This window comes from Nomascus leucogenys, chromosome 23 (assembly GCF_006542625.1).
Source record: "Nomascus leucogenys isolate Asia chromosome 23, Asia_NLE_v1, whole genome shotgun sequence".
NCBI lineage: Eukaryota > Metazoa > Chordata > Mammalia > Primates > Hylobatidae > Nomascus > Nomascus leucogenys.
Genome location: NC_044403.1, coordinates 1,715,384 through 1,859,562, shown reverse-complemented (window position 1 = coordinate 1,859,562; position 144,179 = coordinate 1,715,384). Strand labels below are relative to the sequence as shown.

Genomic DNA, 144,179 nt, shown 5'->3' with positions numbered 1-144,179 from the left:
GAAATGCCAGACGTTTATAAAACCAACAGATCTCATGAGACTCACTCACTATCACGAGAACAGCATGGGGGAGACTGCTCCCTTGATCCAATCACTTCCACTGGGTCCCTCCCATGACACGTGGGGATTATGGGAACTACAATTCAAGATGGTACTTGGGTGAGAACACAACCAAACCATATCACACTCACACTCTCAGACAGAAATAGGAAGACAAAACACACAGGCCACAGACACACACACACACACACACACACACACAGCAAACACATACAGACCCATACAGAGGCACATAAACAATAACATCTTCACAGACTTACAGATTTTAAAGAAATCTATACCAATTGCTACACACTATATCCCCTCTTAGAGATTCATAACTTGTTTTAAGGGATCTTACATTAAAAAGTTGTATTATATTACTTAACATAGCATTTTTCAAAATTATTTGAACATGGAGCTTCCTCACACTACCTTTAGCATCCTGAGGAAGAGTCTTCTGCAGGACATGGGCTTGGGAAATGCTGAGCAAGATCATCTCCTGAAGAGCATCAGGTTATTTGCCCAGAAGCAGCCCCATCCCTTGGGAAGATTTTTCAGAAGTCAGAACCTCAAAACCCATCTTAGATGTATTAAATTGAATCAATGCCATACTCAAGGGGCAATATACTATTTTTTTTTTTTTTTGAGACAGAGATTCGCTCTGTCACCCAGGCTGCAGTGCAGTGACATGATCTCAGCTCACTGCAACCTCTGCCTCCCGGGTTCAAGTGATTCTCCTGCCTCAGCCTCCTGAGTAGCTGGGATTTACAGGCATGCAACACCACGCCCAGCTAATTTTTGTATTTTTAGTAGAGATGGGGTTCCACCATGTTGGTCAGGCTGGTCTCGAACTCCTAACCTTGTGATCCACCCGCCTCGGCCTCCCAAAGTGCTGGGATTACAGGCATGAGCCACCGTGCCCAGCCTGGCAATATACTCTTATTTCCAATTTCTTAGCTAGTATCTCACTATTAACCCCATTAACCCTGCACATGTACAACACTCTGGAGTTTCTTTCATGTGATGCCCAACTGTCTTGTTCTGAGATCAGGTGTCACCCTCCCCATGAAGACCTCACCAGCCTATCTAGATGGTCAATCCAATTCCCCTACTTTGTGGTGTTGCTCTACCTTGTAATTTTTTTCCTATCCCTATGCCTGTTGTCCTTCGTTGTAATTGTTTTCATGTTTCTTTTTTACTAAACTGTCACTTCCTTGAGAATAAATGCTCAATTTTTTATTTTTATATTTCTAGTGCCTTTCAATATATTTAAAATAAGTACTCAATAATTTTGTTTTTGCTGTTGTTGATTTGTGTAAGTTAAAGTGAATTGAAATCTACTCATTTTATTCTACCTTGGAACAGTTCTCAGTTCTCAGCCATTCATGTACAACATCCATTACACATTGAGTCTTTCATATAATACATACCCCATTTTATATTTATTTGTCCTGTAGTCATCAGGCTGTGTCAGGGATACATTGTGACTGGCTACTCAGTGGTGTCAAAACTGTGTGTAGGGATATGGCCAAGAAGACAACGTTGAATACGAAGGCCACAATAAGTAAGCATTGAGAACACTAGCATTAGTATTTGAACCAGGTCCCAAACTCCCAGCTCACTGATATGCCAACAGCTACCACCATCTCCTGACTGAGATCTGTTAGCCATGGCCAAGGAGAACTGGAGAGTTAAGATTAAGTTAAGGAGAACTGGAGAGTTCAGAGTTAAGTGTAAGTACTAAGACTTGCCCAGGATCGCACTGCAAATAAGTGATGGCATATATGACTCTATAGGTCTTGCTCCTGGCCACTAATTTAAACTGCCTCTGCTAATGAATCTGAGATCAGGACTGCTTCATCTGCGATATTCAGCTATTTCATTACTCAGGAGCTTGAACACCTGTTGGGTAATGGCCTGCCACTGGGGCTAGTTTTACAGGTGGTCTGTGCCAATTTTCCCCACGGGCCCCAACAGGATTTAAATATTCAACACCAGGCATTTTTAAAAAGAAAAGAAAAAAGGCAACATACAAATAACCCAATTTAAAAATGAGTAAATGTAGTCGGGCATGGTGGCGGGCACCTGTAATCCCAGCTACTTGGAAGGCTGAGGCACGAGAATCGCTTGAACCCGGGAGGGAGAGATTGCAGTGTTGCAGCGAGCCAAGTTTGCACCACTGGACTCCAGCTGAGGGGACAGAGCAAGACTCTGTCTCAAAAGGAAAAAAAAAAGCCAAAGGCAGAGAGAAAAATTTCAAAAAAAATAAAGGATTTGAATAGACATTTCTCCAAAGAAGATATGCAAATGGGCACATAAAAAGATGCTCAATATTACTAATCATTAGGGAAATGCAAATCAAAACAATAAGATAACACCTCACACTCATTGAAATGGCTACTATTTTTTTAAAAATGATAAGTATTGGCAAGGATATGAAGAAATTGGAACACTTGTGCACCACTGGTGGGAATATAAAGCAATACAGCCACTACAGAAAACAGCATGGCAGTTTCTCAAAAACTTGGAAATAGAATTAACACACGATGCATCAATTCCACTTCTAGGTATAAACCCAAAAGAATTGAAAGCAGGGTCGCATAGAGATATGCCATTCGTAGCACCATTATTCACAATAGCCAAAAGGTAGAAGCAACCAAACTATCCATCAACAGATGAACAGATAAACAAAATACGATGTATATGTGCAATGGAATGTCATTCAGCATTAAAAAGGAGGGAAACTCTGACACACACTACACCATGGAGGAACCTCGAGGATATTATGCTAAGTGAAATAAGCCAGACACAAAAAGACAAATATTGTATGATTTCACTTATGTAAGGTACTTAGAGTGGTCAAATTCACAGAGACAGAAAGTAGGATACTGGTTGCCAAAGGCTGAGAAGAGGGAGAACTAATTGTTCAGTAGGTACTGTCAATCTAGAACAATGATGAGGCAAGTTTCAATCATTTTAGGAGGTTTATTTGCCAGTTAAGGACGCACGCCTAGAAGACAGGTCTATGCCTTCTCTGAAGATGATTTGGGGGGCTACAAATTTAAAGGGGAAAGGGGAAAGGGTGGGATATTGAGAATTACACAATTTTCATGTAAGAGGGGGGCAAGGAAAAATACTCGTTCATGCCTGTGTCTATCTCAGTGAATCTGCATTTCTTACATAAGATGACACAGTCAAAGGGGGCAGAGGAAAAATCCAGGGAATCTGCATTTTTACATAAGAGAACATAGACGAAATGGGGCAGGGGAACAATCAGATACACATTTGTGGCTGGTGGGCAGGGGGATGACTGTACCTGTAAAGATAAGCTATGAATTTACGTTGCCATGGTGAAATTTTAACAGAAACACCTTAGGGTAAAGATCTTGGAACTCACCAGGAATTTCCTTGTGGGCAAAATATCGGGGAGGTGTGTGGCTTTTCATCTTGTAGCCATCTTATTTGGGAACCAAAAGGGGAGGCAGGTTTGCATGACCCAGTTCCCAGCTTAACTTTCCCCTTTGGCTTCATGAGTTTGGGGTCCCTAGATTTATTTCTCTTTCACAGTACAGAGTTTTTGTTTTGCAAGATAAAGAAGTCTGGTGATGGTGGTGATGGTTGCACAACAATATGAATGTATTTAATGTCACCGAGCTGTACACTTAAAAAATAGTTAGGATGCTACACTTTTGTGTTACGTGCATTTTACCGCAATTTAAACATTTTTAATGAAGTTAAAATACAAAGCCTAAACACTTAAAAGAAAGGAAAGGAGATGATTTTGAGTGAATGGACAAAAAGGATGGATTTTGAGTGAATGGGCAAAAAGCAAAAAAGAGAAATGGCACCCCATTGCTTACTTCCCACCCCTGACACCATGTCTTTGCTCCTCTTGTCACTTTGCACAGCTCTCCCCTCCCCTCCATGTCAAATCACGTTTTTCAAAATCCGTCTCAAATATCCTATCTTGATTTCTTGATTCATTCAAATAAAAATCCTTCCCACCTGTGAATTTCTTTTTTTTTTTTTTTGGAGACGGAGTCTCGCTCTGTCACCCAGGCTGGAGTGCAATGGCACGATCTCAGCTCACTGCAACCTCCACCACCTGGGTTCAAGTGATTCTCCTGTCTCAGCCTCCAGAGTAGCTGGGACTACAGAAGCACGCCACCACAACTGGCTAATTTTTGTATTTTTAGTAGAGACGGGATTTCACCATGTTGGTCAGGCTGGTCTCCAACTCCTGACCTCAAGTGATTCACCCACCTTGGCCTCCCAAAGTGCTGGGATTACAAGCGTGAGCCACGGCGCCCGGCCCCTATCTCTAAATTTCTATAGTCCTTTATCTATACCTCTCATTTATCTTCTCAGTGCATTATACTTATATGCAAGCTTTGGCTCCCCTAAAAGATGAGATATTCTTCGATTGTCTAACCCTGTGTGGTTACTTCAATATCCTGTCATACCAGTGTCCATATAAACCTTACTTCTAAGCTACTCATCCTCTTTCCTTAAAATGAATTTCATCCTGTATTCTCCTAGCTTCCGACTTTCCTGACCCTTACCACACATGTTAAATTTGACTCAGCACTGTCCCTTATTCAAGGGACACAGCACTGTCCCTTATTCAAGATGTAATAAGTATTTACCGTGATCCTGTGTGCCAGACATGAGCTAGACTTTGAGGACATTGCCTGTGTCCCTTTACTCTCAGCCCCCAACAATAATTCATTTTCTTCCACTCACTGCACTATTTCAAACTTTCCTTAGTAAACAACCTCTCTGAATTGACTCAGCTTTGAAACTCGCCTTTTCCGCATCTAGCTACCCCTTCCCTCATAGACAAGGCTTCCATTAGGATACTTCCAGATACAAGTTACAAAAAGAAAAAAGTCTGACTAATAGAGGCTTAAGCCACAAAGATATAACTTTGTGAGCCAAAAGTCTAGAGGTAAGTGGCCCCAAGCAGTTTAGAGACTCAAAGTTGTCAGCGCTCCAGGGCAGAGTCACTGAGATTCTCTTGGCTTTTACTGCAAGGTCACCAGATGGCTGCCATAGCTCCAAGCAGTACTTCCTCCTACTAATGTACTTAGCAGAAAGGAAAGGAAGAGTCAGAAAGTACCCCCAACCCCAGTGTTTTCTCTGTTATCAAGGAAATCAAATGATTCTCACAGACTTTCAAGAGGCTTGCCTTGTATTCCATTGCCATAACCGGAACCAAGCCCACTCCTTCCCACCGGCAAAGAATGAGGTTAACGTGATTGCTTTAATCAGTTAGGGGTTAAGCCCTTGCACCATGGGGCAGGTCTACCTTCCTTGAGCCCACTGCTGCCCAATACCTCAATAAAAGCAAGATTCAGTTAGCAAGAGGGAGGACACGCCACCTTTCTTAGGTAGATGAACATTCGCATCTGCCACAAGACCATCTGAGACTCCGGGAGCAGAAATCAGCCCACAGCAGCCAGTCATATCTGACTCACTGAACCTCTATCACTTTGTCACACAGGGTGCTCAGTCCTGTTTCAAATGGATGAAAGGCTTAAAGATGGCTTGAGAAGATGGCAAAACATAAGAACAATGTTTCAGTACCCATTTGAGGGGTCGGGGATGGTGTGTATGTGTGTCTAGTAAGAGGTATTAGGGTTGGATATAGTAAACATGAGTCATACTGATCTCTGAAGACTAAATTTTTTAAAACTGCACATACAAAGTTATATAATAATTATTCATAATTCTAAAAAGTCATGTATGGGGTACACAGAAATATATAATATGATGATTATAGTTAGGAAAAACTTCATAGAGATAGTAAATGTTCAAAGGGAGTCTGAAGAAGAAAGAAAGTTAGAAGGGGACCCAGGAGTGAGGACTGAACTAGAACAAGAAATGTCATGTAAAGGTTGTGTTTTCACCCTTATTTTTTTTCCTTAATTGCATTATCTTCCACTCCTAGAAACCTCTCATCATTCTTTGCCAAACTTATTTTATAAATAAATAGTCAATCCACACTCCTTCACTCCTCACTTCTTAGTCACTCTTCCACCCTGGGCATTTTAGCTTTTACCCTTCTCATTCTACTAGAATAGAAGAGGAAACATGCTGGGTGTGGTGGCTCACATCTGTAATCCCAGCACTTTGGAAGGCTGAGAGGGGAGGATCACTTGAGGCCAGGAGTTCAAGACCAGCTTGGGCAACATAGCAAGACCCCATCTCTAGAAAAATAAAAAAGTAAATAAAGGAGAAAAGGAAACATCCATGGACGTTACCTACTCTACAAGCCATCTCTTCTCCCCCTGCTCATCTATCTCAACACATAGAACCTCATTCCAGTGCTAAGATGTATGGAAGAAACTGCCTCTGCATGATGGGAGACACTAAAAGACATTTTGAACTTTAAAATTATAGAACTTGTTATATCCACAACCATGCTATGAGTAATGTTTTTCTCTTTCATCCCTCAGTGCCAGTTTTTCTTATCAAAATCTGCCTCTTAGATTTTCACATTCCCAAAATTGATGTGCTTCAGAAAGCAGATTAGCAGGCCAGGCACAGTGGCTCATGCCTGTAATCCCAGCATTTTGGGAGGCCGAGGCAAGTGGATCACAAAGTCAGGAGTTCAAGACCAGCCTGGTCAACATGGTGAAACCCCGTCTCTACTAAAAATACAAAAATTAGCTGGGCATGGTGGTGCGCACCTATGGTCCCAGCTACTCGGAGGCTGAGGCAGGAGAATCGCTTGAACCCAGGAGGCGGAGGTTGCAGTGAGCCAAGATCGCACCATTGCACTCTAGCCTGGGCAACAGAGCAAGACTCCATCTCAAAAAAAAAAAAAAGGAGATTAGCTCAGAAATTCTTTATTAAAAAAATAGACAAGTACAAGACACAAGTCTGAAATGAAAGAAGTACAGAGTATTAGACAGTGCTCCTAGAGACTGGGCAAACCCCTCAAATTCTTGGGTGTCAGTTTTCCCAAGAAAACATTTCCCAGTTTTTTAAATGTGGAAAAATTGACACATTCTGATCCCAATCTGATCTCTAGGATTCTTGGGAACAGAAGGAGAAAGAGAGCTAGATCTCTGTAGGACCTTTCAGCCCCAAAGGTTTATAATTTTATGAAATATCTGTCTCAAAAAAAAATCACCAATGACTCTTTTAATTGTTACATATAGAATCCTTTAGTCTCTTTTCATTTTTCTTTGCCTCTACAGTATTTGGCACTCTTAACCACATTTTCTTCCACCCCTTGACTTAAATGAAATGTGATTTTCTTTTTTTTTTTTTTTTTTTTTTTTTTTTGAGACAGAGTTTCACGTTGTCACCCAGGCTGGAGTGCAGTGGTGTGATCTCAGCTCACTGCAACCTCTGCCTCCCGAGTTCAAGCGATTCTCCCGCCTCAGCCTCCTGAGTAGCTGGGATTATAGGCATGCACCACCATGCCTGGATAATTTTTGTATTTTTAGTAGAGACGGGGTTTCACCATGTTGGTCAGGCTGGTCTCGAACTACCAACCTCAGGTGATGCGCCCACCTCAGCCTCCCAAAGTGCTGGGATTACAGGCATGAGCCACTGCACCCACCCGGCCAGGCGGACACTTTTCAAAAGACATACATGTCGCAAACAAGTATTTGAAAAAAAGCTCAACATCACTGATCATTAGAAAACTGCAAATCAAAACCACAATGAGATACCATCTCACACAAGTCAGAATGGCTATTAATAAAAAGTCAAAAAAATAACAGATGCTAGTGAGGTTGCAGAGAAAAAGGAACACTTAAACATTGTTAGTGGGAGTGGAAATTAGTTCAACCATCGTGGAAAACAGTGTGGTGATTTCTCAAAGATCTAGAGGCAGAGATACCATTTGACCCAACAATCCCATTACTAGGTATATACCCAAAGGAATATAAACCTTTCTATTTTGAAGATATATGCAGGAATATGTTCATTGCAGCACTATTCACAACAGCAAAAACATGGAATCAACCCAAATGCCCATCAATGAGAGACTGGATAAAGAAATGTTGTACATATACACAGTGGAACACTATACAGCCATAAAAAGGAATGAAATCATGTCTTTTGCAGGGACATGAATGGAGCTGGAAGCCATTATCCTCAGCAAACCACTGCAGGGATAGAAAACCAAACACCACATGTTCTCACGTATAAGTGGGAGCTGAACAATGAGAACACATGGACACATAGCAGGAAACAACACGTAGTGGGGCCTGTTGGTGAGGGCAGAGGGAAAGCATCAGGAAGAATAGCTAATGAATGCTGGGCTTAATACCTAGGTGATGGGATGCTCTGTGCAGCCACCACCATGGCACACATTAACCTATGTAACAAACCCGCACATCCTGCACACGTACCCCTGAACTTAAAATAAAAGTTGAAGGAAAAAAAACATTGTTAATGAGGCAGATGACTCTGGAGGAAACATTTTGCAAAACGATCCAACAGAATGCCTCCTCATCCCTAGAGGACCCGGTTCCTGGTCCCTCAACTGCTTCTTATGTTTCTTTCTCACCTGAAAAAAATAAAATACAGTGGACGGTAAGCTTTTAATCAAAACGCAGCATAGTAGTTAGAGACATTAGGCCCTAACAGAGGGTGGAGGTTGAGAGGAGGGAGATAAATCAGGAAAAATAATTAATGGGTACTAGGCTTAATACCTGGGTGACAAAATAATCTGTACAACAAACCTGCGCGTGTACCCTTGAACTTAAAATAAAAATTTTAAAAAATTGTTCAAAGTTGGCCAGGCGCAGTGGCTCACGCCTGTAATCCCAGCACTTTGGGAGGCCAAGGGGGGCGGATCACGAGGTCAGGAGATCGAGACCACGGTGAAACCCCGTCTCTACTAAAAATACAAAAAAATTAGCCGGGCGTGGTGGCGGGCGCCTGTAGTCCCAGCTACTCGGGAGGCTGAGGCAGGAGAATGGCGTGAACCCGGGAGGCGGAGCTTGCAGTGAGCCGAGATCGCGCCACTGCACTCCAGCCTGGGGGACAGAGCAGACTCCGTCTCAAAAAAAAAAAAAGACTTGAAACTTCACCGTCATCTTTGTTTCCTCCCCTCAACAAATAACCAGTATGCACTCAACTAACTTTTTTTTGTTGTTGAGACAGAGTCTCACTCTGTTGCCCAGGCTGGAGTGCAGTGGCATGATCTCGGCTCACTGCAACCTCCACCTGCTGGGTTGAAGAGATTCTCCTGTCTCAGACTCCCAAGTAGCTGGAATTACAGGCACGTGCCACCACACCCAGCTAATTTTTGTATTTTTAGTAGAGATAGGGTTTCACCATGTTGGTCAGGCTGGTCTCAAACTCCTGACCTCAGGTGATCCGCCTGCTTCAGCCTCCCAAAGTGCTGGAATTACAGGCGTGAGCCACCGCACCCAGCCTCAACTAACTATTTTTTGAGCATTCATTCTTTCTAAATTAAAACAATAAAAGACAGCAATAGCTTCCTTCCCTCCTTCCTTCCTTCCTCTCTCTCTCTCTCTCTCTCTCTCCTCTCTCTCTTTTTCTTTCTTTTCTTCCATCTGTGGCCCAGGCTGGAATCCAGTCGGCTCACTGCAGACTCCCTGCCTCCGGCTCCCGTGATTCTCCTGCCCCAGGCTGGGGGCTGCCTGGGACTGCCAGCGCGCGCCACCACCCCTGCCTGCTTTTTCTCCTTTGGCTGGAGGCGCGGTTTCGCCATGTTGGCCAGGCTGGTCTCCAGCTCCTGACCCCGAGTGCTCTGCCCGCCTCGGCCTCCCGAGGTGCTGGGACTGCAGATGGAGTCTCGCTCACTCGGTGCTCAGCGTTGCCCGGGCTGGAGTGCGGTGGTGCGGTCTTGGCCTACTGCAGCCTCCACCTCCCAGCCGCCTGCCTTGGCCTCCCAGGGTGCTGGGATTGCAGCCTCTGCCCGGCCGCCCCATCTGGGAAGTGAGGAGCGCCTCTGCCCGGCCACCCCGTCTGGGAAGTGAGGAGCGCCTCTGCCCGGCCACCCATCGTCTGGGAAGTGAGGAGCGCCTCTGCCCGGCCACCCATCGTCTAGGAAGTGAGGAGCGCCTCTGCCCCGCCACCCCATCTGGGAAGTGAGGAGCGCCTCTGCCCGGCCGCCCATGTCTGGGAAGTGAGGAGCGTCTCTGCCCGGCCGCCATGTCTGGGAGGTCTACGGAGGCCAGACGCAATGTGGGGGCTGGACGTGGTGGCTCACGCCTGTAGTCCCAGCACTCTGGGGGGCCGAGGCGGGTTGATCACTTGAGGCTAGGAGCTCGAGACCAGTCTGGCCAACATGGCGAAACATATGAAAAATACAACAGACAAACCAACCAACCAACCCAGCGACAGGGTCTACCGTGGAGTCACACTCTAATTTCTTCTATTTTCCTCCCTTTCTGATCCTTTATCCCACTTGCTTTTTCTTCCTCTTCCTTCTCCTTCGTCAAATAGAGGATTGAGTTATTATCATTGATCCATACAAAGTCCCTCTCTCATTTATTTTCTTTAATTCCCACTCCCCATTTCTATTCCCCATCTTCCCATGTGCAACCTTCCTAATATGTTTGATATGCATCTTTTTGTTTGTATGTATTTTTAGAAAATGTTTGTTTTCTGTGCAAAAAAAAATTAATAAAAAATAATAATAAAAAAAATCAAAAAAAAAAAAAAGACAGCAATAGTTCACAGAAGTCACACTTCGTAATTTCTACCCTCCTTTCCATTTTATCAGCCATGGCATTTCCCAGTCTCCCTACCTTCGGCCGCATCCTCCAGCAGTATGTCTTACACACCACTGCCAGTTACATCTCCCCAAAGCACAGGCCTGAGGGTGTCTTTTGTTTTCTTGACAACTTCCATTTATTGCTGAAGAAAATATCAAGCCGTCCACGACGTGCTCCCAGTCTACTCTTGCTGCTTTCTCTCATGTTTAGTGGGTGCTTAAGAAACACTCGTGGGTCATGGGGGTAGAGGGAGTAGGAGTACAATGGCTTGGCAAAAGGACAGTCATTATTGGCTATGATATAAATTTTTATGCTCCAGTCTATAGTCCAAGAATATGTAATTTTGTTCAATCCACTTTAGCATCTAATTGGGTAAAAGCGAAAACTCAGTCCTCTTATTTGGGGCTTTTAAACAATGTCTTAGGGATTTATAAAGTTCCCAGAGTTTCAGAGTTAGGAACACTCAGTTTAAGGCAAAGCCAGGTATTCTTTCCTCATCTTGGAACTGTTTCTTACTCAGAAGCTAAAGAAAAATATTCATTAATCCCTGCCAGTTCTTCACATACTAATGTGAAATGCAGAGGCATTTTAGATTGATGCCTCATCACTTAGTCATTCATAAATGTTAGAACATTCAGCTCAAAAATAGATAAAGTTCTCGCCCTGTTTATTATTTCTGATCATTCCATTGTCTGCAGCAGCAAGTCCACGGCCCACCAGATCAGCTGACTGCTGTTTTTAGTTTTTATACAAATTTTTCTCCTGACAGTTTTCTAAAATGTATCTGCCAACCACTGGTGACATAAAATTAGTAAGCATTAAGGAAATAAACTGAGGACTAGTTATTTCCCCCATATAGAAGGTGGTAAACGCTACGATTTAAAACGAAGGGCCACACGCAGTGGCTCACGCCTGTAATCCCAGCACTTTGGAAGGCCCAGGCAGGTGGATCACCTGAAGTCAGGAGTTTGAGACCAGCCTGGCCAACATGGTAAAACCCTGTTTTTACAAAAATACAAAAAAAAATTAGCCAGGTGTGGTGGCACATGCTTGTAATCCCAGCTACTTAGGAGGCTGAGGCAGGAAAATCGCTTGAACCCGGGAGGCGGAGGTTGCAGTGAGTCGAGATTGCACCACTGCACTCCAGCCTGGGCGACAAGAATGAAACTCCATCTCAAAAATAAAATAAAATAAAATAAAACATTTCATTGTATGTTCAGATTGTAGAAGCGTAGGACAGATATAATGAATAAAAGGTAAGTAAAATGACATTTGAGAAACATGAGGAGGAAAAGCAACCAACATTTCTTGGGCATTGAGGAATATGTCCTGCAGTTCCCACTAGCCTGTGATTCGTGGCTAATCTAGCTGCATTGTCTTCAGCAGAGTGTCCTTAATAAAATCTGTTGATTCCACCTACACAGTGATGGTCCCTGGAACCAACAGTAATCCCATTTCCTCTGTGTGCTTTTCTTTATAATTGATTGTTCTTCCTCTGCATAACTGCATATACTTCTCTTGTCTACATGTCAGTTAATAGCCTAACTTCCTCTTCTTTCTTTTGTTTGTAATTTGGGTGTGTCCATGTTACTTAGCAAATGTATTTCTTAAAAGTTTCTATATCAAATATTTATGAACTTAGTCACAGTATAAATGTACTGGTGAAATTGCCGTTTAAAGAAATCTTTGATGAATGCTATTATAAGGTAAAAATCCTGAAAGTAGGCCTGGCACGGTGGCTCACGCCTATAATCCTAGCACTTTGGGAGGCCGAGGCAGGTGGATCACCTGAAGTCAGTAGTTCAAGACCAGCCTGGGCAACATGGTGAACCCCGTCTCTACTAAAAATACAAAAATTAGCTGGGCGTGGTGGCAGGCACCTGTAATCCCAGTTACTCACGAGGCTGAGGCAGGAGAATCATTTGAACCCGGGAGGCGGAGGTTGCAGTGAGCCAAGATTGCACCATTGCACTCCAGCCTGGGCTGGAGTCATGAGGGAAGAGTCCCCATGAATGAGATTAGTGCCCTCATAAAAGAGACTCCAGGCCAGGCATGGTGGCTCACACCTGTAATCCTAGCACTTTGGGAGGCTAAGGCAGGAGGACTGCTTGAGATCAGAAGTTCCAGACCAACCCGGCCAACATAGTGAGAGCCATCTCAATTTTTTCAAAAATAATTAAAAACCAAAAAATTATAATGAACAAAAAGGAGATAACAGATAACGCACGGCCCTACCTGCCCTGTCTGTGAGGAAGCAGGCCCTCGCCAGACACCAGTCCTTTGACTTTGGACTTCCCAGCTCCAGAACTGCGAGAAATAAATTGTTTTGCTTTATAAGCCACCCAGTCTATAGTAATTTGTTATAGCAGCCCAAACTAAGACACGAACTTTCCAAACCTACTTTTACTTTTTTCTTTCCTAAGCAAGACATTTTAAGCATTGTTATTCTTTGGATACCGAAGTTTTAGCTCGTCACAGATGGTTATGAAGGGAGTCTCGACCTTCATCACAGACTCATTGAGTTTTCTTGGCATCATCAGTCTGCAGCATTCTTACTTTTAAGTTCACAGTACTCTCTTTTTATGAGTCATATAACTTTAAATGCACTGACAGTTTCACCATCATTATCATAGTTTTAGCATGTAGAGTTTAGTTTAGGCTTTCTTTCAATTCATGGAAACCACCTGGTCCTAGAAACAACTAAACAAAGGTGTTTATATTGGAAGCACTCAAAAGATCAAATGTCAGGGTCAAATCTTGTTTGTTGTTTTCTTCATTCTTTTAGCATTTCTAGTGAATGAGGTATGCAAGAACTGAAGAATACATGCTCTAACTGATGGGAAAGAGAAAGAAGGCAAACAACATCTTATTTCAGTCATTTAAAAATCACAGTTTCAAATGAAAAGGAAAATCCCCTAAAACAACCACTTGGTGTCACTGCTGTAGCTCAGCCCCTGCTTTAGAGGAGAAAAGAAGCCGGTGCCCTCCTAAATCAGTCGCAGGAAAAGAAAAACAAGGGGAATAAGGTTATATTTTTTTCATGGGTATTTTTTAAAAGGTAATCTTTTATTTTATTTTATTTGTTTTATTTTGACTGAGTCTTGCTCTATCACCCAGGCTGGAGTGCAGTGGCGCGATCTCAGCTCACTGCAACCTCTGCCTCCTGGGTCCTGCCTCAGCCTCCTAAGTAGCTGGGACTACAGGCAACTGCCACCACACCTGGCTGATTTTTGTATTTTTAGTGGAGACAGGGTTTTGCCATGTTGGTCAGGCTGGTCTAGAACTCTTGACCTCAGGTGATCCTCCCGCCTCGGCCTCCCAAAATGCTGGGATTTACAGGCATGAGCCACACCGCACCCGGCTTCAATTTTAAATTGAGGTATTCCATCATGTTTCTTTTTCTTGCTCTGTAGAGAGAGGAGAATTACAATAAGGGGCTGAACAGATACTACTGGACACAGGCAAACATTTAGGGCCCATTTCTGCCATTCTTAAATGTGGATGTGCATCAAAATTCATCTAAGGATCTTTTTAAACACACAGATCACTGGATTCCACCCTGGAACTAAGAATCAGAGTCACTGGGGTGGGGTACAGGCATTTATATTTTTATAAGTTTCTCAAAGTGATTCCGAATATTAGTGAGGTTGAGAAATCTCTGTTCTACTTTGTCCTACAGCTCTCCTAATTTATAATATTAGAGAATGAAAGCTGACCTCTCTGATTCTATAAAACCCAACAATTTTATATTTTCACATCCTCACATGTCACTCAAAATGAAGTTTTGGATGTACACTATCCTCCACTCATCCCTTCTTTCTTTCACCTTTTCTTCATGTCACTTCTTTATTTTTCTCTTCCTTAATTATTATATAGTGTATACTCGCCTCATAACAATAATTACATATTATGCTTTACTTACATGTCTATTTTCTAACTGAAGGAAAGCTGAGCTGGCCTCACATCCCTTTGTTATTTGATTCTCTCTTCTATGATGAGCACTATCTTAGTTGCTCATCAGCAGCATTATTCCTCATTAAAAAACAAAAAACATCCTTTGTTGGCCAATTATATGCCTGATTCTATATAAAACATTTCATATACACATATTTTTTCACAAAACTCTATGTGGATAGTACCATTAACATACCTTTACAGATGAAGAAACTTAAGCCAAAATAGTGCCTCTCCACCCTTAATTAACTCAGTCTTAAAGTCTGAAATACTAATGCAAATACCTTGTCTGGTTTTCACTCTCTCCTCTAGATGCTGCTTTGTCTTCCTAGAACTATTGCCTTGCTGCTGACCAATTAATTGTCCAGTGTGCAGACTTCAAGGAAAATTAGACTAAAAGTTAAATATAAAAAGCTCTATATAATGGCCGGGTGCAGTGGGTCACACCTGTAATCCCAGCATTTTAGGAGGCCGAGTGGGTGATCACTTGAGGTCAGGAGTTCAAGACTAGCCTGGCCAACATGGTGAAACCCCATCTCTACCAAAAAATACAAAAAATTGCCGGGCATGGTGGTGTGCACCTGTAGTCCCAGCTACTCAGGAGCCTGAGGCACAAGAATCGCTTGAACCCCAGAAGCAGAAGTTGCAGTGAGCTGAGATCATGCCACGCCACTACTCCAGCCTGGGCAATAGAGTGATACCCTGTTTCCAAAAAGAAAACTCTCTATGTAATGACATAAGATGCAATCTTCTTGATGAGTCGTATTGTTTTTGGTTGCTAGGAAAGAAAAGCCAGGGGCAAACCACAGAACTGTAAGCCAACTGCTCTTCAATAATCCAATAAACTTAAGATATTTCACAAAATTTTGCCGTGAGTGAGGGACAGAACAACCTGTACGTTGGACAAAGAACCCAGTAAGTGACCCCCGCCTTTGGATAATAAATTGAAGGTGTTGAAGTTGATGTATTTTTGGTTGATAAATCTTGTGGTCTTTCAATAACAGTATATTTTAGCTCTTCTGTAGGAAATGTCAACAATCTCAAATTTCTTGCTTGCTTTCAGACTTCAAAGGAGATGTGTGACTAAAAACAGACTCACCCAACCAATCATTTATGTAAGAAATACTGATTTGATTTTAGCACACTGCCTAATTCTGCCTTCTTCCTGACACAACAACTGGGAAGAATATCAAAGCAAAAATTGCATTGCTAAGTCTGATAATAGCCAAAATAATGATTATACTAGCACCAGATACTCGAAACACTGCCAACAGAAAGAAAACAGATATTGTTCATTTTGCTTACTTGAGTAAAACCGAAAAAGAAATTCTGAATCCCTGCCGAGTGCTAGGGCCTGTATCTGGTGATCATCCAGCTGTGATTTTTTTTAATTGAGGCGAAATTTATATAACATAAAATAAACAGTCTTAAACAATTCAATGGCTGTACAACCACCACATATAACTAGTTCCTAACTGTTTTTTATCACCCCAAAAGGAAACCCTATACCCATTGAACAGTCACTCCCCATTCCCTTCCCCTGCAGCCCCTGGCAACCACCAATCTGCTTTCTGTCTCTATGGGTTTACCTACTCTAGATGTTTCATATAAATGGAATCATACAATATATGACTGTATTAGTCCATTTTCACACTACTGATAAAGACATACCCGAGACTGGGAAGAAAAAGAGGTTTAATTGGACATGGCTGGGAAGGCCTCAGAATCATGGCTGGAGGTGAAACGCACTTCTTACATGGAGGCAGCAAGAGAAAATGAGGAAGATATAAAAACGGAAACCCCTGATAAAACCATCAGATCTCATGAGACTTATTCACTACCACAAGAACAATATGAAGGAAACTGCCCCCATGATTCAATTATCTCCCACAGGGTCCCTCCCACAACATGTGGGAATTATGGGAGTACAATTCAAGATGAGATTTGGGTGGGGACACGGAGCCAAATCATATCATTCCACCCCTGGCCCCTCCAAATCTCATGTCCTCACATTTCAAAACCAATCATGCCTTCCCAACAGTCCCCCAAAGCCTTAACTCATTTCAGCATTAACCCAAATTCCCACAGTCCAAAGTCTCAACTGAGACAAGCCAAGTTCCTTCCCCCTGTGAGTCTGTAAAATCAAAAGCAAGCTAGTTACTTCCTAGATACAGTGGGGGTACAGGTATTGGGGAAATACAGCTGTTCCAAATGGGAGAAATTGGCCAAAACAAAGTGGTTACAGGGCCCATGCAAGTCCAAAATCCAGTGGGGCAGTCAAATTTTAAAGCTCCAAAATGATCTCCTTCGACTCCAAGTCTCACATCCAGGTCACAATGATGCAAGAGGTGGTTTCCCATGGTCTTGGGCAGCTCCGCCTCTATGGCTTTACAGGGCACAGCCTCCCAGCTACTTTCACGGGCTAATGTTGAGTGTCTGTGGCTTTTCCAGGTGAATGGTGCAAGCTGTCGGTGGATCTACCATTCTGAGATCTGGAGGATGGCGGCCCTTTTCTCATAGCTCCACTAGGTGGTACCCCGTAGGGACTGCGTGTGGGGGCTCTGACCCCACATTTCCCTCCTTCACTGCCGTAGCAGAGGTTCTCCATGAGCGCCCCGCCCCTGCAGCAAACTTTTGCCTGGGCATCCAGGCATTTCCATACATCTTCTGAAATCTAGGCAGAGGTTCCCAAACCCCAATTCTTGACTTCTGTGCACTCACAGACTCAACATCATGTGGAAGCTGCCAAGGCTTGGGGCTTGCAGGCAAAACCCCATCTATACAAAAAATACAAAAAAATTAGCCAGGCTTGGTAGCACACACCTGTGGTCCCAGTTACCCAAGAGGCTGAGGTGAGAGAGTCACCTGAGCCTGACAGGTTAAGGCTGCAGTGAGCCATGATCATGCCACTGCACTCCAGCATGGGCAACAGAGTGAGACCCTGTCTCAAAAAAAAAAAAAAAAAAAAAAAAAAAAAGATGTATGCTTATGTATTTGTTTGACTATCATTTTTCAGTTCTTTTTGGCATATACCTGCTATAGTCTGAATGTTTGCATCCCCTCAAAATTCATAGGTTGAAACCTAATCCTCAATGCAATAGTATAAGAGGTAGTTGGAAAAGGGAGAAGTAGCTTTATAGCCTTTTCAGATAATGTGGGCATTTGCTTTAATGTTACATGAAAACCCAACAGATAGAAGAATCTTAAAGGTTGGTTGTGGCAGGGCACAGTGGCTCACACCTGTAATCCCAGTAAGTTGGGAGGTCAAAGAGGGCAGATCACTTGAGGTCGAGAGTTAAGACCAGCCTGGCCAACATGTTGAAACCCTATCTCTACAAAAAATACAAAAGTTGGCCAGGCGTGGTGGCACACACCTGTAATCTCAGCTACTCGGAAGGCTGAGGCAGGAGAATTGCTTGAACCCAAGCAGTGGAGGTTGCAGTGAGCTGAGATCACACCGCTGCAGTCTAGCCTGGGCAACAGCGTGAGCTCTGTCTAAAGAATAAAAAAAAAGGTTGTTTGTAATGTGGAATCTGAAACTATATTGTTTTCTTAATCAATTACATTAAATCTGTCTATTTTGCACTTTGAATAGATCTTTCAATCATGTATGATCATAACATTATAGATGTTGGTACCTTGAGTTTTGTGTCTCCTCCACATGTTGATACATACATTACACAATGGCAAAAAAATCATATTTGTTAATACAAACATTAATCTCATTAGAAAAATATGGGAAGCTGGCTGGGTATGGTGGCTCATGCCTGTAATCCCAGCACTTTAGGGAGGCCAAGGCGGGCAGATCACCTGACGTTGGGAGTTCAAGACCAGCCTGGCCAACATGAAGAAACCCCATCTCTACTAAAAATACACAATTAGCCAAGTATGGTGGAACACGCCTGTAATCCCAGCTATTCGGGAGGCTGAGGCAAGAGACTTGCTTGAACCCGGGAGGCGGAGGTTGCAGTGAGCCAAGATCGCGCCATTGCACTCCAGCCTGATCAAGAGCAAAACTCTGTCTCCAAAAAGAAAAAAAAAAAAGAAAAATATAGGAAGCTGAGCTTTCCAGGTCACAGTGGTGATAGATACATGTTGCTATGGTTTGGATGTTGTTTGCCTGTCCCCACCAAAACTCATGTTAAAACTTGATTCCCAATGTGGCAGCGCTGGGAGGCAGGGCATACTGGGAGGTATTTGGGATATGGGAACAGATACTTCATGAATGGCTTGGACTGTTTTCCCAGTAGTGAGTGGGTTCTCACTCTTAAGAGACTGGATTAGTCCTCTTGGGAATGTGGGAATTCTTGTGAGAAAGGGTTGTTATAAAACCAGGACAGGGCGGGTGCAGTGTCTCACGCCTGTAATCCCAGCACTTTGGGAGGCCAAGGCAGGCGGATCACGAGGTCAGGAGATCGAGACCATCCTGGCTAACACAGTGAAACCCCGTCTCTACTAAATAATACAAAAAATTAGCCGGGTGTGGTGGCGGGCGCCTGTAGTCCCAGCTACTCGGGAGGCTGAGGCAGGAAAATGGCGTGAACCCAGGAGGCGGAGTTTGCATTGAGCTGAGATGGTGCCACTGCACTCCAGCCTGGGTGACAGAGCAAGACTCCGTCTCCAAAAAAAAAACAGGACAACACTCAGATTTTCCCCTCTTTACACATGTCTGCTTACCTTTTGACCTTCTCCACCATGTTATGATCCAACATGAAAGTCCTTACCAGAAGCCAGGGCCATGCCTTTGGACTTCTCAGCCTGCAGAACCATGAGCTAGATAAACCTCTTTTCTTCATGGATTGCCTAGTTTCAGGTATTCTTTTATAGCAACACAAAATGGACTAAGACACATGTATTCCAAAAGTCTAATTTTTTACTTAAAACCTTGAATCTTGCAATTTGTAACAAATATTTGTACTTGATATCCTTGAACTGACATGCTTACTTCACTAATTTTCAAGAAAATACCTGCCAGTTACCCAAGCCTGAATAACTGTATTGTGTCAGTCATTCTTACAAGTAAAAGTTGTTATCAAATGAACAAACATGCTAGTTTCACTTAGAACTCAAACATTGCACAAATGCTTCTCAAAACAATCCTCACACTTCTAAGTGCAGCAGAAGTAATTCGTGTGTAATTCTAAATTCATCATATAGAATATTTTTTACTTTTGACACAGAGTTGCACTCGTTGCCCAGGCTGGAGTGCAATGGCACGATCTCGGCTCACTGTAATCTCTGCCTCCCGGGTTCAAGCGATTCTCCTGCCTCAGCCTCCTGAGTAGCTGGAATTACAGGTGCCCACCACCATGCCTGGCTAATTTTTGTATTTTCAGTAGAGACAGGGTTTCACCATATTGGCCAGGCTGGTCTCAAACTCCTGACCTCAGGTGATCCACCTGCCTCGGCTTCCCAAAGTGCTGGGATTACAGGTGTGAGCCACCGTGCCCAGCCTAGAATTTTTAAAAGGTATGTACTTGAGGGTCAAGGTTTAACAAAATTAATAATTTTTACGGTTCCATCAAGGACAATTCTAAATAAAACTGGTATCTCCTTTTTTACTGCAAGGATGTGGCAATGAAGAATACAGTGACTGCTAGTCCATTGCTAGCAATTTTACCCACTATTGCTTTTTATCATCAGGGAAAATGTCAACACAGGGAAAAAGGTAGATAAAGTCTCTGTATCATTATGAAAATAGTTTTACTTTGCAGAACTCTCTGAAAGGGTCTCCGAAATCCCTAAAAGTCTGTGGACCATGATTTTAAAACCATTAATTTAAATTTATAGACTGGCTAGAAAAATGTATACAGGAATAGCTTTTTAAGAACAGGACTAGAAATTTGGAATTCCCAAGAAAATCAATTGAAAAACTGTCTTCTATCAGTTAATTTACATATAATACACAGATCCACAATTCGTCTGTATTACAAGAGTTGCTTGTGTTAAGGGCTATATGAGACTGAGGCTGAGAAGGGAAAAGACATTGTCTTTTTTTTTTTTTTTTGAAACTGGGTCCCACTCTGTCACCCAGGCCGCACTACAATGGTGTTATCATGGTTCACTGAAGCTTCAATGTCCCCGAGGCTGAAATGATCCTCCCGCAGCTGAAGGGATCCTCTCTTCTCAGCCTCCCAAGCAGCCGGGACTATAGGGGAACGCCACCATGCCCAGGTAACTTTTTTCTACTTTTTTTAGAGATGTGGTTTCGCCATGTTGCTGAGACTGGTCTCGAACTCCTGGGCTCAAGCAATCTGCCTGACTCCCAAAGTGTAAGATTACAGGTGTGAGCCACCACGCCCAGCCTAAAAGAAGCAGGTTTTTTTTGTTTTTTTTTTTTTTTTTTTGAGATAGTCTCGCTCTTTTGCCCAGGCTGTAGTGCAGTGGCACCATCTCCACTTGCTGCAACCTCCGCCTCCTGGGTTCAAGCAATTCTTCTCAGCCTCCTGAGTAGCTGGGATTACAGATGCATTCCACCACACCCAGTTAATTTTTGTATTTTTAGTATAGAGACAGGATTTTGTCATGTTGGCCAGACTGGTCCCAAACTCCTGACCTCAGGTGATCCACCTGCCTCAGCCTCCCAAAGAGCTGGGATTACAGGCGTGAGCCCCCACACCCGGCCAGAGAAGCAGTCTTTACCTTCTAAACAACCAAACTTTTCAGGGGTCTTATGAATGGTGCTAAACATCCACCCTATATAACAAGTGCTTCTGCTACCATTCCCTCCTCTCTATCTGGCTGAGGAAACACAGGCTCTAGAGCCCTGAATTCTATTTTTGATCCCATAATTCCTACACTGTACCTGTGGTCTCTTAGTTTATCAATCCATCTCCACTTTCTTTTTCTTCCAGCCCATTCCAGAGATGACAAATAGACCGGTATCTCCAAATCATACCTCTGAGCACGGTCAGTCCCCCAAAACTTTCTGTGACTCTCCACTGAATTCTGTGGTTTGCTTATAGAGTCCCCAGAGACATTTTTCCCTTTAAACAATATCCATACATTACTAAAGTTTGAGAATGTTATTAAATACAATCCACAGTCTTAACATTCAAGGCCTTTGGAGTTTGAATCTTAATTAAGTTTATTGCTTATAAACTACTAATCCTTTTTATCTGTGATTTCCAAAATTGTCTATTCCTTAGAATCACCTTGAAAGCTTTTTGAAGCTACAGATTCCAGACCCCACCCTTCAGATATTCTGATTTATTTCATCTGCAAGGGAGCTCAGAAATCTGTATAATTTTTGAAGTTTCCTCTTTGATTCTAATATTCAACTGAGTTTGGGAACACTAGCTTGAATTACTCTAGTCACACTGGTTTCCTTGTTAACCTTCCAACTATTACTCTTTTCCACCTCCACACTTCTGCTCTCTCATACCCTCTACCCACTTTCCACCTAATCAAATCCTACCTACCCTCAAGCCCCTGCTCACTTAACACCCAACCATAGCCTCTACAAATCCTGCCTGATTACGCCAATCTGAAAGCAATCTCTTACTCCTGGGATTTCAGAAATACTATTTACCTTCCCAATTTTTTGACACCCTGTACCACCTCCTTTATTTTTGCCTTGAGTAATTTTTGACATACTATTGTTATTTCACTTTTGACATATTTTTGCTTTATGAGGAGACATATTTTGTCCCCCTATCTACAGTAAAAGCGCCTCCAGGGAAAGCATGTGACTTCTTCTCTTTGGATGCCAAGTTCATCGCTATTGTCTTGCATGTTGCTGGCTTAAAAAGAATCTGTAGGCTGGGCATGGTGGCTCACACCTGTAATCCCAGCACTTTGGGAGGCCGAGACGGGTGGATCACCTGAGGTCAGGAGTTTGAGATCAGCCTGGCCAACATGGTGAAACCCCATCTCTACTAAAAATACAAAAAATTAGTCGGGCAGGGTGGCACAAGCCGTTGTAATCCCAGCTACTGGAGGCTGATGCAGGAAAATTGTCTGAACCCAGGAGGTGGAGGTTGCAGTGAACTGAGATGGCGCCATTGGACTCCAGCCTGGGCAACAAGAGCAAAACTCCACCTCAAAAAGAAGAAAAAAAAAATCTGTTACTCTGACGCCACATATATAAAATTTCTAAAATATACGAGATAATATTTAACATTAATATAGTACTTTATGATTTTTTTTGTTTTTGAGACAGAGTCTCACTCCCTCACCCAGGCTGGAGTGTAGTGGCACGAACTTGGCTCACTGCAACCTCTGCCTCCCGGGTTCTAGCAATTCTCCTGTCTCTGCCTCCCGAGTAGCTGGAATTGCAGGCCCGCGCCACCACACCCGGCTAATTTTTGTATTTTTAGTATAGACAGGGTTTCACGATGTTAGCCAGGCTGGTCTCGAACTCCTGACCTCAGGTGATCCACCTGCCTCAGCCTCCCAAACTGCTGGGATTACAGGTGTGAGCCACCAGGCCTGGCCTAATGTTCATATTTTTAGTAGAGACAGGGTTTCACGATGTTAGCCAGGCTGGTCTCGAACTCCTGACCTCAGGTGATCCACCTGTCTCGGCCTTCCAAAGTGTTAGGATTACAGGCGTGAGACACCACGCCCGACCCTTTTATGATTTATAAAGAGTTTCCATATATGTTATTTCACTCGTTTTATGATTTGTAAATAATTTTCCTATCTGTTATTTCACTTGTCACATTTACCCTATTAAATGTGTACTACGTATTACCCTCCTTTTCAAGGTAGGAAAATAAGGCTTGGAGAAGTCTAACAACGTGACCAAAGTTAAACAAGCAGTAAGGGGCCGAGTAAGGAAAATAATTCAGGTTTCTGTAACTCCAGAGGCCATGTTCTAAACCATCATGCCATATTTCTTCATACCTCGTGCATTTATTATTCATTTTTAATACCCCAGTTTTTGTTTTCAGTGTGTTATATATGCCAACAAACAAAAAAGGGGCATCTTTTTTCAGGACACTAGGCCGAGCTCTTTAAAAATGTTATGTCATCTCCCTTGATTATCAGGAAGCAAAAACATGACTCTAAAGATTCTAGGGAATGGGACAGGAGGAACCCATGAGGGCAGATGAAGTCAGCCTTCCTAAGGAGAGGAAGCATGAACTGGATCTTAAAAGATGAGCAGAAATAAACTATGTAGACACCAAAATAAAAGGGAAAGAGCACCAATAATTTAGGGTATAATAAGAATTTTGACCTGGCTGCTTTCGAATGTTTATGCTGCCATACCTTGAGATAAAGTCAGCTTGGTAAAGTGAGGCCCAGAAGGGAGGTCTTGGAATGCCATGATAATTAATGCTGTCTTGATCACTTACACAATGAAGACTTCAGTGGGGTAACTTCCTCACTTAATACTTTTCCGATAACATCCCTGACATTTTGTTTATTGAGTCAATAATTGCCTTGTTATTCATGACTCAAAAGTTCATTTTTTTCTGCTGAAGTCGACAAAATTGAAATATTCCCAAGGTTAATCAAAATAGCTAGCACATCATTTGAACCATTTTCTTTTTTTTTTTTTTTTTTTTGAGACAGAGTTTCACTCTTGTTGTCCAGGCTGGAGTGCAATGGCTGGATCTCAGCTCACCGCAACCTTTACCTCCCAGGTTCAAGCAATTCTCCTGCCTCAGCCTCCTGAGTAGCTGGGATTACAGGCATGCGCCACCACGCCCGGCTAATTTTGTATTTTTAGTAGAGACAGGGTTTCAGTATGTTGGCCACGCTGGTCTTGAACTCCCAACCTCATGTGATCCACCCACCTCGGCCTCCCAAAGTGCTGGGATTACAGACGTGAGCCACCGCACCCGGACTTATTTGAATGATTTTCATAGAAGCTGTTGCCACAGTCACAACTACAGAAGAATGTTCTTACATTCTCTTTTGTACCACAAAGTAACCACTCGGATTTCTATTTGACTTTGGTTCTGTAGCAAGAATATCCCTTCAAAAAGTTTCCTGCTACCTAAGCAAGAACACTTTAAGCTTAAAAAGAGTATAACTGAATAGGTTTTAAATTTGAACTAAATTCAATCCAGTGAAAATATTGGAGAATTTCAGTTGCTGCAGGAAATCTTGGGCTACAAAGATAAAACAAATTACTGTGGGCATTCGGAAGTATGTATTGTTTAGACCTATCCCTTAAACCATGAAAATCCAGTTTCCCAAAAGGCCTTTGCCCTTTAGAGAATTGACACAGAAGCCCTAACTAAAGGGCGGTGGTTCTGGGAGATTTGCCAGAACTCGCCACTAAGCTCTGGGTTTCAGGTTCCAGAATCAAAACAGATTGGGAGCACAGGTGATTGCTTAAACTTACCTTCACTTAACACACTGTTATTCACAGCATTAAGTAAAATAATAATAATGAAATCATATAAATGTCTCAGAATCTCATCTTCATCTTTCAGAAAGATAAAACCATCTTTCAGAAAAATACAAAAAAAGGTTTGTCCCCAAATTCAAACTCTATTTAAAAAGAGAGAAGCAGGCCAGGCATGGTGGCTCACACCTTTAATCCCAGCACTTTGGGAGGCCAAGGTGGGTGGATCACCTGAGGTCAGGAGTTCAAGACCAGCCTGGCCAACATAGTGAAACCCCGTTCTCTACAAAAATACAAAAATTAGCTGGGCATGGTGGTGGGTGCCTGTAATCCTAGCTACTCGGGAAGCTGAAGCAGGAGAATCGCTTGAACCCAGGAGGCGGAGGTTGCAGTGAGCCAAGATAGCGCCATTGCACTCCAGCCTGGGTGACAGAGTGAGACTCTGTCTAAAAAATTAAAAAAAAAAAAAAAAGGAGAGAAGCACTAAAATTAAAATGTCTTTCTGTTATTATTCATTTAACACATCTCGTAAGCTTACTCGATGTATGGATTCTAAGAATTACAGAAGAGTTGGTGAACAAGACACAGTTTCTGCTTGCTTAGATCTTACATTCTACTAGGAAAGATAATACATATGAACACATACACCTCTGCAAACAAGAACATTATCAGTCATGCTAAGTACTTTGCAGAGAGTGACGAGGTGCCTACTTCAGACTGTTGGCCAGGGAAATTCTTTCTGAGGAAGAGACATGTAAACAAATCTGAATGACAACAAGTGAAGCCCATGGAAATCTGTGGAAAACATATTCCAGGAAGTGGAAAGAATTAATGCACAGGTATATTTCTTCAAGAAATAATAAGGGAATCCCTACCTCTCAGCCTCACTTGAACAACTTTTAAATTAGGATCCTACTGCAGACCTAATAAAAGAGAACAGAACATAATGGGAAAGCAGTGTAAGATAATGGGATTGGACAAATAAATTGCTATTATTCTGAAATACAACAGCTATACTCGAAATGAACAGCACACTTTCCTTCTTACTATTGTAAAGGTATCATGTACTTTTCTCTTACCATTGTAAGTAGGGATACCACAATAAGAGCATACTATTAATCAGTTTTGAGGTTCAATTGTGCATTTAGTATTTTCTATTATTAATGAGTGTACTTTGAATAAAATACAAGATGGTGACTGTTCAAGCATCAGTGACCTTACTAAGATGGGGAACAAATTGGAACTCCACTCACTTTTGAACCAGCAGAGGAACAGCAGGGACTCCTTCACGTCCTAGTGAAACATGTCATGATTCCTAGATACCCAAGGTTCCTGTGAATAGAGCTTGAGCTCCACTGATAACACAGGCAGAGAGCTATGTAAGAGACAATGTATCTTACCATGGGTAAATCAAGATTGCCTTCCTTTGACTTATTTCCTCCAGCCATCAAAAAGTAATAATAATCCTGACAACCTGAGAGATATGCCAACTCTAAAATAAAAAAAAAATAGTTACCATTTATTGAGCATTAAGGTGTTAAGATGGTTTGCAAAGACTACCACAATATCTCCTCCCATCCCTACATGCATACCCCTTGTAATACAACTTTGTCTTTTCTCCCTTAAAAGGTGGTATCTCTTTCCCTGCCCTTTGAATGTGAGCTGGTCGTGTGACATGCTTCAATCAATAGAGTGTGGTCAAAATGAGGCCGGGCGTGGTGGCTCATGCCTGTTAATCCCAGCACTTTGGGAGGTCAAGGCGGGCAGATCACCTCAGGTCAGGAGTTTGAGAACGGCCTGGCCAACATGGTGAAACCCCATCTCTATGAAAAATACAAAAGTTAGCCAGCCATGGTGGCAGGTGTCTGTGATCCCAGCTACTCAGGAATTTGAGGCAGGAGAATTGCTTGAACCCAGGGGGCAGAGGTTGCAGTGAGCTAAGATCATGCCATTGCACTCCAGCCTAGGTGACAGAGCAAGACTCCATTGAAAGAAGACAGAAAGACAGACAGAAAGACAGAAAGAAAGAAAGAAAGAAAGAAAGAAAGAAAGAAAGAAAGAAGAAAGAAAGGAAGAAGAAGGAGAGGAAAGAAGGAAGGAAGAAGGAAGGAAGGGAGAAGGAAGGAAGGGAGGAAGGAAGGAAGGAAGGGAGGAGGAAGGAAAAAGAAAAGAAGGGAGGGAGGGAAAGAGAGAGCAAGGGAGGGAGGAAGGACAGACGGAAGGAAGGAAGGAAGGAAGGAAGGAAGGAGGGAGGGAAGGGAGGGGAGGGAGGGAGGGAGGAGGGAAGGAAGGAAGTCTGTCAAAATGACATTTTGCTGGGAATCTAGACTAGATCTAGATTGCTTCTGCTCTTGCTGTCTTAGAATGCGACTCCTACTCAAGGCCACCTTGTGGAGAAGCCCAAATGAGCCTACTGGAGGATGAAAGGTCGCATGGAAGGAGAGGCTCAGTCCTCGTAGTTGTTCCAGTCATACCAGTTACAATCCCAGATGTGTGGGTATGGCTGTCTTAGACTATCCAGCCCCAGCCAAGTCACCTGCTGGCCTTAGCCACAAAAGCGAAAAAAGCCCAGGCCCGCAGAACTGGATCAACCACAAAATCATGAAAAAGAGATCATTTTTGTTTTAAGCTCTTAAATGTTGGGAAGGTTTTTTGTTTTATGTGTGTATGTTTTTCTTTTGCAACTATAGAGAACTGATACACTAATTATAAGCTAGGAGATCTAAGTACCTTATATTTAGTAACTAAGTGAATGTTCTGCCAGTCCTAAGACACCAATACTGTTAATGATACTCTATTACAAACAAAAAGCTTGAAGCTCAGTGAATATAAATGACTTGCCCAAGGTCACACAGCAAAGCAACAAATCTAACCTAGCTCTGTCTGGCATCAAGAATATATTTTATCACTCTAGTATGTTATGATGATGTTTCAACTTCGTGAAAGAAAAAAGGGTGTCTGTGTGGGGCAGGGGGGCTTTTAGAATCCAATCCAGATTATTAGTATTAATTTTCTATATGAAATGTAATACTTCAGTTTTTTAATTTCAAGGAAAAATAGTGTGTATGGGGAAAAAATGAGACATATTAAAAATGCAAATTATTTATTTGAGAATTTATATACCTATATCCATCAATATATACAGACAATATCCGAACAATTCAAAAAATATATATAGTGCGGTATTATTTAAACAATGCATGACAATGAGGTGCTATATTCTCTGTAGAGAGTTATGAAAATCCTACTGAGTTTCTCTGATATTTTCATAAGCTTAGAAATCACTAAACATTGTGTTCCCATTGCCGCACTCAAGTCACTTCGGCATATTGTTTCAGGCCAGGCCATGTCCTTCAGGATGTTTCCTTCTGCTCAGCTGCAGCTGGGCCCACAGGCAAATTAATTAATTGAAATACCTATAGGTGAGATATTACAGTCAATTCACTTTCATTTGAGCACCTGCTGGCTATCTCGGTGCTGGGTTCTGTGCTAGAGACAAAGGAGTTCTGACCACGGTCCCTTATTAAAGCCAAGAACCTACGGTAGGACTTCTGCATGGTGTGCCTGCCCTTCGGCATCTCTGAACATCAGGTGAAAGATCTGACAACCATTAATGGGGCAGCTGTGGTCATCCATCCAGAAGGTATTCATTTTAACTAAGGTACTGTGCTTCTGCATGCCCATGAGTCATGATTAAAGGGACTGTTTCGAAGCCTCCGTGACTATGAACAAATTGTTCACTGCCAGCCCTCAGGGTTGCCCACCTGATTTCCACCTCCTACACCACATTTGGGGTCTTTCAAAACGAATAGGTTTCAAACCTACGCGCCTACAATACATCCAAAATTGCAGACAAAATGAACATCTGAATGACATATAAACACCTTAACCCCCACTGCTGTTGAAAGTCCCCATCAGAGAGTGGTTTTCAGCATCTTACATGTGAAGAGCCTCCTTTTCTAGCCCTGATCCAGGTTCATTACATGTGGTTAATGATAAAACTGCTACCGATTGCCTTGGCAACATATGTTTGCTAAAAGACGGACTAAATTCTGAGGTTTATTTTAAATTTTCTACCTGCCAGGTCCCTTACACTAATTTAGGAAATATTTTTTTAAAAAGCAATATATATTAATAGCCTAGAGATAGTAGCAGAAAGTATTTCACGTAAGTTTGCATTCATGAGAATGTTAGTTTATTATTTTTAAAATATAAATCAAAGAGCTTTGGTGCCATTAATGTTCTTTCCATTAAAATATTCTTTCTGCTCCAACATTTATACTATATTTAGTCTTCTAGTAACTTCCCGAATTTTTTGCATATTAAAATTTCTCATATAGGAATTTATGTACGGTTAAAGAAAATAAAGATTACTCTGTGGAACCCCTAACTGTAGATTTTTAAACAATAAATGATTATTGCTTGAGACTATATAGTGTATAAATCAAATAAAAATGCAAGGTTTAAACTCAAGAATTTCTGAATCTTTACTGTAGGTTCAAAGCAAAAGGAACTGCAGCCTCATAATTTGGTTATCTGTTATTTACATTCCAGTTCAACATTCCTGTGGTTTTGTCTTTTTATTTTTCTTTTTTCAGATTCTGGTGGTAAATGAAAACCAAAGAAATGGAAGAGTTTTAAAAACTGAACCTAAATACTAAAAGGTGGCAAATCGTAAAACAGCCAAACACCGCAAAAGGATTCAATAAAAGGAAGCAGTTTATTCCATGCTTTGCTTTGTTAGCTAGAAGCTACCTTTCACTGTTATCTCAGGGTTTGCTCACAGTTTAGGAAGTTGGGTAGGCAGCTTTCCCAAGAAATGAGAAGAACATGACAGGGCCTGCTCGCTGTTGGAATATAAGCACATCTAGGCTACATTTAGGAGCACAACACTAGAGTCTGCATACATCCTCACCCTGTGGGTGAGGTTCCCACCTCTAAAAAGACCCTTTTTTCTTTTTTCTTTTTTTGAGACGAAGTCTTGCTCTGTCAGCCATGCTGAAGTGCAGTGGCGTGATCTTGGCTCGATGCAACCTCCGCCTCCTGGGTTCAAGCGATTCTCCTGCTTCAGCCTCCTGAGTAGCTGGGATTACAGGCACCCACCAGCATGCCTGGCTAATTTTTGTATTTTTAGTAGAGACAGGGTTTCGCCATATTGGCCAGCCTGGTCTCGAACTCCTGACCTCGTGATCCGTCCGCCTCAGCCTCCCAAAGTGCTGAGATTATAGGCATGAGCCACCGTGCCCAGCAAAAACATCCTTTTAAGTTGTTTTTCTGATTTCCAAAGGGATTGTTCTACTGAATCATTGCATTCTGTGAGTATTCAAAAATTTTAAACTTTATCTTGGTTTAGTTTGTTTTTTATTTATAAGGACGATTGCATAGCTAATTAGCAGACTACCTAGCATATAATGGTATCTATGTGACTTTTTGTTGTTGTTTTGTGGGTTTTTTGAGACAGGGTCTCATTCTGTCACCCAGGCTAGAGTACAGTAGCAATCAGGACTCCCTGCAGCCTCAACCTCTCAGGCTCAAGTGATCCTCCCACCTCAGTCTCCCAAGTAGCTGGGACCTCAAGCGTGAATTGCCACCAGAAGCAGCTAATTTTTTTTTTTTTTTTTTTTTTTTTTTTAGTAGAGACGGGGTTTCACCGTGGTCTCGATCTCCTGACCTCGTGATCCGCCCACCTCGGCCTCCCAAAGTGCTGGGATTACAAGCGTGAGCCACCGCGCCCGGCCTTTTTTTTTGTAGAGACAGAGTCTCCCTATGTTGCCCAGGCTGGTCTCAAACTCCTGGGCTCAAGCATCCTCCGGCCTTGGCCTCCCAAAGTGCTGGGATTGCAGGTGTGAGCCACTACACCCAGCCCTAAGTGACTTTTTAAAAGATAAGAGTTACCAAGAGTTTGAAAGCCTAAATCATTATTACTAACGGTTGTTAAGCACTTATTATATGCCATGTAAGGTACTAAGAGCTTTTACGCATGATTCATTCATTTCATGTATTCCTATTGCCTACCTATTCTAGGTCCTGGAGAACAGCAGTAAGCAAAACAAAATCCCTGTTTTCACAGAGTTTATATTCCAGCAAGGAAACAATCAACAATTAAATAAGTAAAACCTAAAGCACGTGTGATTAAAGTAAATGCTACGGAGAAGAATTAAGTGGAGAAGGGAAAGAGTGACTGTATGTGAAAGGGTCTCATCCAGTAAGTTGACAAAAAAGCAGAGACCTGAAAGAAGTGAGGTGGTCTAAAAGTGGATCTCAGCCTGGGCAACACGGCAAAACCCCGTCTCTACAAAAAAAACACCAAAAAATTAGCAGGGGGTGGTGGCACGCGCCTGTGGTCTCAGCTACTTGGCGATGGGGGTGAGGGTGCTGAGGTGGGAGGCTTGCTTGGGAGATGGAAGTTGGAGTAAGCAGAGATTGCACTACCGCACTCCGGCCTGGGTGACAGTAAGACCTTTTTTTTTTTTTTTTTTTTTTGGAGACAGAGTTTCGCTCTTGTCATCCAGGCTGAGTGTAATGGCGCCATCGTGGCTCACTGCAACCTCTGCCTCCTGGGTTGAAGTGATTCTCCTGACTCAGCCTTCCGAGTAGCTGGGATTACAGGTGTCTGCGACCACGCCCAGCTAATTTTTGTATTTTTAGCAGAGATGGGGTTTCACCACGTTGGCCAGGCTAGTCTCGAACTCCTGACCTCAGGTGATCCTCTTGCCTCAGCCTCCCAAAATGCTGGGATTACAGATGCGAGCCACCACACCTGGCCTGAGACCCTTTCTCTCTCTCTCTCTCTCACACACACACACACACAAAATAAAAAAAGAAAAGAGGATCTCTGGCATCACTAAAGAACTTACTCATGTAACCAAATACCAACTGTTCCCCAAAAACTTATGGAAATAAAAAATTTAAAAAAAAAAAAAAGGAAGTGGATGTCTGGGCTGGGTGCAGTGGCTCATGCCTATAATCCCAGCACTTTGGGAGGCCGAGGTGGATGGATCACCTGAGGTCAGGAGTTCAAGACCAGCCTGGCCAACATGGCAAAACCCAGTCTTAAAATACAAAAATTACCCGGTGTGGTGGTGCATGCCTGTAGTCCCAGCTACTTGGAAGGCTGAGGCAGGAGAATCACTTGAACCCAGGAGGCAGAGGCTGCAGTGAACTGAGATCACACCACTGCACTCCCAGCTGGGCAACAGAGCGAGGACCCGTCTCAAAAAAAAAAAAAAAAGAAAAGAAAAGGAAGTGGATCTCTGGGGACATTGAACATGTCTAATGTACTACTTATTGTTTAACTTTTACAACAACACTGTTGATATGGTTTGACTGTATCCGCACCCAAATCTCATCTTGAATTGTAGTTCCCGTAATCCCCATGTGTCATGGGAGGGACCCAGTGGGAGGTAATTGACTCATGGGGTGGATGGTTTTATAAGGGGCTTCTGCCCCTTTGCTCGGCTTTCATTCTGTCTCCTGCCACCCTGTGAGGAGGTGCCTTCTTGCCATGATTCTAAGTTTCCTGAGGCCTCCCCCAGCCTTGAGGAACTGTGAGTCAATTAAACCTCTTTATAAATTACCCAGTCTCACGTAGTTCTTCACAGCAGCGTACAAACAGACTAATACAACTCTGTAGTAGATGATTTAATTGCTCCCATTTATAGATAAGAGAATGTACAGAGGTATAAAAATCTAAAGAAACTTGCTTGTGGCCATATACTTACAAGGGGTAAGCTAAGGTTAAAACCTAGATTTTCCTCACTCACAAGCTGTGCTTTTAATCACCTTCCCTCCCCTCAAATCACCTAACAATCCAACAACAAGATTTCTATGTGCCCAATTATTGGCACCTACCCAACAGGATAATCAATTCCAACATCACACTTTAAAAAAATTAATTTGGGAGGAAAAAAGTATCTGAGGTTTGGCTCATTAAAATAAATGAGAAAAATTCCTCTCTAGTCTCCCGGTAAGTAATCTAATTGGAGGCAGAGCTCACATTTTAAGTCATGGCTCTTCAGGTACAAAATAACAAGGAATGCCCCAACTGACCCTGTATAGACAGATACTGAAATTGTCTCTCAAAGCAGCAGATTCTAGTCTGCCAGAAGAGGCCATGAAGAAAGAGAGAGAGAGAGAGAGAGAACCAGAATGTTGCTGGACGTTTCCATCACCACTTACCTTCAGTTCACCCCTCTCTTTTCAATTACATCTCAGCATCATGGTTGGATGTTTCCATCTGGCTATATAACCAAGCTTTACACAAGGTGTCATTTGCCTAAATAGTGGTCCATTCTATTGGGGTGGGAGCAATTGCTTCCAGGACTCACATCCATATGGCTCCCACTTAGCCATGTGGCCTGCTGACAAAGGGTGGCAGAACTGTCACTACTCTGTTGTCCACGCTTTCAGTCCTTTGGTTTCCTCTTCACTCCCTAGATGCTCATGTAAAAAGGGAGGCCGTATACCTGTGCATTGTGTGTCTGAGTATTCAATGTGTGTCTAAAGGCAGAAGGGTGTGGGTAGGAAAACGAAGACGAGGGAAGCTGTGTTCTCCAAACACTCCAGACTTGAGTAAGTGGGGTTTTGCAGCAATTGAGTGATTTGAGGGAAAGTGAACATACAAACCCAAGCAATCAAAGGGAAGATTATCTTACTTAATACCAGGGATACATGTTTTTCTTTCTGCCTCTTAAGTCCAAAGAGGAAAATCAGGACAAGTGGCTTTGGTTGTAAACTTTAAGGTCAAGGATCCTTTCTGTTGAACTTAGCTCTCAAGTTCTCAGTAGTCAACTGCGGTGAAACATAATTAATAGCACGATAAATACAAGTTGTGGAAGATTCGATTGAAAGTTGGAGGCCCTCCCCGTGGATCTCTCTACAAAGAGCCTGTAATAAAGAGGACTTAATCAACGTTAGCAGGGCTATTTAAAAAGCATCGTCTATTAAAATTCATTTCTCCTCTAGAGCCTCTTGTTGGAGTTTCTCTGTGTGGGTGTGTTCGTAAGAGAGGAATGGGTGAGCAAGAGTACTGGGTACAATTTGTGTATCCAAGAGAAAACAGAAGCTCTCAATGAAGAAGAACATATGTTTCTGGGACTGCAACTGTGCAAAAAGTACATAGTCCTGAAGTTGTACTAAGAAAAAAACACTCTCTTTAGAAAGTCTTTTATTTCAGACGTTATCTTCTTGGCACATTTCCCTCATATTGCCCTTTCCGCCTGACCAAATAGCCCTTTCTCACCCTCAGGTCCAGGAAAACCAGGAAACGTTTCCAACAGTGCGACAAAGCCTGACTAACCAGACAGACTACTCGCTCGGGGATCCCGGAGGCAAGCCTCAGTCCAAGAACAGGAGTGACTCTCGAGGGCTCACCTGCCTGCAGGGCGGCTCCTCCCTGCATCGAGCGGAAATCCATCCTGTCCAGCGCGGGGCGTGGGCAGAGCGGGGCGCGGCCCCGGCAGGCGGTATCCGCTGGGACTCCGACAACGTGCGCGACCCCGGGCGAACCGCGCCCCTCTCGCCACCTCCCCGCGGGCGCGTACAAGTCTCCAGGTGTCCGCGCGCGCAGCGGAGCCGGGCCGCCCCGCCCCGCCCCCGGCCCCGCCCCCGGCCCCCGGCCCCGCCCCCGCCCCCGCCCCCGCCCCGCCCCCGCCCCCGCCCCCCGCCCCGCCCCGCCCCCGCCCCCCGCCCCCGGGTCCCCGCTCCCCGCGCCCCGCGCCCGACTGCGCATGCCCGGCCGGAGCCGCGCCCCCTCCTCAGGGAAGGCCGAGCTCCCCCTGGCCCGGGCCTCTCACCGGCGCGGGGGGCGGGCCAGGGGCGGGGCCGGACCCGAGCGGGGCGGGGCTCGCGCCAGCGCCCCCAGCTCCGCGGCGGTTTCGCCCGCGAGTCCAGAGGCAGGCGAGCGGCTCGGTCGCCCCCACCGGTCCCATGGCAGCCTCCGGCGCCCCAGCTGAGTACGGCTACATCCGGACCGTCCTGGGCCAGCAGATCCTGGGACAACTGGACAGCTCCAGCCTGGCGCTGCCCTCCGAGGCCAAGCTGAAGCTGGCGGGGAGCAGCGGCCGCGGCGGCCAGACCGTCAAGAGCCTGCGGATCCAGGAGCAGGTGCAGCAGACCCTCGCCCGGAAGGGCCGCAGCTCCGTGGGCAACGGTGAGTGGAGCCCGCCGCTCCCCGGCGCCGCCCCCTGCCCCGCACCCAGTCACCTCCTCCTATCCCGCCCTCACCCCGCGTGCTGGGAGTGCGGGACCCCGTGTTCTGCCCACCTGTTGCTCGCCGTCCTCGGTATGACCTGCTTGCTTGTGGAAAGCACTCTTTTCCATAACCTATTAGTCAGCTTTGTCATATAGGTACCTATGTATATTAAATATTGTACATATCTATCAATGTTAAAGAACTCACTTCAAGATTTCACCCCTTTCTTTTTCTACTCCGCCGGTCCGCGCCCCTCACTGGTGTGGACTTAATTTGAAGGTCCAGGGAGTCTATAAACACCTTGAGATGCTATGCAGAATATGCAGAATTTTTGGTGTGTACGATCTTTTTCTGGGAGAAGGACCCCTTCACTGTTATTAGATTTGTTAAATAGTTCATGACCCCCATAAATATCTTGGGGAAAAAAACCGACAGCACTGGCGCTCCTACAATCTGTAAATTGGGATTGTGCTGTCTTGTGCGAGTACTTCGGGGCGCTCCACCTTGTGTAGGAGGCGAGTGGTGGATCTAGGGAGTGAAGAAAGTGGCTAGGAGGCTTTGGTCCAGGGAACAAACACGCCGAGGAGGAGGTAGGGGACTTTGGCCCTGCCGGCAACAGCCCTGCCCGCCTAGCTGCGCTTCCCACCCCCACCAGTGCGGGCGTGGTGCAAGTCTGATCCCTCCAAAAAATTAAACCCGGAGGTGAAAGGGGTGTAAGCACACACACGCACACTATGTTCATGATTGATAGACGGGGGAGGTGGAAGGGAAAGAAGATGGCAAGCCACTTGTGAAAATTAGAGATCATGATGTATCCTTTTCTCCCCTGCTGAAGTCAGGCGATGGGATCAACTCAGTAACCCTTGTTTTACTTCTCGTTGTTGTGTATGTGAGTTTGCATTATAAAAGCACGATGTTGGCTTATAGCAAAAAGAAGAGGAAAGAAATTGAGCAGTTAAGTTAGAATATCTGTTTCCTGCAACATTCAGTTGTTTCTGTATGAAGTAACTTGGGCATTGGCGAATGTAGGCTAACCCATTCTAATTTCTATTAGGAAAACAAAAATTCTAACAGGCCAGACCACAGGTTTCAAACAGCAGAGTCTGGGAGGCTGTACTGTGTGTGTAAAAGAATCCTAAAGGATCAGGTAGTCAATGTTAACATACTTGAAAGGTAAAGAGAAGATGTTCAATGATCGTAGTTAATATAACTGAGTGCCTACTAGGTGCCAAGAATTGGGCAATGTGGTTTGCATTCGTTTGAGATAGACAGATATATATGTATGTATTTAAAAACTTGTGAGTTAGGTATTTTAATCCTCATTTTACAGATGAGGAAACTAAGCAGTTAAGTAACACTGAAGCTCTCATAGATGGTAAGTGGCAGAGCTGGTATTTAAACTCCCAAACCTGAATTTTAAACTTATCAGTTTTATCATTAAGTTTTAAAATGATTAATACAAAGTGGGATTTGTTAGATGCTAAGCCTCTCCATGGCCCCCTCCCATTTTTCTTTAAATAAAACTGAGGAAGTTCTGAAAGGCTGGGGAGGTCTAGAAAACACAGAACTGCTGCAATACATGGAGGGAAAGACCTTATATTTAGACTTAAGTGGGTGAGGTCAGTCTTTGAAAAGTGGAGCCATTACACGCATTCATTCTCTGCGCCCATAGGTCCAGTGCTAAACTGAAACCAAATCAGCTTCCTCTGCGTAGGAGACACAGGAGGCATATTAGATATTCTTTCTTATCCTCTGAGAATGGCCAGCTAGGAAGAGAGCAAGCAGATACAACTCTTCCATAAATGGAGGGAATGGAGCCATGGACAGAAGAAAAGGGAATGTCGCTGAGCATCTACTATGTACCTATTCCAGAATCTTCATTATATCCTTGAAACAATTGTGTGAGATAGATATGAGAATCCATCTCACATATGAAGTATGTGTCTGTCAGCAATGGTTGGAAATTTAATCCCAACTCCACACATAATCTGTTCTTTCTACAAAATAATGCATCACCTGTGTGGTGAATTCAGCAAGCATCAAATGAGTATGTTCTTCATGCCGGGCACTGTGCAGGTGCTGAATTAAACACAAAGACTCTGCTTGCTTTAAAGCAAAAAGTTTAAAGAAGGAAGCCAACTGCTAGAAAAATACATTACCAGATAAAAAGTAGTAAGTGACCCAAAAGAATGGCTAATATATTACGGAATTTAGAAGTGTAAATTGGCTGGGCGCGGTGGCTCATGCCCGTAATTGCAGTACTTTGGGAGGCCGAGGCGGGAGGATCACCTGAGGTCGGGAGTTTGAGACCAGCCTGACCAACATGGTAAAACCCCATCACACTCCAGCCTGGGAGACAGAGCAAGACTCCGTCTCAAAAAAAAAAAAAAAAAAAAAAAAAAGCCCCATCTCTACAAAAATACAAAATTAGCCGGGCGTGGTGGCACATGCCGTAATCTCAGCTACTCGGAAGGCTGAGGCAGGAGAATCGCTTGAACCCGGGAGGTAGAAGTTGCAGTGAGCGGAGATCTCCCCATTGCACTCCAGCCTGGGCAACAAGAGCGAAACTCCGTCTCAAAAAAAAAAAAAACCAGTAAGTTACTCCTGGTGGCAGGAAATTTTGAAAAGCTTCCTGGAGGTAGATCCAAAAATTCAGTAGGACTGGACATAGGGAGGTGACTGGAGAAAGATCATTCTAGGAGGGAACAGAATGAATATTTCACAGTTCACAGAGTTGATATGGTAGAACAAAGGGCACTATCTTGGTCCTTCTGCTATAATGCTTGGGGCAACTACTTGACTGGCTCTTCCAACTAAGGAACAAAGCGTTTGAAATATTTTGATTGCAACAGCAGCTTTCCAGTAAGCTGAAATACACTCTGCAGCCTACACAGAAGTACAAATCAGGCAGAGAGATAAGGCAGCAAACAACACCTACTTACTTTAAAGCCTCAGCTTTCTGAGACTCAAAAAGGAAATCAGCTTCAAAGGAATTTAACATTAGCATGCCATGAAACAATTACCAGGGGTGGTTCGTATGTATTGTTTAATTAAAGTTCTTTGAAAAGGTCTGGGGGCTTATGGTGGTTCTGAGTATAATTTTTATTTCCATATTACTATCCTGTCTCTCAAGTTGAAACAGACAAGCAATTGTTGAAACAGTGCTGGTCTGGAAAAAATCCTGTATCAACACAAGAAATTCCAGAAAGAAAAGACCCTGATGTTAACTGCTGTTAGCTCCAGGGCCCTGGAGAATTCTGAGTTGTTGACAAACCTATAAGGTTGAGACAGTGGATAACCTGCTGAAAGCAGAGATGAGATAAATGTGGCTGATTTGTTGATAACTATCTTGCAAGAGTCTTTAACCCTTTGACTTCTTTCCAATGCCTTAGTACAGCTGGGTGATTTTCATTGTAAATCACTCGGTGACTTTTGGTGTTATTTTTAACTGTGCTGAACATTTTAAAGTTGGCTGTAACTCTTTGGGAAGGGGGCCTTCAGAGGTGTATAGCCGCACTGTGAAGTAAGTCTGTATTGTAGCTAATAGTTAAAATATTTTTCTAAAATAAACAGAAGACATTTAAGAATTGCAAGTATTGGCAAAGGGAAAAATTAAAAGCATCCATATCCTATTTATTACACTTGCCTTAAAAGTACTACTTGTTACACAGTTCTCCCCCCAGGTATCTGAGTGGAGAGAAAGTTATGTTTTAAATTGTATTTACTACTTATAAAGGACAGTGAACAATCTCCTAATGCAATTATATTTACAGCCTCTTTGGAAATCCACCACAAAACTTGAGGCACACTATTATCTTAGGTGATTTCCTTGGTGAAGCTGCTTTTCAATATCTGTGATCAGAGTGAATTCTGGGCTGGGTGCAGTGACTCATGCCTGTAATCCCACCATTTTAGGAGGCCTAGACGGGTGGATTACCTGAGGTCAGGAGTTTGAGATCAGCCTGGCCAACATGGTGAGACCCCGTCTCTACTAAAAATAAAAAACAAATTAGCCAGGTGTGGTGGTGCATACCCGTAATCCCAGCTACTGGGGAGGCTGAGGCAGGAGAATTGCTTGAACCTGGGAGTCAGAGTTTGCAGTGAGCCAAGATCATGCCACTGCACTCCAGCCTAGGCGATGATGGAGTGAGACTCCATCTCAAAAAAAAAAAAAAAAAAAAAAAAAGTGAATTCCAGAGAGAGAATTGAAAATTGGCTCAGGGTAGCAAAAGAAAGGTAGTTACTAGGTGCTACTGTTAAAAAAAAGTTAGACATTGTTCAAATTCTGCATAAATTCTTCCTTTGACAAAAAGGAATCCCAGAAATGAAGCAATTCTGGGGAGCAAGGTGACTAATCGTTCAGAAAGTAGGAGGGATCAGGAAAGGGAAAAAAATGAGTGAGATGACGGGTGGCAGGGTCATGGCCCTCTGCTCTGAATGTGAGGTGTCAGTAGCACACTGGATTAAATGCACTTCTGTGTCTGTGTAATATGGCCTGTGAGCCACTTTTTGTCCAGGGCCAAGCAGATTGAGTTTGGTAAGTCCAAAAATAATTAAAGAAATCCTTCTGATTCTAGTAAGTGAAGTGAAATAGAATGTTAACAAAATGGTAGTTACAAAAAAAAAAACTTCACACCCCTGGAAGTGTTGAGAACACATCTCTTAGGGGTGAAGTTTTGTGTGAGGATAAAGTAAGGATGCTTCAGAATCCATGGAACTGTAAGAAACCACAAGTAGACCCAGAGTAGCAGGGTTTGATTATGAAAGTACATTGTTCTATGTGTGACAGATAAGACGCAGGAAATTACCTTAAAGGGAGGAAGACTGTTCATTTAGGCTTTTAAAAGACTGTTAATGTTATCTGTATGCCCTGTGCTAAGAGTTCCACAGTATGGGAACAGAGGGTAGCTTTTGTATTAAATATTCTAGGTATTTGTAGTTTACATTTCCTCAAAGTTTTAGATAGCAACTTTACAGTTTTTTCTCATTTATTAAAATAAGGCTGTACATAGTTACATTATTTTATCTTCACATGTTAACATTGATTTTACCCTACAATTGAATTCCTAGTCTGATCAATACAAATTATTAAAAGTTTTGATTTTTTTCTCTGAGAGAACAAGCATATTATTGGCAACCGATCTATGATAGTAATAAAATATAATAAATACGTTGCTAAAACCTGGAGTTTATAAATCAGATGATTAATATGGCCTGTAAGATGATTTATTTCCATCTCAGATGACATTCAACAAGTTTAAATTATACAATTCTGAGACAAATGTTGGACTTCAGGTATTTTCTGCTTGTCTACAAATATATGAAGATAAATACCCTACTTCTCCTGGGGAAGTAAATTAGCAGTAAAAGGCAACAATGCAAGTGGGAATAGACAATAAATTAGGAGAAAACTTTATTTTTCTATTAGAGTGAGCCACCTGGCTCCCCTGACTAGTAGAGTAAGACTACTAAACAGACTATCAAGTGCTCTCATAATAAAAACATTAAAAACCTGTTGTGTGTCTTGTCTTTTTTTTTTTTTTTTTGAGACAGAGTTTCACTCTTGTTGCCCAGGCTGGAGTGCAGTGGTACGATCTCCGCTCACTGCAACCTCTGCCTCCCGAGTTCAAGCGATTTTCCTGCCTCAGCCTCCCGAGTAGCTGGGATTACAGGCACCCGCCACCAAGCTCAGCTAATTTTTTGTATTTCTAGTAGAGACAGGGTTTCACCATGTTGGCCAGGATGGTCTCGAACACCTGACCTCAGGTGATCCGCCCGCCTCTGCCTCCCAAAGTGCTGGGATCACAGGCGTGAGCCACCGCACCCGGCCTGTGTATCCTTTCTATAATGCCATTTCCGGTGATTGGATATTGGACATAAAAACAGTTGTAATGTTCTTTAAGTGTTTAAAGACAAAAGCTTGAGAGCTCAATATGTAGATTTAAATAAAAATGGACAGTTGGAAAAAAGAAACTTAAGCATTTGAAAACACAACCTGCCATTACTATTAAAATAATTCACATATTTATATTCTTGGAATAATCAGCTTTAGACTTAATAACATTCGTTAACCAAAGCAGTCATAATCAGAGTTCTGCAATTCCTTGATTTCCAGAATTTGTGGATGAAAACATTCATTAGAAGCTTAATGGATTATTTTTTCTGAATCTCTCAGTAAGCTATTCATGGGGTGGGTGTAGGGGGGCATCAAGCTTATTGGATCTTGATTACTCTTTTTCATTGAAGAATGAGAACAAATGGGAACTTTTCTTGACAGATAATATGAACTTATTATAGGCCACTAAAATATTACAGATAAATACACAAGCCATACAGATAAAAGAATGATAGTAAACATATATTATTCAAATGTAGAAACAACCTTGCCAAAATGAACAAAGTCAACTTTTCTTTTTCTTTCTTTTTTTTTTTTTTTTTTTTTTTGAGACGGAGTCTCGCTCTATGCCCAGGCTGGAGTGCAGTGGCACAATCTCGGCTCACTGCAACCTCCGGCCTCCTCGGGTTCAAGCGATTCTCCTGTCTCGAGTAACTGGGATTACAGGTGTGTGCCACCACACCCGGCTAATTTTTGTATTTTTAGTAGAGATGGAGTTTCACTGTGTTAGCCAGGATGGTCTCGATCTCCTGACCGACCCACCCGCCTCGGCCTCCCAAAGTGCTGGGATTACAGGCATGAGCCACTGCACCCGGCCCAAAGTCTGCTTTTCTAATAACTTAAGAGGAAAGTCTGCCTACATTTTGGGGAAGCAACTTTTCTTCCTCTCCATATACCCAGAATGACAGAGAACAGTCGAAACTCTTTGAGCACCTTCCGTCTACCCCAAAACAAAAGCATATATGTGACTATCATACTCACATTTTAGTTCCATTCTGGTGAGTCACAGAATAGATACCTGCCTGAATGATTAAGCGCAAACTGAATTTGTGTAACTAGGATATTTCTAATGTACAGGTAATCTGACTAATCAACAATTAACTTGTCAAGTACTGATGCAAGACTGTGCTAGAAGTGGTAGTGTAAGATACAGTTCTTCCTGTCAGAATCTCCTTGCAAGAGAAAATAACCTCTTTTTGTTTTAACGTGGCCCCGCTCCAATCCATTCTCCACACAGCTGCTAGAGTGAACTTTCTAAAATCTCATTGCATCATTTCGCAGTTTAAATTCCTTCAGTTTCTTGCTGTTATCTACAAGAGTAAAATTACTGGACACAGCATTACAAGCTCTTCATGATCTAATGCCTGCAACTTCTCAAACTTCATCCCTGGGGCCGCTACCCTTGCTCCCCACCAAACACACACAGGCAGTTTATCTTGCTTGCTATTTCTACCCCTCCCTGTCTCCCTCCCTTCCTTCTCTTGCCCGGTTAACTTAGTTCAGTTGTGTCCCTTATAGGCCGCCTCCTTCACCCCTCTCCTCTGATCTTGAATGCAAGTTAAAGAATTTGATAATTGTGAGTCACAGATATTTCCACAGGGAAGAAACATGAAAAGTGCAGGAGTTTTGTGAAAATACATTTGACAGATTTGGTGGCTTTAAAGTAGGAACAGACCTAGCATGGTGGCTCTTTCCTGTAATCCCAGCACTTTGAGAGGCCGAGACAGGAGAATCGCCTGAGGCCAGGAGTTCAAGGCTGTGGTGAGCTCTGAATGCACCACTGCACGCCAGCCTGGGCAGCAGAGCGATCCTGTCTCAAAAAAAAAAAAAAAAAGAGGCCAGGCGCAGTGGCTCACGCCTGTAATCCCAGCACTTTGGGAGGCTGAGGCGGGCGGATCATCTGAGGTCGGGAGTTCGAGACTAGCCTGATCAACATGGAGAAACCCTGTCTCTACTAAAAATACAAAAAAAATAAGCTGGGCATGGTGGCGCATGCCTGTAATCCCAGCTACTTGGGAGGCTGAGGCAGGAGACTCACTTGAACCCGGGAAGCGGAGGTTGCGGTGAGCTGAGATCGTGCCATTGCACTCCAGCTTGGGCAACAGGAGCGAAACTCTGTCTCAAAAAAAAAAAAAAAAAAAAAAAAGAAAAGTTGGGATAGCAGTTATGAATCAGTTGGGAGGCGTTACCCCTTGCAAGTGAGAGGCAGGGGAAATAGAATGACTTGAAAGTCATTACAAAGAAAACCTGTAGTAAGTATTTTAAAGCAAAAAATAATTTGTGAGTTCTATCAATTCACCGTTTTTTATATTATTGGGAGTATAATGTGATATTTGCCATGGAAGTTATAAAGTCTTACAAGTCTTAAAGTCTTATGAGGTATCTCAGCAAATAATTGGCAGGAATGCCAAAGTAAAGACACAGTTACAGAAATGAACAGTGTATTCCTTCATTCATTCATGAGACAGCGTCTGTCTCTGTTGCCCAGGCTGGAGTGCATCTTGGCTCACTGCAACCTCTGCCCCCCGGGCTCAAGCCATTCTCTCACCTCAGCCTCCTGAGTAGTTGGGACTACAGGTGTACGCCACCACACCCGGCTAATTTTTGTATTTTTTTTGTACAGATGGGGTTTTGCCTTTTTGCCCAGGCTGGTCTCAAATTGCTGGACTCAAGTGATCTGCCCACCTTGACCTCCCAAAGTGCTGGGATTACAGGCATGAGCCGCCACGCCTGGCTGAGATATGAACAGAGTTAGATACTTCCAGAATATTTCTATTTAATACTTCACCAGGATGCTAAATTACCAGTTTATAATAACAAATTCTACAATTACATATTCTAATACCTCAAACAAAATATGACATGAACACCTGTGATATAAAAGGGCCATTTAACGGCTCACGCCTAAAGCCCTGGCACTTTGGGAGCCCGAGGCGGGTGGAACTCTTGAGGCGAGGAGTTTGAGGCCAGCCTGGCCAACATGGCAAAACCCCATCTCTACTAAAAATACAAAAATTAGTCAGGCATGGTGGCGCACACCTGTAGTCCAGCTACTCGGGAGGCTGAGGCACAAGAATCGCTTGATCCTCAGAGGAAGAGGTTTCAGTGAGCCAAGATCGCACCACTGCGCTCCAGCCTGGGCGACAGAGCAAGACTCCATCTCAATAAAAAAAGAGGGAGGGGGACATTTAAAATGTATTTTTGTCATTACCTAGAGCAGTGATTTGAGGATTGCCCCCCAAATGTCATAAATTGGTATATCAGAGGATAGCTCTTGAATTGCTTAGGGGGGCTCCTGAAAAATAAGGACTGTAGTGGCTGGTATATCGTGTGAGTGATAACAGCGATGGATTAGTCAGTCGCACACTGGCACGTGGAATGTGTGGCCCACTCTTGCAGGAGAGCTGTTCTGTCCCTGGCATATTCAACTTTCTGAGAACCCATAGCCAGTACTTTCTAGCATATACCTGATACACCAAGTTGTTTCTCATGGTTGATTCTGTGAGCTAACTGGTCACAAAATATAGCACTGTACAACCGTTGGTTAAATTTTCAATAGTATAAAATTTTACTAGACTTTCATCTGCTTTGAAACAATTCTTCACCATAGTGTTCCCGTTTTTTTTTTTTCCTTTTTGAGACAGAGTCTTGCTTTCTGTCACCCAGCCTGGAGTGCAGTGGCCCAACCTCAGCTGACTGCAACTTCTGTCTCCAGGGCTCAAGCAATCCACCCACCTCAACTTCCCAAGTAGCTGGGACTACAGGACCATGCCACCATGCCCAGCTAATTTTTAAATTTTTAAAATTTTGTAGAGACGAGATCTCACTATATTGCCCAGGCTGGTCTCAAACTCTTGGACTCAAGTGGTCCACCCGCCTCAGCTTCCCCAAGTGCTAGGATTGCTAGTGTGAGCCACCCTGCCTGGCCAACTATAGTTTTCTAAACCAACAAATTCTACTTATTTTCCAGCCTAAGCAAATGCTTACTTGGGCTGTTGTGGTTTTCAGCAATATCTGGTTGTTCTTCTTGGAAAGCAAGAATAGAAGATAAAATATAGTTTTAAAAAATATGTAAGTCCAAGGAAATGAATCGTATGTTTTATGCCAACACAGGCAGACAAAAAACAAAAAAAATTCCCTCACCAACTCAGGAGTACGGACACTTGTGGTCTTTGATGAGTCTCAGTATATTTTATGTTTACTTTCAAGCTCCTACTTTTGCTAGTAAATGACTTTAAGGATCCATTCAAATATGAATTGCTGTACAAATTCCTCTGAATAAGTGTCAAGATCCCATGTCTTACCTGGAATGACATGTCCTCAACTTTACTGTAATGGGAGAAGTTAAATCTTTTAAGATTTGTGGAGAATGAGAGCTGTTGCAAGCCAGAGATTACTGTAGAAAGACCAAATAACAGTAAGATGATAAGCTTTTAGACTTTCAGGCTCTCTTTCCTTCTAAAAGACCATCGTGAATCCACACTGTGAGGACAACTGCTCATGGTTGTTAGCCCAACTACGTGCAGCATTTAAATCAATGCTAATAGTGAACACCTGCTGATTTCTGCGGTTACATTTAACCACACCTGTTTTTGTGGGCACCTCTACACGTATCTTCATCTCCAGAAATCTTCCTTTTAGAGCTCAGCGGGAACCAAATCACTTTTTTTAAACCACACTCAGTGCTAGAAGATTGAAAGAAAAGATGCTTTTCTGAATGTGAGTGCACCTCTCTTCTCTCTAATAGAAGCAGGCTATATAAAGGTCTTGCTCGTTTAGCAGTTCTCTGTCATCTGCTTACTGTAAAAGAAACTGCAGTTGGTTTTTTATAAATATGCCCATGGAACCACAAGAGACTTGTCAATTTGATTTCATAAATATATTAAATCTAACCAATTACATAATAAAATTGTTCACAAAACTGATTATGAAAATCAACTTAGTTTTTAGTTTTTTGTTTTTTTTGTTGTTTGTTTTTTTGAGACGGAGTCTTGCTCTGTTGCCCAGGCTGGAGTGCAGTGGCGTGGTCTCACCTCACTGCAACCTCTGCCTCCCGGGTTCAAGCAATTCTCACGCCTCAGCCCCCAAGTAGCTGGAATTACAGGTGCCCAACAGCACACCTGGCTAATTTTTGTATTTTACAGACAGGGTTTGTATTTTATGTTTTAGAGACAGGCTTTCCCCGTGTTGGCCAGACTGGTCTCAAACTCCTGACCTCAAGGGATCTGCCCACCTTGGCCTCCCAAAGTGCTGGGATTACAGGCGTGAGCCACGAGGCCTGGCCTTATTGACTGTTTTTAGCCCTGACAATAATTCATTATTTCGAGCAATGTTTGTATTAGTGACCAAACACAGAGCTGCTTTTTCCATCACAGCTGCTTGGGAATCATATCGTTCCAATAACATTCAGACTGGGAAAGGGAGAAAATTACATTGTCCTGTGACGACTTCACCTCTGCAATTTTCTGAGGAATTTAGAATCCTACCACCATCCAAACAGAGCTCCTTCACCATTACCCGCCCCCGCAATTGGTTTGACCTGAATTGCTTGTTATTTGAGAAGGGTGGAGTTTAAAGTCGCTCTGCAACTACCTACTTTATTTTCCTTAAAATGGGCTCCATAAAATGTGCATGGTGTTTTTAAAAACACAGTTTAGGTAATGTTGCCTGAGCCCACGTTAATGTGAAATATTTCCTTAGTAAATCATCCCCTTCTTTAGGAAACATGGAAAGCACATTATGCATCGTGCAAGTGACACGAATGGCTGGAAAACACAGTAATGTCCTCGTGCTCCTCAGTGGCGGGTCAATCAGAAACAACCAGAAAAAGTCCAATTCAAGACCAGTGGTAAACTTAGCAGAAAACAAACAGCTCTACAATGCAGTGTAAAGCACGCACACTAGTTTATCCCTGTTATTAGAATAGACTAATTCATGAAAAAATGTGAAAAACAAATTTTTATGACTCAAATTCTATTTAAAAACCTTATCTCATTTTTGTATATTGCTTGTGTAGAGGAGAAAAGTTTTCTTACCCGTTGCCAGGTTTATGCCTGAGACCCCATAACAAAAGACAGATTAAAAAGAGAAAAGCATAACAAATTTATTTAATGTAAGTTTTATGTGACATGGGAGTCTTCAGAAATGAAGACCCAAAGAAACAGGGAAGACTGTATTATTTATTTTTTTTCTTGAGATGGAGTCTCACTCTGTTGCCCAGGCTGGAGTGCAATGGCGTGATCTTGACTCACTGCAACTTCTGCCTCCTGGGTTTAAGTAATTCTCCTGCCTCAGCTTCCCATGTACTTGGGATTGCAGGTTCCTGCCACCACGCCCGGCTAATTTTTGTCATTTTAGTAGAGACGGGGTTTCACCATGCCGGCCAGGCTGGTCTTGAACTCCTGACCTCAGGCGATCTGCCCACCTTGGGCCTCCCAAAGTGCTAGGATTACAGGCGTGAGCCACCTTGCCTGGCAGAAGACTGTATTTTTATAGACAGTCATGCAGAAGTCTGATGAGACAAAGGTGGGCCTGATCTAATGGTAATAAACTGAGGGAATTTAGCAAGGCTCGTTTGTTCAGATTCTTCCCTTTCTGACATTCCTTTCCTCCAGGTATACGGAGGATCCTTCTGGAATGAGTCTTTGACCTAATTCAAAGGAAGGTCAGCTTGATTTTATATGGTCTGCTTCAAGGGAGAAGGGGTGAGAGGAAGGCGTAAGGATGCACTTCCTGCGTCTGCTGCTTCCTCAAATGCCAAGTGCCATATTTTGGGATGACACGTACTGAAACCCATCACTTCACAGTTTTGAAAGCGTTTGAGTCTATTCTTTCTCAGGTAAACCCCTCTCTCAGCGGTCCTGTTAGTAGCTGGAATTATGGGAAACAGGCATCTAACTGATTTGTCCAGACACATACAAAGCGGTAGAATAGGGGTTCCAGATGAAGCCTACGGATTTCTTCAACGTAGGGAAGATGCCTACTTCTTTTTCGAAATAAACAAATCGTTTGAAATAGAATCACACCTCGATTTTCAGTGGAAGAAAATCTGGATTTTCATGTTGGATTTGTTTAGAGCACGATGCACCTGTGTGTGTAGTACGTTTTTGTTTGCTTTCTTGCTTCTATTTTCAGAAAAGGACATGGCTGAGTTATTTTATGTGTTCAACAGTCATCACGATATCATCTTATTCTCTGATTGAACAGAAAATGACTTCTCTTAAATAAAGTCATTTCCATCCTTATTAGTATTTACTTTAAAAAAATTTTACTCAGTCCAAAATTTCTTTAAAATCTTAGAACACAGCTATTAATTCACCTTTAATCCAGCATACTGATCTCAAACTCATGACTGCCTAGGCAAATCAGTCTGTAGTATTTGTTGTTTGAGATTGGCTATTTATCCAGAAAAACCATCGATTGTGCCAACTTGCAGGCTGAATATCTGGAGTCACATCTTTCATGTGTATTCCACAGGAAGAGTGTCTGTGATTTAAAAAATTCAATCTTATTTTTTTCCCTGTTTCCAACTACTTTGTAGTTATTTGGGGAACCATTAAACCAGTCTCAGTTCTTTCATCTGAAAACTGAAGAAGCAGCTTTCTTCTAAGAACTTATGTTGGCAAATAAAGAACCTTTACAGGGTATTTGGAGTTGCGTAAGTGAAGGTTTTAGAGGAAAGAAAAATAATTTTTTTGTCCTCATATCAAAACTATAATAATAATCCCTCTAAGGCCTTGATAAATGACAATGACATAATAGCCACCTTGCAGTCAGACAATAGAGACCAGGGGAAAGGAGGAACCCAGGTTGATTTAATAATCAACCCTGACTATTAAATCTCTTTGCAATTTAAAGCAGGTAATTTAAATTTCTCTATTTGTAAACAGAGATGACAGTAGCTAGCTCCACATCACAGAATATTATAAAGGAACATAAAATAATTTGAGCTCCTTAAAAGGAAAGTGACATTGAAATGTGAGGAGTTCACACAAGTTGCTTTAAAAAGCCTTAAAACTCACAGCAACAACTTGAATGTCTAATGTCAGTTAAACATGTTAGTTCAATAAACCTGATTATAAATCTCACTGATTAATTAGCTATTTGATAGGATCTACTGTTTCACTGGGTCCTGTCCAAAGATTCTTACACATTTAGAAAATCTTTGCAGGGATCTCAGCTTAAAGATGGAAGAGGCACGCCATTAACTGTTCCTGAATATCTACCTACTCCTGGAATTAGGGCAAGGGTATATTCCAGGTGATGATGGGCTAAAGGGGCTGATTTACAGAATTTTTCTTGAATTCCTAAAATTGCCTGCTTTCATCACCTGCCATTTTATTATAGAATAACAGGAATTAATGGTTCCAGCCACGGTCCATAAATGACCATTAGTATTTTGCCATTCTAGATTGTCCCTGACTTTCCTAATTCAGTTTTCATGTGGTCTAAAGGTTTGAACATGGATAGCCCTAAACTAATTTCTATAAAGACAGTAAATTGGATTTCTTATGTATCAGCTAACTAATAATGTTCTGCCTGGCTGTGGCCTTTGTACAAAGGCTTCTTTTATTGGGGGTGGGGGTAGTGTAAGCACTCTCCCCAGCCACTCCCCCTACCCCGAACCCTTCCCCTGTCTGCATATTCCCAGTGCTGAGGGTACTCTGGCCCCCGGACTCTTCAGGATTAGAGCCTTTTTATGTTCTCTGTACCTGGCCTGCTAGCTTCCTTTCGCACACCAGCCGGGCCCTTGCAGGCCTACCTCCCTAGTGGCCTGGGGAGGAGAGAAGGAGTGCAGAGTAGAGGATAAAGGGTTAGCCTAGGTGAGAGCCTCGGCCAACATAAAATAATAATATGAGGCCGGACACGGTGTCTCACAGAGGCTGAGGCAGGAGAGTTCCTTGAACCCAGGAGGCGGAGGTTGCAGTGAGCCGAGATCGTGCCATTGCGCTCCAGCCTGGGCAACAAGAGCGAAACTCCGTCTCAAATAATAATAATAATAATAATATGAGTTGCTTTCAACTTATTTATAATAATAAATGTCAGTGTCCTTAAGGATCCAAATCTTAATGTGTCCTTGATTTCTCTCTTAAATTGGCTGTGGGGTCATGGAAAAGATTGCTTTCAAGTAAGGGAGGCTGAGGCAGAAAGATCACTTGAGCTCAGAGGTTGGATTCAGCCTGGGCAACATAGCGAGACTCCATCTCTAATAAAATTTATGGAAAAAAAATTTTCTTCCTTATTTAAGGTCCAAGTTCCAGCCGTTCTTTGCCATAGAGATTAAAAATTAAGTGGCTGCCTGACCTTTTGCCAGCCCTTGTGGAGAAATCAAGCCCCCTGGAAACAGGAGATGCCTGGTTTATCTCAACTACTCTTGTCTCTAGGGTGACAGTTACAAGCCTGCCACTGCCTCCCCACAAGACTCCTTGAGGCCTGAAAATTGTTTATCAGGCTGTTTGTTTGGCTGTAGGAAATAAGGACACGTGTACAAACATAATTTGGGATGGATTTAGACTTTTTAGCTCTCTGACAAAAATAATTTCAAATTACCGTTCTCCCTCCCCTTGAATGTATCGTCAGTGTTTTGAAAGTTTGTCTTTGTAACAGTTGATTGGAAAAGTTATTGATGTGTTCCCATTGTACTGGAAAGGAGTTCCTTGTGTTGTTGTATTCTCAACATCTTTCATGAGTCTCTGAAGCCTAGAAGAGTTACTTGAGTATATTTTCTCTCTGATTTCTAAAAAATGCTACATAACAAAAAAATTTCAGTTAAACGTAAGAAAGTAGATATTACTTGGCTTTTGGAGATTGTTGATTATTTTGATTAGCCTTTTTTTTAAGGCAGTAAGAGAAAACTCAAAAGAAAACAAAAAAAGCTGAGAGAAGGATAGAGGAGGCAGAAGAGGGACACAACATGCTGCTTTCCACCACTCCCCCCTCCTCAGAGAGGAGTATGTGAAGTTGTATGAGACAGGCATCAGTTGAATCCCTGCAGGCTTCACAGAGCTGAGCACAAAGGGCTGGCTCCTGTCTGTTTTCATGAGAGTGGGCTGGCTAGTAGACCACCAAACAAAGGAGGGGCCAGGTGATTCCACAAAAGCAGCCATTTGGATGGAGTATAGAGGTTGATTTCCTTTCCTGCCTAACTCCCCTGTTGCCAGATATCGCAACCCCAGCGTTGGCCTGAAGTTGATCCATGTTTCCCTTGATCATGCTGATCTACCCTCTTGTTTTTCTTGTTTTTGTTTTTGTTTTTTTGGAGACGGAGTCTTGCTCTGTCGCCCTGGCTGGAGTGCAGGGGCGCTGTCATGGCTCACTGCAATCTCGGCTCACTGCAATCTCCGTCTCCCGGGTTCAAGTGATTCTCCTGCCTCAGCCTCCCGAGTAGCTGGGATTACAGGCTCCCACCACCACCCCCGACTAATTTTTGTATTTTTAGGAGAGACAGGTTTCACCATGTTGGCCAGGCTGGTCTCAAACTCCTGACCTCATGATCCGCCCACCTCGGCCTCCCAAAGTGCTGGGATTACAGGTGTGAGCCACCACGCCCGGCCTATCCTGTTGTTTATACAAGCTGTCTTATCTAGTAGTGCTGAGTCACCATTATATTTATTGCCTACACCTGCTTATTACAAGAAGCTTCCGAACTCCTGCCTTGGGAACAGAGTTCTGTGACTTGGGAAACTGAATTTTATAGTCTAGACCACCTAAACCAGACAATGAGTCCCAAATTTTTCAGCACTATAACAACCAAACATTTTTAGATTTTTGTGAATTTCCTCTCCCTTTTTCTTTTTTTTAAATTCAACTTTCATTTTGAAAACTTTTTTTTTTTTTGAGACAGAGTTTCTCGCTTTTGTTGCCCAGGCTGGCGTGCAATGGTGTGATCTTGGCTCACTGCAACATCTGTCTCCCGAGTTCAAGCGATTCTCCTGCCTCAGCCTCCTGAGTAGCTGGGATTACAGGTGCCCGCCACTATGCCCAGCTAATTTTTGTATTTTTAGTAGAGATGGGTTTCACCATGATGGCCAGGCTGGTCTTGAACTCCTGACCTCAGGTGATCCACCTGGCTCTGCCTCCCAGAGTGCTGGGATAAGAGGCATGCGCCACCATGCCCAGCTGAAAAACTTTTGTAGAGAATGTTTTGATAACCTTTGATCACTTGCCATATCCCAGGGTGGTGTGAAACTAGCATTTAAAAACATTGACGTACATTTAATACTTGTTCTTGGCCTCCATTGCTTAAATTTAAAAGTTTAATACATCGTTGTTATACAGTCTGTAAATATTAATTAGCCTACTTGTATTCTGAGTTATTTTAATATTTGCTTGATTGCAGGAAATCTTCACCGAACCAGCAGTGTTCCTGAGTATGTCTACAACCTACATTTGCTTGAAAATGATTTTGTTGGAGGCCGTTCCCCTGTTCCTAAAACCTATGACATGCTAAAGGTAGGATATCAAAGAATGTAACCCTAGTGATCAGATTACTACCATGAAAATATTTTCAAACTTCCTAAGATTATTTTTGAGTGTTTACTTTTCCCAAGTATTATCATTTCCTAAATGAGTTTTGAGAAAATTGATATTTGTGAGGATACCGTGGAAAACTAGGGATGTGAAACATTCTTACATCCTAGTGCAAATAAATACGACTCGAGTCCACCAAGTCTTATTTTCAAAAAGCCTTTACCCAGAAAGGGGCAAACTTCTCGTCGTCTGATTCAGAGAAACGGACCTGTTGGGTGATAGTTCCAGAGTAATTAGTCTTCAGCAAAGTTGAAATTTGATTTATGCCTCCTTTAAATTTTATTTCTCTCATGTGCAGGCTGGCACATCTGCCACTTATGAAGGTCGCTGGGGAAGAGGAGCAGCACAGTACAGCTCCCAGAAGTCCGTGGAAGAAAGATCCTTGAGGCATCCTCTGAGGAGACTGGAGATTTCTCCTGACAGCAGCCCGGAGAGGGCTCACTACACGCACAGCGATTACCAGTACAGCCAGAGAAGCCAGGCTGGGCACACCCTGCACCACCAAGAAAGCAGGCGGTCTGCCCTCCTAGTGCCACCGAGATACGCTCGTTCCGAGATCGTGGGGGTCAGCCGTGCTGGCACCACAAGCAGGCAGCGCCACTTTGACACATACCACAGACAGTACCAGCATGGCTCTGTTAGCGACACCGTTTTCGACAGCGTCCCTGCCAACCCGGCCCTGCTCACATACCCCAGGCCAGGGACCAGCCGCAGCATGGGCAACCTCTTGGAGAAGGAGAACTACCTGACGGCAGGGCTCACCGTCGGCCAGGTCCGGCCGCTGGTGCCCCTGCAGCCTGTCACTCAGAACAGGGCTTCCAGGTCCTCCTGGCATCAGAGCTCCTTCCACAGCACCCGCACGCTGAGGGAAGCTGGGCCCAGTGTCGCCGTGGATTCCAGCGGGAGGAGAGCGCACTTGACCATGGGCCAGGCAGCAGCAGGGGGAAGTGGGAATCTGCTCACCGAGAGAAGCACTTTCACTGACGCCCAGCTGGGGTAAGTCCCCTCCTGACCCTGCAGCTCAGTCATTGCCAGCACATTCTGTTCCCACAGCCCTGACAGCATGAGCTGGCACTTCTGGGGCTTGAGAGAAAGGCTTCCAGAGATAAGTGATTAAAATAATGACTTTTCAGGCAGCTGCCTAATTGACAGATCAGCATATTTACCTCAGGGACAGGGGCCAAGCTACCTGCTCACATGGCAGCTTTGTGCGGAAATGTGACATTCAGTCCATCTGTTCCAGATTAGATGCTGGCTGAAGGGACCCTACCCCTCAGCCATATGAAAATCTGCTCTAAACTCCAAAGTAGGCCAAGAAATGGAGAATTGCACACGTATTTTCTTCATCATCCCATGAAATAAAAGGAAAAAATGCTTATTCTTAGCACTAATGCCATTTGGAGAACTATGACTGTAAAAAGAGCTAAGGAAAGATGGCTGACTTCTAGATGTCTCTTGTCTTCCTTTGGTACTTGGTACCTTTTAGATTTCTAGTGTCAGTGATTTGAAGGGGTATTCTTTTGGCAATATTAAATTATTAAAATAACTGAATTTTTAAGTCATTCCTTTCCGTTCCTATTTACTTTATAGCTTGACTAATTTAGTGTTTGGAACTTAACCCTTATTCGAGTTTAATGCGTGATCACAAATTTTATAAACTGAGCACGTTACTAAGAGAAAGATTGAGAAATGGGTGGCTGATTAGATCAGTAACTCCTGCAATAATGATCTAACATCATTAGGATAAAACATTAGATATGTTATTGTCATTTGATTCCTAAAGTTGTCTAATGATAGTTGTTACCTCTAAACATCCCTTCAAGTGAAATTGTACCGCATGCTCACTGACCAGGTAGCCATCATTAATAAACTACTTCTCAAAATGATGAGGGCTAATCTAATCTTAAGACAGGAAATATTTTTGATGATGTAAAATTCACCATGAGATTTCTAACATTTCTTGTAGTAAGCAGACCTTTGGCAATATGAGCATACTTACAAAGAGGAAAAATAAGCCAGGAGCAGTGGCCCAGGCCTGTAATCCCAGCCCTTTGGGATGCCCAGGCAAGCGAATCACTTGAGTTTAGGAGTTCAAGACCAGCCTGGGCAACATGGTGAAACCCCATCTCTACAAACTATACAAATATTAGCTGGGTGTGGTGGTGTGGACGTGTGGTCCTAACTACTCGAGAGGCTGAGGCAGGAGGATTGCTTGAGCCCAGGAGATGGAGGTTGCAGTGAGCCAAGATTGTGCCACTGCACTCCAGCCTGGGGAACACAGTGAGACCTCATCTCAAAAAAAAAAAAAAAAAAAAACGTGAGAGAGAGAAAGTGTATCAGGTCATTGTTTATGGAGGAAAAAACTGATAAAGGCTTTTAAACAGGTAATTCAAAATTTACGGAATGCGGCCGGGCACAGTGGCTCACGCCTGTAATCCCAGCACTTTGGGAGGCCGAGGTGGGCGGATCATGAGGTCAGGAGATCGAGACTATCCTGGCTAACACGGTGAAACCCCGTCTCTACTAAAAATACAAAAAATTAGCCAGGCATGGTAGCGGGCGCCTGTAGTCCCAGCTACTCAGGAGGCTGAGGCAGGAGAATGGCGTGAACCCAGGAGGTGGAGCTTGCAGTGAGTGGAGATTGCGCCACTGCACTCCAGCCTGGGTGACAGAGCAAGACTCCGTCTCAAAAAAAAAAAAAAAAAAAAATTTATGGAATGCCTCCCATAGCCTAGGATTTGTGATAGCCACAATTTTAGCAAAATGATTTTAACAAAATTATTATCCGACATCCTCCAACAACTGGCATTCTCTTCCTCCATCTCTGTGTCCCTTGCTTCTTGAACCACCCTGTCACTTCCCAGCCTCTCGTCAACCCACTGCAATATGATATCAGTCCCCTCCATTCCACCTAAACAGTCTCCTGACACATGTAGCAATGACGGCCCTATCTGCTACATCCTAAGCAGATACTGTATTGAGTAATATACACAGTCCTTATATTACTCAACCTGTGGGTGGTGTTTGAGATACCATGAAATTCTCTCGTCCCTTGGTTTTCAGGGCGCCAGCTTCCTCTGGTTTTCCACTCACCTCTCCAGCCATTCTTTGTTAGTCTTCTCTGTGTGCTCCCTTTCTGCCTGCTCAAAGAGGGCATCTTCAGTAACCCTTCTATTCCAAGTCTCGATGCTCTTCCAGAGAGGCCCTGTGTACCTCACTTTTATCCTTATGGTTCTCAAAGTTTTGTCTGCAGTTCCATCCTTGATGCCGAATTCTGGACCTATATGAAAATGTAACAACCTCCTGGAAATTTCAAACTCAGTATGTCCTAAACTAAATTCATCGTCTCCCTATCCTCAACTTCTACCCATCTCCTCCTGCTGTCTACTATTTTCAAACCTGGAAGCCATTCTTATCTTCCCCTTCTGTAGTCACCCATCACCAAGCCATATTTTTCTTCTATAATGGGTCTTGCATTTTTACCCTTCTTTCCATTCCCATTACACAGGCCTCTCTTGCCTCTGGCGTTGCTCAGTCAGAACCGTTGTCTAGGACTGTCAGAATTATCTTTCCACATCTGATGGTTTATAACCCTTCCATAATTCCACTAAGTGTTCATGCTTTTAGGCATGACCTACAAGCCCCATTGTGTTTTCAGCTCTGCTTATCACTTCAGCCTCTTGTCCTTCTACTCTTCTCTGCCATTCATCACCGCCATCCCCAAACATACCCACATACCAATACCCAAACCACCTGGAACCTCTTTACTTTCCTTAATGCAAGATGTTTATCCATATTCATTCTCTCTCTCTTTTCCTTCTTTTCCCCCACTCCAGACCTTTACATATGCAACTCTATTTTTGTCTGACTACTTATAATTCTAGGTTTAGCTCACATACCACCTTTTTTCTGACCACTTCCTTCCCAGTCTAGCTTAGGTGCCCCAGATAGCAGCCTTGTGTGAGTGTCTCTATCAGAATAATATATTGTGGCTATTCATTTGCTTATCTGTTCTCCCTCTGGACTTTGAGCTTTTTGTGAATGCTCAATCATCTTTATATTCTCAGCACCCTAAAATGAAAGTAGGTCTATAGTGGGCATTGTATAAATACATGATGAGGCCAGGCACAGTGGCTCACATCTGTGATCCTAGCACTTTGGGAGGCCCAGGCTGGAGGATTGCTTGAGCCCGGGAGTTTGAGACCAGCTTGGGCAACATAGGGAGACCCCACTTCTATTAAAGATAAACAACTTAGCCTGGCATGATTCTGCCCACCTGTGGTCCCAGCTACTCCAGAGGCTGAAGTGGGAGGATTGCTTGAGCCAGGGAGGTTGAGGCTACAGTGAGCTGTGATTGTGCCACTGTACTCTAGCCTGGGCAACAGAATGAGATCTTCTTTCAAAAAATAAGTATATGGTGAAAGAGTGAAGGAATTAAAGAAAGGAGAAATGAAACATAAACTTTACTTTTTGCCATCTAGGTTCTTTTGTTGCTCAAATTCTAGAAGTATTAGTCATACTATTTTTGGGTTATTGTTTTAATAGACAGGGTAAATTGTATTAGAATATTTAATCATATTTCAAAGAATAGAAGAAACCCTCGAGGTCAAGAAATTTAAAAGTAATGAGTAAGAAATGTCTTCCTGAGATTTCCCCAAATTCTGGAGAGTAGAAATCATAGAAATCAACTTTTTTCTCTGATTTTGAAAGGAAAATTTGGCTCTCTGTGGAAAGGAGAGGGAGCCAGAAGTATTTTGTGTAATGAGGAAGATAGATGCCCAAGGTAGTGCCTGTGCCTGCCTGACCTCCCCCTTCCCTCTGCTGGGCTCCACGCCTCATTTCAGTTTCCCAGGCTGCTCCCTGGGACACCTGCCCTGAGACCACATACTGTGTTCTCCTTGGTCCCGCATTGTCAAACTTTGTCCAGCCCTTTTTTTGGGGGGATTTAAGTTTTTATGCCCAGTGAAACTCCCACATGTAAAGGAGTATTCTTTCATATATGTTGAATATTAACTGGATAAAACCATAAGCCTGCATAATGACCTAAGGTATTAAACAATGGACCTGGCTTTCCAAAAGAAGAATGGCTGGTTAAACAGTTACTAATGCAGCTAAAAACTGAGACTTGGAGTATGAGAGAGACAAACTGATGAAACTGATGTTCTAAATCAAACTGATGAAAAAGGTTTTTAAGAATCACCACAAAAAAATTCTAGATGAATTTTTCTAAAACCATGATTTATGACTGGTTGGAGACTGATGGTTCTGCAAATGAGTATTAGGATCTTCATAGGTCCTTCCCAGTAAGCATCACAAAAGATGAAAATGGGCTGGGCGCGGTGGCTCATGCCTGTAATCCCAGCATTTTACAAGACCGAGGTGGGCGGATCACTTGAGGTCAGGGGTTCAAGACCAGCCTGGCCAACATGGTGAAAATCCGTCTCTACTAAAAATACAAAAATTAGCCGGGCATAGTGGTGGATGCCTGTAGTCCCAGCTACTCGGGAGGCTGAGGCAACAGAATCACTTGAGCCTGGGAGGTCCAGGCTGCAGTCAGCCATGACCACGACACTGCACTCCAGCCTGGGCAACAGAGTGAGACCCTTTCTCAAAGCAAAACAAACAAACAAACAAAACCCACAGCAGCATTGTGCTCTGGGATTAGTTGAGGGAGACTAAGCAGACAGGGTGGATCTTCTCTAGGACTGACAGTTAAATTTGTGACCAAGAGCACTGCAGAGCAGAAAACAGATCGTACTGACTTCGCTCCATGTCCTCTTAATTACTACCTGCTTTAGTTCTTTGATTTGTCATCTCTTTCAGCTCTACCTTTTTTTTCCATTTCCATTTTTAACAGCCCAGTTCAAGGCTTTTTTGCCTCCGCTGAACCTTTTATAGTGCCCTCAACACTGGCTCTTTCTTTCAAGAAACACATATCCATTCCAGAGTCATCTTTCCAAAGCATTGCTTTCATCATACTTCAAAATATTTATGGGGATTTGCATTTACTGAGCGTCTGACAACACTTGTAGGAGCTATCCATTCGTTATTTTATGTTTGCTTTGCCTTCAGAGGTGTAGCCATATTCTAATAGCAGGGGAGCCAGCCCAGGCAGGGCTGTGTTGTTAGTTGGCAGGAATGCTGGCTACTGGGGGATTACACACACACACACACACACACACACACACAAACTACTGGGTTGTTTTGTTTTTTCGAGACAGAGTTGCACTCTTGTTGCCCAGGCTGGAGTGCAATGGCACGATCTCGGCTCACTGCAACCTCCATCTCCCAGGTTCAAGCAATTCTCCTGCCTCAGCCTCTTAAGTAGCTGGGATTACAGGTGCCCACCACCATGCCCGGCTAATTTTTTGTATTTTTAGTAGAGATACGGTTTCACCATGTTGGCCAGGCTGGTCTTAAACTCCTGACCTCAGGTGCTTCGCCCACCTCAGCCTCCCAAAGTGCTGGAATTACAGGTATGAGCCACCACCGCCCGGCCAAGTTACTGGGTTTTTTTTTCCCCCTGTAATGTCTCATATTCTGACCAGTGGTATTTTACACTGCTTTCTCTTACATTTTTAAATTTATACTGATATCATTTAAAAAACTGTTGAAACGACTTACTTCTGGAGAATATGTTCAGGGGTCAGTGGGGCTAGGGAACAACTTCTCTTCCTGATCCTCCAGCCCAGGCCCATCGCCATCTCCCAAGCCACATTTCTGCGGGCTTCAAGAAATGTTTTATAAGCGAGTGGGGAGAGAGAGAAGGAGGGAGGAAGAGAGAGAAAAGGGGCTGGAACAGGGGAATGCTATAGGACAATACAGGAGGAAAGAATAGCTCTGGCTGGGATAGGGGCACAGAAAAGATTTCACAGAACTGAAGATGTTTGAGCTGAGACAGGAGGATTGCTTAAGACCAGGAGTTGGAGACCAGCCTGGGCAATATAGCAAGGCCTCATCTCTACAAAAAATTTAAAAATTTGGCCGGGCGCGGTGGCCCATGCCTGTAATCCCAGCACTTTGGGAGGCTGAGGTGGGTGGATCACGAGGTCAGGAGTTTGAGACCAGCCTGGCCAACATGGTGAAACCCCCATCTCTACTAAAAATACAAAAATTAGCCAGGCGCGGTGGCGGGTGCTTATAATCCCAGCTACTCGGGAGGCTGAGGCAGGAGAATTGCTTGAACCTGGGAGGCAGAGGTTGCAGTGAGCCGAGATCGTGCCGCTGCACTCCAGCCTGGGCAACAGAGCAAGACTCTGTCTCAAAAAAAAAAAAAAAAAATTAAAAAAATTAGCCAGGTGTGGTGGCATGCACCTGTAGTCCCAGCTATTCAGAAGGCTGAAGTGGGAGGATCGCTTGAGCCCAGGAGGTTGAGGTTATGGTGAGCTATGATCACATCACTGCACTCTCACCTGAAACAGAACAGGACTGTGTCTCTCTAAAATAAGAAGAACAAGAAGAAATGAAGATACTTGAATTGAGTCTTGAAGAATGGGTAAGAATTAGGTAGTATGATAAGCTTCCTGGAAGAGTCAAAGAAGGTGGCCTGTGATGAAGGTGGCAGTGTTTAGAGAAGGATTAAAAGCCCGGTGTGGTTGGAGGGGTGTAGTAGATTCAAGGAGGGGGAGGAAAAGAGGTTGAGGATGACAGGAAGTGCAGTCAGACTTGGGCCAGAACGTATGCCGTGTTATGGAGTTGGACGTGATAGACAGTCAAACAGAAAGCTGGCCCCCTGACAGCTGTAGTAAACCGTGCTGAGGAAGTCTTCACTTAGTTTAGGAATTTTTTTAGTGATAAAGTGAAATCGCATTGGGTTGCCTAAGTGTGAACACAGAGCTTCTATGTGAATCATGTTCAGGAAAATAAAGGATTAGTGTAATGGAATTATTTGTGGGTGTTGGAGATGGGAAATTCAAACTTTGCTGAGTCATGTATGGCTTATGAAACGGATTAATGGCTCAATCTTTTAAAAAAAAAAAAAAGCTGCATAACAGAAGGCTGTTCTTATGAATGATCTTTCATCAGTTAAAACACCCGTGATGGCTGGTAAAGACTCTGCCATTGAGCTTGAGACTAGACTTACAGAGTTTTGACTTCTCTGTAAAGGCCTCAGCGTCCATGAATGTAAAATATTCCCATCTCCTTTAAAAGGTGTGTGTATGTTAGATAAAAATATTAGATAAAAGTGACTCAAATTCTAGTTTTAATGGTAATAGCCTGCATTTTTGTTTACTAATTATAATTGATTCGTGAGGCACATTAAAAATGTGAGATCATTATAGAATTCTCAGTATAGATGCCAGAGATTTTCTGCTTCACTTTTAATACCGTTTATACTTATGAGGTAACCCTTCTGTGTTTGAACATGTGTTTCAGAAGCAGGGGGTATTAGTTTTTAGTCAGGAGGCGCATTACTCCTTATCACCCCACCTGCACCACACCCACCCACACACAGGCACACCCTTCATAGCGCTGCACACACTAACACCTGTACACATGTGCATGTATTCATGGGATAGCCTGATAGAAAAGAGTATTGACTCACTGTACTTGCTAGTAGATATTGGAAAACTCCTTCTCAGAATGCCTCCAGTGTCTCTGTTACCTGGAATGAATCAGGTATAACGCTCTTTGAAGCCAAAGAACAGTCCTAAATTACCTTTAAAGCATGTCTTTAGTCATTATTTTGTTTGTTTATTTGTTTGTTTGTTTGTTTGTTTTTGAAACAGAGTCTTGCTCTATTGCTCAGGCTGGAGTGCAGTGGCGTGACCAAGGCTCATTGCAGCCTTGACCTCCCAGGCTCAAGCGATCCTCCCACCTCAGCCTTCCAAGTAGCTGGGTCTACAGGCACATGCCACCACACCCAGCTGATTTTGTTTGTTTGGTTTTTGTAAAGACAGGGTCTCACTATGTTGCCAGGGCTGGTCTTGAATTCCTGGACTCAAGCAATCCTCCTGCCTCGCCCTCGCAAAGTGCTGGGATTACAGATGTCAGCCACTGTGCCCAGCCTAGAAATAATTTGTAATTTCTGTAAACAGATTTCTTTTGGATTCTTTTAAAAGTCTTATGGTGCCTTTAAAGTTGCTTTTAAGGTGTAAGAATCATAGGATACGTATTTATCTTTTTTCCTTTTTTTTTTTTTGAGATGGAGTCTCATTTTTTCTCCTAGGCTGGAGTGAAGTGGCACTATCTCTCCTCACTGAAACCTCCACCTCCCAGGTTCAAGTGATTCTCCTGCCTCAGCCTCCTGAGTATTACAGTATTACACCTGAGATTACAGGTGTATACCACCACACCCAGCAAATTTTTTGTATTTTTAGTAGAGATGGGGTTTCACCATGTTGGCCAGGCTGGTCTTGAACTCCTGACCTCAAGTGATCCGCCCACCTCAGCCTCATATTTATTTTTAAAAGTTCAGCTTCTTTCTTTGGTATATGGTATAATTCAATCGAATGACATCATCCAATGTCTCCTATCTGATCAGAGCTGGAGAATTTCTAGCCAGTCGTCCCTCTGCCTTGTGATCTTGGGTGCTGATTTTTCTTTTGGCTGAAGAAAAGCCAAGGTTCAGATGTTCTAGTGCTTCCCAGTATTCACTGAGTCATCTAGAGGACCAGGTTGGTAGGCAGGAGGAGGGAGGTTTGGAATCTGGCTGAATCTGTGCCTGTTTGTCTAGGAATGCAGACATGGAGATGACTCTGGAGCGAGCAGTGAGTATGCTCGAGGCAGACCACATGCCGCCGTCCAGGATTTCTGCTGCAGCCACTTTCATACAGCACGAGTGCTTCCAGAAATCTGAAGCTCGGAAGAGGGTGAGTGTCATCTTCAGTCCATTACAAAGCGCAACACACTTTCACTTCTATTATGGTGACTTTGCACACTGAAACCAATAATTTATTTAAATTTTTAAAAATTGGGACGGGGCGCAGTGCTTCATGCCTATATTCCCAGTACTTTGGGCGGCCGAGGCAGGTGGATCACAAGGTCAAGAATTCGAGACCAACCTGGCCAACATGGTGGAACCCCCGTCTCTACTAAAAATACAAAAATTAGCTGGGTGCAGTGGCAGGCACCTGTAATCCCAGCTACTCGAGAGGATGAGGCAGGAGAATCACTTGAACTGGGAGGTGGAGGTTGCAGTGAACTGAGATCGCGCCACTACACTCCAGCCTGGGTGACAGAACAAGACTCCATCTCAGAAAAAAAAGAAAAGAAAATCGACCAAGCGCAGTGGCTCACACCTGTAATCCCAGCATTTTGGGAGGCCAAGGCAGGCAGATCACTTGAGGCAAGGAGTTCAAGACCAGCCTGGCCAACATGATGAAACCCCAACTCTACTAAAAAAAAAATACAAAAATTAGCCGTATGTGGTGGCACATGCCTGTAATCCCAGCTACTCAGGAGGCTGAGGCAGGAGAATCGCTTGAACCCAGGAGGCAGAGGCTGCAGTGAGCCAAGATTGCACCACTGCACTCCAGCCTGGGCGACAGAGCGAGACTCATCCTGAAGAAGAAAAAACAAACAAAAACTTCATTGAGGTCTTTTACTTTAAAAGAAAACAGCCACTCATTACCAAAAATATTTCCTGCAATTCGGAAATGTAGAAAGTAAGTCACTACACAAACTTCCCTCTTCTTTTCCTGTCTCCCCAACCTCTCCATTTAGAACCATCCCCAGAGGCGAGGGTTTTGCAACTTTTTTTTCATTCAGTGATTCCATTAACATTTGTAACAATTGTTCAATGAATTGCTTTGTGCATATGTTTTGGCCCTTCTGTTCCTGTAGGACAGATCCTCGGAGATGGAATCAATATGTTATTTTATATTTGTCTTAAAAAGTGATACATTTGTGAGGGAGGAGGAATCACAGCTCAAAAAGGTGTTCAGTGAAAGGTCTCTTCTACTCCAAACTCCAGCCTATATATTCTCTCTGTTCTGTCTCTTTCACTCTCTCACACACACAAAACACATATATCAATTTTTTATCTTTCCAGAGATATTTTATACATGTAGAAACAATTGTTGAAACAGTTGATTGAGTATCCTTTTTAAAACATGAAATCATAAATGATAACTTACTACTTACAGTACTTAATTTTTTCACACTGTATCTTGGAAATCTTCAATATATATTAATCTTACCGCATTCTTTTAAGATGCTGCATAGATTTCTGTTGTCTAAATGTATCAGTTTTTTTTTTTTTTTTTTTTTTTTTGAGACGGAGTCTCGCTCTGTCGCCCAGGCTGGAGTGCAGTGGCGTGATCTCGGCTCACTGCAAGCTCCGCCTCCCGAATTCACGCCATTCTCCTGCCTCAGCCTCTCCGAGTAGCTGGGACTACAGGCGCCTGCCACCACGCCCGGCTAATTTTTTGTATTTTTAGTAGAGACGGGGTTTCACCGTGGTCTCGATCTCCTGACCTCGTGATCCGCCTGCCTTGGCCTCCCAAAGTGCTGGGATTACAAGCGTGAGCCACCGCGCCCGGCCAATGTATCAGTTTTGTTGGTTCATTTTTTAACTACCTTACTGAGGCACAATCTGACATAGTTTTGACAGGTTTGACACTATAAAACCATCATCACAATCAGGATAACAAATGTATCCATTACCTCCAGCGTTTTCTTGTGCCCCTTTGTAATCCATATAATCCCACCTGCCCTCAACGTGCTAACAGCCTCCCAAAACAACCAGTGATCTTCTTTCTTTCTATGTTTTGAGACAGGGTCTCACTGTGTTGCTTAGGCTGGAGAACAGTGGTGTGATCACAGCTCACTGCAGCCTCAACTTTCTGGGCTCAAGCAATCCTCCCACCCCAGCCTCCTGGGTAGCTGGGACCGTAGGCGCACACAACCATGCCCAGCTAATTTTTGTATTTTTTGTAGAGATGGGGGTCTCACTATGTTACCCAGGCTGATCTGGAACACCTGGCTCAAGCAGTCCTCCTTCCTCGGCCTCCCAAAGTTCTGGGGTTACAGGTGTGAGCCACCATGCCCAGCCATGATCTGGTTTCTGTCACTATAGATTGAATTTTCTCGAATTTTATATAAATGGAATCATATAGAATATAAGCTTTTTTTGGTTTGAATTATTTTACTCAGAGTAAGTCTTTTGAGATTCACCCATTTCGTGTTAATCAGAAGTTTTGGCTATTACAAATAAAGCTACCATGAACATTTGTATACAAGTCTTCATGTAGACGTATGCTTTTATTTCTCTTCAGTAAATACCTAGGAGTCAATGCCTGGATGGTATGATAGGTGTATGTTTGACTTTTTAAGAAACTGCTAAACCATTTTACAAAGCAGCTGTGCCATTTTACATTCCCACTCGCAATTTATGAGAGTTCCAGTTCCTCCTCATCTTAACATTTGATATAGTGAGCCTTAATGTTAGCCTGTAAGTTTGTACAGGTGTTTTATTGTGGTTTTAATTTGCATTTCCCCAATGACAAAGGGGTTGAACTTTTTTTGTTGTTTTTGAGACAGGATCTGCCTCTGTTGCCCAGGCTGGAGTGCAGTGGCACAATCTTGGCTCACTGCAACCTCCACCTCTCAGGCTCAAGTGATCTTCCCACCTCAGCCTCCCAAGTAGCTGGGCCTACGGGTGCACTATCACACCTTGCTAATTTTTGTGTTTTTTGTAGAGACGGGGTTTCACCATGTTGCCGAAGCTGGTCTCCAACTCCCGAGTTCAAAGGAGCCAGCTACCTTGGCCTCCCAAAGTGACGGGATTACAGACATGAGCCACCACACCCAGCCAGAACATCTCTTTATGTGCTTATTTGCCACTTATATGTCTTCTTTGGTGAAATGTGTATTCAATTCTTTTGCCCATTTTGTTTTGTTTTGTTTTGTTTTCTTATTATTGAATTTTGAAAGTTTTTGAATATTTTCTATGCACAAGACCTTTTCTAGATATGTAATATGAAAATATTTTCTCCCAATTGTGCTTTGTTTTTTCATCTCCTAATAGATTTTCATTTTAATGGGATTTAATTTATTCAGTTTTTTCCCTTTGTGGTTTGTGCTTTTCATGTGTATCCAAGAAATCTTTCCCTATTCAAAGGTTAGAAGATAATCTATATTTTATCCTAGAAGTTTTGTAAATGTTATATATTTTAGTTGTTCTATGGTCCATTTGTGGTTAATTTTTTATATGTTGTAAGATGTGGACTGAAGTTCCTTTTTTTGGTATATGTAAATTTAATTGTTCAGGTATCATTTGTTGCAAAGACTTATTTCACTGCTAAATTGTCTTTGTATCTTTGCTGAAAAGGAATTGATCAAATATGTGAGTCTATTTCTGGACTGTGTATCCTGTTCTATTGATCTATTTGTCTTTTTTTTTTTTTTTTTTGAGACGGAGTCACTCTGTTCCAGACAGGAATGCAGTGGCGCAATCTTGGCTCACTGCAGCCTCTGCCTCCCGGGTTCAAGCCATTCTCCTGCCTTAGCCTCCCAAGTAGCTGGGATTATAGGCATGTGTCACCACACATGGCTAATTTTTGTATTTTTTTTTTTTTAGTAAAGTCAAGGTTTTATCATGTTGGCCAGGCTGGTCTTGAACTTCGTGCCTCAAGTGATCTGCCCACCTCGGCCTCCCAAAGTGCTGGGATTACAGGCGTAAAGCCACTGCGCCCAGCCGATTTTTTTTTTTTTTTTTTATCTGAGATGGAGTCTTGCTCTGTCACCCATGCTGGAGTGCAGTGGCATGATCTTGGCTCACTACAACCTCCGCCTCCTGGGTTCAAGTGATTCTCCTGCCTCAGCCTCCTGAATAGCTGGGATTACAGACACCTGCCACCACACCCGGCTAATTTTTGTATTTTTGGTAGAGACAGGATTTCACCATGTTGGCTAGGCTGGTCTCCAACTCCTGACCTCAAGTGATCCGCTCACCTCAGCCTCCCAAAGTGCTGGGATTACAGGTGTGAGCCACCACACCCGGCCTGTAAGATTATTTTTGAATGTTTACTATTCCCAAGTATTATTTCCTAAATGAATTTTGAGAAAATTGATTTTTGTGAGGACACCATGGGAAACTGGGGATGTGAAACATTCTTATATCCTAGTGCAAATAAATATGACTCGAGTCAACCATGTCTTACTTTCAAAAAGCCTTCACCCAGAAAGGGGCCAACTTCTCATCATCTGATTCAGAGAAACAGACATGTTAGGTAGTAATCCCAGAGTAATTAGTCTTCAGCAAAGATGAAGACTATTCGTCTGTCTTATTCAAATTCCACAGTTTTGATTACTATAGATTTATAAGTCTTGAAATTAGGTAATGTTAGTCCTTTCATTTTATTCTTTTTCAAAGTTTTGGCTATTCTGCATCTTCAGCAGTTCCATTTGAAGTTTTAGAAACAGCTTGTCAGTTTCTTAAAAAATAATTGCTGGGATTTTGTTAGAGATTGCACTGAATCTGTAGATCAATATGGAGAGAATTGACATCTTAACAATATTGAGTCTTGTGACCCATGACCATGGTACATCTTAACATTTATTTAGGTCTTCAGTTTTTCTCAGCAGAGTTTTATAGTTTTTACTGTAGAGGTCTTTCATGTCTTGTCTTAGATTTATCCCTAAGTTTATCATATTTCCAGATGCTACTATAAATGGTACTTTTTAATTTCTATTTTTGGTTGTTCATTGCTAGTATGTAGAATAGATAATATATATATAATATATATATTTACGTGTGTGTGTGTGTGTGTGTGTGTGTGTGTGTGTAGTACTGGCTAGAACCTCTCCTACAGTCTTGAAAAGAAATGGTGAGTGTGGGCATATTATCCTGTTTCTCATCTGAGGGCAAAAGTATTCAGTCTTTCTTTCACCCTTAAATATTATGCTACCTGTAGGTTTTTTGATAAATGACCATATCAAGTTGAAGAACTTCCCCTTCTACTCCTGCTTTAATGGAGTTTTTGAATCACGAATGGATGTTGGATTTTGTCAGATGCTTTTTATGCATTTATTGAAATATTTTTATGGTTTTAAAATTTCAATTTTGCCATTATGGTAAATTACCTTGATTGATTTTAAAATGTTATTCCATTCATAAACCCCACCTGGTTATGATGTACTGTCACTTTGTAGGTTTTATGACTAGATTTGCTAAAATCTTGTTAAGAAATTTTATGTCTGTATAAAAGACAAGATCTCTACTTTTAGTGTCTTTGTCTGATTTTGAGTTGAGGGTAATACTAGTCTCATAGAATGAACTGGGAAGTCCATTTGATCTAAATTGCTCCAGTGCTCTTTGTTTGTGTAGATAGTGTGATCATTTACCTTTACCTGAAAATTTTTATTTTGTTTTTTTACAAATCCACTTTTATTTATTATTGTTTCATTAGTTTAAATCCTTGAGGGGTACAGCATCACTCGGACTCTGTCCAATAGCTCTAGCAGGAAGATTGCTTTGGAATTTGGCACAAACCATGCCACTGTTTTCATGGGCCCGAGTTACCTTTCCCCAGATTACTCTGGTTTTGTTTGGTTTGCTGCCAAGAGTCACCGTGTTGTTCTTTGCTTTGTATACATAAGGACATCTCTTACCCAAATAGAATTCTGTTTCATCTCGGGCATAAACACCTTTAATTTTAAGAAGAGATGTGTTCCGTTTCGTTCTGGAGACCCCACTTATAGCCAGCAAAAATGGCCTCGGACTACAGCCTGCTTTCCAGACGTATTTCCATTTCGAAGTCCTGTTCCTAGCAGGTCTCCACAGGATCTAGGATGGCGAGGCAAGAATATTTATTTATTTATTTATTTATGAGACAGAGTCTCACTCTGTCACCCAGGCTGGAATGCAGTGGCGCGATCTTAGCTCACTGCAACCTCCACCTTTCGTGTTCATGTGATTCTCCTGACTCAACCTCCTGAATAGCTGGAATTACAGGTGCCCACTACTACGCCCGGCTAATTTTTGTATTTTTAGTAGAGGTAGTGTTTTGCCGTGTTGGCCAGGCTGGTCTCGAACTCCTGACCTCAAGTGATCCACTCACGTCTCAAAGTGATCCCCTTGGGTCCTCCTCAAGTGATCTACCTCCCAAAGTGCAGGGATTATAGGTATGAGCCACCATGCCCAGACTACCTGAAGAATTTTCTTTTCTTTTCTTTTCTTTTTTTTTTTTGAGACAGAGTTTCACTCTTGTTGCCCAGGCTGGAGTGCAGTGGCACGATCTTGGCTCACTGCAACCTCCGCCTCCTGGCTTCAAGCGATTCTCCTGCCTCAGCCTCCCGAGTAGCTGGGATTACAGGCATGAGCCACCATGCCCAGCTAATTTGTATTTTTAGTAGTGATGGGATTTCTCCATGTTGGTCAGGCTGGTCTCAAACTCCCAACTTCAGGTGAGCCACCCGCCTTGGCCTCCCAAAGTGCTGGGATTACAGGTGTGAGCCACCATGCCTGGCCTACCTGAAGAATTTTAAAAAAAATATTTATTTTAGTTCATCACCAGCAAACCTGCATTATTTCATCTTCTGTATGTCTGAAAAAGAATTTCATCTTTGCTTTTGAAAGGTATTTTCACTGGCTAGAATTCCAGGTTAACAGTTTCTAAATATTAGTACTGAAAGTTGGCCACGGCATGGTGGCTCACGCCTGTAATCCTAGCCCTTTGGAGGACTGAGGCGGGCAGATCACTTGAGGCCAGGAGTTCAAGACCGCCCTGGGAAACATGGTAAAACCCTGTCTCTAGTGAAAATACAAAATTAGCCAGGTATGCTGGCGGGTGCCTGTAATCCCAGCTACTTAGGAGGCTGAGGCAGGAGAATCGCTTGAACCCAGGAGGCGAAGGTTGCAGTGAGCTGAGATCACACCACTGCACTCCAGCCTGGGCGACAGAGTGAGACTCTGTCTCTGTCTCAAAGAAAGAAGGAAAGTTGCTCCACTGTCTTCTCACTTGCATCACTTGCATTGTTTTAGATAAGAAATCTCCTGTCATCCTTATCTTCCTCCATACATGAGTCTTTTCTTCCCCCATCTGGCTGCTTTTAAGATTTTCTCTTTCTCACTGGTGTTGGTCAATTTGGTCACATGTGCCTTAGTGTAGTTGTTCTTGGTTTTTTGTACTTGGGAGTTCACTGAGCTTCATAGATTTGTGAATTTCTACTTTTCATCAAAATTAGAAAATTTTCACATTTTTTCTATTCCTCCTTTGGGAGCTACAATTACATACACATTAGGCTTCTTTAGGTCTTTCTTTTTTAGTCTTCTTTCTCTGTGTTTTTAGATAAGCTCAATTCCTATGCTTTACGTTTGCTAATCTCTCAATATGTGTTTAATATGCCATTAATACATTAATATGTGTTTAATATGCCATTAATCTTCTTCAGTGTATTTTTTCTTCATACATTGTAGTTTTCATCTCTAAAATTTAGATTTCAGTATTTTTATGTCTTCTATGTTTCTATTTAACGTGTTCCATTTTTGCTCAAGATTTTTGAACATATGGAAGACAGATAAAATTGCCACCTTAATGTCCTTGTCTGCTAATTCTAACATCTGTGTCTATTCTAGGTAGCTTTTGATTGATTGGTTTTTCTCCACATTATGGGTCATATTTTTCTTCTTCTTTGCATGCCTGGCAGTTTCTATTGGCTCCTAGGCATTGTGAATTTTATCTCATTGGATGCTGGATATTTTTGTAAATATTCTTGAGCTTTGTTCTGGGTGCAGTTAAGGTACTTGGAAACAGTTTGATCCTTTCAAATTCTGCTTTGTTTGTTTGTTTGTTTGTTTGTTTGTTTGTTTGTTTTGAGACAGAGTCTTGCTCTGTCATCCAGGCTGGAGTGCAGTGGTACGATCTCAGCTCACTGCAACCTCCGCCTCCCATGTTCAAGCGATTCTCTTGTCTCAGCCTCCCAAGTAGCTGGGATTACAGGCGCATGCCACCATGCCTGGCTAATTTTTGTACTTTTAGTAGAGATGGGGTTTCACCATGCTGGCCAGGCTGGTCTCAAACTCCTGACCTCATGATCTGCCCACCTTGGCCTCCCAAAGTGCTGGGATTACAGGCGTGAGCCACCGCGCCCAGGCCAAATTCTACTTTTAAAAAAAATTTTACTTGAAGCTCTGGGATACATGTGCAGTGTGCAGGTTTGTTATATAGGTATATATGTGCCATGGTGGTTTGCTGCCTCTATCAACCCATCATTTAGGTTTTAAGCCCCGCGTGCATTAGATATTTGTCCCAATGCTTTCCCTCTCCTTGCCCTCAAATTCTACTTTTAAGATTTGTTGAGTGGAACCAGAGGAGCATTTATTCTAGAGATAATTAATCCCTACTTCTTAAGGCAAGACACTTTTGAGAACTCCACCTAATGTAGCAGGAATTTTTGAGATTTTTCTGGCTGGCTGATAAGAATAGTCATTGTTCCTACGCCTGTGTGAACATGAGACGCTGTTCCCTTAAATCCTTTTGAATGATTATTTCCCTGGCCTCAGACCGTTTCCTCATACCACATGCACTAATTAATACTCTACTGAATACTAGCAGGCGGGTCCTCTGCAGATCTCAGGAGTTCTTTTGCTGTTCAGCTCTTTTCTCTGTGGTACTCTTTTCTGCAAAAATTAGCCCTTTGGTCTTCTCAAACCCTGAGCTCTGTGCCCTCAACTCTGTTGAGTTTCACTTAAGTTTTCTCTCACTGCCCCATAGCCTGGGAACTCTCCCAAGGCAGTGATCTCTAAGGGATCGCTATCCATCATTCACTCATTTTCAGTTATTGAAACCATTCTATGTTTTGTCCAATTTTTGTTTCAGGCAGTAGGTAAGTTGAGTTGTTAATTACTATCGAGTCATTTTTAATTTTGATAAATAACTCCCCAATAAGTCCTCCCAAAAATTGTACAAATTTACACTCCCATCAACATTTTATCGGTGTTCATTTCCATGTACCGTTACTACCACAAGGTATTATTCTCTTGTTTGTTTTTGTTAATCTGATAAGCAAAAATAAGCATTTCGTTATCATAGAAATTTTCTTATATTTGAAATCAAGACTAATAGTTGTCTAATCGAAGAGTTATTGAGGGCCAGGTGCAGTGGCTCATACCTGTAATCCCAGAACTTTGGGAGGCCAAGGCGGGCAGATCACCTGAGGTCAGGAGTTCAAGATCAGCCTGGCCACCATGGTGAAACCCCATCTGTACTAAAAATACAAGAATTAACTGGTGTGGTGGCACGCACCTTTAGTCCCAGCTACTCAGAAGGCAGAGGCAGGAGGATAGCTTGAACCCAGGAGGCCGAGGTTGCAGTGAGCCAAAATCATGCCAGTGTACTTCAGCCTGGGCAACAGAGAGACTCTGTCACACACACACACACACACACACACACACACACACACACAAAAGTTATTGAGAAAAATATTTTTTAAAATGATAAACCCTTTTATAGAATTTGTCACCATCTTGCATGCATAAACTATGCCCATTATATATCATCTGCCATTTTTAGTTTAAGTTTAAAGTGGAATGAGAACTTAATGGAACTAATTCATCTGAGTTCAAATCCTAGTCTCTTACATTAATTCTATCCATCACTAATTACAGAGCTCTCAAGCTTTTCACCTTTCTCTAGTCTTTCCAAAGCATTCAAATTAATTTTCAGAGAAATAAGTACTCTTTCTATGCTTATATTTCATCCATTTATAGAATAGGTAAGTAAATTACATAATTATAACAAATACAATTGACATAAATACCCTGGGAAACAAACCTAAATTACTGTTGGTAAACGTGTAACTCAACTGGTAGAAATAGAAGTGCAAAGGCTCAAACAGAGTAACCTACCAGCTTTGATAGTACTCTGAGAATCAAGGAGGTTTCACAGAGGGAAAAGAGAATGTTGTTGGTTAGCCTTGCAGGTCAGTTAAGTAAGGGTCACACAAAAGAGCTTCTGCTGATTTTTTTTTTCACTTGCATTTCATTAATTATTCATGAAGTTGAGCACCTTTCGGTGTGGTTTTTGACTTTGTATTTCTTCAGTGAATTGTCATTTTTAATCCATTGTGTATTTTTTCTACTAAGATATATCTCTTTCTTAATGACTTACAGTTCTTTACCTATTACACATATTAATTTGTTGTTACATATGTGGCAAATAGTTTCTCCTGCTTTATTTTTGTTGTTGTTGTTTTTAACTTTGCTTTTTGTATCTTTCATCATGCAGGATTTTAAAATTCTTGTGAGATAAAACTAAATATTTTTCGTCTCGATGTCTATATTTTAGATATTGCTTTAAAAGACCTATCCCTACATCTAGACTTTGCCATTTCAAAAGTTGTGTAATTATGGAGCATTTCTCACTGACCCTTTGCCTATTTGTTCCATAGGAAGAATGAATAAGGATTTTAGAAGACATTTAGCTAGTGATGAACATTCTTTATACATATAGGTGAAGGGAATGGGGCTGAATATTGATCCTTTGATAGCTAGTCAGAGATAAATCTTTAAATCTTTTTTTATTCCTGGTTTTCTGGGAGGTTTTGTTTGTTTGTTTGGGACAGGGTCTTCTTCTGTTGCCCAGGCTGGAGTGCAGTGGTGTGATCATGGCTCACTGCAGCCTTGACCTCTGGAGGTCGTTCCTCCCGCCTGAGTCTCCCAAGTAGCTGGGACCACAGGCACGGACTCGCCTGGCCTATATATATATACAGTGAACGGTAGGACGGTAGTTCACCTAGGTAATATGACACCAAAACTTGAACACTCTTTGAATCTTCTTCTTTTTTTTTTTTTTTAATTATACTTTAAGTTCTAGGGTACATGTGCACAACGTGCAGGTTTGTTACATATGTATACATATGTCATGTTGGTGTGCTGCACCCATTAACTCGTCATTTACATTAGGTATATCTCCTAATGCTGTCCCTCCTCCTTCCCCCCGCCCCATGACAGGCCCCGGTGTGTGATGTTCCCCTTCCTGTGTCCAAGTGTTCTCATTGTTCAGTTCCCACCTATGAGTGAGAACATGCGGTGAACCTTCTTTTTTCCTTACCTCTCATAGTCACTCAGTCTTCAGGTCCTATTAATGCTACTTCTAAAAGTATTTGGCATCTACCCACATCTTTCCCTCCCTACTCAGAGATACTGTTTGGTCCCAGCACCATCTTCTGTTAATCCATCTGTCTCCAGATTAATATCCCTGTCTCCATTCTTATCCATTCCTAATAGTCTCATGCCTCACAGCCCCTAGGGAGACCTTTCCAATAACTCCCCCCATTGCCTGCAGGATAAAAGACAAATCCCTTAATTTAGTCTGTAAGACCCTTCTTAATATGGTCTTATTTTCATGCCTGTTTCATATCTCATCACTGAAGTAGTTACTGCCATAAATATCTTGCAAAAACTTATTATAAAACAAATTCAAGTTTTTGATAAGAAATTTGAGAAATTAAAAAACAGAAAAGAAAATCACCCATAATCTCACCATTATCATTTTGGTTTTGTTCTCTAATTTTTAATGCATATATTTACATATCTTCAATCAAATTGCATATGTAGCTTTCTTTGTCCCCACAAAAAAATTTTTTTATTTCCATTTTTTAAAGTGTACACAAATACAGGCTCATTATTTGAAAACATAGAAAATGGCAGATCCTATTTATGATTCATACATTTACCACTTGTCCCAAATTCCCTAATCTCATTTCCTGTGTTTATGACTAGAAATGCATAGATATTTTCTTCCTTTTTTTTTTTTTTTTTTTTTGAGATGGAGTCTCGCTCTGTCGCCCAGGCTGGAGTGCAGAGGCTTGATCTCGGCTCACTGCAACCTCTGTCTCCCGGGTTCAAGCAATTCTTCTGCCTCAGCCTCCCCAGTAGCTGGGATTACAGGCTTGCGCCACCACGCCCAGCTAATTTTTTGTGTTTTTAGTAGAGACGGGGTTTCACTATGTTGGCCAGGCTGGTCTCGAACTCCTGACCTCAAGTGATCTGACCTGCCTCGGCCTTCCAAAGTGCTGGGATTACAGGCGTGAGCCATCATGCCCAGCCTTATTCCATTTTTTAAATGACATACGAATTTTTATAACATTAATATTTTATAAATTTCAGTTAACATTGTTAAAGGTGATGATAGTTGCTACCTTGTGTTGAGTAACTACTGTGCGCCTGACATGTAACTGCTCATCTTACACAGTAATTCCCATTTGACTAATGAGGGAACTGTATGGCTAATAAAGTGTCTGTCAGCTCTGCCTCTCCCGTGGATACCTCAACGTGTGGGTATGTGACAACCATCAACCAGTCTTCCCCCATTGCTGGATGTTAATGGTTTCTTATTTTCTGCTATTATGAAAGATGTAGTCACTATTTTTGCATGTTAGTCTGTATCTTCATTTCACATTGGTTCCCCATAAAAGTTACTAGAAGTGAATATTTTAAAAGTTTTGACACATATTGCCACTTGCCTTCCTGAAAGGTTATGCCAGTTTACAGGGAGTGATTAATTCTAATGGGAGGGAAAGCAGAGAAAGGGAGTGACATTTCATAGAGGAGGTGATATTTGAGCTGGATCCCACAGGATGAGTAGGGCTTTGCCAGAAGAGAGGCAGAGTGGACTGAACCTTCCAGACAGGAGGAGGAAGCGAGAGCAAAGGCGCCAGGTCTGGAGAGAGCCTTTGCCCCAGCAGAGGCTGTGTGTTCCCTATGCCTATTTGCAACCAGAAGTCCTCATCGTTTACTTATTTTATAATTGACCGGGAAGATAGTCAGAATAAAGCCACAGAGACAGTTAAAATTCTCATATGTGACTCTGCCCTTTCATGTCTTTAGAAACCAACTCAAATGAGAACCTTTTTGAAGTTCTGAAACATTCGTGGTAGTCTACTTCTTTTTCCCTTTTCCCAAAGGAGGGAAAAATACCCCGAGGATTCAGTATAATTGGGAAACTCGTCAAACCTCCCTGGTTCCAGCTGCTTCCCTGAATTTAAGGGACAAGAGCAGCATATTTGACATTGGTGCTAATGTGGATAGGATTCATCACCTACCATCTTCTAGTTCCATGCAAGGGGAAGGTCATTAACTTTTTGCATTTAGCAGGATTTATATCCATTTGCTTGATAAAATGGATGAAAGTAACTAAAGTCTATTTTTAGGCCTGGGATAAGTGCCAGACACTAGGGAGTCAAGTTATACAGTAAGTAGAGCTGTAGCCGGATTTCGGCCTTTATCTGAGCACTGGTGTGTCTGTAGTTCTCTCTTTCCGGGCTAGAGCAAGTGCTGAAAGCCAAGGTGATAAAGGTGACAGGGTAAGGGAGCAGGTGTGAGCTGGGGAGGCTTCCGTATGCCACTTCTTACTAATTCTGTCATTGCAGCTTGAAATGCAATATGGCCAGTAAGCCATTTCCCATCATGTTTTGAAGAAAGCAACTTATGAATTATGAATTAAGTTAATAAAATATTTCTAAAGCTGCCAAAATACCTCAGGACAAATAGGATTTTGTTTTTGCATTTGATGTGTATACTGCTACTGGGAGGATTTGGTATATCTGGCATTCATGAAGCTTATAAAGTGTGAATTTATATTATGAACTTATATTTTCTCAAAAACTTAAAAACAGGCATTGTGGCATGGTAACAGAATAACAGATCTCACCCAGAAGACACGGGTATATATCCCACAGTGCTATTTTGCCAGTCAAGGCCTTTCTTTTCTGTAGTTTAACTTATTAAAAGGAGGAAGCCGGCTGGGCACAGTGGCTCATGCCTGTAATCCTAGCACTTTGGGAGGCCAAGATAGGTGGATCACTTGAGGTCAGGAATTCGAGACCAGCCTGGCCAACGAGGCAAAACCCCATCTCCACTAAGAATACAAAAATTAGCTGGGCGTGGTAGGGCGTGCCTGTAATCCCAGCAATTAGGGAGGCTGAGTGACACAGGAGAATTGCTTGAACCCAGGGGGCGGAGATTGCAGTGAGCCAAGATCCTGTCACTGCACTCCAACCTGGGCGACAGAGTGAGACTCTGTCTCAAAAAAAAAAAAAAAAAAAGTATGAATTTACCTTAAAACCTTACCATGAAATAAAAATTAGGGAAACGTGAATTACAGATTGTTTTAACATAAATTGTGTATTTTTTGTTTGTTTGTTTGTTTGTTTGTTTGTTTGTTTGTTTAAGGAAGTGTAATACAGGTTAACTATCACTTATCCAAAATGCTTGAGACCAGAAGCATTTTGAATTTAGGGTTTTTCAGATTTTGGAATATTTGCATTACGTTGGTTGAGCATTCCTAATCCAAAAATCCAATATCTGAATTACTCCCTTGGAGCATTATGTTAGCATTCAAAAAGTTTCAGATTTGGAAGTATTTCAGATTTCAGATTTTCAGATAAGGGATACTTAGGGTATAATAGGAATAGATGAAGTGATGAAATAATCTGCTGGACCAGATTTACTTGACGGCCAAGAAATCTTTTTTTTTTTTTTTTTTTTTTTTGAGATGGAGTCTCACACTGTCGCCCGAGCTAGAGTGCAGTGGTGCCATTTCTGCTCACTGCAAGCTCCGCCTCCTGGGTTCAAGCAGTTCTCCTGCCTCAGCCTCCCGAGTAGCTGGGATTACAGGCGCCCACCACGCCTGGCTAATTTTTTTGTATTTTTAGTAGAGATGGGGTTTCACTATGTTGGCCAGGCTGGTCTCGAACTCCTGACCTGGTGATCCGCCCACCTTGACCTCCCAAAGTGCTGGGATTACAGGCATAAGCCACCGTGCCCGGCCAGCTAAGAAATCTGTATCATGCATTTAAATGGCTTTAGACACAGTCGAACAAAATTTCTGTGGCCACTCTCCCGTCTGTCTCTTGTTCTGCAAATGTCTCCTCAGGAGGGAGCCAACAAGTGGAAGTATTTACTCCTTATTACGTCCAGTGAAGCCTTAAAGGAATCAAGAGTACTTTCTTCTTGAGGTTCTTGCAATCTATTAATTAGATAATGTATATAAAACTCCTAACATTATACTGACACTTCTTAATGTTAGAAGCAGGAGGGAGAGGAGTTGGAATTTTTGCTTTATTATGATGACTGTGGCTGTTATTGTTGTGGCTATCATTTAGATTGTTTTACAATTCTGATATTTCTGCCTTTCTAGTCTTTTCTCCAATCCTGTCAAAGGAATATGTAATATTGGAGGGCTGTGTCCTAAATACCATTTACCTGTCTATGATAGGGAGGCTAGAGCTTGATACATAGAAAATATGCAAATCTGCCCCGGGCCAGGCGCGCAGCTCTCCCCTGAGCATAAACTGCTGGCAGTTAGGGTGTCCTTCCTAAGTGACAAACTTCGTCTGAAAGGCAAGCTCATGCCCATTCATGAAAACTTATTTCCTCAAAATTTCTGCATGAAGATAGTGAAAATGAGATCTTTACCAACAGCTCTTGGCAACTTAAAGGTTTCAAAATCAGATGTGAGTGGAAGCCTAAGAGAAGGAAAGCCTTCAGTCTACAACCTAATGTTTTATTTCACCAACGCTGTGTCTACCTTTAACTTCTTTAGATAATATTTTCCGACTAAAACAGAAAATCTCCCTGCTTAGATTAGGATTATTTGGCCCCTTCCTACATCAATTTGTTTCCCATTCCTGGTTGTGCCCTTTCTCTAATAGCATGCGCTTTCTTACTTATTTGGATAGAAGGAATATTTTTTAGATAACACATTTAAAAGTGTAAAATTATTTTATCTGCTTACAGTGCTTGCATAAGTTTTATAAGTCTTTTAAAATACTCCATGCAATTGATTATAAGAATTTAGGATTAGTGGCCGGGCACAGTGGCTCACGCCTGTAATCCCAGCACTTTGGGAGGCCGAGGCAGGCGGATCACAAGGTCAGGAGATCGAGACCATCCTGGCTAACACGGTGAAACCCCATCTCTACTAAACATACAAAAAATTAGCCGGGCGTGGTGGCGGGCGCCTGTAGTCCCAGCTACTCGGGAGGCTGAGGCGGGAGAATGGCGTGAACCCGGGAGGCGGAGCTTGCAGTGAGCCGACATCCTGCCTGTGCACTCCAGCCTGGGCGACAGAGCGAGACTCCGTCTCAAAAAAAAAAAAGAATTTAGGGTTAGTTTGCATTACTACTGAGGCTGACATGGTAAATGCATTTTTATTTCTGTTAATGAAAGTGATACTATTCATTTTATATGGACTATAAAGTTTTGTCTTAGGAAAAAACATACATAATTTTGGATTCTTTAATAAAAAAAACTCTCCTTACTGCCTAGATTCCCAATTCTTTTCATTTTTATTATGCTCCAAGCTTTTCTCATTTAACTTTGTTTAACTAGTACCTATGCATCCTTTATCACTTCATCGTCCCCTTCAGTTATTTAGTAGCTTTCAGTCTTAACTTCCCAAATTTACCATAAGTTCCTTGATGACAGATACTGCCTTATAGCCGGGGTGTATTCTACAAGAGCCTCAGCTGTGCTACACATATAGCTGTTGATGAAGAAAGGTTATAATCAGCATCAGTAAACTTCATCTGTTTGTGTTACATTGAATGCCTTGATGCCACGTCAAAATTAATATTAGAAATATGCATCTACTTCTTCCCCAGGTTAACCAGCTTCGTGGCATCCCCAAGCTTCTGCAGCTCCTGAAAGTTCAGAATGAAGACGTTCAGCGAGCTGTGTGTGGAGCCTTGAGAAACTTAGTATTTGAAGACAATGACAACAAATTGGAGGTGGCTGAACTAAATGGGGTACCTCGGCTGCTCCAGGTGCTGAAGCAAACCAGGGACTTGGAGACTAAAAAACAAATAACAGGTAGTGCTTGCTGAACATTGAAGAACCTAACACATTTGCACCCCAGCCAGATGCCTTATATCATCTCTTTTTCTTCAGTTTCCTGGAGCAAATGATTGATGGGCTCATTGTTATGCTAGAGATGGCTTTAAAGGAACATTGTTACCTGCTGGCTTAGACTCCAGATTTGAGCCATATTGGAATTCCTTTTTTTTTTTTTTTGAGACAGAATCTCGCTCTATCACCCAGGCTGAAGTGCAGTGGTGCAATCTCAGCTCGCTGCAACCTCCGCCTCCGGGGTTCAAGCAATTCTGCCTCAGCCTCCCTGTAGCTGGAATTACAGGCATGTGCTACCACACCCGGCTAATTTTTGTATTTTTAGTAGAGACCATATTTATACTAAAGTTGAGTTTCACCATGTTGGCCAGGCTGGTCTCAAACTCCTGACCTCATGATCCGCCTGCCTCGGCCTCCCGAAGTGCTGGGATTACAGGCATGAGCCATGAGCCACGAGCCACTGCGCCCAGCCTGAATTCCCTTTTTCTAAAGGGGAAAATGTTCTGTGGCTTTTGCTTAATATTCTTAATTAGAAACTCTATGCACTTTTGACTAAATGTCTTTAAAACAACTTGACAAGACTCACCGCAATGAAAATTCTGCTTAAATTCACCAACAGCCCACTTTGTAGTTTAAGAACGTGTAGGATTTCACTGTTATCCTAGGTGTCCCAAACCTTCTAAAGAAAACTGACAAGAACCACACCCAGTTGTTTGTGTTATTTACTCAACAACCGGCTTGCTGCATCTATAGAAAAAGAAAATGAAATGGAGTGTCACATAGTTTTCCAATGTGGAGGATCAATTGAATCAAATATTAGAAACTGTTTTTTCCAATCTTTCCATTATCTGGACTCCTCTCAGTACCACCTCCTTAGCTCACTGCAACCTTAAAGAAGAAAAGAGTAACTGGATATGTTTGTTTTTTTAATTCTCTACTTCACATTTTTTTTTTTTTTTTTTTTTTTTTTTTTTTGCTCTTCACCAGTGAGTGCATCTCTCTCATGCCTGTTCATTTCTGTCTTAGTCTACACGCCCCATTTTTTTTTTTTTAGTTTCCTGTTCGATCTCCTGACTCATATCCCCCCCTCCCTCTGTTACACTGACCACCGCCCCCTACTTCACATTTTTGTTCAAATACTGATTTGAGCAAAGGTCTCCTTTTTATGCAATGAATTGGAGAGATGGACTAATCAGATAGAATTAAAACAGCAGTGTTGGTAATATGTCCTCTAAGCATGAAGAGAAGGGGCGAGTTTCATTTAAATGAACAGTCGTATGATAAAAGAGAAAATGATTTATTGATGTTCCAGAATAAGCACTCTCCCTGCCATCACCATCAGTTCTCCGCTTGTGTTCCCTGCACACAGTACAAAGAGTACAGGAGGGGCTGGGTGCAGTAGCTCATGCCTGTAATCCCAGCACTTTGGGAGTCCAAGGCAGAAGGATTGCTTGAGCCCAGGAGTTCGAGACCAGCCTGGCCAACATAGTGGGACCCTGTCCCTACGAAAAATAAAGAATTAGCCAGGTGTGTTAGTGGCATGTGCCTGTAGTCTCAGCTATTCGGGAGGCTGAGGTGGGAGGATTGCTTGAGCCTGGGAGGTTGAGGCTGGTGCAGTGAGCCATGATTGCACCACTGTACTCCAGCCTGGGCAACAGAGTGAGACCTTATCTCAAAAAAATTAAAAAAGATTGCAGGAGACATAACTGAGTGCAATCATCAGTAAATTTTTGTTAAATATCTTCAATGTCTCAGCGATATACGTACATTTGCTAATTTAATTATCACAAAAACCTTGGGTTTCTAGGTATTATCAGGTGTTATATCTCAATTTTACAGATGAGGAAACCAATGCTCAAAGAATATATATCATAGAAGAGGTGTTTTTTTTTTAACTATGTGTAATAGTTGACAGTGTTCTGGTGAATACTTTTAAAGGAAGTGCTCCACAAATATTGTTTTAAAGTAAATTGAATATATTTTGCTCTTCTACCTGCTTCATTTAGTTATATAATAGGTTTAATATTTTTTTTTTTTTTTTTTTTTTTTTTTTTTTTTTTTTTGAGACGGAGTCTTGCTCTGTCGCCCAGGCTGGAGTGCAGTGGCGCGATCTCGGCTCACTGCGAGCTCCGCCTCCCGGGTTCACGCCATTCTCCTGCCTCAGCCTCTCCGAGTAGCTGGGACTACAGGCGCCCGCCACCACGCCCGGCTAATTTTTTTTTTTGTATTTTTAGTAGAGACGGGGTTTCACTGTGGTCTCGATCTCCTGACCTCATGCTCCACCTGCCTCAGCCTCCCAAAGTGCTGGGATTACAGGCGTGAGCCACCGCGCCCGGCCCCCAGGGTTTAATTTTTCTATAAAGATTTTGTCATTATGTTATCTCTACTCGCTTTATATCTTAAAATATCACATTTAAAAAAAATTCAACATTCATTTTAGGTTTGGGGTTACGTGTTCAAGTGTGTCACATGGATATATTGTGTGATGCTGAGGTTTGGGATACGAATGGTCCTGTCACCCAGGTTCTCAGCATAGTACCCAACAGGTAGTTTTTCAGCCCTTGCCCCCATCCTTTCCTCCATCTTTTATTCATCTTTATGTCCATGTATAGCCAATGTTTAGCTCCCATTTGTAAGTGAAAATATGTGGTATTTGATTTTTTGTTTTTGCATTAATTTGCTTAGGATAATGACCTCCAGCTGTATACATGTTGCTAAATATCACATTTTAAATTCTGATATATTTTAATGCTATAAAACTATGTGAGGTACCATGCTACCCTCTCTACTCTCTTTTTCTTTCTGAGACAGAGTCTTGCTCTGTTGCCCAGGCTGGAGTGCAGTGGCGTGATCTCAGCTCACTGCAACCTCTGCCTCCAGGGTTCAAGCAATTCTCCCTGCCTCAGTCTCCCAAGTAGCTGGGATTACAGGCGCCCACCACCAAGCCCAGCTAATTTTTTGTATTTTTAGTAGAGACAGGGTTTCGCCACGTTGGTCAGGCCGGTCTTGAACTCCTGACCTCAGGTGATCCGCCTGCCTCCGCCTCCCAAAGTGCTAGGATTACAGGCGTGAGCCACCGCGCCCGACCAGTACCATGCTACCCTCTTGCCGGCATTCTGTCATGTCCCATGAGGGATTTCTTTTCATATCCATGATTTGTATTAAAATGCCTGTAGAAATTAAAAGTGATTCCATTCATTTAACCAACATTTACAGAGCAGCTTTCAGGGGTCGGGTACTGAGAATCACAGCCTAGGGAGGGTGTGGATTTGGAGTTTTTTTTGTTTTTGTTTTTTTTTTAAAGGATGGGGCTCTCACTGTGCTGCCTAGGCTGGTCTCCTGGGCTCATAAGATCCTCCTGCCTCAGCCTCCTGAGTAGCTGGGACTACAGGGACATGCCACTGCACCCGCATTGGATTTTGTTTCTCCATCTACTAGTTTTATAGTCAGGAAATACTTCCTGAAGGGTTATGTTTCGTTGTGGACCTTAAAAGAGGAACAGGCTTTGGATTGGTGTTTTGAAGGAGGATGAAAGTGACTCCTGGCAAAGTGAGCATCACTAGCAAGGCAAAGAGGCAGAAAGAAACTAGCTGCCGGTCATTTAGAGGAGACGTGGAAAATAGCATGATTTGGAGTTAGGGTGCCTGGTAGTTAGAAAGCTTGGGAAATGTGTGTGTGCTTGCGTGTGTGTGTGTGTGTGTGTGTGTGTGTGTGTGTGTGTGTCAAGGGAACAAGCCATTGAATCACGCTTCCTCTTCTCCCGCATAGGCAATAGGAGACTAACGTCAGAGAACATTCTGTGATGTTGATGCCATATGAAACCATTCAGGCATCATTAGATCATCTATAGAGTTGATAAATGGAAGTTGATTGTGCAGTGCAGCACCCAGGATTTCTATATAAGCCAAACATCCCTACTGGAGGGTGTTCATTACATGCTAATTGAACCGAACAGACATTTGAACATCTGATACAAATCCCTCTAAATTACTCCCTTTGGCTCTACTAATAGAAGAGCTAAATAAGGGCTTTCTGGGCCTCAGAAATAAATTGTTAACCTAATATAGACATGTTTATATCTTTGTTTAGAAACACAAAGAAAGAAAGTATATATGTGAATCTTACTGGTCTATTTCTTCGACCTTTTTTTTTTTCTGAACCCCTATTATGTGTTGGTCACTAAGCTAGGGCTTCCTGTTTTTTTATCCCTGTTTCTCCTGACAACTCCGTAAGAGGTGGAAGCATATTTGGTGATTTACATATGATCAGTGTGAGACTCAGATGGGTTAAGTAAATTGCCCAAGGTTGCCTAAATAGTAAAGAACAAAGCCCGGGTTTGAACCTGTTTCTATCTGAGTGTTTTGCTGTCACCCCACCTACTTTTGAGGCATGTGATGACTCATTTGTATAGTCTTTGAGAAGGGGCTTGTCTTTGAGACTGATCAGAGAGCAGAGAGCTCTTCCTCACTCCTCTTTGACACCCTTCCTCTCTCTCTTTTTTTTTTGAGAAGGAGTTTCACTCTTGTTACCCAGGCTGGAGTGCAATGGCGCGATCTCAGCTCACCACAACCTCTGCCTCCCAGGTTCAAGCGATTCTCTTGCCTCAGCCTCTCAAGTAGCTGGGATTACAGGCATGCGCCACCATGCCTGGCTAATTTTGTATTTTTAGTAGAGACGGGGTTTCTCCATGTTGGTCAGGCTGGCCTCGAACTCCCGACCTCAGGTGATCTGCCGGCCTCTGCCTCCCAAAGTGTTGGGATTACAGGCGTGAGCCACTGCGCTGGCCCCTCTTCTTATCTCTGCCTTGGTTCAAGCTGTCTTCATCTCTCGCTCTACTTCTGCAGTAGTAGCCTAGGATCTTGTCTTCTAATGAAAGAACTTCAGGATCAGAGACACCCCCACTCCCCCCACCCTGGTGAGATTGTTCTTTCTCCCTTACTGAGTGAGTGTGGTAGTGTTCCCGTAATTGAAGTGAGAACGGCACATCTTAGTCTCAGAAGTTCATCTTCAAGGTCACTGAGTAGTGAGCATTGGCTGGAGTGAGCAGGGATATACCTTGGATTAAAACGGACGAGTCATGATAAGAGTGCAGCAGGAGTTCTCATCCCTCTTTCATTACATATGAAAGAGTCAGGGGTGATTGTCAGTGAAATGTGTTGAAACTGCATATTAATCCCTGCATATTTTGTAGAAGTACTTAATTGGATTGCTGTATTTTAATAAAATAGTCAAAATGTTTTGCTATAAAATATTTATTATGCACTTTCAGTAATTGTATATTATGTTATTCTGCATTCATAATGTGTAACAAGGTACCCTGGGTTTATATATAACTTGGAATACATGGCCGTTTCAATAATCTGATATTCCAGTTAAGATTTGCAAAATTTAGGTGAAAGGAGGGGTATATCTATGCAAGGGAAATTGCAAAAAAAAAAAAAAAAAAAAAATCCTCCCACTCTTTGACCACTTTGAAAAACATGGTTAAAAAGAACCAGTTTTCTTTCTTGTCGTTGTCCGAGCGGTCGGCGTCCTCATCTTTTCCTCCTCATTCTTTTTCACTGAAGATAGGGATTTATTTAATCATAAAATTTGTAAGTTTTGCTGCTTCTGCCTAAGTGTCAAGGCAGATTTGTTAAATTACTATATTTTCTGTCCTAGAGGTCATTATTACTATTTTTTTATTTTTATTTATTTTTTTGAGATGGAATCTTGCTCTGTCACCCAGGCTGGAGTGCAGTGGCACGATCTCGGCTCACTGCAAGCTCCGCCTCCCGGGTTCACACCGTTCTCCTGCCTCAGCCTCTCCGAGTAGCTGGGACTACAGGCGCCCGCCACCACACCTGGCTAATTGTTTTTGTATTTTTAGTAGAGACGGGTTTTACCATGTTAGCCAGGATGGTCTCGATCTCCTGACCTCGTGATCCGCCCGCCTCGGCCTCCCAGAGTGCTGCTGGGATTACAGGCATGAGCCAGCATGCCCGGCCGAGGTCATTATTATTTAACATGAGTTGTAATATCTAACATCCCTTTACTGGTTAGCTATTTTTTGCAACCATCACAGTTGGCAGTAAATTTCTGGATAACGGAGTTATTGTCTCTTATAATTGGTAATTATTCTAATTATATCCCTTAACAGAGTCCAGATCCCTTTCTTTTTGGCTAGAATGAGAGCCTCATGGTAGAAAATTACAGGCAGACAGACCATCTGCAACAAAGAACTGTACTAGTAGACATTAAGACACTGTGAATCAACTGACCAGAAGTTAAAGATGAGACACATGAAAACCCAAACTGTAAATATTATATTCGGTAATCCAGAATCTGATCATTGAAGGGACATCTATTCAGAATCATCTAGTCCATTGGTTTCCTCATGCCCAAAACTGGAATCTTTTTTTAAAATATAAGTTCCTGAACTCCATCCTGAGATTCTGGCTCAGCAAATTTGGGGCATGGCCCAAGACTGTGAGTCTGTTTTGTCACTGGGCTCATTTGGAAACTGCTCATCCAGTCTAACGCTTTAATTTCAGGGTAGAAGCCCTCGTCTGCTTTCTAATAAGAGATAAGCTAATTTTTATTCCCTCCAGTGATAGAGCCGGGTCTTAAAGTAGTTCCTTCTGTTTTCTTCAAAGCTCTCTTTTGAAGAAAGAGAGTTTATACTTTCAGTGAGCCAACATCTCCTTCTTTAGAATTTCCACTTATTGGTTCTGGTTTTGCGTCCTCTAGTCATGGAAAATGATACCTAGTTGTTTAAATTTGCATTTCTTTAGTTACTAGAGAACATGGATTCCGTTGTACATTAGCTCCTAATATCAATTGGTTTTGTGTTATGTACCTTCCCAATTTTTCCACTGGTGTTTCACTTTTTAGTGATTTATAAAAATTCTATATATTAAGAGTATTAGCCTTTTATCTCATATTGTACATATTTTCCCAGTTTGTAGTTGGTTACTCACTGATTTTGTGAGGGTGTGTGTGTATAAGCATATGTAATCCTGAATCTCTATTGAACATCTTAGTTCTTTCACAGCTTTCATGCCACCCAGAAATTTGACAGGCATGACATTTCTATGCAAAATCCTATATTAGAAATTCTAAAATTATGCTGAAACTTCCAAAATCATATACTTTTGTAGAAATAATGGAGCATGCCAAGCTCTAAAGGATATTGACTGTTAAAGGAAAATTCCACTGCCTTTGTTCCAATTAATCCTCTCTGGTTTTTATTGTAAGGTGTACTTTTCCTTTGAGTGCCCTGTGTGGTCCTTTTTAAAAGGAGGAAGTGTCATTATGCTTCACGTTCTTAAGCTTCTGGCAGGCAGAGACTATTAATTTGTTTGCTTATTTAGGACTAAAGAAGCTTTTTTTTTTTTCTTCATTTCTCTCTTCTTTCTAACTTGCTTTTGTAGCTTAGTAACCAAAACTCAACCTCAGACTTGCCTTTAAATTGTTTTCAACCACCTTCTGAGTTTTATCTGTCCCTCTTCCAGGGCCTCTTAAGGAGAAGCAGGAGGAATGAAGTCATTGTATTGCAAAACCTGTGGCTAAGGGACACTGCTCCTTAATCCCCAATGCGAGTTTGATCAGGAAAATACCTCCTCATAAGCCAGAAATCTAGTCCTCACAAGACACCAGACCCAGTGTCACTGTATCTAATGGAAGCTCTGTGTAGGCTCCAGTGGAAATCTGGTTACAGTTTCAAAAAGTAGTTACCTGTGCACAGCAGAAGCAAACTGTTTAAGCCCAAAAGACTGCATGAAGCCTAATGAGTTCTGATTGGTTGGACTAAATACAAGTATGCTGAGTAATTACCATGCTTTAACTATGCAGACTGTTATTTCAGGGGAGGCGATGTTTGCCACATTTGCTGTGTTCATAAAGGAGCCTGCCCCGAGTACCTATGTGCTTCCTCTTTCCTTTGCACAGACATACAGTCAATTTAAGAAGTAGGAATGGCTGGCCGGGCACAGTGGCTCATGCCTGTAATCCCAGCACTTTGGGAGGCCAAGGCGGGTGGATCACGAGGTCAGGAGTTCGAGACCAGCCTGACCAACATGGTGAGACCCCTGTCTCTATTCAAAATACAAAAAAATTAGCCGCGTGTCGTGGTCTGCGCCTGTAATCCCAGCTACTCAGAAGACTGAGGCAGGAAAATCACTTGAACCCGGGAGGCAGAGGTTGCAGTGAGCCGGGATTGCGCCACTACACTCCAACCTAGGTGACAGAGTGGGACTCTGTCTCAAAAAAAGAATAGGAATTGCTGGGCCAGGCACAGTGGCTCACACCTGTAATCCTAGCACTTTGGGAGGTCGAGGTGGGCGGATCACCAGGTCAAGAGTTTGAGACCAGCCTGGCCAACATGGTGAAACCCCGTCTCTACTGAGAATACAAAAATTAGCCAGGCATGGTAGTGTGTGCCTGCAATCCCAGCTACTCGGGAAGCTGAGGCAGGAGAATTGCTTGAACCTGGGAGGCAGAGGTTGCAGGTAGCCAAGATCGCGCCACCGCACTCCAGCCTTGGCAACAAAGCAGTATTCCATCTCGGGGGGAAAAAAAAGAAGTAGGAATTGTTGCCTGGGCAGTGAGAAGGATAGGGTAGAAAGGGAAGAGTCATCCCTTCTCTTTCTGCCCTTCTTCTCCTTTTCCTGGGCATTAGTGAGTTAGTGTAACCTATTACGTTATGAAAGATGATGAGGCGGGCCAGGCAATGGCTCATGCCCGTAATCCCAGCACTTTGGGAGATCGAGGCAGCAGATCATTTGAGGTCAGGAGTTTGAGACCAGCCTGGCCAACATGGTGAAACCTGTCTCTACTGAAAATACAAAAATTAGTCAGGCATGGTGGCGGGCACCTGTAATTCCAGCTACTTGGGAGGCTGAGGCAGGAGCATCGCTTGAACCTGGGAGGTGGAGATTGCAATGAACCGAGATCAAGCCACCACTGCACTCCAGCATGGGCAATAGAGTGAGACTCAGTCTCAAAAAAAAAGAAAGAAAGAAAGATGACAAGGCAACTTTACACCTGCTGGGAGTCCCTGGAACAGCAAGCAATTGGTGTACAGTCTTCCTTCCACTGAATCAGAAGGATTCGAGCTCCAAATTTCAAAAATAAAACAAATCCTAAATGTATATGCCACTTTCTATTTTCTCTCAGTACCCAGGCTCAGTCTCTGTGTCACAGTATATACCTCATAAAGCACAACATGCTATTATCTCAGTTTCTTCTGGATTGGCCTATATGGTCTTTCTCTTTAATATGGGGGATTCAAGAGGAAAGAGAAAATTTAATGAGTAAATAGAGTACTCATCTTTGAGCCGTGCGTAGGCCATGCAAGTTGGCTGATAGGGAAGATGCTATTGTGTCTCCTTCACTGCCAAACTATAAAATAAGAATGCATGAGGTAGCCAGAATAAATTGCTGGAGGACGTGATTCTGTCATTGGGTAGCAGTCAATAACATTAATTGGCCATGTTGATCAGCTTGTTGACAGGCATGGAGAAAGGCTTTCTGCAGACCTTCCCTGCTCTTACTGGGAGGCACAATGTCAGGTGAAAGTTTACAGTTAGTGGGGAAGGAGGCAGGGAAGATATTTTCCCAAGTGTATCTAAGGGAGAAAAAAATATGACTCTTTAAAAATGTTGAAGTTTTAGTTACAATAGGACCATTTTAAACCTGCCTATTGGTGAGCCCAGACTTTATTATCCTGGTCAGGTCAGCTTTGTGGTAGGGCCCTTTAAGAGAAGCAGCAATAAATGCTTAAGTATGTCTGGCCTTTATTTGTATATCTGATTAGTTTAAACCTGCACAGTATGTAACCTAAGCCATATATTTATTGCTCATGTGGGTCAGCCTCCATCACTATCTAATTAGTTCTAATTGCATTCTTCCAGTTGAGAAAGGGGCTGGCTCTCCCACCCCCCAAATTTTTTTATGACTAGTCAGGGCCCTGGAGTTGACAGCCTTAACTGAACTTTTCAGCAGTCATTTTGGTCCCACCCTGCACTGTTTTCATGGTAACTCTGTGCTTTTCTAGGTTTGCTGTGGAATTTGTCATCAAATGACAAACTAAAGAATCTCATGATAACAGAAGCATTGCTTACGCTGACGGAGAATATCATCATCCCCTTTTCTGGGTGGCCTGAAGGAGACTACCCAAAAGCAAATGGTTTGCTCGATTTTGACATATTCTACAACGTCACTGGATGCCTAAGGTAATGCTACCTGCACCCTGCCCTGATAGAAGATGCCATAAAAAATTAGGTAGCCCCAAGGAAGTCAGGATATATTCTGCCTTTGGTTCTTTTCTAGTTACACAGTTTGTTTGATTGTTTGTTTATTTTATTTATCTTTTTTAAAACAGAGTCTCGCTCTGTTGCCCAGGCTGGAGTACAGTGATCTGCCTGCCTTGGCCTCCCGAAGTGCTGGGATTACAGGCGTGAGCCACTGTGCCCAGCCTACACAGTTTATTTTTGGGGAGACTTTATTTGGATGATAACTGAAAGAATCTTAACATGATAAGATGTTTATTTTATCTCCATAGTTAATCACACAGTAATACATATCAAATACCAATTTTGTGTAAAGCATTATGTTAGCTACTGAAGGCTATACAAAGATGAGTAAAGAAAACCCTTGGCTGGGTGCGGTGGCTCACACTTGTAATACCAGCACTTTGGGAGGCTGAGGCAGGAGGATCAGTTGAGGTCAGGAGTTCGAGACCAGCCTAGGCAACAGAGCAAGACCCTGTCTCCACAAAAAAGTGAAAAAATTAGCTGGACATGATGGTGTGCACATGTAATCCCACCTACTTGGGAGGCTGGGACAGAGAATCTCTTGAGCACAGGAGGTTGAGCTTCCAGTGAGCCGTGACTGCACCACTGCACTCTAGCCTGAGTGACAGAGCAAGACCCTCTCTCAAAAAATACAAAACAAGAATGTCCGTAAGGAATGTTTAGTGGAGCAGGGGACACAGATAAGCAAGTGAACTAGAAGACAGCTACAATGAAATGTGTTAGAGCAGCAGTTCTCAAAGCTGGCCACAGGTCCAGCACCACCTGGAAGTTGTTAGAATTCTCAGGTCCCACCCCAGACCTCCTGAATCCGAAACGCTCAAGGTTGGGCCTAGCAATCTAGTTTTAACAAGCCTCTAGGTGATTCTGACAGTCACTGAAGTTTGCGAACTAGTATGTCAAAGGTGCAAGTGAAGTGCTGCGGGAATGCAGAACAAAGGACCATTCATGGCGTCTGGTGAGATCAGAAGGGCACTAGAGAAGAGGTGTCAAGTGAACTGGGCCTTGCTGGACTATTTTGGTAGTCAGAAATTCTCTAAAGATAAAGGACCACATTCTTGAAAGGCATAAGAAGTGCCTAAGTGGCCTTCCTCGAATCCATCTTCTGTACTGCCCATTGAATCTGCTTTTCTAGTGCACTTTGATCCATCACTCACCTGCTTGAACACATTTCACGTCTTAGTTTCTCTCCGGCTCCCATTGCCTTACCACATAAAACAGAGTTCTTAGTATGACAGATGTATTAGGACTCTTTCCATTGAAAATGGTGGGAACCGAACTTAAACTCACTGAAACAAGTCGGAATTCATTGGCCCATGTGGCTGAGATATTGCAGGTCACTTGAGGAAGTGAAGGAAGTATACCAGGAACCATGGCCATATTCCCTTTTTGGGACAGAATTCAGCATTCCTGGGACTCACTCTTCTTCTGTTTGTATCTCAGCTCTGCTTGCTCTTCTTTCTTCACAGTGGGCTCATTTTCTTTTTTTTTTTTTTTTTTTTTTTTTTTTTGAGACGGAGTCTTTCTCTGTCCCCCAGGCTGGAGTGCAGTGGTGCGATCTCGGCTCACTGCAAGCTCCACCTCCCGGGTTCATGCCATTCTTCTGCCTCAGCCTCCCGAGTAGCTGGGACTACAGGCGCCCGCCACCACGCCCGGCTAATTTTTTGTATTTTTAGTAGGGACGGGGTTTCACCGTGTTAGCCAGGATGGTCTCAATCTCCTGACCTCGTGATCTGCCTGCCTCGGTCTCCCAAAGTACTGGGATTACAGGCGTGAGCCACCGCGCCCGGCCGGTGGGCTCATTTTCTGCAAATGCAAACAAACCTTCTCTACTGAGCAGATAACTTAATCGTAGGCAGCCCTTGCTTAGCCACAAAAAAAAAAAAAAAGTGCACATCTTTCTTAAAATGATTGTGCCAATCACAGGGACAGTTTTTTCCTGGCCTTGATTCAGAAAGGGGCACATCATTTGAGCCACTGTTGGCCTGGATTGTCCAAGCCTGGATCAGATACCTCCTATTACAGCAAGGACAGCAAGATCTGTTACCATAAGAAAAGGGGTGGAAGAACTTACTGGGTGAACCAAACAAAAATGGAAGACACCTTGGTCCATCACAGCATACACAGCCTTTTTCAGTCTATCCACTACCTTCATTACCACCTTTTTTCCCACAAGTATACTTCACGCCCACCGAAGTGCTTGCTTTTCCTTAGATGTCATAGTACTTTCATATCAATACTTTATTTAATTTTATTTGCCAGGTAAACATTTTCTATTATCTGCCTGTTGAATACTTAATCTCCTAATGATTTAAAGTCAAAGATAAAGTTCATAATGTTCGTAAATGTTCTATGAAACATTTTCCAGCTTCCCCAGCAAAAGCTAGTGCTTGTTCCTGAGGGTTCAAACGGGAATTCATAGGCAAGTCACCACCATTACTGATTTTGTCACGTTGCTGTTTTATGATAGTTGTTTACCTACCTTTTCTACTATTGATAGATTGTGCCATAAAAGCTAAGCCTATGCATTTAAAAAACATTTTTAATGCCTAATTCTTAGCAAGGTTTTCAGCATATACTAAGTAAGCAAAGGTATTTGAATAAAATGAATACATGAATGAGTGAACAATTGAAAATGCATGGTGAATTTGGTGAATAATCAAGTCTGATAAGAGTCTGGAGTTTGTGGTAGAAAGTAATCAAACAGAAGTTGGAAACATGGGCTGAAGCCAGACAGTGGGGTTCTTGAGGATCACATGAAGGAGTTAATTTTTTTTTTTTTTTAATTTTCAATTCAGGAAGTACACGTACAGGTTTGCCACACAGGTGCATTGCGTGATGCCAAGGTTTGGCCTTCTAATGTGCCCATCACTCAGATGGTGAACTTAGTACCCAATAGATGGATTTTCAACCCTTTTTCCTGCTCTGTCCCTCCCTGCTTTTTGAAATCCCCAGTGTTTATTGTTCCCATCTTTGTGTCTATTATTTGTACCCTGTGTTTAGCTCCAATTTTCAAGTGAGAACATGTGATATTTGGTTTTCTGTTGCTGCATTAATTTGCTTAGAATAATGGCCTCCAGCTGCATCCATGTTGCTGCCAAGGACATGATTTCATTCTTTTTCTTGGCTGTGTACTATTCCATGGTGCATGTGGACCACATTTTCCTTATCCAGTCCCCTACTGATGGGAACCTAGCCGTGTCTTTGTTATCGTGAACAGGACTGTGATGAACATGCGAGCGCATGTGCCTTTTTGATAGAACAATTTACTTTCCTTTGTATATACACCCAGTAATGGGATTGCTGGATTGAATGGTAATGCTATTTTTAGTTCTTTGAGAAACAGGAGTTAATTTTTTTCTTCTGTAAGCAAAATTAGCTAGTATGGAGCACAAATATATGATAATTTTTCTGGGAAGAAGAAGGATAATAGTATCACAGGAAAGGTGTATTGTGAAGGTAAAAATCTAAAGGCAACGGCGTCAGTTACAAATCTCTTCCTGTAGGTCTCCCCTTATGACTGATGAGTAGAAGATATACGTTGGTTGGTAGTAGCAATGCCTTGGTTGGCACACATTTTTCAGAACATATAGTAGCTGAATACACTCCTGTCAGAATAGCACCGTTTTAAACAGTGTTTGCAAAACAGTCCAGACCACTCGTTTGAATTTCACATTCCAAAAGCAGAATATAGCCAAAATCTGGGAAGTGAGTGCCATAATATATATGCTTACTAAACTGTCCATTCCGATTTCATCTATATATCTCATTTATAACAATAATAGCTAACATTTATTGTTGTTATGTTCTAGAAACTGCTCTAAATGCTTTATGAGGTTTTTCTCAGTTTATTCTCGGCAGCAGCCCCCACAAGGTAGGTTTTCCTCATTTTATAGATGAGGAAACAGCCTCAGAGAGGTTGAGCGATTTTCCTGAAGTCATATGGCTAGTAGTAGACAGAGTTGAAATTCAAATGCCAGAAGCTTGTCTTCAAAGCCAAAGGTCTTAGTTGGTATGCTAGATACATTAGTATTTGTCACATGTCCACAGATTGTGATTTTGTGGGTAAGGCCCCTGCCCTTCATAGTCTCAAGACATCACAGGGTCAGATACTGCCAATTTACAGACGTATTCAGTTGTCATTATGGGCATTGTATCAGCATTTCAGTGTTGTTCTTTTTGAAGTTCTGTGCATGTAGAACTCTGCATTGCATTTCATATAATCCAAGAAGATACAAAGATGAAGCATATGAAATGGGACACCTTTCCAAGGTAGGAGATGGCATTGTAGATGACTTCAGGGTAAATGTTGTCACAATGAATAGAAAGGCGACCAGGAGAATATTCAGGATATGTGTCAGAATGTAAGAAAAGACCTCCTTGGAACCTGCAGTCACATAGCACTGAATTCCAGGACATAGAGCTGTCTGCTCAGTAGCTGCTCATTTATGTCTACAGCTCACTCTTAAAAATTTTAAGACAGATGTTGACTGGTTCTAGTACGAGTTAATGTTAGCTGTATTTTTAAAAATCATGAATGTTACTGAATATCTTAATTGCCACAAATTCATTGGCGTTATTTTCAGAGCCGAGAGTGTATTAAGAGCCGACGGTGAACTAAATTGAGTAGTATTTTGGGCATTGCGTTTGATTTAGACTACTATGGTAAATGATTTCCGTCCATTTTGGAGAAGAACTTGTGCATACAACAGTGAACTTTCTTCGTTTACTAGACTTGACATTGAGATCATTTCTGGTCTGCATGTGGCAGTGGTGCTGAGTAAATCTGCTCTGCATGTAAAATGTTTGCATAACTAACGAACTTGTGTTAGTGACTTCAGTTCTGCCCACCTGAAGCTTCTATGGTGCGATCACTCATCTAAGAGAACATGCATAACTTATCCTTCAGAAAAGACTAGCACTGTCAGGTCCCCCACCTTGAGGATGTATCGGGTCATTTGTCTTTAGGATGAGCATGTGCCCACAACAGCATTTAACACAGGCATCGGTGCTGTCTTTAGGTCCCTTTGGAAGTACATACTTTTCACAATTGAAGTCACTCACTGAAAGGTGATGCAAATTTTGCAATAGGGATAACCATGTGCCCACGTAAGTTTCCAATTTTTTCTGAAGTAATACTACACTAGCTTAACGAGTGGTAAAATCCAAGATAGGAGAGGAAAATAAATTATACACTCCAATGTGTTGGAGCCAGCAAGTGAGAGTGATTCTGGCATTTCAGCATAATTCCGTGTTCAGTGACATCATGTTGGTAGCTTGAAACTAACCATGATGGGAGTATTTTACTAAGAAACTGGCAAACACAAGCCAGGCCTGGTGGTGTGTGCCAGCAGAGTCTCAACAACTTGGGAGGCTGAGGCAGGAGGATTGCTTGAGCCCAGAGGTCCAGCCTGGGCTACATGGACCCATCTCTAAAAACAAAGAAAGAGAGAAATTGGCAAACACTACAAGTCAGACATGTCTCCCTACCCCAGCCCCAGAAAGCTGGTTGTTAAACATTTATCAGCTGCTAGCATTGACTTTCCATTAGGTGATTACTTTAACATCACAATCGAGATAACTAAGGTACAGGCATATTTCTCTAAAACATTCCTTTTCCAAGAAGAAACAATTCCTTTGTTTTCTTGGACAGTATAATGAAACTTCAGCATGTTTTCTTCTTCTTTCTTTTTTTTTTCTTTCTTTTTTTCCTCTTTCTTTTTTTCTCTTTTTCTTTCTTCTTCAGTGGAGAAAAGCTGCTAAAATATCTCTTTTTCTTTTTTCACAGCATCCTTTATTTACTTGGAGTAAGAAGTATGACTTAGTTAAAATATGTATTGCAGTTATCAGATTGCTCTTCCAAATATTTCAAATTCTAAAATATTTATATAATAGGCTTAGAATTTTAAATTACCCAAAAGTAGGCTGGGCACAGTGGCTCATGCCTGTAATCCCAGCACTTTGGGAGGCCGAGGCAGGCGGATCACGAGGTCAGGAGTTTGAGAACAGCCTGCCCAACAAGGTGAAACCTCATCTCTACTAAAAATACAAAAAATTAGCTGGGCATAGTGGCGGGTACCTGTAATCCCAGCGGGAGGCTGAGGTAGGAGAATCGCTTGAACCCGGGAGGCAGAGCTTGCAGTGAGCCGAAGTCGCGCCACTGCACTCCAGTCCGGGCAACAGAGCAAGACTCCACTTCAAAAAAAAAGAAAAAAAGAAAAAAAAATAAATGGCTGTCTTCTTTGATTCTGTACCCTGCTAGACACACACACACACACACACACACACACACACACACACCTACCTATTGTGAGTCCCTTTTTTTTTTTAATTTAGTATGAATTTATACTGTGGCTCATAGTATCGGTTCCTAGGGAATTGGTGTGACCTGACTATTAACTCTGTTTTCTACATCACTGATGGGAAAACCTCCGGATGTAGCATAAATAAAACCAGTGGTTATTATTCAGGATAAGTCTGAAATTGCTGCCAAAGTTTTATCATCATTTCTGCATATTATTCTTATGGCTTCTTTCCTCCTCTTTCTTTCTTTTCTTCTTTCTTCCCTCCTCCCACCCCAGTCTTCTTTCTTCTCTTAAAGGACAAGAACTGGAAGCAATTTAGAGGTAATAAATTAAAATGCCTCAGGGTTCAGGTAGGCACTCAAGTGGGCAGGTGTAAGACCATGAGGAATGGTAGGGGCTCCATCAGACTAGAGAAGGGAAGAAACACTTGCCCCAAGAGCAGTGAGAGTGAAGTTTTGGAAAACATTTAGGTCAAAAACAAACACATCTAGGGAGCTTCTGTTAGTGGCCTCATTCTTCAGGTGAAGAAATTACCTCCCCAAGACTCTTCCACAATTGTAGAACCAGCTATCAGACATTTGAGAATGACAGCTAGTCCAGCCTTCTTGGTATTCTGCCACTGGTCTGCCCTTATTCTCCCTCTTATCCAACCCTATTGTTATTCCTTGAGTACTTGTCGAAGGCCTGCTCTATCCAAACCACTATTTAAATTTCTGAGATTTCAAAAGGGAATGGGACCTATTTTTGCCCTGGAGGAACTCTGGGTTTAGTGGAGGAAACTGGCACCTGAAGAGATCATGACAATGCATTTGGTAAGAGATTTAAGAGAGGGATGAATAAACTGTTATCGAAGCATTGAGTTGCTTCACTAACTTTGCCTTGGGACTTGGGAATTTTTTCTGGAGAAAGCCAAACTTAAAGGATGAGTAGGTGTTTAAATGTCCCTGTCAGTCTTTAATTCATCATTCTATCATTAGGTCATCACCAACATTCTTAAATACTATAGTCATATTAAAAATGTGAATTCATAAAGCCCTAAAAAGTCACTTTCCTGAGTTACTATAGTTTCTTGACCATCTACTTATGAGACAGGCTTATAAAATTGCCACCTTAAGATAAAGGTGCACTCTGTTCTGTTCCATTGATCTATGTCTCTGTTGTGGTACCAGTACCATGCTGTTTTGGTTACTGTAGCCTTGTAGTATAGTTTGAAGTCAGGTAGCGTGAAGCCTCCAGCTTTGTTCTTTTGGCTTAGGATTGACTTGGCAATGCGGGCTCTTTTTTGGTTCCATATGAACTTTTAAGTAGTTTTTTTCCAATTCTGTGAAGAAAGTCATTGGTAGCTTGATGGGGATGGCATTGAATCTATAAATTACCTTGGGCAGTATGGCCATTTTCAGGATATTGATTCTTCCAACCCATGAGCATGGAATGTTCTTCCATTTGTTTGTATCCTCTTTTATTTCATTGAGCAGTGGTTTGTAGTTCTCCTTGAAGAGGTCCTTCACATCCCTTGGAAGTTGGATTCCTAGGTATTTGATTCTCTTTGAAGCAATTGTGAATGGGAGTTCACTCATGATTTGGCTCTCTGTCTGTGATTGGTGTACAAGAATGCTTGTGATTTTTGTACATTGATTTTGTATCCTGAGACTTTGCTGAAGTTGCTAATCAGCTTAAGGAGATTATGGGCTGAGACAGTGGGGTTTTCTAGATATATAATCTTGTCATCTGCAAACAGGGACAATTTGACTTCCTCTTTTCCTAATTGAATACCCTTTATTTCCTTCTCCTGCCTAATTGCCCTGGCCAGAACTTCCAGCACGATGTTGAATAGGAGTGGTGAGAGAGGGCATCCCTGTCTTGTGCCGGTTTTCAAAGGGAATGCTTCCAGTTTTTGCCCATTCAGTATGATATTGGCTGTGGGTTTGTCATAGATAGCTCTTATTATTTTGAGATACGTCCCATCAATACCTAATTTATTGATAAATAATGCCGCATATCTACAACTATCTGATCTTTGACAAACCTGACAAAAACAAGAAATGGGGAAAGGATTCCCTATTTAATAAATGGTGCTGGGAAAACTGGCTAGCCATATGTAGAAAGCTGAAACTGGATCCCTTCCTTACACCTTATACAAAAATTAATTCAAGATGGATTAAAGACTTATATGTTAGACCTAAAACCATAAAAACTCTAGAAGAAAACCTAGGCATTACCATTCAGGACATAGGCGTGGGCAAGGACTTCATGTCTAAAACACCAAAAGCAATGGCAACAAAAGCCAAAATTGACAAATGGGATCTAATTAAACCAAAGAGCTTCTGCACAGCAAAAGAAACTACCATCAGAGTGAACAGGCAGCCTACAAATTGGGAGAAAATTTTCACAACCTACTCATCTGACAAAGGGCTAATATCCAGAATCTACAATGAACTCAAACAAATTTACAAGAAAAAAACAAACAACCCCATCAAAAAGTGGGCAAAGGACATGAACAGACACTTCTCAAAAGAAGACATTTATGCAGCCAAAAAACACATGAAAAAATGCTCAGCATCACTGGCCATCAGAGAAATGCAAATCAAAACCACAATGAGATACCATCTCACACCAGTTAGAATGGCCATCATTAAAAAGTCAGGAAACAACAGGTGCTGGAGAGGATGTGGGGAAATAGGAACACTTCTACACTGTTGGTGGGACTGTAAACTAGTTCAACCATTGTGGAAGTCAGTGTAGTGATTCCTCAGGGATCCAGAACTAGAAATACCATTTGACCCAGCCATCCCATTACTGGGTATATACCCAAAGGACTATTAATCATGCTGCTATAAAGACACGTGCACACGTATGTTTATTGCGGCACTATTCACAATAGCAAAGAGTTGGAACCAACCCAAATGTCCAACAACGATAGACTGGATTAAGAAAATGTGGCACATATACACCATGGAATACTATGCAGCCATAAAAAATGATGAGTTCATGTCCTTTGCAGGGACATGGATGAAAGTGGAAACCATCATTCTCAGTAAACTATCGCAAGGACAAAAAACCAAACACCGCATGTTCTCACTCATAGGTGGGAATTGAACAATGAGAACTCATGGACACAGGAAGGGGAACATCACACTCCGGGGACTGTTGTGGGGTGGGGGTAGGGGGGAGGGACAGCATTAGGAGATATACCGAATGCTAAATGACGAGTTAATGGGTGCAGCAAACCAACATGGCACATGGATACATATGTAACAAACCTGCACATTGTGCACATGTACCCTAAAACCTGAAGTATAATTAAAAAAAAAAAAGATAAAGGTGCAGTCTGCTTTGTGAAGACTTCCCCAGAATTTGTCATTACACATTTTAAAACGTATTCTTTTTTCTCAGTGCATTTTATGCCTGTGTGTGCTGGTTAAAGAAGAAAAGCAATTTGTAATGCATTTCTCCTACAAATGGCATAAACTTCACTTCTTCCCACCTGTCATCATACAGTAAATGTGTTTTGAATGTATAATATCCTTTTAGATATTAAATTTTATTACTTAAAATTATTTAAATTCTTAAAAGAAATTTTCATTGTCTCTTACACTGGAAATCTAGCTGGAGTGGGAAGTCGTCAGAGGAAGCAAACTGTACCTTTAGAAAGAAAGGCTGTAACTATCAGTCTTGTTTCTAATTAGTCACAGAGTTAAGGGCAAGTTGTTTTGGAATATCAATATGAGCTACTCTCTGGAAAATGAATGTCTCCATGTACATTTTTAATGCATTCAGTTACAACTGTCTTCTCCAGCACATACACACCAAAAAAACCACATACCGCATATAATTTTTAATGCATATCTTGGTACCAAACTTTAGAAATTTACTGCATCTACGTTTTCATGATTATGCATTTTCTTTTCTTTCTTTTTTTTTTTTATTATTTATTTATTTTTTTTTGAGACAGAGTCTTGCTCTGTCACCAGGCTGGAGTGCAGTGGCATGATCTCAGGTCACTGCAACCTTTGCCTCCCAGGTTCAAGCGACTCTCCTGTCTCAGCCTCCCGAGTAGCTGGGACTACAGGTGCATGGCACCTCGCCCAGCTGGTTTTTATATTTTTAGTAGAGACGGGGTTTCACCATATTGGCCAGGCTGGTCTCAAACTCCTGACCTCGTGATCTGCCTGCCTGGCCTCCCAAAGTGCTGGGACTACAGGTGTGAGCCAGCGCGCCTGGCCTGTATGCATTTTCATTCTAGTTACCTTTGCTCATCCTTATCTTATTCTGAATACTCATGACTTATTTGATCTAGCCTTGTGCATAATCCCAGATAATTAAGAAGATAATTAAATCAGGGTCTAATTTTCTTGACTATCAAATAGCTATTTTTCTTTTTTGTAAGATGTATACCCCAAAAGAGGCCAGAACTTACTATTGAAAATCAGAATCTAAATGCATTTACTTCTGGAGAAGAATTTACCATAAAACTAGAAGAGTAATGCTAAATGAGATAGTGCAAACAAAATGGAAACTTGATGAAAGTATCTAGATAGTTCAGCCCAGAGATTGGCTTTCCCAGAAATAGAAAGACAACTGAATCATCAACTTCAGCCTCAGTTATTTGGCTAATTTTTTAAACTCTTTATGTTTCATGTGTAAACATAAGCAATATGAAGTTAATAAATAATGGAATTGGCAATATTTCTAATGTTACACTATCATAACAATTCATAACCATATTTTCTGTTGGTTACTTTAGATATACAAACAAGTACATGGTTTAATTAATTAAATTACTTTGTACATTTTTCTTTTTTATCTTTTTTTTTTTTTTTTTTGAGACAGAGTCTCATTCTGTCACCAGGCTGGAGTGCAGTGGCACAATCTTGGCTCACTGCAACCTCTGCCTCCTGGGTTCAAGCAATTCTCCTGCGTCAGCCTCCTCAGTAGCTGGGACTACAGGCGCGCAGCACCACGCCCAGCTAATTTTTTGGATTTTTAGTAAAGACGGGGTTTCACCATTTTGGCCAGGATGGTCTCGATCTTCTGACCTCGTGATCCGCCTGCCTCAGCCTCCCAAGATGCTGGGATTACAGGAGCCACCGCGCCTGGCCAGCTTTTTCTTTAAGTAAATTTAAAAGGTGGAAGTGGTATTTAAATGGGTAAATAAGATCCTGATTTTTAAAAATGATTGTTTTATGAACTAAGCTTCAGGGTTTTAGGCCATTATTTTGAAATCTCTCAACAGTTCTTAAGTTGTTAAAGCAAACAAATAAAATCAAAAGAAATATGGCTATGCTTACCTGGTCACTCGTGGTCTTCCTGAACCCAGTGTTTTTAAGAGTACATGTCTCACTGAGATCCTGAAGCAGCACATCTACAACCGGTTGACCACCTCACAAAGGACCCTGTTCTTCAGACTAACATTTTCCACTGTCCTATTCATATCTTTACCAGATTGGTCCAGATTAAAAGTTGTACTTTACAGAAATTATGTAACACTTCTCTTTGCTAAAGAGACTCTTTATTCTTATTAATCAGTGCATAAATATTGACTGCCTGAAAATACATGAATACCAACAATAGAGGAATAAAAATCAGGAAAGGAAACAAAAGATTAATTTTTACTCATTATATCAAGTGGGCCCTTTTTGCTGGGCTTTCTTAATCCGTTAGCTCATGAGTTGAGTCTTGGGCAGAAAAAAGAATTCACAAGAATGTCTTTATCAGATACTTTTCATACCATCTTCATGTTTAAAGAAAAATATCTGTGTATAGCTCAAATTGGTGTTTTATGAACTGTATTTTATGACACAAAGTCTTCTTCCAAAAAATTTAAGACTATCATCATAATCAAAGTGACTGCTAAAATTTTTTTTTATTCATTATTATAAAAAGTGAGTGGGTTGCTACATCTGGATAAAGCAACTGATGATTTTGTCGCTATTGTGTGGTTAAAATCTGCCTATGTTGGCGGCATGGCTTGAGCATCATACTATTCTACTCTAGGTCTTAAACATCTTTATTATTCCTGGTCTGACCTTCCAAACATCTCCTTCATGTGTCAAGAATGCTTATTCAAGTTGCAGTAGCTCTTAGGTATATTTTTAAAATTACACTTTGCTGTTTATAATTAATTTTAAATGGAATTTGGCATTCTGTCCTACATAACATATTCTAGCTAATTGAGAGGAAATTAATGTAGCCTATCAGCCAGATGATTACTGGCTGAATTAACTATTCAGAATGCTTTTGGAAAACCAGAAAATGCAGGAAAGCAGAGCTAAAGGATTTTTTTTTTTTTTAGATGCAGTCTCACTCTGTTGCCCAGGCTGGAGTGCAGTGGCACTATCTCGGCTCACTGCAACCTCTGCCTCCCGGGTTCAAGTGATTCTCCTGCCTCAGCCTCCCAAGTAGCTGGGATTACAGGCATGTGCTACTACACCCAGCAAATTTTTTATTTTTAATAGAGACAGGGTTTCACCATGTTGGCCAGGCTGGTCTCGAACTCCTGACCTCAGGTGATCTGCCCACCTCGGCCTCCCAAAGTGCTGGGATTACAGGCGTGAGCTACCGTGCCTGGCCAGAGCTAAAGGATTTTTAAGGTTAGATTTTCTCCTCTACCACCTTCTAATTTCTTGGTGTGGAACAGATGACAACATAGCTTTGTTCCATTGATTTTGCTTGTCCCCGTAGGACCAAGATGTGTAGGTTGTAGGACCTTGTTCTACTTCCCAGTGTTCTCTCTTTGCAGAATGAACAGCTGACTTTGGCTGATGTTTGCTGATACCTTCAGGAAATAATGTTAACTTCAGAATAACAGACAAGCTTTGTTTTGGCATCGAGTTTTTCTTCCTCTGCCAGTTCAAATGAGGCTCCCCTTTTGTTGTGTGCAACCACAAGCTGACTGTACTGCTTCTCTTAGTTAATCACAGACAAGGCCCAACTGTTTGATATGTATCAGGTGGGAGTTAAACAAAAGCCCAAGCCTAAATCTCAAATAACAAGAGGAAGAAGGCTGCCTCCGTATCAGCCGATGTCTTATCAAGTACCTACTTAGTCTTGGAATAGACTCTGACTTTGCCTACCAAGTGTTTATATGACTGGTACCACTTAGGGTCTTACCATACAATTTACATTACACAGTATTAGGAAGCCTATACTTGTTGGTGATGCGTGCATAATTTTTTAAAACCACTGAGGTGATCACTATCTCAGAGTGCTGATTAGAACTTCAAGACTGGTCCCAGGCCAGGTGCAGTGGTTTACGCCTGTAATCCCAGCACTTTGGGAGGCCGAGGCAGGCGGATCACCTGAGGTCAGGAGTTCGAGAGTAGCCTGGCCAACATGGTGAAACCCTGTCTCTACTAAAAATACAAAAATTAGCTGAGCGCTGTGGCACACACTTGTGATCCCAGCTATTCAGGAGGCTGAGGAAGGAGAACCGGTTGAACTTGGGTGGTGGAGGTTGCAGTGAGCCAAGATTGCACCACTGCACTCCAGCCTGGGCAACACAGTGAGACTCCATCTCAAAAAAAAAAAAAAAAAAAAAAAAAAAAAAAAAAAATGACTGGTCCCACAGCCACCAGGCCTTGTATACAATACATGCACATAAACTGTGTGTTAGTAAAAAAAAACCATATCCATTATCAAGTAGCAATAGTCCCATTTAAAAAACAAAATTTTGGCTGGTCACAGTGGCTCAAGCCTGTAATCCCAGCACTTTGGGAGGCCAAGGCGGAGGGATTGCTAGAAACCAGGAGTTTGAAACCAGCCTGGGCAATGCCGTGAGACCCTGTCTCTACAAAAAATAAATCCACTGAGTGTGGTGGCATGCGCCTGTAGTCCCAGCTCCTCAGGAGGCTGAGGTGGGAGGATCCCTTGAGCCTAGGAGGTTAAGGCTGCAGTGAGCTGTGATTGTGCCACCACACTCCAGCCTGGGCAACAGAGTGAGACTCTGTCTCAAAAAAAAAAAAAAAAGAAGAAACAAAAAAGTATAAAAAATAAAGAAATTTCTGGGCCAGGCACAGTGGCTTACACCTGTAATCCCAGCACTTTTGGGGCCAGGTGGGAGGATCACATGAGGCCAAGAGTTCAAGACCAGCCTGGGCAACATAGACTCTGTCTGTACAAAAAATAAATTAGCTGGGCTTGGCGGTGCATGCCTATAGTCGCACCTACTCAGATGGCTGAGATAGGTGCACCGCCTGAGCCTGGAAGGTTGAGGCTGCAGTGAGGCATGATCGGGCCTGGACGATAGAGTGAGGCTATCTCAAAAAAACAAAACAAAACAAATTTCTGCCTCCTAAAGTTATTTATTTTGTCTGGTGGTGAAGTGTCTTGAAAAGATGCACTCATACGTTATTGTTCCCGGCCATTCTCATGTCCTGGAAACTAACTGTAGCCTTTTACTTCAGCCATCTCCTTCAGCTCATTGTTTCCCCAGGCCAGCTGACCACACACTGTACACTGAGCTTGGATGTTCTGTGTTGCAACAAACTGCCTTTCAGTGCTGGTCAATTAAGCATATTTGACAGCACCGCTGCACATAGCCACAAACAAACTACTTTATATCCTACCTTATATGGAAGAGCCTGTAACAATCCTGTTAGAGAGTTAATTCTGATTTTAAATGAGAATCACAGGTCAGAATTTCCCAGAATGAAATTCTAGGGTACCCTAATTTCAGGGATTTTGTGAAAATTACAGATCATGCTATTTATAAGTTGCCTACCATAATGTCTAGTGCAAACACTAAATTGCAGCTGTTTTTTTTCCATTTGTCACTGTCCATTCTTTGGTTTAGCATATGAATCTAAGATTTAGTCACACTGTCATTAATCTCAACCATTAACATACCATTCTTTCTTTTAATTCTATCAGGGTCCAGGGTGTTGTGTTTTCTTTTCTCTTTTTCATTGTGACACTCAGGAATGTGTGAGATAAGAGGTCCTAGGGGGAGTGAAAAGTCGCAGATTTGCTTTCTGATAAAACACCTGAATCCTCCTAAATATGTGAAGCTCTGTGACCATTTCAGAGACACACAGAGGTTCAGATTCTATTTCTTCCCCCATTACAAGTCACATTGCTGGAGAGATTCTTCCCGATATCAAGCACTGGCCACAAGTCAAGCTGGTGTCTTCCCATTTGGGACCAGTGGACGTGAAGAACTCCAAATAATTCCTGCCTTTATGTGAAGAAAGTTTGTCTCCCTCCTCACTCTCCCTCTTCTAAGGCCCTGGCCCCTTGCCTTCAACCCCTAAGGACCTGTTTTTAAATTTCAGTATATAACAGTGTACAGTTTTAGCTTTCTCAAAGGTATGCAGATATTTAGTCAGACTTAGGCTCAATTATACCAGGGGAAATAAACCCATTGTTTAATCAAATGCAAACGACAGGCACTGAATTACACATTTTTAATATATTCTATTGGTAACTTTAATAAGCACTATTTATTGAGTAACTACCATGTTTGTATGCTCATTCTCTTTTAATTTTCAATAAGGTAATTCTTTCAGTGTATTTCACTTACAGTTTTGAGATATTTTTCTATTGAGCCACCATTGGGTAATGTATGGGAAACTAATCAATAAATAGTTCTTATGATTCAAGAGATAACGTTGTAAAAAAGATCAATTCTGCCTAAGGGTAGCCATGTTAATTTTCTGATTCCCACAAGCTTAAGTACTAGCTGTTAAAAAAAATATATCTTAAGATGGATATATCATCTTCTGTTGTTATTGGTTATTTTCGGAGTGGTGCAATAACAAATTACTTTCTGTCTAATGACTTCTATTCATGGATGCAGTGGCATAAAATAATCTGCCCTTATCATTCATATTTCTGTGTAGTTGAGTAAGGTGGGAACTATTTTTGATATGCAGGAGAAAATACTAAAGCAATGGGGTTCCAGGCACTTTCTGTCAGCAAAAGTATCAACTGCCAGAAACCCCTGATAAGTCCCATTTCAAGCAAGTAGAGTCTGGATAATACCAAACAGCAAGACAACAGTTAGTACTTGTGAACTGGCAGTACTGCCAACTTGACTCACCATTCTAACCCGAAATAAACACCCTGGAGTTAAACAAAGCGAAGTCATCCATCTGCAAGGTGTGTAGTAGGCTTAGCCAGGAAGAAAGACCTTTTGATTTGTCAAAGCAATTTTAAACTACTGCCATTTATCCTGGCCAGAGGTTGAAAAGGCCAAAGGGAAGCTTTTAAACATATGATAACATCATGTAGTTGGGGACATATGGTATTTGCAGACTGAATGAATGCTAGATGGGATTTGCTCTGTTCTGGGCCACCCTGGGTGCAGAATAAAGAACAGCCTTCTTTTCCTGACTTTACCACTAATTTGCTGTCACCAGGAAAAGTAACGGAAACTCTTTTGGCTTCTAGTTTTTCATGTATAAAATAAGGAGACTGGAAAAGATGCTTTTTCAGTTTCTGTCAAGCTTCTGAAGCCCCATGATTCTTAAAGGGCTCACAAAGTAGATAGAGGATCTTGGTTGAAATGATCATTCTTTGAAAAAAGCTAAGTAAAGAATTGTTTTATTTCCAGCTTATGAACCCATTCATTTTTTTTTTTTAATGAACAAACTGTCCGAGTTTTTCAGGTACAGTAAAAATTAATAAGGAAGTAGAAGGGTCAAATGAGAATCAGTCACAGAAGAGATTTTGTTAAAAAAATTCATTGTATCAATTCAGCAACCATTAAATTGTTAGTATATTCTTAGTTTTAGGTGTGTTATCTCCTCAGCTGTCAGGTTGAATCATGAAATTGCCATTTTTGAGGGTTAAAACAGTCGGGTTTTGTCAGTTTCCAGAGTTCAACCTATAGATGTGATCTCCGTGAAAGCAAGGTATAATATTGTGCATCTTCCTCTCATTCCCTTTAGTTTTTTTTTTTTTTTTTTTGAGACGGTGTCTAGCTTTGTTGCCCAGGCTGGAGTGCAGTGGCGCCATCTCAGCTCACTGCAAGCTCCGCCTCCCGGGTTCACGCCATTCTCCTGCCTCAGCCTCCTGAGTAGCTGAGACTACAGGCGCCCACCACCACGCCTGGCTAATTTTGTTTGGTATTTTTAGTAGAGATGGGGTTTCACCGTGTTAGCCAGATGGTCTTGATCTCCTGACCTCGTGATCCGCCCGCCTCGGCCTCCCAAAGTGCTGGGATTACAGGCGTGAGCCACCACACCCAGCCACCTTTAGTTCTTAATATAATGCTTAGGCACCTTTGTTTCTTTGACAAATATGCACTGAAAGCAGTATTTTGAGGCAGAAGGCCTTTTGGAAATCACTTATATTGTATTACTTTATTTTGTTGATTTTTTAGACAGGGTCTTGCTCTGTCACCCAGGCCGGAGTGTAGTAACGCAATCTCGGCTCACTGCAGCCTCAACCTCCAGGCTCAAGCAATCTTCTTCCTCAGTCTCCCAGGTAGCTGGGACTACAGGCACATGCCACCATGCCTAGCTAATTTTTTGTATTTTTTCGTAGAGACAGGGTTTAGCCATGTTGTCCAGGCTGGTCTTAAACTCCTGGGCTCAAGCAGTCCTCCTGCCTTGGCCTCCCAGAATGCTGGGATTACAGGCATGAGCCACAGCTTCTGGCCTATATTATTTTAAAGATGAAGAAAATAAGGCTCAAAAATGTCTCAAAGTTGCAGTTCTTTTTGATGTTCAGAATGACACTAACACATTATACAGAAAAAGTCCCGAACATATTTTGGATATTCTACCTACGCGTAAAATAAACTGATCTGGGTCAGGCGTGGTGGCTCACACCTGTAATCCCAGCACTTTGGGAGGCCGAGATGGGCGGTTCACAAGGTCAAGAGATAGAGACCATCCTGGCCAACCAACATGGTGAAACCCCGTCTCTACTAAAAATACAAAAATGAGCCGGGCGTAGTGACGCACGCCCGTAGTCCCAGCTACTCGGGAGGCTGAGGCAGGAGAATCACTTGAACCCGGGAGGCGGAAGTTACAGTGAGCCGAGATCGCGCCACTGCACTCCAGGCCTGGTGACAGAGCGAGACTCCGTCTCAAAAAAAAAAAACAAAACCTGATCTGATACATTTTATAGGGACAGTTCTTAGCAATTAAAGTTGGGAATAGAGGTGATTCTCAAGTTCTTAAAACCTGAAGGCCCTATTTTCTGTCATTCTTGTTGACTGAGGTACTGACATTTTTGGAAAGAAAATATTTTTAAGTAGTTAATGCTAGTAAGAAAAACTTAATCTAAGGGAAGGTAGTAACAATAATACCAGACTATAAACACGATCTAAATCTGCGCTGTAATCCCCAAATGTATTACTTTCCTATATTTGGTAAGTTTCATTTCTCTATCAGTAAACAACTTCCAATTAGAGCTTTAGTTACTGTTTATAGAAAGGTGTCATGACTTAGCAATATTAGAAATAGGCTAAGTGTAAAGATGTTTGTAGGTCATACTTTTGACTGAAGCCTTACACACTGCAAACTCGTGTTTTCTGTGACATCTCTGTGCCCTTTTAATGATAAAATGATCGCATTTTAGAGCATCTGATTTGATATTTGTCAATAACAGTTCATACTGAAACTTAGAAAACCACAAAGAATGTAGTGCAACACACTGTCTTTACCAGTAAGGAAACAGACCCAGAGCAACTTTAAGTTACTTAGAGTTAAAACGTGGGGCAAATTGGGACTTGGCATCCAGTATATTATAATGTCCAATGTGCCATTTGCTCTCGTTCTCATTGCAAAAACATTTGCCTCATATCCACACTCAAAATGGAGTGAAGATTAAGTAAATAATGTTTTGATCATGGTACTTGGAGTGAAGTAGAAGACTTATGACACGATTACGTGTTGTTTGGAAATATTTAGAAAGTGTGTTCATAGTTGATCCATTAGGCAGTCAATGATTTGTTGACTGGGCAAGTCTGTCACGCTTTTACAAATCTGCCAGTTTCCAAACACCTGGAAGAAGCATCAGGTAAAACTTCAAAGCAAAGACCTGTTTTTGGATACACGGCCTAAGACTTACTTTTTTTGTTTATTTTTTTTTTTCTGATAGAAACATGAGTTCTGCTGGCCCTGATGGGAGAAAAGCGATGAGAAGATGTGACGGGCTCATTGACTCACTGGTCCATTATGTCAGAGGAACCATTGCAGATTACCAGCCAGATGACAAGGTAATTCAAGAGATAAATATCCTGTTTTGTCTTACTAAGATGCTTCAGAATATTCTGAAGATAGCCGCATGGTTTTAGGTTTATTCACTGATTCATTTGCTGAGCCTAAGATTTTCCATACATCCTTAGAAATAGTAAAACCTAGGCCAGGCACAGTGGCTCATGCCTGTAATCCCAGCACTTTGGGAGGCAGAGGCGGGTGGATCACGAGGTCAGGAGATCGAGACCATCCTGGCTAACACGGTGAAACCCCGTCTCTACTAACAATACAAAAAATTAGCCGGGCGTGGTGGCAGGCGCCTGTATTTCCAGCTACTCAGGAGGCTGAGGCAGGAGAATGGCGTGAACCCGGGAGGCAGAGCTTGCAGTGAGCAGAGATTGCACCACTGCACTCCAGCCTGGGCGACAGAGTGAGACTCCGTCTCAAAAAAAAAAAAAAAAGAAAGAAATATTAAAACCTATTGCCTTATTTTTCTATTTTCCAGGCTCCAATGTCTGTCTGTCTAACCGCACGATGTGGGTATTTGAAAGGAGCCCAAATGCTACATGTTCAGCAATGAATTTTAGTGCATCTCCTTTTTCATTCCCAAACTTGCTCCTTCTTTTTCTAATCCTTCTTTTTTTTTTTTTTTTTTGGAGACAAGTCTAGCTTCATCACCCAGCCCAGGCTGGAGTGCAGTGGTGCGATCTCGGCTCACTGCAACCTCTGCCTCCTGGGTTCAAGCAATTCTCCTGCCTCAGCCTCCCAAGTAACTGGGATTACAGGTGTGCGCCACCAAGCCCAGCTAATTTTTTTTGTATTTTTAGTAGAGACAGGGTTTTGCCATGTTGGCCAGCCTGGTCTTGAACTCCTGACCTCAGGTGATCCATTGCCTCAGCCTCCCAAAATGCTGGGATTACAGGCGTGAGCCACAGCACCCGGCCTATAATCCTTCTTAATAATCATCACCATCCACCAAAAGAAGATGGAAATCTGAGTAATCGTGTGCTGTCTACCTCTGAAAAGGCTTTCAGTTCTTCCACTTCCCTCTAATGCTTCTAATGTTTTCCTACATTGTGCATCTTTCATGCCGATTATTGCAATAGCCTCCTAGTTGGTCCCTATAAACAGTATCTCCTCCTCTTCTCCAACTCAACGTGGCTAGTAAGTTACATATCTAAGCTATACAGTTGTTCTGGACACACTCTTTAGAAAGTAAACTAAAAAGACTGACCTGTTTTAAGAAATTTAGCCTCTACTTCTTAGCGTCATGCTCCTGACTATTCATGATAACCTTAGCTTTTCTAGCCATACTCATTGCATTTCCCCCAGGCAACCCGCAGTTTAAGCACACCCAGTTGCATCTGGTAAACCTTGAAAGAGCTAAAGCCTGTGTCCTGTGATATCACACCTGCAAGGATATCTATATGTATACAATCAGTATTCTTGTCCTGTTTTCTCAGGCCACGGAGAATTGTGTGTGCATTCTTCATAACCTCTCCTACCAGCTGGAGGCAGAGCTCCCGGAGAAATATTCCCAGAATATCTATATTCAAAACCGGAATATCCAGACTGACAACAACAAAAGTATTGGATGTTTTGGCAGTCGAAGCAGGAAAGTAAAAGAGGTATATTGGGAAGTTTTTGAAAGAATGAGAAAGAGAGGGAGAGAATCAGAGAGAGTGAATGTTTGCATATATGTGTATGTCTAAGTACTTGGTATATATCGGCACTATTTTAAGTTATTTTAATTCTTACATCAACCTTTTGAGGGGTGTATTATTAATACCCTCATTTACCAGTGAGGAAACAGAGACACAGTAAGATTAATTTTCCTGGAATAATTCAGCAAATAAGTGGAAGAGATTGAATACAATCCCAGGCAGTCTGGCTCCAGATTTTCATTGCTACCCATGAACCATACTGCTTTATGCCTTATAGGTTAGGAGATAAGCTTAATGCAGCATAGCTAATTGTATATAAATTGTTTTTATTAAAGTCGGCCCTGATATTTGGCCTTGGGTATTCTAAAAACAAACTTTGGACATACTAAAGGCAAACCTCATAGGAAGGAATACATATTTATTTCCATACTGATACGAAAACTGAAAGAATGTAACCTCCCCTCCTTCTCTGAGTATCATGGTATTTGTGGAGACCAGCTGGTAAATTTAGAACCCTGGTGCTATCCTGGATACTTTCACAGGACTCTGAGGGAACAGGCCTGTTTTTCTTATCTACAGGGTGGTTGTGACTAATTTAGCTTTTAGCTCAACAGCAGCCTGAAAACCATCCTAGAATGGCCTATGCTTAATTCTCTGAATTTTCTCTCACTGGGAGAAATATCAAGTTAGGGGTGTGGAGTGTTATTAGGAAGAAATAAGCATTATGGGCTAAAAGTTAAGTGATTAGAAATTATATGTATTTGCTTTTAAAATTTCTATTTCAAGGGCTTCTTATGCAAATTATGAGCCTTTCTAGACAGTATTTCTGGTCTCCTGGTTTGAGTGTGAAATTGTAGCCATCACCTGACATGCATTAATTCTGGATTCCTTTTGTGTGTGGTCAGCAATACCAGGACATGCCAATGCCGGAGGAAAAGAGCAACCCCAAGGGCGTGGAGTGGCTGTGGCACTCCATCGTGATAAGGATGTATCTGTCCTTGATCGCCAAGAGTGTCCGCAACTACACACAGGAAGCATCCTTAGGAGCTCTGCAGAACCTCACAGCCGGAAGTGGACCAGTGAGTATTGGGCCTGATTTCCTACTTTTTAAAATAATGATATTGTAGACATACCTACATTCAATGCAGAGATGAAACAGTGAGGGAAGAGAAAAAGGCTTCTTATTTTAGTCAAGACAATTCTCGGAAATTACAGAGGGTTTCGGTCTCAGCTTATGCAAAGTCAAGTCAGGCTGCCATTGGTCAGTACCCTTTCAGTTACAGATCTCAGAATCCTGCCTCAAGCTGGTTTAAGCAAAAAAGAGGAAATTTTTGGCTTGTGGCACTGAGAAGTCCAGGGTGGGTCTTCTTTCTGTCATGACTGGACTTAGGTGCACCAGTGATTGCAGTTGACTTTCTTCATCTCCGGGCTTGGTTTTCCTCTGCTGGTTTTGTTCTCAAAGGCTCTCTCCATAGGGTAACAAAGACAGCCAAGAATTATTTCAGGCTCACGTTTTATCAGCCCAATGTGTCCCCCACAAGAAACAAACTACTATTTTCCCAATAGTGTTGTTAAGAAGTCAGAGAATGTGTCTCACGGGCTGGCTTGGGCCTCTTGCCCATTTCTGAACCAGTACCTGTGTCTGTGAGGCTGTGATGTTCTGATTGGCCAGCTCTGGATCATATGCCCAGATGTGCACTTCCAGGGGACGGGTTTGATTGGATGAGGGCCACTGCCATTTGTACCACATGGGCTGAAATGGTAAAGGAGTGCGCCCTGATGGAGAATGAGACTGTTACTACCAAATGAAGGAGATAGAAGTGCTGGGAAGGCAAAAACAACAGCAGATGTCTACTGCAGTGTGGAGTTGGAAAGGCCATCTGTGCTTTTGTGTCCCAGAAATTCAACTACAAAATAAAGAGCTGATCCTCTTTCCAGATGCACTTACGTTGTACCAGCAAAGTCAAAATAATTAAAATAGTAAAAGCTTATTCCCTTCCCCATGTATTTTTTACCCTTCCTATATTAAGGTATTCTATAAGTATTTAATGATTTAAACTAAGCTTGTATTCTTTGCCTTGGTCATGAAACGATTAGAATAAACTCCCCCAAAATAGCTCATTGTCTAGCCTCCAATTATCTCTATAGAGAAAAGTACTATTGTAAGTAGCAAAAAATATTTATGTTTTACTTGAGAAACCATATTTATTCTTTAATATGTGTGTTTACACAGAAGCTTGTTCTCTGTTTGAATAACATTGTGAAATGCTAAAACCAATATTTCTCTTACCTTAGCATTGTGGTTAAGAATGCAACCAAACTTTAATCTGTTTGGCTTTCTGCAAAATGTACATTGAGAAGGAAACTGGGAACTACCAGGGAGCCCTTAATGACACAGGGACACTAATGAATCACGTTATTTCCCATTTTCCTATGCTAGGTTTCCCAAAACCATTTCTCTTACTTTGCTAAATTATAGAAGCCCTCTTATTAATTCCCAGCTAACATAAAAGAAAAATAGGGGTGTGTGTGGGTGTGTGGGTGTGTGGGGGTGGGTGTATGTGTGTGTGGGGGTGGGTGGGTGGGTGTGTGTGGGGGTGGGTGGGTGGGTGTGTGTGGGTGTGGGTGTGTGTGGGTGTGTATGTGGGTAGGTGTGTGTGTGTGGGTGGGTGTGTTTGCGTGTGTGTGGGGGTGTGGGTGTGTGTGTGTGGGTGTATGTGTGTGTGTATGTGTGTGTGTGGGTGTGGGGGTGGGTGGGTGTGTGGGGGGGGGGGGGGGGGGGGGGGGGGGGGGGGGGGGGGGGGGGGGGGGGGGGGGTGTGTGGGGTGGTGTGTGGGGGGTGTGTTGCGTGTGTGTGGGTGTATGTGTGTGTGTATGTGTGTGTGTGGGTGGGTAGGTGTGTGTGTGGATGTGTGTGTGGGTGTGTGTGTGGGGGGGGGGGTGTGTAAGCTTGCTGTGGTCTGAGTCTAGTTCAATATAAGCTAACCCTTTAAGCTTGGATTTTAGCCTCTTCCATTCCAAGAGCCTCCCACAGAATCCAGACCAGGGGTGCTTTCATTTTTCTGAGGATACAGGGATATTTATGCCACTTAATCTCTGAATATTAGTGTATTACGTAGTTCCTAAGTTCCTACATTCATTTGCTGAACAAACGTTCTTTTGAGCATATTACATAACAGACACTAGCAGTTATGGTGTAGGTTACACAGCAGTAAATAAGACAAATCCCTGTGTTGGGTAACAGTCTTACTGGGATGAGAAACAGAAATTTAAAGTACTAGGAAAAATTTAAGGTACCAGGTCCATAAAGGGCCCAAGTCATACCTAAGGGGCCTAATAGGCCATCCCTAAAGGGAAGCTTACACTAAACTGATACTGATTCATACCCAAGGTTGTTACAGTTGGACTTGATTGGAGATTTAAAAGAGAAAATCATTAGCAGCATGGGACAAATATGGGCCCCTTTATTTTATTTTATTTATTTATTTATTTATTTTGAGATGGAATCTCATTCTGTCGCCCAGGCTGGAGTCCAGTGGCACGATCTCGGCTCACTGCAAGCTCCGCCTCCCGGGTTCACGCCATTCTCCTGCCTCAGCCTCCCGAGTAGCTGGGACTACAGGTGCCTGCCACCACGCCCAGCTAATTTTTGTATTTTTAGTAGAGATGAGGTTTCACCATGTTGGCCAGGCTGGTCTCAAACTCCTGACCTCAGGTGATCCACCAGCCTCAGCCTCCCAAAGTGCTGGGATTACAGGTGTGAGCTACCACATTGAGCCTCCCTTTATTCTTTTAAGTTACGGGATGCTTTTTGAAATTTTGACATATGTGTTTTTTTTAATAATTACTTTTCCTACTTTTGTATGCTTAGATGCTGTGATAAAGATCTCTGGCTTTATAATTTCAAACAAGAAATCACTGAATAGGAAAACATGAAAATTAGGGCATACACATAGTACCAGAGAATATCAAGTCCATTGGCCACATGTGATCGTAACTGAGATAGCACTGAGCGATTAATGACCGGGCACCTTACGTGGCAAAGAACCCAAGCTGAAATAAATAGCTTCCTAAAAGGCAGATTATGTAATTTACATGCAGCATTATGACAGTAATTTCTACTTAGTAAAAGTATGTTAGTTTAAGCTTTATTAGTTCAGATATAATGGTCACTCTCGTAACAAAAGGATGGAATAATAAAATTCACTTATTTAGCAAGCTCTTTAAATATAATATAAATTAAAAGATTAAACATTGCATAGTAAAAGTTAAAAGTCATTGAAATAAAGTTGTGGGTTTTTGGGGGTTTTTTTTGTTTTTGAGACAGAGTCTCATTCTGTTGCTCAGGCTGGAGTGCAGTGGCGCAATCTCGTCTCACTGCAACCTCTGTCTCCTGGGTTTAAGTAATTCTCGTGCCTCAGCCTTTCGAGTAGTTATGTGCCACCACGCCCAACTAATTTCTGTATTTATAGTAGAGACAGTTTTCACCATGTCAGCCAGGCTGGTCTCGAACTCCTGACTTCAAGTGATCTGCCCACTTCAGTCTCCCAAAGTGCTGGAGACAGGCGTGAGCCACTGCACCCAGCCTGAAATAAACAGTTTTTAAAGCCCTTTATTTAATATCGTTCGGGAAAAAAAATGAAACATATTCCCTCAGCCGCCCCCAGCCTTTTTGGCACCAGGGACTGGTTTCATGGAAGATAGTTTTTTCACAGACTAGGCTAGGGAGAGATAGTTTCAGGATGAAACTGCTCCGCCTTAGATCAATTAGATTCTTACAAGGATCACACAGCCTAGATCCCTCACACGTGCGGTTCACAATAGGCTTCGTGCCCCTCTGAGAATCTAATGTCACTGCAGATCTGACAGGAAGTGGAACTCAAGCACTAATAATGCTCGCTCACTGCCCACTTTCTGCTGTGCGGCGGGTCCCTAACAGTCCACGGGCTGGCACTGTGCCCCGGGGGTTGGGATCTTCCTCCCTACCGCATACCTTACCCAAAAGGAAATACCAACAGGAATGAAACCTAAATATGAAAGGTAAACCAATAAAGATGCTAAGCAATTACATGGAAGAATATCTTCGTGACCTGGAAGAGGGAAAGATTTCATTAAAATGGACACAAAAAGGACTAGCCTTAAAGCAAATATTTGATAAATTGACTAAATTAATAACTTATGCTATCAAAAGACATGTTAAGACATTGAAAAGGCAAACCACAGAGTGGGAAAAGATTTTTGCAACATATATAAGTAACAAACGTGGGTATCCAGAAAATATGGAAGAGTTGAGATAACAATACATAAACAAGACATGGACAGCCCAATAGAAAAATAAATGGACAAGAGACTTAATAGACACTTGATGAAAGATAACAATGAAATAGCCAACAGTTATAAATTCTTTCCCATGGCTAATGTCCAGAATGGTGTTTCGCAGGTTTTCTTCTAGGAGTCTTACATTTTGAGGTCTTAACATTTAACTCTTTAATCCATCTTGAATTAATTTTTATATATAGTAAAAGGTAGCGGTCCAGTTTTGTTCTTCTGCATATGACTAGCCAGTTATCCCAGCACCATTTATTGAATAGGGAGTCCTTTCTCCATTGCTTATTTTTGTCAACTTTGTCAAAGACCAGATGGCTGTAGGTGTGGAGCTTCATTGCTGGGTTGTCTATTCTGGGACCTAATTAAGCTAAAGAGCTTCTGCACAGCAAAATAAACCACCAAAAAAGTAAACAGACAACCTACAGAATGGGAGAAAATGTTCACAAAGTATGTATCTGGTAAAAGTTTAAATCCAGAATCTGTAAGGAACTCAAAAAATTCAGCAAGCAAAAACCAAATAACCCCATTTAAAAAGGAAGCAAAAGACATGAACAGACATTTCTCAAAAAAAGACATTACCAGTGGCCAAAAAACATGAAAAAACGCTCATCATCACTAATCATCGTTAATCATCAAATCAAAACTACAGTGAGATGCCATCTCATAGCACTTAGAATGGCTATTATTAAAAAGTCAAAAAACAACAGATGCTGGTGAGGCTTAGGAGAAAAGGGAACACTTACATACTAGAGGTGGGAATATAAATTAGTTCAGCCACTGTGGAAGGCAGTTTGGAGGTTTCTCAAAGAACTTAAAACAGAGCTACCATTCCACCCAGCAATCCCATTACTGAGTAGATACCCAAAGGAAAATAAATTATTCTACCAAAAAGACACGTGCACTTATATGTTCATCACCATGCTATTCACAACAGCAAAGTCATGGAATCCACCTGGGTGCCCATCCATGGTGGGTTGGATAAAGAAAATGTGGTACATATGCACCCTGCAATGATACGCAGCCATAAAAAAGTAAAAATCATGTCCTTTGCAGCAACATGGATGCATCTGGAAGCCATTATCCTAAGTGAATTAATGCAGGTACAGAAAAACAAATACCACATACTCTCACTTATACGTGAGAGTTAAACATTGGTTACTCATGGACATAAAGATGGCAACAAAAGACACTGGGGACTACAAGACGAGGGAGAGAAGGAGGGGGAAAGGGATGAAAAACTAACTCTTGGGTACTATGCTCACTACCTGGGTGATGGGATTATTCATATCACAAACCTTAGCATCACACAGTATACCCATGTCACAAACCTGCACATCTACCCTCTGAATCTAAAAGTTGACTTTTTTTTTAAAGGCCAATAAACATTTGAAAACATTTTTCAACCTCATTAATGATCAAGGCAATATGAATTAGAAGTGTTATTTGCAAACAGTTGACCAGCTAATTAACAGTCATTCTCACATACTTACAAAAGCTAGAATACAGAATCTCTATTTGGTAGCACTCATTGCTTATCTTCCTTATGGAGCAAATTCTAAAGGTGTTCCTACTTCAGGCATTCTCATTTCCCTCAGCGAATCGGAATTAGTGAAATTTTGCCATGCTGTCCCCAAGCTGAGCAAACAGCATTTAAGGAATCAGACCTCATCTAGAGTCACGTTTTCAATGATTGTTCTTACAAATTAACATGAAAACATTAATGCTCTTTATTATATCTCAGCATATATCATTAAATAGTATAGTATGATATATCTATAAAGTGAGATTTTAATTCTCAAGGAATTCTCATGTTTTAAAACAAAAATTTTAAGAAATAGTTTGTGACTTTATTTGATTCCTCATCTTGTTTTCAAGTACCTTCTGAGATGATAAATCTTCAGGGAAACTTGACAGCATATTATTTATACAATTCAGGCCAGTAAACATTTGTATAGGACCTATCGTGTGCAAGGTACCATACAAGACACTGAGGTGGAGAAAAGATGGATAAGATACATTCTTTCAAGAGGCTAATGAATGGTCTAGTAGGAGAGACAGGCAGTTTTAGGAGAGTTGTAATCTAGAGAATTAGGGAGTAGTGGTAAGGAAGGAAATGAAAGAAAATGTCAGGCTACAGAGGACTGTACGAGCCGTACTAAGATGTTTGAACGTCATTCAGAAGGCGATGGAGAGTCATGAAAGGGTTTAAATCTGAGGTGTGGAACATAATCAGATTAAATTTTACAAGGGTGATTCTGATGTAAGGCTTTGAAGCCCCCACTGGTGTTTAAGAGACAACAAGTTTACTAGCAACACGGACTTCCTTGTAGAGATTGGAGGCCATAATTTGCAGATTGGTTCTTCTGCGAATGCATTGTTCGCCCTAGCAATATTTGGTAGACAAGTATAAAATCAGAAAAGAAAAAAGTTAAATGAACCCTATATTGCAGTTTTGATGGGTGAGAGAAAAATAAACCAAACTGACAAGATTGTTGAAAGTACTGGAATTTTTTTTTTTTTTTTTTTTTTAAGACAGAGTCTCACTCTGTCACCCAGGGTGGAGTCCAGTGGCACGATCTCGGCTCACTGCAACCTCCGCCTCTCGGGTTCAAGTGATTCTCCTACCTCAGCCTCCCAAGTAGCTGAGATTACAGGCGCCCACCACCATGCTCAGCTAATTTTTTGTATTTTTAGTAGAGACGGGGTTTCACCATGTTGGCCAGGCTGGTCTCGAACTCCTGACCTCAGGTGATCTGCCTGCCTCAGCCTCCCAAAGTGCTGGGATTACAGGCTTGAGCCATAGTGCCCAGCATGGAAAGATAATATTTAGTGTGATGGTTCGTGCACCATAGTCTAAATAAGAAATTTAAGACGGGAGAGAGTTGATAACTTGAGGTGTAAGGAATGAAGGTTGGGGTAAAGGGACTGAAGTTCTTGATGAGGCTGAAGAGAAACATGGTAGGAGGGAGGGAGGGAGAGCAAGGAGCACGGGAAGCTGTGTTCAGAGCCTGACATTGCAGAGTTTGTTTTCAGAGGCAACATGTCTCTGAGTGAACACAGGCTCTGTGTTACCATGGAAGTGAGTGGCTGACGTATGGAAGAGATGAAAGTCAGGGACTGTGGGGAAGTCTAGGAACTGCGAGGTAATAATTTTGATGAGGTATATGACTAGGAGGTGGAGAAGGCTGTGAACTGGGCTCCAAAGCCTCCAGCGAATGTTGAGGAAAGAACAATAGGCCTTGTGATAGCAAAGAAAATGCTGTGGGGGGTGATAGAGCTGGACGGTGGTGACTCAGAAGAGCAGGACTTAGGCATTTGAGGGAACACGGAATAGTGGAGAAGCGCAGCTGGGAAGAGAGAGGAGGGCCAAACGTCCCTCCTGGCCCAGGATGCAGGAGTGGCGTCCAGTGGTCTCCTCCTTGGATGGCTACAGGGGAAGGATTCTTCTCAGAGGAGAGCAAATAGTCTAACAGAATGTTCTGCAAATTAATGAGAGACAAATTTTAATTTGTTTATAATAGAACAAACATTATAAAATAGTAATTAAATGCCTTTGAGTCATGGACACTTTGAGAGTCTAATAAAAGTTGTATTTTAATAACTAATAAACAGAGTATTGCAATTGTATCTAACAATTACATGTTTTCTTCCTCCTTATTTTTTTTTTCCCAAGATGAGGTCTTGCTTTGTCACCCAGGCTGGAGTGCAGTGGTGCAATCATGGCTCACTGCAGCCTTGACCACCAGGGTTCAAGTGATTCTCTCCCACCTCAGCCCCCCAAGAAGCTAGAACCACAGGCACATACCACAACACCCAGCTAAATTTTTTTATAATTTGTAGAGACAGGGTCTCACTATGTTGCCCAGGCTGGTCTCAAACTCCTGGCCTCAAGCGATCCTCCTGCCTCAGCCTCCCAAAGTGCTGGAATTACAGGCATGAGCCACCAGGCCCAGCTTCTTCCTACTATTTTTAATACTGAAAAAAAAGATACTGACTAAATTATAAAAACAGTAAGACATGACAATTATTTGTTTCATTATATATTAAGCAGGCTCAGTTTAAAGTAAGTTGATTAGCATTAAAGTCATATCTGAAGGCCCAAAATGAACTTGAGATGATTCTACTTCCCAGTGTTTATACATTTTCTCCCACTGATCTGATAATCCCGTTCCTAAAATCCAGACATCCATATGAGAGTTCACAAGAGGTCCTTATGGCTTAGTCCATTTGTTTGGTTGGTTGTTTGGGGGTTTTGTTTAGTTTAGTTTTTTGCTTTGGTTTTGTTTACGTTTTTGTTTTATGTTTGTTTGGTCACTAGTGGGCTAATACCATTATTTAGATTTATAACCTTCAATCTTGTGATGAATTGGTTTTGAAAACTGCAGGCTACATTTTTTTATTTCTCTAGTAAGCTCCTGGAAGTCAAGATAGTTTATGTTTTCAAAAATAAAATTCTCACCTTCAGACTGACTGTGCCCATGATAGTTTACAGCTGCAACCAGGAATAACAAATGTAAGGACTGCAATCAAGTTAACATGGATTTGACCGAATATACATCCAAACTTTTAAGTGGGTTATAGAAAGTCAATTGGCAAGTCATTTGTATGGAAATAGTGATGAGTTTTCCCATTTAAAAGTTGATAATGGCCAGGCATGGTGGCTCACGCCTGTAATCCCAACACTTTGGGAGGCCGAAGCAGGTGGATCACTTGAGGTCAGGAGTTCAAGACCAGCCTGGCTAACATGGTGAAACCCCGTCTCTACTAAAAATACAAAAAATTAGCTGGGCATGGTGGTGGGCGCCTGTAGTCCCAGCTACTCAGGAGACTGAGGCAGGAGAATCGCTTGAACCCAGGAGGCAGAGGTTGCAGTGAGCCGAGATCACTCCACTGCACTCCAGCCTGGCTGACAGAGCGAGACTCTGTCTCAAAAAAAAAAAAAAAAAAGAAATGAGTAAATTAATTAGTGTGTGTAAATTGCCAAAACTTGAACAAGAAGAAACAGAAAAGATGACTAATCATCAACCAGTAAATAAACTGAAATAATGAAAGACATCTCCCTTAAAGATTTTTTCTCAGCTCAGTTAGCTTTCTGGGTGAACACAGATTCCATGTCACCGTGGAAGTGAGTGGCAGATATACAGCAATGTGGGTTGAGCATCCCTAATCCAAATTTTCAAAATCTGAAATGCTCCAAAATCCAAAACCTTTTTAGCACCAGCATGACACCATGCGTTGAAAATGTTATACTTACCTTATGTGATGAGTCACAATCAAAACGCAGGCACACAATACAGTTTACTCAGCATCCCCAAGCAGAAAAAAAAAAAAAAAAAACCCTCCCAGCTCCCTTCAGCTGTAATATATCTTTTCCACATACACCCAGTTTCCCCCACGCAAGCAAGCACACCTACAAAGGATAGTAAAATGGCATGTGTGCAGGCCAGGCATGCTGATGGCAGGTTTCCCACAATGCCCCACATGGAGCCAAGACCTACATGCATGACTCACCTGTGTTGGCTTGCTTACTCTCTTTGCTCTGTGGTGTAAAGATACTGTTGAAAATGACAAAATGGGCTGCAGATACCCCTCAGGGTAACTGATAAAAAGAGGAAGCATTTATGTTTACCTCTAGCACAGAAAGCCAAGCTGTTGGAGAAACTGGACAGGAGTATATGAAACATCCATATATGACCTGAAGAAACAGAAGGATACACCGTTGAAGTTCTATGCTGAAACTGATTCACAGAAGTTAGTGAAGATTAGAAAACTGCATAAAGCCAAACATGAAGATCTTGATCATGTATTGAAAGTGCGGATCTGTCCACGTCACAGTGAACATATGGCACATAATGGTATGCTGACCATGAAACAAGCAAAGGTCAATGATGAACTGAAAATTAAAAGGAACTGTGAATAATCAATAGGCTGGTTGCAGAAATTTAAGAAAAGACACAGCATTACATTTTTAAAGATTTGTGATGATAAAGCATCTGCTGATGACAAAGCAGTGAAGAAATTCATTGAGTTTGCCAGAGTCATGGCTGATGAAAATCTGAAGCCAAAACAAGTCTATAATGCTGATGAAACATCACTGTCTTGGCATCATTGCCTCAGAAAGACACTGACTACAGCTGATGAGACGGCACCTACTAGAATTAAAGCTGCCAAGAACAGAATATGCTGGGATGTGCTAATGCATCAGGCACACATAAGTGGGGTGATAGATAAAAGCTTGTGTCCTCACTGATTTCAAGGAGTGAATTTCTTACCAGTCTGTTATTATGCTAACAAAAAGACATGGAGCACCAGGGACATCTTTTTTGACTGGTTTCACAAACATTTGGTACCAAGTGGCTCATGCTTGCTGCAGAGAGACTCAACTGGATGATGACTGCAAAGATTTTGTTATTACAGGACAACTGTTCTGCTCATCTCCCAGCTGAAATTCTCATTTAAAAAATGTTTATTCTATGTACTTTCCCCCAAATGTGACTTCATCAATTTAGCCATGTGACCAGAGTATCCTTAGATCAATAAAGAGTAGATTAAAAAAACACTTTTCTTGAATAGCATGCTAGCTACCAGCAGTGTGCAGAGGTGTGGGTGTGAGAAAGTGTTCAAAAGGAGTTTAGCCTGAGGATGCTCTGTATGCTGTTGCCATTGCTTGAAACAGGTGTGCATGACTGGCACAACTCTGGCCTACAACTGTGTCCACTGGTAATGAAGTCACCAGATGGTGACTTTGAAGGATTATATATGTCAAGTGAGAAAAAAAATGATGGCTGAACTCCTTACCTTTGCAAAAAAGTAGACCTTCACAGTCCATCAGTAAGCTGGAAGAAGTGAATACTAAAGAAGTTTCTAACATTGATAACAAGGCTCCGCTTGTTCATTCATTGACCAATGGTGAAATGGCCAAAATGATTCTGAATAAGGTAATTGTGGTAATAGTGATATTGTTAACACTGCAGAAAAAGTGCCTGTAGATAACAGGGTGAAATTGTGTGATGGGCTTATTGAAGAACTAGAGCAGCAGGCATTCATAACAGAACAACTCATGTCTATTTGTAAAATCAAAGAGAGACTGCTAAAATAAGAGCCATTGTTGAGATGGGGGCCAAGAGGGCCCATTAGAAGCAGCTGCAGTCCACAGCACAGAGAGGAATGAAAGCATCAAGTGAATTCAGCACCTTCAACTGAAATATCCAGGTTCTTGCATTGGGACTGACTGGACAATCATCCTGACCCAGAGAGAATAAAGAAAAGCAGAGTGGGTCAGTGGCCCACCCAGGAGCCTCATGGAGCCAAAGGAACCCCCACCCCCAGCAAAGGGAAGCGGTGACCGATTGTGCGACCCGCCCGGGAAACCATGCTTCTCCCACAGACCTTTGCAACTCGTGGATCAGGAGAGCCCCTCATGAGCCCACGCTACCAGGGCCTTGGGTCCAATAAACAGAGCTGTGTGGAGTCTCAGCACAGGTACACACAGAGACAAGAGTTTTACATACTCCGGCCCCAGAATTTCCAGCAAGGTGACAGATCCCTTTGTACATTCCCCTAGGAGGGGGGCTGAATCTAGAGAGCCAAGCAGCATTGTTCTGCGGGCCCCACTTCCACAGCACCTCACAAGTTAAGTCCCACTGTCTTGGAATTCCAGCCAGCCAGTGGCAACACAATGAGCCTGCCTGAAACAGGATAGAGTTCCCTGGGGGAGGGATGGCTACCATTTCTGTGGTTTGGTCAACTGCACATTCCAGCCTGCCAGCTCCAAAGAGTCTGGGTGGTCCAGATGAGGAAGGGATACCCCCAACACAGCACAGCTGCTGTGCCAGATTGTGCCCAAGCTGCTTTAAAGTGGGACCCTGATCCATTCCTCCTCACTGGGCAGGGCCTCCCTGTGGGGGGCCTTCAGTCACTCCAGCCAGGCTTATATGGACAGAGAGCTCTGATCTCTCCCTGGGATGCAGCTCCTGGCAGGAGGGGAGGCCGCCATCTCTGTGGTTCAGTCAACTGAGCTGTTCCAGCTTGTGCACTCTAGAGAGTCTGGGCAGTCCGGATGAGGAAGGGTCCTCCCTAACACAGCACACCTGCTCTATAGCCAGACTGCTTCTTTAAGCGGGTCCCTAATTCCATTCTTCCTGACTGGGTGAGACTTTTCAATAAGGGTCTCCAGAGCATCTCTGAAAGGAGTATTTGGGCCAGCAGCAGGTCAGTACCCACCCTGGGATGGAGTGTCCAGAGGAAGGAGCAGGCTGCCGTCTTTGCTGCTTCACGGCCTTCACTGTTGATACCTCCAAGTACAGGAAAAGCAGAGGCAACTAAGGTCTGGAGCAGACCCCCAACAAACCACAGCAGCCCTGTGGTTGCTAACAGTCAGTAGCCTGACTGTGAAAAGAAAAAAAACAGAAAACAACAACATCAACAAAAAAGACCCCACAGAAACCCCTTCAGAAGTCAGCAGCCTCAAAGGTCGAAGGTAGATAAGCCCACAAAGATGAGAAAGAATCAATGCAAAAACACTGAAAATATAACATGAGAACTTCACAGTGCAATCACAAGTATCAACAGCAGAATAGATCAAGTGGAGGAAAGGATCTCAGAGCTTGAAGACTATCTTTCTGAAATAAGAGAGGCAGACAAGAATAGAGAAAAATGAATGAAAAGGAATGAACAAAACCTCCAAGAAATGTGGGATTATGTAAAGAGACGGAACCTACGACTGATTAGGGTACCTGAAAGAGACAGGGAGAACAGAACCAAGTTGGAAAACATACTTTAGGGTATCATCCAGTAGAATTTTCTCAACCTAGCAAGTCAGCCCAACATTCAAATTCAGGAAATGGAGAGAACCCCAGTAGGATACTTCATGAGAAGATTATCTCCAAGACACATACTTATCAGATTCTAGGTCAAAATGAAAGAATAAATGTTAAGGGCAGCCAGAGAGAAAGGCCAGGTCACCTACAAAGGTAAGCCCGTCAGACTAACAGCAGACTTCTCAGTAGGAACCCTACAAGCCAGAATAGATTGGAGGCCAATATTTAAAATTCTTAAAGAAAAGAATTTCCAACCCAGAATTTCATTTTCAGCCAAACTAAGCTTCATAAACAAAAGAGAAATAAGATCCTTTTCAGACAAGCAAATGTTGAGGGAATTCGTCAATACCAGGCCTACCATGCAAAGCTCCTGAAGGAAGCACTAAATATGGAAAGGAAAAACCATTCCCAGCCACTATGAAAACACACTGAAGTACACAGACCAGTGACACTATGAAGCAACCACATAAACAGGTCTGCAAAATAACGAGTTAGCATCATGATGACAGGATCAAATTCACACATAACAATACTAGCCTTAAATGTAAATGGGCTAAATGCACCAATTAAAAGACACAAAGTGGCAAACTGGATAAAGAGCCAACCCCCGTTGGTGTGCTGTCTTCAAGAGACCATTTCACATGCAAAGACACACTTAGGCTCAACATAAAGGGATGGTGGAAAATTTACCAAGCAAATGGAAAACAGAAAAAAGCAAGGGTTGCAATCCTAGTTCTGACAAAACAGACTTTACACCAACAAAGATCAAAAAAAGACAAAGAAGGGCATTACATAATGGTAAAGGGTTCAATTCAACAAGAAGAGCTAACTCAGCTCTGGATCAAGTGGACCTGATAGATATCTACAGAACTCTCCACCAAAAAACAACAGAATATTCATTCTTCTTCTCACCCTATGGCACTTACTCAAAACTTGTTCACATAATCAGAAGTAAAACATTCCTTAGCAAATGCAAAAGAACCAAAATCATAAGAAACCATCTCTCAGACAACGGTGCAACCAAATCAGAACTCAAGATTAAGAAATTCACTCAAAACCACACAAGTACATAGAAATTGAACAGCCTGCTCCTGAATTACTTGTGGATAAATAACGAAATTAAGGCAGAAGTCAAGAAGTTGTTGGAAATTAATGAGAACAAAGAGACAGTGTACCAGAATCTCTGGGACACAGCTAAAGCAGTGTTAAGAGGGAAATTTTGTAACACTAAATGCCCAGATCAATAAGCTAGAAAGATCTCAAGGTAACGACCTAACATCACAACTAAAAGAACTAGAGCAAACAAACCCCAAGGCAAGAAATAGCCAAGATCAGAGTGGAACTGAAGGAGATACAGACACACACACACACACACAGAAAAAAACCCTTCAAAAAATCAACAAATTCAGAAGCTGTTTTTTTTTGAAAAAAACTAATAAAATGATCTGCTAGCTAGACTAATAGAAAAGAGAGAAGAATCAACACAATCAGAAATGATAAGTGGGATATCACCACTGACCCCACAGAAATACATACAATCATCAGAGAATACTATGAATACCTCTATGCACATAAACTAGAAAAACATGGATAAACTCCTGGACATATACACCTTCCCAAGACTGAACCAAGAAGAAATTGAATCCCTTAATAGACCAATAATGAGTTCTAAAATTGAGGTAGTAGTAAATAGCCTACCAACCACAAAAAAACCCAGGACCAGACAGATTTACAGCTGAATTCTGCCAGAGGTACAAAGAAGAGCGGGTACCATTTCTACTGAAACTGTTCCAAAAAATTGAAAAGGAGGGACTCCTCCCTAACTCATTGTATGAGACCAGCATCATCCTGATACCAAAACCTGGCAGAGACACAACAAAAAAAGAAAACTTCAGGCCAATATCCCTGGTCAACATAGATACAAAAATCCTCAGTAAAATACTGGCAGATTGAATCTAGCAGCGTATCAAAAAGCTTATCCACCAACATCAAGTGGGTTTCATCCCGGGGATGCAAGGTTGGTTCAACATTCGCAAATCAATAAACGTGATTCATCACATAAACAGAGCTACAGACAAAAACCACATGATCTCAATAGACGCAGAAAAGGCCTTTGATAAAATTCGACATCCCTTCATGGTAAAAGCTCTCAATAAACTACTGCCCAATGTAATTTATAGATTCAGTGCTATCCCCATTAAACTACCATTGACATTCTTCACAGAATTGGAAAAAACTATTTTAAAATTCATATGGAATTGAAAAAGAGCCGAATAGCCAAGACAGTCCTAAGCAAAAAGATCAAAACTAGAGGCATCATGCTACCTGACTTCAAACTGTATTACAAGGCTACCATAACCAAAACAGCATGGCACTGGTACAAAAAGCAGACACATAGATCAATGGAATTGAATAGAGAACTCAGAAATAAGACTGCACACCTACAACAATCTGATCTTCAACAAACCTGACAAAAGCAAGCAATGGGGAAAGAATTCCCTATTTAATAAACGGTGCTGGGAGAACTGGCTAGTCATGTGCAGAAAATTGAAACTGGACTCCTTCCTTATACCTTATACAAAAATTAACTCAAGATGGATTAAAGACTTAAATGTAGAACCCAAAACTATAAAAACCCTAGAAGAAAATCTAGGCAATACCATTCAGGACATAGACACCAGCAAAGATTTCATGACAAAAACACCAAAAGCAATAGCAATGAAAGCAAAAATTGACAAATGGGATACAGTCAAACTAAAGAGCTTCTGCACAGCAAAAGAAACTATCATCAGAGTGAACAGACAACCTACGGAATGGGAGAAAATGTTTACAATCTATCTTCCTGACAAAGGTCTAATATCCAGAGTCTACAAGGAACCTAAACAAATTTACAAGACAAAAAAAAAACCCCATTAAAAAGTGGACAAAGGACATGAACAGACTCTTCTCAAAAGAAGACATACATGTGGTTAACAAACATGTGAAAAAAAGCTCAACATCGCTGATCATTAGAAAAATGCAAATCAAAACCACAGTGAGACGCCATCTCATGCCAGTCAGAATGGTGATTATTAAAAAGTTAAAAAAACAACAGATGCTGGCAAGGCTGCAGAGAAAAAAGAACGCTTTTCCACCATTGGTGGGAGTGCAAATTAGTTCAACCGTTGTGGAGAACAGTGTGGTGATTTCTCAAAGATCTAGAGGCAGAAATACCATTTGACCCAGCAATCCCATTATTGGGTATATACCCAAAGGAATATAAATCATTCTCATATAAAGATACATGCATGTGTATGTTCATTGCAGCACTATTCACAATAGCAAAGACATGGAATCAACCGAAATGCCCATCAGTGATAGACTGAATAAAGAAAATGTCATACATACACACCATGGAATACTGTGCAGCCATAAAAAGGAACGAGATCATGTCCTTTGCAGGGACATGGATGGAGCTGGAAGCTATTATCCTTGGCAAACTCATGTAGGAACAGAAAGCCAAGCACCCCTTGGCCTCACTTGTAAGTGGGAGCTGAACAGTGGGAACACATGGGTACTTGGTGGGGAACAGCACACACTGGGGCCTGTTGGGGTTTGGGGGATGAGGGAGAGCATCACCGGAAGAATAGCTAATGGGTGATGGGATGATCTGTGCAGCAAACCACCATGGTACACATTAACCTATCTAACAAACCTACACATCCTCCACATGTACCCCTGAGCTTCAAAGTTGAAGGAGAAAAAGCCATCGTTAATGAGGCAGATGACTCTATAGGCGACATTTTGCAAAACCATCCAACAGAATGCCTCCTCATCCTTAAAGGACCCAGTTCCTGATCCCTCAATTGCTTTTCATGTTTCTTCTCACCTGAAAACAAAAAATACAGTGGACAGTAACCTTTCCATCAAAACACAGCATGGTAGAGATGGAAAGCCTGCCGTTGTCTGTTGCTGTCTAACAGCTGAGACAGGTATTCTGGTGATGCTACTGTGCTGCTTAGTTACCTGAACACATTATTTTTTTTAACTGTATTAATGGCATATCATATTTTTAACTGTTAAGTACATGTGTAAGAAAATGATTGCTTATCAGTAGTATATGAATTCAGAGTCAGGAATAATGGTGATGCCAAACAACCATAGATTGTCCACATGGGTGGCTGAGTAGTGACACCTTTGCTTTCCAGTGGTTCCTTGTATACAAACTATTTCATGCACAGAATTATTACAATTGGATAAAATGACCTCTAGGCTATGAGTATAAGGTGCGTATGAAAGATAAATGAATTTCATATTTAGACTTGGTTCTCATCCCCAAGATATTTCATTATATATTTGCAAATATTCCAAAATCTGAAAAAAACCAAAACACTTCTGGTCTCAAGCATTTCAGTGAAGGGATATTCAATCTGTATGGCTAAATTCTACCAAAAGAAGAGATTACTTGTATTACACAAATAGCTAAAGGAGATAGAGAAAGATTAAATACCACCCAACTAACTTAATGATGTTAGTATAACCTTGATTCTAAGTGAAAAGGGTAGTACAAGAAAAGGAAAAGGGAAATCCGTTTTATTTATAAACACAGATGGAAAAAAATGTTAATAACCTAATTAAATCCAACATTGCATTGCATGTGTTTGTTTGTTTAGACAGAGTGTCGCTCTGTCCCCCAGGCTGGAGCGCAGTGGCATGATCTTGGCTGTCTGCAACCTCTGTCTCCTAGGTTCAAGCGATTCTCCTGCCCCAGCCTCTTGAGTAGCTGGGACTACAGGCATGTGCCACCACACCTGGCTAATATTTTTGTATTTTTTAGTAGAGACATGGTTTCACCATGTTGGCCAGGCTGGTCTTGAACTCCTGGACTCAGGTGATCAGCCAGCTTTGGCCTCCCGAAGTGCTGAGGTTACAGGTGTGGGCCACCACACCTGGCCCCAAGATTGCATTTAAAAGTACTGAATAAACATTTTTTATCTAGTAATTGACTTGAAAACCTAATAAGAGTTTAAAGAAAATACCTTTAGACTAGTTTCATCACAGTTCTAATTTTTAAAACATCTTCGGCTGGGCATGGTGGTTCATGCCTGTAATCCCAACACTTTAGGAGGCTGAGGCAGGTGGATCACCTGAGTCAGGAGTTCGAGACCAGCCTGGCCAGCATGGTGAAACACCATCTCTACTAAAAGTACAAAAAAATTAGCTGGGCCTGGTGGCACACACCTGTAATCCGAGCTACTCAGGAGGCTGAGGCAGGAGAATCACTTGAACCTGGGAGGTGGAGGTTGTGGTGAGCTGAGATCACACCACTGCACTCCAGCCTGGGTGACAGAGAGAGACTTTGTCTCAAAATAAATAAATAAGATAAAAATAAAACATCTTCATCAACCTCTGGTAATCTACAGAAAACTTAATGTTATCGTGAAATCAAATACAATAGCACTTATAAGACATGTCTCACAAAACAGATGCCGACATCAGTGGCTCAGACAGTTGTCCAGAAGGAAAATGGCCTGCAGCACGCCCGAAAGATGCTGCATGTCAGTGACCCAAGTGTGAAAAAGACAGCCATCTCGCTGCTGAGGAATCTGTCCCGGAATCTTTCTCTGCAGAATGAAATTGGTGAGTCGGTATAAGTATCTATGTGTAGTGTGTACATGCTGAAGATACAATGCAATGAAATGTTGTCTTTATCACCTCCCATTCACAAAGATGCACTGGTAATGGGAGTAAGGAGTAGGTGATAACCCGGCCTGCCTTTCGTGCTGCCAGATATCACAAACAGGCTTTCTCAGTGGATCTCACCAGAGATTTTTAAAAAATATCCAACATTTAAAAAAAAAATTACTACAAAAGAGAAATTTTAGAGCATACTAATCATTAACCAGATAAGTAATATTGTTGATATTTTTCACTGGGTGGCACCCTCAGTCACGCCGTCCAGTGACGTCTTTCTAATCCATATAGTTGTCTTTCAGAATGTTCTCTCTGTGGCTCTCTTAAGCACCACAATTCTAGAACATTTGAAAAACACATATAGTGGTGGTTTACTTTAGTAGTTTGGCAGTGTGTTGGACTATTAAAAAAATGGATAAACAGATAATCACAATAAAAAGACAAAAAAGGAGTCACTGAATACAGCAAATTTGGCATCATTTTTTTTTGAGTAACTGTGATGAGACATATTTTGCCTTTGACTATATTATTGACAGAGACGATAGTGGTGTTACATTATCAAATAACATAATTTTTTATTTGTTTGCTTATACCAAGAAGTATGTGATAAATGTTTGTTGTATCTAGTAGAAAATTACAAAATGAGATGATAGAAAGATAATGCTAAAATTAAACATGCTTCATAATGCTCTGTAAATCGGTCGTTTCTAACAACTCAAATTCAGTTTTTCACAACATTTCACAAAAATTATAAACAATATTTTGCTTGTTTTAATGGATTAGATTTTTAAATATGCACATATATAGCCCCAGAGGTATTAAAGGCTGCAGTTATGTTTTAATAATGTCATTTTCAAAGCCAGCCAGCAGCACATTTGACAGGAGGTTTTATACAATGGTTTCATGCTCATTATAAGTAGAGATAGCCTGGAACATTCTCAGTGAATCTGAAAGAGACCTTGCCATGGGCGCTCTCAGAATTATTAAAATGCTCTCCCCATGGTCTTTTGTGCTGAACTTCAATAGAGGTGTATTATCCTTTCCCTTTTTTGTTCTTTTCCCAAATGAAAAATTGACTCCATCTTTAAAACACCGCCAAGGTAAGTAACAGCACTATACACATTAAGCATGTACCTTCAGGGCAGAAACGCTGTTGGCCTCAGGTTCTTCAGTCCCCTAAATGTTGGGAAGGTATAGCTGTAGCCACACGGTTTATATTAGATGATTCTGTTGATAAACTTCACTTTAAGGATAACAGAGAAAAGAGGCTTCAGCAAGATAAATGCTATTTTAAAATTCCAAATTGGCTTCATGTGAAATATATAAGTAAAAGGACTTCTCTTAATTCAGAATTTTAATAGCAAGAAATAAGTGAAGGTCAGCTTGAACACATGCTTTGTGTTTCTCATGAGAGCTTTCTAAGCCAGGTAACTTTCCCTGTTCTCACCTGCAATAAAGTTGTTACGTTTTACTTACATCTAGAGAAATAAACTTGAAACTTACATTTTCTCAAAAACTTAAAGACAGGCAGTGGAGCATGGTAACAGAATAACAGATTTCACACAGAAGACCTGGGTTTGTATCTCACAGTGCTATTTTGCCAGTCAAGGCCTTTTTTTTTTTTTTTTTTTTTTTGAGACAGAGTCTTGCTCTGTCACCCAGGCTGGAGTGCAGTGGCGCGATCTTGGCTCACTGCAGGCTCCGCCCCCCGGGGTTCACCCCATTCTCCTGCCTCAGCCTCCCGAGTAGCTGGGACTACAGGCGCCTGCCACCACACCCGGCTAATTTTTTGTATTTTTAGTAGAGACGGGGTTTCACCATGTTAGCCAGGATGGTCTCGATCTCCTGACCTTGTGATCCGCCCGCCTCGGCCTCCCAAAGTGCTGGGATTACAGGCGTGAGCCAGGCCTTTCATTCCGTAGTTTAACTTACTAAAAGGAGGGAGACTTCTGATAATAGCATCCATTGAGAGCTTACCACATGCACAGTACTGTAATATAATTAACGTGCATTGACTCATTCCTTCAAAACAACCCTGTGACGTAGACATTGTTATCCCACATTGCAACTTAGGGAAAAACAAATAGAAACATTAAGTAGCTTGCTCAGGCCATAGAGCCGTAAAGTAGCAGAACCGGGACTGAAACTACAGCACTCTGGCTTTAGATGAACACTGAGCTCTCCACAGTATGCTGTGTGCCTGAACCACGGTCAAAAGGAAAGTGTTCAGGCCTGTGAGCAGAAGGTATGTCTTACCTGTCAGTCAGGTCCAGGTATTATGATGACATATCATTCAGTGCCTTTTATTGAGTACTTGTCCATTTCAGGAATAATAATCGATGCTGGAAACACAGAAGTAAGTAAGATAATTGGCTTCAAGGAACCCACAACCCCATTTGAAGTTGAGACAGTCACACAGTTCATTACAATCAGTATCATAGAGAGATAAATGTGCTTCAAGATGCCACATGAACGCAAATGAAGGCACACAATAAAATTAGGCAGTATTTGTTAATTCCTGATAAACACAACACATATTCGGAAGCTGTGGGGATCAGCAAAAGCAAAAGATGCACGCTCTCTATCTTTTAAGAAGAGTCTAAAGTGGTTAGAGGAAAAAGAGGAAAATACACATGAAAATAACTATTACAAAAAGTTAAAGCACAAGTTCGCATTGACCAAAATATGTACCATAGGACAAGTTCCAGTGGATTTGTCAAATATTAACACCTTTTAAAAATTTTCAATAGATTTTTGGGTACAGGTGGTGTTCAGTTACATGGAAAAGTTATTTAGTGATTATTTCTGAGATGTTGGCACACCTGTCACCTGAGCGGTATACACTGTACCCAGTGTGTGGTCTTTTATCTCTCACCCCTTCCTACCTTTCCCGCAAGTCCCCAAAATCCATTATATCACTCTTATTCCTTTGCATCCTCATAGCTTAGCTCCCACTTATAAGTGAGAACATACAATATTTGGTTTCCCATTCCTGTGTTATTTCACTTAGAATAATGGTCTCTAATTCCATCCAATTTGCCTCAAAGGCCATTATGTCTTTCTTTTTAATGGCTGAGTAGTATTTCATGGTGTGTATATACTACGTTTTCTGTATCCACTCGTTGGTTGATGGGCATTTAGGTTGGCTCCATATTTTGCAATTGTGAATTGTGCTGCTATAAACATGCATGTACAAGTGTGTTTTTCATATAATGACTTCTTTTCCTTTGGGTAGATACCCAGTAGTGGTATTGCTGGATCAAATGGTAATTCTACTTCTAGTTCTTTAAGGAATCTCCATACTGTTTTCCATAGTGGTTGTACTAGTTTACATTCCCACCAGCAGTGTAGAAGTGTTCCCTTTTCACCATATCCATGCCAACATCTATTATATTTTGATTTTTAAATGATGGTCATTCTTGCAGGAGTAAGGTGGTACCTCGTTGTGCTTTTAATTTGCATTTCCATGATAATTAGTGATGTTGAGCATTTTTTCATATGTTTGAGGCATATCAAATAATTTTTCATGTGCCATTTGTAGATCTTGTTTTGAGAATTGTCTATTCGTATCCTTAGCCCACTTTTTGATGGAATTATTTGGCTTTTTTCTTGCTTTTTTGAGTTCCTTGTAGATTCCGGATATTAGTCCTTTGTTGAATGCAGTTTGTGAATATTTTCTCCCACTCTGTGGGGTGTCTGTTTACTCTGCTGATTATTTCTTTTGCTGTGCAGAAGCTTTTTAGTTTAATTGGATCCCATTTACTTATTTTTGGTTTTGTTGCATTTGCTTTTGGGTTCTTGGTCATGAACTCTTTGCCTAAGCCAATGTCTAGAAGAGTTTTTCCAGTGTTATCTTCTAGAATTTTTATGGTTTCAGGTCTCGGATTTAATCTTTGATCCATCTTGAGTTGATTTTTGTATAAAGTGAGAGATGAGGATCCAGCTTTATTCTTCTACATGTGGCTTGCCAATTATCCCAGCACCATTTGTTGAATATGTTGAACAGGGTGGCCTTTCCCCACTTAATGTTTTTGTTTGCTTTGTCAAAGATCAGTTGGCTGTAAGTATTTGGCTTTATTTCTGGGTTCTCTATTCTGTTCCATTGGTCTATGTGTCTTTTTTATTTTCTATAGCCTAATTGTGAAAGTGGCGTGTCTATTTTTTTAATACCTTTCTTGTTAGTACAAAAAAAAAAAGCCAAACTCATAACCAAGAAGTTATATATATATTACAAAAGTACATTTAAAATAGTTTATTTCTCTTTTAAAAATAGTAGGCCAGGTGCAGTGGCTCACGCCTGTAATCCCAGCACTTTGGGAGGCTGAGGCAGGCAGATCACCTGAGGTCAGGAGTTCGAGACCAGCCTCAACATGGAGAAACCCCGTCTCTACTAAAAAATATATATATACAAAAAATTAGCCGGGCGTGGTGGTGCATACCTGTAATCCCAGCTACTCGGGAGGCTGAGGCAGGAGAATTGCTTGAACATGGGAGGCGGAGGTTGCGGTGAGACGAGATCGCGCCATTGCACTCCAGCCTGGGCAACAAGAGTGAAACTCCGTCTCAAAAGAAAAAAAAAAAATAGTAGTATTACTTATGTATTGGAAAAACCTTGGGAAGCAAAGATTATTCATTTATTATTTATTTACTTATTTAATTTTACTTTTTTAAATAGCAACAGGGTCTCATTATATTTTCCAGACTGGTCTCAAACTCCTGGGCTCAAGTGATCCTCCTGCCTCGGCCTTGTAAAGTGCGGGGATTACAGACATGAGCTACCTTGCCTGGCCTGAAAAATGATTTTAGCTCGGCCGGGCGCAGTGGCTCACACCTGTAGTCCCAGCACTTTGGGAGGCCCAGGCGGGCGGATCACAAGGTCAGGAGATCAAGACCATCCTGGCTAACACGGTGAAACCCCGTCTCCACTAAAAATACAAAAAATTAGCCGGGCGCAGTGGCGGGTGCCTGTAGTCCCAGCTACTCGGGAGGCTGAGGCAGGAGAATGGCGTGAACCGGGGAGGCGGAGCTTGCAGTGAGCCGAGATTGCGCCACTGCCCTCCAGCCTGGGCGACAGAGCAAGACTCCGTTTCAAAACAAAAAAAAAAAGATTTTAGTTCACTATTAATATTGTTGTAGAAAAACAGCTCCTATTAACATTTTTCCTCAGGTTTCTTATGTGGGTTTTTTGGTACTATTATGCATTCTTTTTTTTTTTTTTTTTTTTTTTTTTGAGGCAGGGTCTCTCTCTGTTGCCCAGGCTGGAGAATAGTAGCATGATCTCTGCCCGCTGCAACTTCTGCCTCCCAAGCTCAAGCAATTCTTGTGCCTCAGCCTCCTGAGTAGCAGGGACTACAGGCACAGGCATGTGCCACTACGCCCAGCTAATTTTTGTATTTTTAATGGAGATGGGGTTTCACCATGTTAGCCAGGCTGGTCTTGAACTCCTGACCTTAAGTGATCCACCCGCCCCCCAAAGTGCTGGGATTACAGGTGTGAGCCACCGAACCTGGCCAATAATATTTTGTATTATTTATATAAATATACTGATTTTTCACATACATTATTAACATAATTATTTTATTTTTAATATACATGCTTCACAGATAGGTTTTGTGATGAATAGTAGTCTTTGCAGGTGTGTTTTAGTTAATCATATTCCTATTATAGGGATATTCAGGCTTTTTAGTTTTTCATTTACATGTAGTACTGTCATAAAGATCTCTGTAGAAAGCTTTTTTCATTTTCAAAGTGATATTTTTAAGATGTATTCCTAGACATGGAATTACCAAATTGAAGAAGATGAAAATGTTTTAAGTTCTTGACATTTCTGCCAAATTACATTCTAAAAAGATTTTCAATGTACTGAGCACAGAGTATCCTCTTTTCAAATATTTTGAAAAATTTGTTATTAGGGAAATTACATCTTTCCATGTGTTGTTAACCAGCGGTGTTTCTTTTTAAGAATGTTCTTGGCCAGGCGCAGCGTCTCACGCCTGTAATCCCAGCACTTCGGGAGGCCAAGGGGGGCGGATCACGAGGTCAGGAGATGGAGACCATCCTGGCTAACGCGGTGAAACCCCGTCTCTACTGAAAATACAAAAAAAAAAAAAAAAAAATTAGCCGGGCTTGGTGGCGGGTGCCTGTAGTCCCAACTACTCGGGAGGCTGAGGCAGGAGAATGGCGTGAACCCGGGAGGCAGAGCTTGCAGTGAGCCAAGATGGCACCACTGCACTCCAGCCTGGGCGACAGAGCAAGATTCCGTCTCAAAAAAAAAAAAAATGTTCTTTACCCAAAATGTATTGGGATCTTGGGATTAAGAAACAATCTTTTTAATCAAGTGTTCTTTTTTTTTTTTCATTTTGTAGCCAAAGAAACTCTCCCTGATTTGGTTTCCATCATTCCTGACACAGTCCCAAGTACTGATCTTCTCATTGAAACTACAGCCTCTGCCTGTTACACATTGAACAACATAATCCAAAACAGTTACCAGAATGCACGGGACCTTCTAAACACCGGGGGCATCCAGAAAATTATGGCCATTAGTGCAGGCGATGCGTAAGTCCTTCAGCTTCTGCCCATCAGCTGCCTCCCTTTGCCCTCACCAGCCTGCGTGTAAATAATCCGGTTGTGAATGTGCAGTCATGACCATCATGTGCAACATGGCAGCAAACAGGATGTAAAGCCAGGCCAGATCATCTGGTCAGCCCTCAGTGATCAGCCAAGGAAAGAACTGAATCCACCACACCACATGCTTGTCCCTTCTCTTCTAAAGTATCGAGAGAGGGTCAGACTCCAGAGCTTCTCTTGGTTGTGCATTCCAGCATTGTATTGGCCTAATGAATTAGTTTCCCAAGCCACAGCTGTGATTTAATAACAGCAGAATGTAGGCAAAGCAGGAGTCCTCTGAATAGGCAAGTGCCCTTTTCCTCACTTCCATCTTAGGAGGGGATGTCACACCAGGTGGCTTAGAAGAAGCAGTGATGGGCTGGGCACAGCGGCTCATGCCTGTAATCCCAGCACTTTGGGAGGCCCAAGCAGATGGATCACTTGAGGTCAGAAGTTCGAGACCAGCCTGGCCAACATGGCAAAACCCTGTCTCTAGTAAAAATACAAAAATTAGCTGGGTGTGGTGGTGCGTGCCTGTAATTCCAGCTACTTGGAAGACTGAGGCTTGAGAATCGCTTGAGCCCAGGAGGCAGAGGTTCCAGTGAGCCGTGATCGTGCCGCTGCACTCCAGCCTGGTTGACAGAGTGAGATTCTGTCTCAAAAAAGAAAAAAAAAAAAAAAAAGCAGCAGCAGCAGTGATGGCACAGGAGAAGCAGTGGTGGGGATAGCCTGATGAGAAAGTCTTGCTTTCACAGCTTTTTCTCTATCTTATCTCTTTCGCATCTTATTCCCTTTTGAGAATAGAAGGTCCAATGCATGTCATTCCACATCCATGTTCCTGTTTTCAACTTTTCCCTATTAAAAAAAAAAAGGAGGAGAATGAAAAACCTTGTGTTATTAACCAAATTATTTACTATTAGTTAATTTAGAGTGATGAGATTGGAAAGGGGCATGAAGGTTATCTTTTTCTCTTTATACAATTCTGAATTGTTTGACTTATTACAAATACATATGTTACTTTTGTAAATAACCAAACAAGAAAAGAAAAGGCTATGATATCCTAGTTTTAATGAGTTACAAAACAGATGACTTCGCCTGTACTAAAGAAATGTGTGCTTGGCTGTACAGGGATATACATGTTACCTCTACTGCAGTCCCACCCAATCTAGGCCCCTTCTGCTCTGCAGCCTCACTCTGCAGTGCACACAAGGAAGGAAGACTGCGTTCGGAGTCAGATTAAAACAAGCCCTGAGCACTGGCTGGGGGGTCAGTTCCCCAAGAATATTCACCTATCCCCAGAGGCTGGCAGACAGTATTAGAGTTGCTCAGTCTTTGTGGAAAGAGTGAATTACTGCTGCAAAACAGAAATGACGACTCTTGCAAATAGTCATCCAAACTCCCAAGCAAATCACCATAAGATAGTGTGATGCTCATTATTTGAGTATTCAGACATGACAATTGTTGCACATGGGAATATACAATTACTTTTGGAAACTTCTGGTAGCTTAGCAAGATAGGGGGTGAGCTACTCTGTTAACTTGTTTATTGCCCTGAGTGTCCACTTGTGAGTTCTCACATGCCCTGTCTCAAAAACAAAAGTTAACAAGGAGCTTCTTGCCAGTGGTGTCTGCTGCTCTTTCCTTACTAGAGTGTTATATATCTGACCTGGGCTAGCCTGGGAACTAATTATCATTTATAACATTACATCTTTGAATAAAAGAGTACCAAGTATCAAACAACCAACTTATAAACAAACATTATGAATATAACAGCCTTGCAATTTAATAACTTTTTACAGTTTTGAATATTAGAGACCCATCACTTTGATGGATTTATTTGCCCTCCAGTTATTACCAAGTGATTCTGAAAAGTCCAGGGGTACTGACAAGTCTGTGAAGTGCTGAGTTGACTGCTCCTCCCTGCCAGGCTAGTGTGGAAGAGAAAGGCTTCTCACTCTTGAAGGAGCACACCATGCCCTTCTCCATACATCTTTGCACTCTCTAGTTTTGGTTTTATGTTTATAAATGGCTATGATATGGGGGAAAAAAATCTTTGTTTAAGGAAAACAATCAGCCATGTGCTAATCAGGTGATAGAAGAGAAAGAGATCTAAGGCGGCACTGATCTAAGCCAGAGGTGGGACATTTAGGATAAATTTAAAAGCAGAACACAGGCTGGGCACAGTGGCTCACGTCTGTAATCCCAGCACTATGAGAGGCCGAGGCAGGCGGATAGTGAAGTCAGGAGATCGAGACCACCCTGGCTAATACAGCGAAACCCCGTCTCTACTAAAAATACAAAAAATTAGCCTGGCGTGGTGGCGGGCGCCTGTAGTCCCAGCTACTTCGGAGGCTGAGGCAGGAGAATCGCTTGAACCTGGGAGGCGGAGGTTGCAGTGAGCTGAGATCGCGCCGCTGCACTCCAGCCTGGGTGACGGAGCGAGACTCCATCTCAAAAAAAAAAAGCAGAATATGAAATACTAAGTACAGTTCAAATGCGGTGGTGACTTGGATTTATAGCAGGAACAAGTTTTCCATTTGTTCTATACGGAAACATAAAGAGATTTTGAAACTGCTTTAACAAGGGCTGCCACAAGAATTTCTTTTATTGACTTGAAAAATTACTTTACTCCTACATTCATGATGTCACAAAATCGTATGTATTTTTCAGTCGTGGTTTCATGTATTTTTATTCTATAAACATACATTATAAGTATACAAATATAGACTATATTCTATAAATAATTCAAGGATTTATAACATATCTAAAGATACATTCCTTATAAATATCGGGGATTTTTCTGTATAAACTACTTGTTTATTTATTATTATTATTATTATTTTGAGACAGAGTCTAGCTGTGTCACCAGGCTGGAGTACAGTGGCGCGATCTCGGCTCACTGCAACCTTTGGCTCACTGCAACCTCCGCCTCCCGGGTTCAAATGATTCTTCTGCCTCAGCCTCCCGAGTAGCTGGGATTACAGGCACACACTGCCACGCCCAGCTAGATTTTGTATTTTTAGTAGAGACGGGGTTTCACCATGTTGGCCAGGATGGTCTCGATCTCCTGACCTCGTGATCTACCCACCTCGGCCTCCCAAAAGTGCTGGGATTACAGGCGTGAGCCACCCCGCCTGGCCTATAAACTATTTATTTATTAGCACTGTGCTAGTGGTTTAAAAAGAAAACAAAAACAAATATGGTCCCCGCCTTCCAGGCTTGCTGCCTAATTGTGTGGTCAGCGAGTGGCCTGACGTCATGGGCGGCTGCTGGGGAGTAGCAGTTGAGGAGCGAAGAGGTCTTACAGAACGCCCACAGGCAGCATCCAGAAGCCTCACTCATTCTCCCTGATCTCAGAATGTCCTTTTCTTTTCAGCTATGCCTCCAACAAAGCAAGTAAAGCTGCCTCCGTCCTCCTGTATTCTCTGTGGGCACACACGGAACTGCATCATGCCTACAAGAAGGTAAGAACATGAACAAGGAATGTGTCACAGTAAACAGAGCCAGGTAATAATGGCCCACTTGACTTGGCCCTGGTAAGAAATCACTAAAAGACTACATTTTCTTCTGTGCCAGTTTTGTTGCCTTTCACGTTTCTGTTTGCTTATTCCAAAGGCTCAGTTTAAGAAGACAGATTTTGTCAACAGCCGGACTGCCAAAGCCTACCACTCCCTTAAAGACTGAGGGAAATGACAAAGTATTCTCAGCTGCAAAAATCCCCATAGGAAAACACCTATTTTTCTACTACCCAGCCCAAGAAACCTCAAAAGCATGCCTTGTTTCTATCTTTTTCTATTTCCATGGTCCCCTGAATCCAGAAGACAAATAGAACATAATTGTATGAGTCTTCCAGAAGACTTTTGCAAGTTTGCCACCAGTAGATACTGGCCACAGGCGCTACAAATAGTGGTCTTTGATATTAGGGCTTATGGTGCATGGCCTCCTGGAACCAAAATGTGAATTCATGTGGAAGGGACATTAATCCAATAAATAAAGAAAGAAGCTGTTGCATTACTGGGATTTTAAAAGTTTGATTTACATTTATATTCCTTTTCCGATTCCCATGTTTTGTCACTCCTGTGCACATTGCTTCGCCATTGGGCCGCCAGTGTATTGTTCTGCAGTGTTGAAACAGAATGGAAATGAGAAGAAATATCTGCAGTTATCCAGGAGAAAGTATGATGGCAAAATTATTGGTTTCTTTCTTTACTTTGCGCTTGTTTTTATCCCCTCAGGTTTTTTTTCTCTGATTTTTAAATAAACTTAAGAAATTTAGATTACAGAGTATGCATGGCTGTAAGAAAAAGAAATTGAGAGGAAGTGATCATAGCAAATTAAAGAAGTCTTTTCCTCCCAGAACTTAAAATAAAAAATAAATAAATAAATAAAATCTTTTCCACAGAGAAAGGCAACTATGATTATAAAATTTAACGTTCCCCCAAACACTGAGTGAATGAGATTTTCCTCAGGAAATACTTTACCTATAACAACGCCATTAAATCCAAATCTCTTCTAAAACGATGGCATTCTATGTAATGCCTTTCCTGGACTTTTTTGGCCACTGCCCTGGACTAGTGAAAGAATGGACTCTATCTTTATCTGCAAGAGGAACTAAGGCCTTCTATCAGATTGCCGGGCCAGCCTGGGGCACTGAAAATACAGCTCATGTTAATGAGTTACGTTATCAACCAGCCCAGCCTTGCCCAGCATTTAAGAAATATCACAGAGCCACTAGATCTCATGTGATCTTCTTCAAGCCATTATTTTAACTCAAGAAAACTCTAGAGAAAAAAAAGTGAAGAAGTCGTGTTGAAGAAGATATAAGAATGTGTCAAGACCATCCAGAAATGATATGAGAAATACTGATATTTTAAATGGTGACATCATCCAGCGAAATGAATCTACATTAAATGTTGTTTTAACTGCGCTATGATTAAAACCGTTCATATAGAGTTAGTCTTTACAACTACTATTCTGTTGTTGTTGTTTTTTTTAAATCTGACAACATTTGTCCTAAGTAAGATAAGCAAAAAAATTATTCAACTCCTTTTGGCAAGACAAGTGTAATAGAAAATAAATTTTGAATGTGTACTTAAGTCTTTATTATATTTGAAACAATTTTTTTTGAATTTTAAAAGCTGAATGAAGACAAGCTTACTAACCTAGTTCAAAATGAAATTATTTAGATACCAATTTTTAAAATACTGGAGAGAATTTATATGTCTTTTTCCAGAGTTATGATAAGCATTTGGAGTGCATTTATTCCTCCAGATAATAAATGTGTGTTCAGAACTTTTTGTGTTTTTTAAGGCATTAATAAAGCCTTCGATAATATTAAATACAAAATGAGACAAAAGTAGTGTTGCTTGCATTGGCGTCTGTGTATATCTGGTTTATTTGTGTATCTTGGAATATATGGTGTGATTGACATAAAATTTGAGGATTTAACCGTGTAAACTTCAATTACTAAGGGTTTGATACTTTGTAATTACTTATATTTTCCCCCTAATTAAAATCCTAAATTTTTTACCAAGAGACATTTCCTGTAAGAATGGTGGGACTAGATGGTGACCATAAAAATGAAGACACATGCAGACGTGTTCGCTGTGGTTAGATTTTAGTATATTGCTGGGTGATTCTGTGACTGTAAAAAGGCAGACTACGTTTGATTTCCATGTGCTGCTTTGTCTACTCTGTTTGCAGACACCTCACTACTTTACAATTTGTGAACACCTCTCAGGGAGGTTCTTCTGTGAATGAACAGTTTTGATCACGGGTCTATACATAAATGCGTTTGTTTTCCTGTGTGTCCCAGACAGGGCCCATGCCTTCAGAGAAAGTAGTGGGCAAAGCTGGGCCTTTTTGTTTATTTGAGTTTATTTGTTCCAAAGGGCTGCTCTCTGTCAAGAATTCTTAATGGTCTTCTGGAATGAAGGAGGTTGCTGCCCTAGATTTCCATCACTGGAAACGTCTGTGTAGATCTGATGGCAATAACCAAAGGGTTATCTGATAAAATAGAGAGGGGATTAACATGTCAAGTGGGAGAATAAGCAGCAGGACTAGATAAACCACTATAAAACCAATTTAATCACCTGCTGAAGAAGCAATTTCTTAGAAGAAAACAGGAGATGGGAGAGATACATATATATCCACACACACACACATACGTTTATATATAGACCCCTATATGTGTGTGTGTGTGTGTGTGTGTGTGCCTACATACTATAGTTATAAAATGAGATTTCCCCTAAATAAAATGTCTAATGAACTTACTGCTTTGGAATAAGGAGGACTTCAGTATGTGTGTACCTTGAACAAAATTGCAGAAGAAGCCTCAAATCACAGAATCTCAGGATTAAGAGGGAATTTAGAAGGCATTTGGTCAAATCTTCCTCAAAGTATCATCTTGCATGAAAAAGACTCAGTTCTTATTAATGTGACAGGAAAGAAAAACATACAGTCATATACTCAACTAATGCTCGACATGACCATATAACTGGCTCTTTTCAAGACTCACTGTTGGATTAAAGTATTTCTTGTGGGAGGGAAAATAGATAAAAAAGGGAACAAACTTTTCAAAATAAAATTCTGCTTTAAGTTTCACGTTTCAGTTTATAGTGATACTGACAGTTTCATCACTTATGAAGTAAATGTTAACCTTTGAAGGACTATAAGAAAAACTCTTTGTGATATGATGTTCAGGAAAGAGAGATCAAAAGTCCCAAGCATTGGCATGAGAATTGTTGAAAATATGAGCAGAAGGGAAAGTGCCCTGAAGGCCCTAGTCTGGGAGACTCAGTGAAAGGATCCAGCAGTCCTCAGCCTGAGAAGGGTGTTGTGTCACTTCTCTGTGCATATTTGAAAGCCCACTGTAGAGAAGATGATAGGCTTGTTCTGGCGTAGCATGGAGGATGAAACCAGGATCACTAGGG

General features: G+C 41.9%; 1 protein-coding gene across 1 annotated transcript; it reads left to right on the top strand.

Annotated features, from left to right (window-relative positions):
* Positions 1-34,823: 34,823 nt before the first annotated feature.
* On the top strand, positions 34,824-142,598 carry PKP2 (plakophilin 2). Its single transcript, XM_030804721.1, has 13 exons — positions 34,824-35,155; positions 52,432-52,544; positions 52,921-53,618; positions 62,299-62,434; positions 79,173-79,380; positions 89,453-89,630; positions 109,061-109,178; positions 110,622-110,786; positions 111,728-111,901; positions 130,435-130,588; positions 137,008-137,197; positions 140,624-140,711; positions 140,863-142,598. The coding sequence occupies exons 1-13, from the start codon at positions 34,933-34,935 to the stop codon at positions 140,929-140,931; spliced, it is 2,514 nt and encodes an 837-aa protein (XP_030660581.1). The 5' UTR covers positions 34,824-34,932; the 3' UTR covers positions 140,932-142,598.
* Positions 142,599-144,179: the final 1,581 nt, after the last annotated feature.

Excerpts from the sequence above, each read along its gene's own strand:
- PKP2 (XM_030804721.1), top strand. The coding sequence starts at position 34,933 with ATGGCAGCCTCCGGCGCCCCAGCTGAGTACGGCTACATCCGGACCGTC. Across the intron at positions 110,787-111,727 it reads GAAGCAGGAAAGTAAAAGAG|CAATACCAGGACATGCCAAT; the intron begins GTATATTGGGAA and ends GTGTGTGGTCAG. Across the intron at positions 111,902-130,434 it reads TCACAGCCGGAAGTGGACCA|ATGCCGACATCAGTGGCTCA; the intron begins GTGAGTATTGGG and ends CTCACAAAACAG.